This window comes from Phaenicophaeus curvirostris, chromosome 29 (genome assembly GCF_032191515.1).
Source record: "Phaenicophaeus curvirostris isolate KB17595 chromosome 29, BPBGC_Pcur_1.0, whole genome shotgun sequence".
Lineage (NCBI taxonomy): Eukaryota > Metazoa > Chordata > Aves > Cuculiformes > Cuculidae > Phaenicophaeus > Phaenicophaeus curvirostris.
Window position 1 is genome coordinate 672,530 of NC_091420.1, and position 132,339 is coordinate 804,868.

Consider the following 132,339-nt stretch of genomic DNA (forward strand, 5'->3'; position numbering starts at 1 on the left):
CACGCTCTGCAGCTTCCTCACAAGGGGATGTGGAGGAGCAGGCACTGAGCTCTTCTCTCTGGTGACCAAGGACAGGACCTGAGGAGTGGTGGGAAGATGGGCCTGGGGAAGGTTAGGCTGGACATGAGGAGAAGGTTCTTCCCCGAGAGGGTGGTGGAGCCCTGGAATAGCTCCCAGGGAAGCAGACACAGCGCCAAGACTGACATTATCCCTGAAGCACTTGGCCAAGGCCCTCAGCCCCACGGGGTGGATGTTGGGGTGTCCCGTGCCAGGGCAGGGGCTGGACTCGCTGGTCCCTGGGGTCCCTTCCAGCACGGGGCGTTTTGTGATTCTGCGGGATTGAATGAATGGGGTTGGGGTTTGCTGCCTGGCTCTGCGACTTCTGGAGGGCGAGGGCTGCACCTCCAGCTGTGTTCACAGCTGCCCTTGCACATACCCCCGGGACTATATATTTGAGGACTGGTAAATGGAGTCAACTCCAGCTGGAGGCCAGTTCCACGTGGTGTCCCCAGGGCTCAGTGCTGGGTCCAGCCCTGTTCAATGTTTTTATCAATGACCTGGGTGAAGGCATCGATGCACCCTGAGCAAGTTTGCGGGTGACACTAAGCTGAGTGGAAGCTGGATCTGCTGGAGAGTCGGGAGGCTCCAAAGGGATCTGAACAGGCTGGATCCATGGGCTGAGACCAACGGCAGGAGGGTTAACGAGGCCAAATGGCGGGTCCTGCCCTTGGGGCACAACAACCCTGAGCAGCTCCAGCCTAGGAGAAGTCTGGCTGGAAACTGCCTGGCAGAGAAGGACCTGGGGGGGTTGGTGGAACAGGAGCCAGCAGGGGCCCAGGGGGCCAAGAAGGCCAAGGGCATCTTGGCTTGGATCAGACACGGTGTGGCCAGCAGGGCCAGGGAGGTTCTTCTCCCTCTGGACTCGGCCCTGGGGAGACCGCTCCTCGAATCCTGGGGCCAGTTGTGGGCCCCTCCCCACAAGAAGGATGTTGAGGCTCTGGAGCGAGTGCAGAGAAGAGCAACGAAGCTGGGGAGGGGGCTGGAGAAGAAGAGGAGCGGCTGAGAGAGCTGGGGGGGTTTAGCCTGGAGAAGAGGAGGCTGAGGGGAGACCTCATTGCTCTCTGCAACTCCCTGAGAGGAGGTTGTGGAGAGGAGGGAGCTGGGCTCTTCTCCCAAGGGACAGGGGACAGGACGAGAGGGAATGGCCTCAAGCTCCACCAGGGGAGGGTCAGGCTGGACATCAGGATGAAATATTTCCCAGAAAGGGTGATTGGGCAGTGTCAGAGGCTGCCCAGGGAGGGGGTTGAGTCCCCTTCCCTGGAGGGGTTTAAGGGCTGGGTGGACGAGGTGCTGAGGGACATGGGTTAGTGATTGATGGGAATGGTTGGACTCGATGATCTGATGGGTCCTTTCCAACCTGGTGATTCTCCGGTTCTATAACCAGGGGCTCCTCCTCCCTCCAGCAGCCCCAGACCCCCTGGGGCGCTGCTTTCAATCCTCCCCTCCGCCAGGGGGCGCTGCTCTCTGTGTCCGGCAGGTGTCGCTGCTCCCGGTCCTCCCCGCTGCCAGGGGGCGCTGACCCCGCCGTCGGCCGCTGGGGGCACTGCTCTCGATCCTCCCCGCCGCTAGGGGCGCTGTTCCCGGTGTCTTCCCCACCTCCCCGCCGCGGGGCCGCTCCGGGCCCTCCCGCCGCGGGGCCGCGGCCTCCCCGCCGCCATGGGCGCCGCCGTGTTCTTCGGCTGCGCCGGCATCGCCTTCGGGCCGGCCCTCGCGCTCTTCCTGCTCACGGTGGCGGCCGAGCCGCTGCGGGTCATCGTGCTGGTGGCGGGGTGAGCGGGGGGGGGGGCGACTGGGGGGCGGGGGGCGGTGAGGAGCAAGTGGGGGGCATTTAGGGGGCAGTTGGGGGGCAGAGAGAAGGTGGGGGGCATTTAGGGGCAGTTGTGGGGTAGCTGGGGGACAGAGAGAAATTGGGGGGCAGTTGGGGGTAGCTGGGGGCAGGGATGGGGCAGTTGGGGGGCATTTAGGGGGCAGTTGGGGGTAGCTGGGGGACAGAGAGAAATTGGGGGGCAGTTGGGGGGCAGAGAGAAGTTGGGGGCATTTAGGGGCAGTTGGGGGTAGCTGGGGGACAGAGAGAAATTGAGGAGCATTTAGGGGGCAGTTGTGGGGTAGCTGGGGGCAGGGATGGGGCAGTTGGGGGGCAGAGAGAAGTTGGGGGGCATTTAGGGGGTAGTTGGGGGCAAGAGAGCATTGAGGAGGCGGGTTGGGGGCAGGGAACAGTGAGAGGACGGGTCAGCACTTGGGGCGCAGTGAATATTTGAGGAAGCACTTAGGGCAGATTTGGGGGACAGCTGGGGGCAAGAATGTTGAGGGGGCAGTTTGGGGCATTTGGGGGGTGGGGAGCAGTTAGGGGAGAGGGAGGGAGCATTGAGGGGGCAGCTGGGGGGCAGAGAATATTGAGCCATTTGAGGGGGGCAGCTGGGGGGCAGAGAGCATTGAGGGGGCAGCTGGGAGTAAGAGATCATTGAGGGGGTGGGTTGGGGCAGTGAGGGGGCAGTTGGGAGCTCAGGAAGTATTGAGGGGGCAGTTGAGGAGGTCTGGGGGGCAGCTTGGGGCTGTGGAGGGCTCGGAGATGGCTGGTGCGGGTGGGACGGGGCTGTGGATTTGGGGGGATCCCAGGTGCTGGCCGGGGGCGCCCCCATCCCTGGGGGGCTCAAACGAGGCGCTCGGAGGTGGATGGGGACGGCTGGACTCGGTGAGCTCAAAGGTTTTTTTCTAACCAAATGATTCCTGTGCTGATGATCCAGCAGCCCTCGCTGAAAGCTTCCCCTGCGGAACACGGGACCGGGAGCTCGGGCAAAATACAGAATCCTGGAATGGTTTGGGTTGAAGGGACCTTAAAGCCCATCCAGTCCCACCCCTGCCATGGGGACACCTCCCACTGCATCAGGGGCTCCAAGCCCCATCCAGCCTGGCCTTGAACCCCTCCAGGGATGGGGCAGCCGCCCCTGCTCTGGGCAGCCGGTTCCAGCGCTGGGTTTGCGTCACTCCAAGCTCCCTGTCTCAGCCTGGCGTTCCCTGTCTCCACAGGGCGTTCTTCTGGCTGGTGTCGCTGCTCCTGGCCTCGCTCATCTGGTTCGTGTCAGTTCACCTCAGCGACCGGGAGGATGCGAAGCTGCAGTACGGCCTCCTCGTCTTCGGCGCCGCCGTCTCCGTGCTGCTGCAGGAGGCCTTCAGGTTCGCCTACTTCAAGCTGCTGAAGTAAGAGCCTGCGCGGGGACGGGACTCCTGTTCCGCGGGCTGCGATCCCTCTGCTTCGTGGCCAGGGAACCGCGCAAAGCATCTTCCTCGTTGGCTCCTGGCAGAGAGCTCTTTGTCCTCACCCCGCGTTCATTCATAGTTCTCCCTTCCCCACTCCGGCCCTGTTCTGAATGAGCCGCTCACGCTTTTCTCCCACTCAACCAGGAAAGCGGATGAGGGCCTGGCGATGATCAGCGAGGACGGCCGGTCTCCCATCTCCCTCCGGCAGATGGCTTACGGTGAGCAGGAGCCGCACAGGGCTTTGCTGGCATAGAATGGAATCACAGCATCATTACAATGGAAAAGACCTTTGGGATCGTCAACTCCAACCATCCCTGTCCACTACTAATCACATCCCCAAGCACCTCATCTCCCCACCTTTTAAACCCCTCCAGGGATGGGGCCTCAACCACCTCCCTGGCAGCCGTTCCAGGGCTTGAGAACCCTTTCCGTGAAGACATTTTGCTTGATGTCTTTATCAATGACCTGGATGAAGGCACCGAGTGCACCTTTAGCAAGTTTGCAGACGACACTAAGCTGGGTGGAAGCTGGATCTGCTGGAGGGTCAGGAGGCTCCAAAGGGATCTGAACAGGCTGGATCCATGGGCTGAGTCCAATGTCATGAGGTTTAACAAGGCCAAAGGGCGGGTCCTGCACTTGGGGCACAACAACCCTGAGCAGCTCCAGACTAGGAGAAGTCTGGCTGGAAAGCTGGGAGGAGGAGAGTGACCTGGGGGTGTTGGTTGACAGCGACTGAATATAAGCCAGCAGCGGCCCAGGTGGCCAAGAAGGCCAAGGGCATCTTGGCTTGGATCAGACACGGCGTGGCCAGCAGGGCCAGGGAGGTTCTTCTCCCTCTGGACTCGGCCCTGGGGAGACCGCTCCTCAAATCCTGGGGTCAGTTCTGGGCCCTCACCACAAGAAGGATGTTGAGGCTCTGGAGCGAGTCCAGAGAAGAGCAACGAAGCTGGGGAGGGGGCTGGAGAAGAAGAGGAGCGGCTGAGAGAGCTGGGGGGGTTTAGGCTGGAGAAGAGGAGGCTGAGGGGAGACCTCATTGCTCTCTGCAACTCCCTGAGAGGAGGTTGTGGAGAGGAGGGAGCTGGGCTCTTCTCCCAAGGGCCAGGGGACAGGACGAGAGGGAATGGCCTCAAGCTCCACCAGGGAAGGGTCAGGCTGGACATTAGGAAAAAATTCTTCACAGAAAGGGTGATTGGGCAGTGTCCGAGGCTGCCCAGGGAGGGGGTTGAGTCCCCTTCCCTGGAGGGGTTTAAGGGACGGGTGGACGAGGTGCTAAGGGGCATGGGTTAGTGTTTGATAGGAATGGTTGGACTCGATGATCCGGTGGGTCTCTTCCAACCTGGTTATTCCATGATTCTATGTCCAACTGAAACTTCCCCTGATGCAGTTTGAGGCCGTTCCCTCTCATCCCGTCACCTCTCACTTGGGAGAAGAGACGAACACCCACCTCTCTGTAACCTCCTTTTAGGTGGTTCTGGAGAGCAATGAGGTCTCCCCTCAGCCTCCTCCAGGCTGAACAACCCCAGGTCCCTCATTGCTCCCACAACCCCTGATCTCCGTTCCCTTCTCTGGATGCGCTCCAGCACCTCAAAGTCTTTCTTGGAGTGAAGGGCCTGGCTCTGGAATGCTCGGATACCGCCCACTGGCCGCAGTGTTGGTTTCCCTGCCGGGCTAACGCAGCTTTCCAACTTCTCTTTCCCACCCTCCTGCCTTTCCCTGGGGCTCGTGGTGGAGGCAGCGCCGCCACGGGCTCTCCTAGCTGACTGTCTTCTCCCTCCACAGTCTCAGGCCTGTCCTTCGGCATCATCAGTGGCGTCTTTTCCGTCATTAACATCCTGGCAGACTCCATCGGGCCGGGCATCGTTGGGATCCACGGCGACTCGCCGTACTATTTCATCACATCCGGTGAGGCTGGGGGCTGGATGGTGCTCGGGGCGCTGTCGATGCCGGGCAGAGCCGGAGTCTGGCCTGGGCTCGTGGTGGAGCCGGACAGAGCCAGAGTCCAGCCCTGGCATGTGGTGGAGCCGGACAGAGCTGGAGTTGGGTCCTGGCGAGCGGCAGAGCTGGTCAGAGCCACAGCCTGGCCCTGGCGCATGGCAGTAACCCACTAGAGCCGGAGTCTGACCCCAGGACGTGGCTCTTGGCCGATGCCAGGAGGAGGAAGGTGGTGGCAAGGTCTGAAGGGTCCCTGTTGCCCTCTTCCCGCAGCGTTCCTCACCATGGCCCTGGTCCTGCTCCACACCTTCTGGGGCGTCATCTTTTTCGATGCCTGCGAGAGACGCCGCTACTGGTGCCTGGGTCTGGTGGTTGCCAGTCACCTCCTCGCCTCCGGGCTGGTGAGTGTGAGCCGAGAGCCGGCCAGGCCCACTCCGAAAGCTCCCCAAAGCATGTCAGACGCGGGGAGGGGATCGCAGGGACTCCCTCTGTCCCTGCCTCTGCACGATGGGGCAAGTCACAGTCCTCTTGCAGTCATGAAATGGTTTGGGTGGGAAGGGGCCTCAAAGCCCTTAGAGTCCCACCCCTGCCATGGGCAGGGACACCTCCCACTGCATCAGGGGCTCCAAGCCCCATCCAACCTGGCCTTGAACCCTCCAGGGATGGGGCAGCCACCACTGCTCTGGGCCCCACCCTCACATTTCTCTCCAAGATCTCATCTCAATCTCCCCTCTTGCAGCTCAAAACCATTCCCTTCATCCTCTCCCTGCCCTCCCTGATCCGGAGCCCCTCCCCAGCTTTCCTGGAGCTCCTTTCAGCACTGGAAGCTGCTCTAATGTTTCTCCAGAGCCTTCTCCAGGCTGAACAACCCCGTCTCTCCCAGCCTGTCCTCTCACGGGAGGTTCTCCAGCCCTCGCGTCATCTCCGTGGCCTCCTCTGCACTCTCTCCAACAGCTCCATGTCCTTGGGTACCTCCCAGCCAGAGCAGCCTGTTGGAGTGCACTGGGGGATTAAGGAGGGACTGGGGGTGGATGAAGGATCAGCCGCTCTCTCCTGGTGGGAAGTGGCTCAGCCAGAGTTTAAGCCGGGCGTCCCCTCGGAGGCTCCGTTTTCCCCCCTGCGGCTGTTTGGGGGGGGCAGCTGGCAGGCAGCACCGTTCCTAACACAGCTCTCTTGCATCCACAGACCTTCCTAAACCCCTGGTACGAGGCCAGCCTGATCCCCATCTTCATCCTCACCCTCCTCACCGGCCTCTGGGCCTTCCTCACTGCCGGCGGCTCCTTCCGCAACGTCCTCAAGTGCCTCTCCTGTAAGGGGGGGGCTGGCAGGGAGGGGCACGCGATGCAGGGGGTCGGGGGCTGTTGCAGTGGGTCTGCGTCCCCTTTTAGGTGCGGGGGCTGGATAGGGGGGCAGGGGAGGAGGGGTCTCGTCTTCAACCGTCGCCCATTCATTAAAGGGGGTGGGGGGGCTGCAGACCCGCAGGCCCCTGCCCCCCAAAACCGCCCCTGCTCACCCCCTGCCTCCGTTCTGCCCCCAGGTGAGCAGGAGGACGCCAGCAGGGTGATGTTGTACTCCGCGCTGCAGGTGCCTTTCGAGGACTGAGCGGCCGCCGCACCCAAGTGCCCCCCGCTCGGTGGCGGCCGCGGCGCTGCCGCTCGCTCCGGTGCTGCCGCCCGGCCCAGCCCTGGCCCCTCTCTGCGGCTCAGAGGTGGCTCCGTGCCCCGTCCCGCTCCAAACAGGATATTTGGATCCAACAGGTGCTCGTGGGCGCCCTGGTCGCTTCAGTAGCGACTTGAATCGGATTTTTTTCCGCACAGGGTGGACGCGGGAGCCCTGCGGTGCAGCCGGGCTGGCCGGGACCCCCTTCCCTCCTTTTCCCCCTCACTCCTCTGTTTCCCCCGCTGTTCCCCCCGCAGAAGCAAGGCGATGCTCTCAGGGCAGGGGGTGCTCTGCCCCACACACCCCCTCCCCGCCCCTCTCCGCCGTGGGTCTGGGGGTTCTCGTTACCCTGCCGTGCTACTGGGGGCGTAAATTATTTTTCTGATTTAGAGTAAAACCGTTTTAACAGAGCACCGGGCACTGCTGTGAGGGGGTGAGGTGCGGGAGAGGGGGTAGACCCCCCCATCCTGCTCCACTCCCAGCTTTTGGGGGAGCCCCGGCGTGTCCTGGTTTTCCAGGACTGACAGGGTGCAGCCCCGATCCCTCCCCAGCAAGGACCCGCCAGCGCTGGGGGGTGGGGAGGGGGCTTTATTTCCAGCAGGGCTGGAACAGGAGCAGCCGCCATGGGGCTGAGCCCCAGGGGTTTTGGGGTGGCGGGGGTCCCACACAGCCCAGCCTGGGCAGGGGGGGTCACAGACGGGGGCCGTCGTCGGAAGGGCTGCGGCGGGAGGAGGCTTTGAAGACGACGTCTTGGTCCTGCGCCCTCCTTGCTCTGCTTTGGGGGGGAGGAAAAAGGGGTTGAAGTGAGGATAACCCTGCCTGGGGAGGGCCGGACACTCTGGTTTGGAGGTTCAGCCCCAACTTGGGAATTTTGGGGGTGGGGGGCTCTCACCGAATCCGTTTGGCCACGAAGTGGATGGTGAGGAAGAGTCCAAGGCAGCCAGAGACGGCACCAAAGATGATGGCGATGACTTCGCCTGTGGAACGCCGCAGAGAGGGGCTCAGAGGGGATGAGGGGACTGAACCCCCTTATCCCAGTCCCCCCGGCCATGCCGAACTCCCACATTTTCAGCCCCTCTGGCCACAAAATACCTGTTGAGTATCCTTGGGATCCTGCAAGGGAACAAGCAGGGCTCAGCACCGCACCCTCAAGCTGGGGCTCTGGGAGCCGTTTGGGGTGCAGGGGGGCTCATTCTGGGGTCCCACGCTCACCCCTGGGGACAGACGACAGCACCAGCCGCTGGTTGAGCTCCTGCGGCACGCGAAAATTATCCACCAGGCGTTGAGGCTCCGGCTCGGCTGCCTCTGTGGCATAAAGCGTTCCCTGGAGCTGCTCCAGCTGGAAGTGGGGGGGATGAGCGCTGGGGGTGCCCTTACCCCCCCACCCCAAAACCAAGGGCTTTCACCCCAAAAGTAGGGTCCCACCTGGGCCCTGCTGATGCGGACGGGCTGCTGGAAGAGGGTCCAGAGGACGCTCTGGAAGCAGGGTGGAGTGGTGAGGGACCCGTTGTAGCGGTAGTAGAGGTCGAGGCGCAAGGGCAGCAGGTCCTGCACGCTGAAGGAGGGGATGGCTGTCTTCTGCCCTGGGGTGGGGAGAGGTTGGGGGGCAAGTTTGGGGTCCCCACTCCTTTGCCACCACACACTTTTCCTTGCTGTCTCCCTGCGCTGCCCCCTTGCTCGCGCGCCCTTCGCTCACCGGCATAGCGGATGCTGCCGAGGTGGCTCAGGATGTTGTCGTAGGCGGGGTGGGGGTCAGCACCCACCTAGGGGGAGCGAGGAGGTGGAGGTCAGCGCCCGGGGGGCTTTTGGGTGGTGTTGGGGGGACTGTTTTGGGGTCTCCATACCTCCAGGAGGATGCCGAGCACTGCCAGCCCACCGGCGTGGTGCTGGGCCTCGCTGGCGTTGGCGTAGAGTTCCGCGTCGTAGTGCACCACGTGCATCTGTGCGCAGAGCAGCTCCGCGCGGGGCAGGGGGGCACAGCAGGGATCCCCCCCCAACCCACAAACCCCTGGGCTGGGGTCCCAGACCCAGTCCCACACCCATCCCAGTGCCTTCCAGGGTGTCTGGACCCGCTCTTGTGCTCAGATCCTGCACCCAGACTCGTTCCTGCTCCATTTCCCACCCATTTCCCCTTCTCCCATGCCTGCACCCAGTTCCTGCACCCAAACCTGTTCCTGCTCCCATTTCCCACCCATTTCCCATTCCTTCTCTCATGCCCGCACCCAATTCCTGCACCCAGACCCTTTCCCACACCCATTCCCTGTGCCATTCCCCCCACCCAGTCCTCTCCCTGCACCCATTTCCCACCCCCAGATCCATTTCCCACCCCCAGATCCCTGCCTGTTTCCACACCAAGCCCCCTTTCACGTTCCCTGCACCCAGTTCCTGCACTGAGACTCTCCCAGCACCATTTCCCATGCTATTTCCCACCACAGCCCCCTCCCTGTCCCATTTCCCACTCCATTCCCAAGCCATTTCTCACCCCCAGCCCCGTTTCCCTCCATTCTTGCACCATTTCTCGCCCAGACCCATTTCCCCGCCTGTTCCTGTGCCATTTCTCACCCTTAGCCCCATTCCCACACCCGTTTTGTGCCCCCAGACCCATTTCCCACCCCATTTTTGTGCCATTTCCTATGCCCCACCCTGTTCTTAAACCCATTTTCCCACCCCCAGACCTATTTCCTACCCCATTCCTGTGCTGTTTCCCACCCGCAGACCTCTCCCCGTACTCATTTTGCTCTCCCAGATCGATTTCCCACCCCTTTCCCATGTCATTTCCCACCCACAGCCTCATTCCTGCACCTATTTTGCATCCCATTCCCCTGCCGTTTCCCACCCAAGCCCCATTCCTGCACCTGTTTTCAATCCCAGACCCATTTCCCACCCCATTCCTGTGCCTTTTCCATCCCCCAGACCCGTTTCCCACCCATAGACCCATTTTCCACCCCATTCTCATGCTGTTTCCATCGCCCAGACCATTTCCCACCCCATTCCTGTGCTGTTTCCATCCCCAAGACCCATTTCCCACCCCCAGACCCATTTCCCACCCCATTCCCATGCTGTTTCTCACCCCCAGCCCCATTTCCCACCCCATTCCTGTGCCGTTTCCATCCCCGAGACCCATTTCCCACCTACAGACCCATTTCCCACACCATTCCCGTGGTGTTTCTCACCCCCAGACCCATTTCCCACCCCATTCCTGTGCCATTTCCATTGCCTAGACCCATTTTACACCTGCAGACCCATTTCCCGCCCCATTCCCGTGCTGTTTCTCACCCCCAGACCCATTTCCCACCCCATTCCTGTGCTGTTTCTTACCCCAGACCCATTTCCCACCCCATTCCTGTGCCATTTCCATCGCCTAGACCCATTTTACACCTGCAGACCCATTTCCCGCCCCATTCCCATGCTGTTTCCATCCCCCAGACCCATTTCCCATCCCACTCCTGTGCCATTTCCCCTCCCTAAACCCATTTCCCACCCCCAGAGCCGTTTTCCACCCTATTCCTGTGACGTTTTCCACCCTATTCCTGTGACGTTTTCCACCCCAGACCCATTTCCCACCCCAGACTCATTTCCCACCCCATTCCCGTGCTGTTTCCATCGCCCAGACCCATTTCCCACCCCCAGACCCATTTCCCACCCCATTCCCGTGCTGTTTCTCACCCCCAGACCCATTTCCCACCCCATTCCTGTGCCATTTCCATTGCCTAGACCCATTTTACACCTGCAGACCCATTTCCCACCCCATTCCTGTGCTGTTTCTTACCCCCAGACCCATTTCCCACCCCATTCCTGTGCCATTTCCATCGCCTAGACCCATTTTACACCTGCAGACCCATTTCCCGCCCCATTCTCATGCTGTTTCCATCCCCCAGACCCATTTCCCACCCCATTCCTGTGCTGTTTCTTACCCCCAGACCCATTTCCCACCCCATTCCTGTGCCATTTCCATCGCCTAGACCCATTTTACACCTGCAGACCCATTTCCCGCCCCATTCTCATGCTGTTTCCATCCCCCAGACCCATTTCCCACCCCATTCCCATGCTGTTTCTTACCCCCAGACCCATTTCCCATCCCACTCCTGTGCCATTTCCCCTCCCTAAACCCATTTCCCACCCCCAGAGCCGTTTTCCACCCTATTCCTGTGACGTTTTCCACCCCAGACCCATTTCCCACCCCAGACTCATTTCCCACCCCATTCCCGTGCTGTTTCCATCGCCCAGACCCTTTTTCCACCCCCAGACCCATTTCCCATTCCCGTGCTGTTTCTCACCCCCAGACCCATTTCCCACCCCATTCCTGTGCCGTTTCCATCCCCGAGACCCATTTCCCACCCCCAGACCCATTTCCCACCCCATTCCTGTGCCATTTCCATCCCCAAGACCCATTTCCCACCTGCAGACCCATTTCCCATCCCATTCCTGTGCCGTTTCCATCCCCAAGACCCATTTCCCACCCCATTCCCGTGCTGTTGCTCACCCCCAGACCCATTTCCCACCCCATTCCTGTGCCGTTTCCATCGCCTAGACCCATTTTCCACCCGCAGACCCATTTCCCACCCCATTCCTGCACCTGTTTCCAACCCCAGACCCATTTCCCACCCCATTCCTGTGCCGTTTCCATCCCCGAGACCCATTTCCCACCTACAGACCCATTTCCCACCCCATTCCCGTGGTGTTTCTCACCCCCAGACCCATTTCCCACCCCATTCCTGTGCCATTTCCGTCGCCTAGACCCATTTTACACCTGCAGACCCATTTCCCGCTCCATTCCCGTGCTGTTTCTCACCCCCAGACCCATTTCCCACCCAATTCCCATGCCGTTTCCCACACCCTGCCCCATTCTCGCACCTTTTTCCTATCTCCATCCCGATTCCCGGACTGGAGCCCCTTTTGGGGCCCCCATTCCCCTTTTAGCCCCCCATCCCCGTACCTCGGCGGCGGCGCGGTGCCCGTCCAGGAGATGCTCCGCGCCGGCGGCGTTTCCGGGCCGTCCCCAGTGGAAGTGGAGCTGCGCGGCGGCGAATCCGTGGGGCAACCCTTGGATCCGCAGCGAGGGCGGCAGCACCAGCACCGCTGCAAGGGGGATGCTGAGCACCGCTGAGGAACGGGGCTGCCCCTCGCGCCCCGAGACCCCCCCAGGACCCCCCGGCTCACCGGTGTGGCCGTTGTTGGCGAGGGTGAAGACCGGGGCGCCGGGGCGGGTGTAGCCGACGGGGCGGATGGGCGGCAGCGAGGGGTCCGGCTGCGCCCACCCCGTCCGGACGTCGATGGGCGACTGGGCTCGGCCCCCGCATGCCGGGTGGCCCTCGGGCCAGTGGTGTTGCCCGTGGGGACCTGTGGGACCCCCACCCACGTCACCCAGCACAGCCCCTGACCCAACGCACCCTCCTTTCTCCTCAAGGCGCCCTCTTTTTACCCCAAAGTGCCTTCCTTGCCCCCAGATTATCCTCTTTTTTTCCCCCAAAGGGCCCTCCTTTCCACCCAAATCATCCTCTTTTCCCCCAAATTGTCCTCCCTTCCCCCAAAGCGTCTTCTTTTTCCTCCAAAGCACCGTCTTTTCCCCTAAAGCGCCCTCCTTGCCCCCCAAAGCCCCCTCCTTTCCCCCTAAATCATCCTCTTTTCCCCCCAAATTGTCTTCCTTGCCCCCCAAACCATCCTCGTTTCCCCCAAAGCGCCCACCTTGCCCCTGAAATCATCCTCTTTTCCCCCCAAATTGTCTTCCTTGCCCCCCAAACCATCCTCTTTTCCCCCAAAGCGCCCTCCTTGCCCCTCAAATCATCCTCTTTTCCCCCCAAATTGTCTTCCTTGCCCCCCAAACCATCCTCGTTTCCCCTAAAGCGCCCTCCTTGCCCCTCAAATCATCCTCTTTTCCCCCCAAATTGTCTTCCTTGCCCCCCAAACCATCCTCTTTTCCCCCAAAGCGCCCTCCTTGCCCCCCAAATCATCCTCCATTCCCCCCAAATTGTCTTCCTTGCCCCCCAAACCATCCTTGTTTCCCCTAAAGCGCCCTCCTTGCCCCTCAAATCATCCTCTTTTCCCCCTAAATCATCCTCTTTTCCCCCCAAATTGTCTTCCTTGCCCCCCAAACCATCCTCTTTTCCCCCAAAGCGCCCTCCTTTTCCCCGAAATCATCCTCTTTTCCCCCCAAATTGTCTTCCTTGCCCCCCAAACCATCCTCGTTTCCCCTAAAGCGCCCTCCTTGCCCCCCAAAGCCCCCTCCTTTCCCCCTAAATCATCCTCCTTTCCCCACAAAGCACCTTCTTTTCCCCAAAAAGCCCCCTCTGTGCCCCCCAGTCGAGGTGACATTCCCCACGTCCTCGTTAATCTTCCAGGGACATTTTTTCCGGCTGGGGGAGCGGGGACAAAGCCCACGGGGAGCAAGGGGGGGGTGGACTGGGGGGGCCGTGGGGTCCCCGTGGGTCCGGCAGGATGGGGCTTAGCTGGGATTTGGCTGGGGCTGGATCCTAATTGGATTTGGCAGCCAGAGCGGGGCTGGAGCCTTATGTAAAGGAGCACAAAGGGAGCATTGGAGTGAGGGGATTGGGGGGGGGGGGTCACCCATCTGACCCCCCCGTGGGGACCTTGGGGGGCTGCACCCGCCCAGCTCCATCCCATCTGGGGCACCCAGGGGTCTGGGGATGGAACGGGGGCTGCTCCCATCATCTCCTTCCCATCTAGAGGGGGGCCAGGCATCTGGGGGGGCACGGGGAGGCTGCATCCTTATACCTCTTCCCTATTTGGGGGGATCCAGGTGTTTGGGGGGGTCGGGGGGGGGTGCTGCACGCACCCACCCCCTCACATCTTACGGGACACAGGGACCTGCACCCACCCCCCTTCCCATTTTGGGGGGGTGCTCAGGTGTCCACGAGTGAGGATGGAGGTGTGGGGGTCACGGGGGGCTGCATCCATCCCTCTCCTTCCTATTTTTGGGGGAACCCAGGTATCCAGGGCCGGGGGGGGGGGCGGAGACAGGGGGACTGTATCCCTCTACCTCCTTCCTACTTTGGGGGGGGAGGGCAGGTATTGAGGCGGGGGGCACAGGGTGACACACCCCCCCCCAGCTCTGGGGTCCATGAGGCAGTGGATTCAGGGTACGGGGGCAATCGGGGGGGTCCCTTGGTGGGAGGGCACTCACCCTCGTACGCCCAGTGGGGACCTGCAGGAAGGAGCAGAGGTGTTGGGGGGGCTGGGGGGGGCTCAGAGACCACCCCCCCAGCCTTTCCCTGGAAGGTTGGGGGGGGGGGGCTGGAGGTGCACCCCAAAGTAGGGCTGGGAATTGGGGTGCAATGAGGAGGGGCACTCACCAGCAGGCAGGGTGGGGGCCAAGCCCCCCAGGAGCAGCAGGGCTCGCAGCATGGTGGGGGCGAGGGGTGGGGGGCTGCCAGCCCGGCTTTAAATACCCGGGGGGGGGGGGGGAATGGGGGAATGGGGAGGGGTGGAGGGGCCAGCCCAGGGGGGTGGGAAAGGGGGGGGGGATTGGAGAAGGGGGGTGGGATCTGGGGAGGTGGAGGACTGGGGGGGGAGGGCATAGGAGCTGTGGGGCTGGGGAAGGGGGGGTCAAACAGTGGGGTCTGGGAGCTCTGGGGGGGGACTAGGGGGCAAGTGGGGTGTAAGGGCTATGAAGGGGCTGTGGGGGGCTCCGGGGGTATGTGTGGGGGAGGGCTGTGGGTGCTTTGGGGGGGCTATAAAGACTATGGGGGGGTCTGTTGGGGGGCGTGACTTCTGTGGGGATGAGGGGGCTCTGGGGGTGTGAGTCGGGGGGGCTGTGGATGCTGGGGGGGGCTGTGGGTTCTGTGGGGCTGGGAGGGCTGTAAGCACTATGGGGAGCTATGAGGGGGCCGTAAGGGCTATGCGGGGGGCCATAAGGGCTATGGGGGCTATTGGGGGGCTGTAAGTGCTAGGGAGGGGGCTATTGAGGGGGTCCGTAATGGCTGTGTGGGCTATGGGGGGGCTGTGAGTGCTTTAGGGGCTATTGGGGGGCTGTAAGGGCTATGGGGGTGTTGTAAGGGCTATTGGGGGGGCCTGTAAGGCCTACTGGGAGGGCTATTGAGGGGGCATAAGGGCTGTTGGGGGGCTGTGAGGGCTAGAGGAACATGTAAGGGCTATGAGGGGCCATTGGGGGGCTGTAAGGGCTATTGGGGGGCTCTAACGGCTATCGGGGACTATTGGGGGGGCTGTAAGGGCTATTGGGCTCTAAGGGCTATCGGGGGCTATTGGGGGGGCTGTAAGTGCTATTGGGGGGCTCTAAGGGCTATTGGGGGCTATTGGGGGGGCTGTAAGGGCTATGAGGCGCTATTGGGGGGGGCATAAGGGCTGTGTGGGCTATGAGGGGCTGTAAGGGCTACTGGGGGGCTGTAAGGGCTAGAGGAACATGTAAGGGCTGTGAGGGGCTATTGGGGGGCTGTAAGGGCTATTGGGGGCTATTGGGGGGGCTGTAAGGGCTATTGGGGGGCTCTAAGGGCTATCGGGGGCTATTGGGGGGGCTGTAAGGGCTATGAGGGGCTATCGGGGGGGGCCATAAGGGCTGTGGGGGCTATTGGGGGCTGTAAGGGCTATTGGGGGGCTGTAAGGACTAGAGGAACATGTAAGGGCTATGAGGGGCTATTGGGGGGGGGGCATAAGGGCTGTGTGGGCTATGAGGGGCTATAAGGGCTACTGAGGGGCTGTAAAGGCTACTGGGGGGCTATTGGGTGGGGGTGTAAGGGCTATGAGGGGCTATTGGGGGAGGCCATAAGGGCTGTGTGGGCTATGAGGGGCTATTGGGTGGGGGTGTAAGGGCTATGAGGGCTATTGGGGGGGCCATAAGGGCTGTGTGGGCTGTGAGGGGCTGTAAGGGCTATGAGGGGCTATTGGGTGGGGGTGTAAGGGCTATGAGGGGCTATGGGGGGGGCCATAAGGGCTGTGGGGGCTATTGGGGGCTGTAAGGGCTATTGGGGGGCTGTAAGGACTAGAGGAACATGTAAGGGCTGTGAGGGGCTATTGGGGGGCTGTAAGGGCTATTGGGGGGGCTGTAAGTGCTATCGGGGGGGCCATAAGGGCTGTGGGGGCTATTGGGGGCTGTAAGGGCTATTGGGGGGCTGTAAGGACTACAGGAACAGGTAAGGGCTATGAGGGGCTATTGGGGTGGGGGCATAAGGGCTGTGTGGGCTATGAGGGGCTATAAGGGCTACTGGGGGGCTGTAAAGGCTACTGGGGGGCTATTGGGTGGGGGTGTAAGGGCTATGAGGGGCTATTGGGGGAGGCCATAAGGGCTGTGTGGGCTATGAGGGGCTGTAAGGGCTATGAGGGGCTATTGGGTGTGGGTGTAAGGGCTATGGGGGCTATTGGGGGGGCCATAAGGGCTGTGAGGGGCTGTAAGGGCTATTGGGGGCGGTGCCTTCACTCAGGCCCCGCCCCCTCTGGGCGCCCCGCTCACGTGACGCCGCCACGCGGGGCCCCACGCGCTGCCCCCCGCCCATTACATAAGGCGCCGCCCGCCCCCATTGGCCGCGGCGCGGAGCGAGCCCGCCGCCCATTGGCCGCCCGCGGCGGGGGCGGGGCGCGCGGCCCCCGTGTCTCCGCATGGGGGGGGGGGGCGGGACCGCGGCGCCTCCCGCCCGGCCAGGCAGCCAACGGGACGGAGGGGGCGGGGCCAACGGGCGAGGCTCCGCCCCCCGCCGGGCCGCGCGGGCCAATGGGAGCGCGGGGGGGGCGGGGCACGAGGACAGGCACGTGCGGGCCGGCACGTGTCCGCGTGGGGAGAGACCGGGACCGGGAGAGAGAGAGAGAGACCGGCACCGGGACACCGGGACCGAGAGAGAGACCGGGACAGAGAGAGAGACCGGGACTGGCACCGGGACACCGGGACAGAGAGAGAGAGAGAGACCGGGACCGGGACACCAGGACCGGGACAGAGAGAGAGACCGGGACACCGGGACCGAGAGAGAGTGACCGGGACCGGGACACCGGGACAGAGAGAGAGACCGGGACTGGCACCGGGACACCGGGACCGGGACAGAGAGACCGGGACCGAGAGAGAGAGACCGGCACCGGGACCGGGACACCGGGACGGAGAGAGAGACCGGGACCGGGACACCGGCACCGGAACCGAGAGAGAGAGACTGGAACTGAGAGAGAGACCGGGACACTGGGACCGGCACCGGGACCGGGACAGAGAGAGACCGGCACAGGCACCGAGAGAGACCGGGACCGAGAGAGAGACCGGCACCGGGACACCGGGACTGGCACCGGGACACTGGGACCGAGATAGAGGCCGGGACCGAGACCAAGAGACCGGCACGGGGACAGGGACACCGGCACCGGGACACCGGGACCGAGACAGAGAGAGACCGGCACCGAGAGAGACCGGGACCGGGACAGAGAGACCGGTACCAGGACAGCGACACCAGCACCGGGACCGAGACAGAGAGACCGGCACGGGGACAGCGACCCCGGGACTGGCGGGAGGGCCCGGGCCCGGGGACCGGATCGGAAGAGCAGGACGGGGCCCGGGCACTGACACCGGGAGAGCGGCCGCGGCCCCGGGAGGCGGCGGGGGCCGGGCCGCGGGGGCAGGTGAGAGCGGGGACCCGGGCCGGGGGGGGGGGCGGAGGGGAGGGGCGGTCCCGGTCCTGGGGTGGGGGGGGGTCTCGGTCCTGGGGGGTCCCGGTCCTGGGAGGGGGGGTCCCTGGGGCTGAGGGGGGGGGTCCCTGTCCTTAGGGGGGTCCCGATCCTGAGAGGAGGGGGGGGGGTCCCGGTTCTGGGGTGGGGGGGGTCTCGGTCCTGGAGGGTCCCTGTCGTGGGATGGGGGGGGGTCTCGGTTCTTGAGGGGGGAGCCCTGTCCTGGGGGGGTGTCCTGATTCTTGAGGAGGGGTCTCCGTCCTGGGGGGTCCCGGTCGTGGGAGGGGGGGGGTCTCGGTTCTTGAGGGGGGGTAGCCCTGTCCTGGGGGGGGTCCCCGATTCTGAGAGGAGGGGGGGGTCCCGGTTCTTGAGGGGCGGTCTCCGTCCTGGGGGTTCCCGGTCCTGGGAGGGGGCGGGGTCCCTGGGGCTGAGGGGGGGGGTCCCTGTCCTTGGGGGGGGTCCCGGTCCTGGGGTGGGGAGGGTCTCGGTCCTGGAGGGTCCTGGTCGTGGGATGGGGGGGGGGGGTCTCGGTTCTTGAAGGGGGAGCCCTATCCTGGGGGGGGTCCCGATTCTGAGAGGGGGGGTTGTCCCGGTTCTTAAGGGAGGGTCTCCATCCTGGGGGGTCCTGGTCGTGGGGGGGGGGGTGTCCCTGGGGCTGAGAGGGGAGTCCTTGTCCTTGGGGGGCGGTCTGGGTCCTGGGTGGGGGGGGTCCCGGTTCTTGAGGGAGGGTCTTGGTTCTTGGGGGAGGGTCTCCATCCTGGGGGGTCCCTGTCGTGGTGGGGGGGGGGTGTCCCTGGGGCTGAGAGGAGGGTCCCTGTCCTTGGGGAGGTCCCGATCCTGAGAGGAGGGGGGGGGTCCCTGTTCTGGGGTGGGGGGTGGTCTCGGTCTTGGAGGGTCCCTGTCATGGGATGGGGGGGGGTCTCAGTTCTTGAGGGGGGAGCCCTGTCCTGGGGGGGGGAGGGTCCTGATTCTTGAGGGGGGGGTCTCCGTCCTGGGGGGTCCCGGTTCTGGGAGGAGGCGGGGTCCCTGGGGCTGAGAGGGGGGGTCCCGGTCCTTGGGGGAGGGTCTCCATCCTGGGAGGGGGGGCCTGGTCCTGGGTTGGGGGTGTCCTGGAAGGTTCTGGGGAGCCCTGGAACCGGTTTGGGGGGTCCTGACACCAGGGAGGTGGGGGGTCCCCATCCTGGGGGAGGTCTCCCAGTGCTGGGGATAGGAGATCCCTTTTTTGGGGGGGGGGGGTTGTCCTGGCTGGTTTGGGGGGGTCCGTATCCTGGGGGGGGGGGTACTGGTGCTGGGGTGGGTTCTTGCACCCCTAAAGGTGTCATTGGGGGGGGATGTGGACCCCCCCCGATTGAACGCAGCAACGTTTCTATTCCCCGTTTTTTCCCCAATTTCCTCACTTCATCCCCTCTTTTCCCCCCCCCCGCAGCCTCAGACCCCCCCATGGAGCCCCCCCCCCCACGCCTGCTCCTGCGGCTCCCCTGCCCCCCCCGGGACCCCCCAAACCCGAGCGCAGCCGCAAGCGACCGGGGGGCGCAGACGGAGACCCCCCCCGGTTATCCCCGTCGGCCCCTGCAGGGAAACGGCCCCGGAGGGGGGGACAGCCGGGACGCCCCCCCCAGCGACGGCGATCGCCTCTTTGCCCAAAAAGTGAGTTTTTGGCAGAAAAAGTGGAGCAGCCCTAAAATGGGGGGGGGGGGGTTTGACCTCCCAAAACTTGCCTGTGCCTGGCTCTGCCTCAGTTTCCCCACTTGAAATGGGGGGGGGGGGGCGAGGGGGGTGAGAGAAAGAGGTGGGGGGGATGCACATGATGCTCTCCCTGGTCTGCATGCACCCTACCATCCTCCTCCTCTTCCTCCCTCTCCTCATCTTCCTCCCTCTCCTCATCTTCCTCCCTCTCCTCATCTTCCTCCCTCTCCTCATCTTCCTCTTCTTCATCTTCCTCCCTCTCCTCATCTTCCTCCTCTTCATCTTCGTCCTCCCCCTCCCCTTCATCTTCGTCCCCCTCCCCTTCATCTTCGTCCCCCTCCCCTTCATCTTCGTCCCCCTCCCCTTCATCTTCCTCCTCCTCGTCTTCCTCCTCCTCGTCTTCCTCCTCCTCGTCTTCCCCCTCCTCTCCATCTTCCTCCCCCTCCTCTCCATCTTCCTCCCCCTCCTCTCCATCTTCCTCCCCCTCCTCTCCATCTTCCTCCCCCTCCTCCTCATCTTCCTCCCCCTCCTCCTCATCTTCCTCATCATCATCTTCCTCCTCCTCCCCCTCCTCCTCATCTTCCTCCCCCTCCTCCTCATATTCCTCCCCCTCCTCTTCATCTTCCTCATCATCATCTTCCTCCTCCTCCCCCTCCTCCTCGTCTTCCTCCCCCTCCTCCTCGTCTTCCTCCCCCTCCTCCTCGTCTTCCTCCCCCTCCTCATATTCCTTCCCCTCCTCTTCATCTTCCTCATCATCATCTTCCTCCTCCTCCCCCTCCTCCTCATCTTCCTCCCCCTCCTCCTCGTCTTCCTCCCCCTCCTCCTCGTCTTCCTCCCCCTCCTCTTCATCTTCCTCATCATCATCTTCCTCCTCCTCCCCCTCCTCCTTGTCTTCCTCCCCCTCCTCCTTGTCTTCCTCCCCCTCCTCCTTGTCTTCCTCCCCCTCCTCCTTGTCTTCCTCCCCCTCCTCCTTGTCTTCCTCCTCCTCGTCTTCCTCCCCCTCCTCCTCCTCTTCCTCTTCCTCGCAGTGCTGGGAGCTGCGAGGTTTCATCCGGCCGCTGGCGGAGCTGCTGGAGGGGCTGAAGCGGGGCCGATACGACAGAGGTGGGTGCCCCCCCCGCACCCCTTTACCCCCCCCCCCCCCCCCCCGATCCCCCCAGACCCCCCCCATTCTGAGGAGAATTCCTGGATTTTTGGGTTCCGCAGGGCTGAGCAGCTTCCAGCAGAGCGTGGCCATGGATCGCATCCAGCGCATCATCGGGGTGCTGCAGAAGCCCCAGATGGGGTGAGTGACCCCTAAACCTCCCTCGGAGTTGGGGGACACCCCACACAGACCCCCCCTGACCGCCGCTCTCTGCCCCCCGCAGCGCCCGCTACCTGCCGACGCTGCTGCAGGTGGAGGCCATGCTGCACCTCTGGTTCCCCCACGTCGCCCCCAAAGCCCCCCAGGACCCCGGACCCCCCGAAAACGCCGCCCTCCTGCTCCGCCGACGCCCCCCCGCCGGCCCCCCCGCCGCCCCCCGCTGCCGACGCTCCCCCCCGCACCACCGGCCCCCCCAAACTGGGACCCCCCCGGCACCGGGGCCCTGACCCCAGCTTGGGGGGGGGTGGGGGGTGTTCCTGGTTTTCTTGAGTTTTGCCTTTTTTTTCTTGGATTTTTTTTTTAATAATTGTGGACTATGAGCACACACACACCCCCACCCCCACCCCAGGGACCCCCCAAAACCCTGGGGGTCGTGGTGCGTCGCGGGGGGCTGGTCCTCTCGCCGCCCTGGTGCCTTCCCCCCTGCTGCCTGGTGTTATGGGGGGTGCTGGGTGGGGGGAGTGTGTCCCCCCCCAATGTGGGGGTGCCCCACGGCTCGGCCCTGCTGGGAGCAATAAACGGGGCCACCCAGAACCCGTGTCCTTTGTCTTGGCAGGGGGACCCCGAGGGGAAGGGGGGGCTGTGTGGGTGGGGGGTCCCTGGGGTGAGGGGGTGTCCCCATGGAAGTGGGGGGGGTCTGTCTCTAAGCTTGAGGGGGTGCCTGGGGTGGAGGGGTGTCCCCAAGGAGGGGATCCCCGAGGGGAAGGGGGGGCTGTATAGGTGGGGGGTCCCTGGAGTGGGGGGGTGTCCCCAAGGAGAGGGGGGCTGTATCTGGGGGTTGGAGGGGGCCCCAGGAGGGGGTTCCCGAGGGGAAGGAGGGGCTGGGGGTGGGGGGGTGTCCCTGGGGTGGAGGGGTGTCCCCAAGGAAGGGGGCTGTCTCCAAACTTAGGGGGTCCCGGGGGTAATGGGGTGTCCCCAGGGAGGGAAGTCTATATCTGGGGCTTGGGGGGTCCCCAGGAGGGGGTCCCCGAGGGGAAAGGGTGGGGGGGACTGTATGAGGGGGAGCTCCTGGGGTGGGGATGGTCCCCAGAGCGGGGGGCGTCTCCAGGGGCGGCTGTGTCGGGGGGGAGGTTTGTTCCCAGGGAGTGGGGTGGGGGGGGCTGTATCTGGGAATTGGGGGGTCCCCAAGGGGATAGGGGGTTGTCCCTTTCCCTTAGGCCCCGCCCCTCGGCTCCCAGGCCCCGCCCCTTACTTACGTCCAAGTCACGTGACCTCGATCAAGCTGCGTTAAGCCCCGCCCCCAGCGCGAAGCCCCGCCCACACGTGACACCTGCCCTCCCAGTCACGTGACACTCCCCCCGGCCGGCACCACCTCACGCCGCGGCCACGTGACCCGTGAGACCGGCTTTGCTAAGCCCCGCCCCCTCCACTCCCCCCCACGTGACCCAACGCGGTTTCCGGTTCCGGTCTCCGGGCCCCCTTGCGGTCGCGCCGGTTCCGGGTGGGGCGCCCGGGGGTTTGGGGGTCCCGGGAGAGGGGCTGGAGGCCCGTGGTGGGGCGGGGGGTCCTGAGCGGGCTTTTAGGGGTCTCTCCGCGTTCTGGGGGTCCCAGGGGTGGGAGGAGGGGTGCTGGGGGAGGTCCCGCCGCGTTCCCGGGGGATCGAAGGCTTCCCGGAGGGGTTGGGGGGGGCAGAGTGGCCTGAGAGGTTGCGGGAGGTGTCCCGCTGCGTTCCAACGAGGCTGGGAGGGGGCTCAGGGGGTCCCCACGTGTTCTCGGAGGTGCTTGGGGTGTCCCCCAGCGTCCCAGTGGGGTTGGGAGGGGATCTCTCCACATTCGCAGGGTGATTTGGGGGTCCCACCGGGACTGGGGAGGGGTTAAGGGGGTCCCACCGGGTTCCTGCGGGGATTTGGGGGTCACACTGTGTTCTAGTGGGGAGTGGTAGGGGATTAAGGGGGGTCCTACCGGATTCCCGGGGGGAATTTGGGGTCACACTTTATTCTAGTGGGGGTTAAGTGCATTGGGGAGGGTCCCACTGGGTTCCCGGGGGTCACACTGTGCTCCAGTGGGGGGCAGAGGGGATTAAGGGGAGGCTTGGGGGGTCCCCCAGCATCCCAGTGTGGAGCAGGAGGAGATTAAGAGGGTCTTATCACATTCCCAGGGGGACTGGGGAGTCCCGCTGCCTTCCAGTGAGGTGGGAAGGGGTTGAGGGGGGTCCTGCCGTGTTCCTCAGGGGATCCGAGGGGCTCGCACCGTGTTGCAATGGGGCTGGGAGGGAGTTGGGGAAGGTCCCGCTACATTCCCAGGGGAATCTGGGGGTCCCACCGCGTTCCAGTAGGGAGCAGGAAGGGGTTATGGGGTCCCACTGTTTTCCCAGGTGGAATTTAGGGGTCACACTGTGTTCCAGTGGTGATGGCAGCGAGTTAAGGTGTCCCACCACATTCCCATGGGAATTTGGGGCTCCCACCACGTTCCAGTGGGGTGGGAAGGGGTTGAGTGAGGGGGGGGGTTTGAGGGTCCCGGGGGTCCCCGTCTCACCCCTCCCGTCCCCCAGCGGCGCCGCCATGGCGAACCATCTCCGGTTCGTGGGCCGCACGGTCATGGTCCAAGGCGGCAACGTGGATGCGGCGTACGGCACGCTCAGCAGGTCGGACACTGGGGGGTTTGGGGGGGCGTGGGGTCCCCTCAGCTCCAGAGGGGGAGCCATGCTGAGGCTCCGGAGGTTTCCATTAAGCTCCAGCACTTTGGGATGCGCTAATTAAACGGGTATAATTAGTGGCTGGGACTCCCGGCCACTCCGGGTACTCCTGGCCCTGTGAAGTGCAGGTGGTGCCAGGAGCTTTTCCTGGGAGGATGTAGATCCTGGTGCCTCCTCAGACATGGATTTAATTACATTAACAATTAATTAAGATACTAATCAGTGCAAAGTAAGGGAGGGTGGCAGGACAGGTGCTCTGGAGGGGTGGGGGCTGTGCTGCCTCCTTCCAAGGGTGGAGGAGGAAGAGGAGGGAATCCCATGGATTCACACCCACCTCTGTTTTTCCCTGGCTTAACGAAGCTCTGAGGGTGCTTGTTCCCCTCCTCGTTATCCTCAGCCTCGCGCAGGGCCCGGCCGATGAGGAGAGCTGTTGGGGTGGCTGAGGATCCTCGGGGAGCACAGCGTCCCCGTGTCCTTGCCAGGCCCAGAGAGTGGTGGGAAATGGAGTTAACTCCAGCTGGAGGCCAGTTCCATGTGGTGTCCCCAGGGCTCAGTGCTGGGTCCAGCCCTGTTCGATGTCTTTATCACTGACCTGGATGAAGGCATCGAGGGCACCCTGAGCAAGTTTGTGGGTGACACTAAGCTGGGTGGAAGCTGGATCTGCTGGAGGGTCGGGAGGCTCCAAAGGGATCTGAACAGGCTGGATCCATGGGCTGAGAGCAACGGTGGCCCAGGTGGCCAAGAAGGCCAAGGGCATCTTGGCTTGGATCAGACCCGGCGTGGCCAGCAGGGCCAGGGAGGTTCTTCTCCCTCTGGCCTCGGCCCTGGGGAGTCCGCTCCTCGAATCCTGGGGTCAGTTGTGGGCCCCTCCCCACAAGAAGGATGTTGAGGCTCTGGAGCGAGTCCAGAGAAGAGCAACGAAGCTGGGGAGGGGGCTGGAGAAGAAGAGGAGCAGCTGAGAGAGCTGGGGGGGTTTAGCCTGGAGAAGAGGAGGCTGAGGGGAGACCTCGTTGCTCTCTGCAACTCCCTGAGAGGAGGTTGTGGAGAGGAGGGAGCTGGGCTCTTCTCCCAAGGGACAGGGGACAGGACGAGAGGGAATGGCCTCAAGCTCCACCAGGGGAGGGTCAGGCTAGACATCAGGATGAAATGTTTCACAGAAAGGGTCATTGGGCAGTGTCCGAGGCTGCCCAGGGAGGGGGTTGAGTCCCCTTCCCTGGAGGGGTTTAAGGGCCGGGTGGACGAGGTGCTGAGGGACATGGGTTAGTGATTGATGGGAATGGTTGGACTCGATGGTCCAGTGGGTAATTTCCATGCGATTGTTTCTGTGTCACCACTGCATCCAATCCTGGCCTGCACCGGGTTGTGCCTGGTGTCTGCAGGCACCAGAAAGTCCTTTCTGCTTCCCAAACATTGCCTTATATGCCTTTTCTGGGAAAAATGTCATTGGAATCACTCCAGCTCCGAGTGCAATGCGGGATGGTTAAAAATAGAGCGACGAGGCCCGATTTTACCCACATCTCGTGGGTTTTGGCCCCCTGGGGGCTCAGTGCAGAGGAGGGGCTGGGGGGTGGAACCGGTCTCTCCCCGCTTCTTGCGCCTGACGCCCTCTCACCCCACGCAGGATCCTGACGCAGGACGGGCTGGTGGACGAGGTGCGGCGGCGCCGTTACTACGAGAAGCCGTGCAGGCGCCGGCAGCGCTTGGCGTACGAGGCGTGCCGGCGGGTCTACAACGCCGAGATGGGCCGGAAGATCGCCTTCCTGTCCCGGACCATCCGCACGGACCCCTGGCTGGGCTGCTAGGGGCCTGCAATAAACGCTCTGCCTGTTAATTAATGCCTAATTGCACTGGTATGGAATGGTGGGGGTGGAAAGGGACCTCACAGCCCATCCATCCCACCCCGGCCGTGGGTAGGGACGCCTTTCATGCGATCAGGGGCTCCAAGCCCCATCCAGCCTGGCCTTGAACCCCTCCAGGGATGGAGCAACCTGGGCCAGGGCCTCCCCACCCTCACACTGAAACATTTTTAACCGAGATCTCATCTCAGTCTCCCCTTTTGCAGCTCAAACCCCTTCCCCTCCCGCTCTCCCTGCCCTCCACGACCCTTTTGGGCTCCTCCACGACCCTTTTGGGCTCCTCCACGACCCTTTTGGGCTCCTCCACGACCCTTTTGGGCTCCTCCACGACCCTTTTGGGCTCCTCCACGACCCTTTTGGGCTCCTCCACGACCCTTTTGGGCTCCTCCATGACCCTTGCGCGCACGTGGCGGCGGCGCCAGCGCGGGAACCGCGGCCGGTCACGTGATGTGGGCGTGGCCTATCTATGCACGGAGCCACGCCCCTCCCCGTGCCGCCTGCCCCGGGAGCTCCGCCCCCCCGGCTCTGTCCGCCTCCTTCCCGGCATGCTCCGCGCGAGGGGACTTTGCGGGGCTCGGGGAGAGGGGGGAGGCGCGCAGGCTCCGCGCGCGCGCGCCGTTTCCGCTTCCGCCCCGAAGCGCCGTCACCGTCAGGGCCGCCGCCGCCGCCGCCACCACCGGGCCCCGGGGCCTGCAGGGGCGCCGCGCCCCGCCCCGGTGAGAGGGGAGGAAGGGACAGCGGAGCTGAAGGGGGAGGGAACCCCGGGGCCTGCGGGGTGGGGGGCCCTCATCCGGTTAAGGGGAGGGGAGGGGGGGCGCACCGGGATAGGGGGGGCTGAAGGGAGAGAGGGGCGGCGGGGGGAATGGGACACGGGGGAGTCGGGGCGGGACGGAGAGGAGAGCCCGGGGCCTGCGGGGGGCGGGCCGGTGAGGGGAAAGGGGGAGCACCGGGTTGGGGACACCGGGATGGGAGGGCTGGAGGGAGATGGGACTACGGGGCCTACGGAGGGGGGGCGCCCCGGTGAGGGGAAAGGGGGAAATCCAAGGGGTTGGGCGGGGGGGGCACCGGGAAGGCGGTGAGTGAGGGGAATGGGGCACCGGAGGCGGCGCCCGGAGGAGGGGGGGGCACCGGGAAGGCTGTGGGTGAGGGGAAAGGGGGCACTGGGTGAGGGGGAGGCGGGGACGTTGGGAAGGGGGCGGCTGAGCGGAGGGGCGACAGATCCACGTGCGGCCCCCGCTGACTGTCTCTGTTTGTCCCCTCGAAGGAAGCCTTTGGGGCAGCAGCTCCGCGGGAACAGCCGGCTCAGCCTCGCGGCACCTCGGGAAGCGAGTTGCGAGGACAGTCGGTGCTTGAATTTGTAGCTTCAAGGCCTCCCCTGAGTGTGACTTCCCCAGCGGGGTCCCTGCTGATCCGTTCGAAGCTGCCGAGTCAGAGATTACAGGTGAAATCCCGTAACTGTGCTCTTTTGGAGCTGCTTTTCAATTATCTCTGGGAAAGCTGCTGTGAATGCATGAGGCTGCGGGGATGGTTGGGCTTCTGGCCCCCGTGTTGCTGCTCTGAGCCTGTGGATTTGCCTCCCTGGGCTCCTCACTGACCCTAAATGGTGAAGTGCTTCGTTAGAGCTGATTCCCAATTCTCTGTTTTGGTAGCAAGAACCATAATTGATCAGTTTTCTGTTTAATTAGACTCTCGTTAACCCAAAGGCTCTACAGGCCCACTTGTGTAGGGAAGAAACGCTGAGGTCAAACATGTTTCCTTAAGAAGATTTTCTCCCGTTTCCAGATAAAGGAGACTTGGTTTCCAAAGCAGATTAGGGCCCGGGCGCGTAATTAAACGTTATTGCATCCGAGGCTGTGCCTGACGGCGGGAGGGCCGCTACTGATTAACGGTGAGAAATCTTCACCTTGGGAAAGCTGGAATTTCTGCTTCGCCAGCGGCAGCCGCCGTGTTTAAGCCGTGAGCACGGAGGCAGCCGTGCGCGTGGCCAGCTTGGACATCTCGGTGAAGCGGAGCGTGTTTGAAAGAGCCTGTAAAACAGGAAACAAACGGATTAAGAGTGAGCGGGTGCGGGAGGTGGTTCCGTATCCGCTTGGCTTGCATTGAGCTTGCGGCAGCTGCACTGGAACCGCCAAACCTGTGGGTCTTTAGGGACGGGGCTGGCAGGCAGGAAAAGAGTCGAGGGGTTCGGAGTGGAGCCGAGGCCTGAAGGTGCTCGCCGGGTGTCTGTTTTCCGTTGGGGAAGGCTGGTGGGACGCACGGTGAACACCTTCTGGATGGATTTCCCTTTGCAGGGCCTCTGGTCAGGCTCCTCACTGCTCAGGCCCTTCCTCCCCACGCAGCTCACTCTTTTCGGCTTGTGTTTTAAAAATAAAGGAGCAAAATCCATCTCTTGAGAGCTTCTAGCCGCTCTTAAGCTTCCTCAGGGAAAAGCTTGGCACTGAAGTGAGGATAATCTGATGCTTCCTTTCACTGATCTGTGGTTTTCTCACCTGGCGTCTTCACAGGTCCGAGCAGGATAATTCGCTTCAGGCCTGGCAAAGATGTCGCTCTCCAAAAGGGAGTTGGATGAGCTGAAGCCATGGATCGAGAAGACCGTGAAGCGAGTGCTGGGCTTTTCGGAGCCCACTGTCGTCACCGCGGCGCTCAACTGTGTTGGGAAAGGCATGGACAAGAAGAAAGCAGCCGGTATGTCCCGAGGGTGCCAGGTGGACCCTGCAGCAGAGCCGGGTGGAGCAAACAGGCCCTCACAGAACATCTGGAAAAACCTCGGATCCTATATAAACACACTCTCTCTGTTCCCAGAAGGAAAATTGAATTTAAGACTCTTTTTTGCCTTGAAAACCTTAATTGAACCTGTGGCTTTCCTTGTTTTTAAACTTTAGAGCCCTGTTTTTTTTCTCCTCGAGGCCTGGACTCCTTTAATCCTTCAGAATCTAAAGCTCCCGGCAGCAGGATCTGCAGGTCCTGGAAGCCACAGGGCCTGTTGCATTCATAGGGTTGAATTCACTTTTAAGTGTTTCACAGCTTCGCCGATGTCCCTGTGGATTCTCCCCCTCATCCCACGCAGGGAATTCTGAACTGACACAACTCCTGCTCTTTTCCAGACCACCTCAAGCCCTTCCTGGACGATTCCACCCTGCGATTTGTGGACAAGCTCTTTGAGGCAGTCGAGGAAGGCCGAAGCTCCAGGCATTCCAAATCCAACAGCGATCGGAACCGGAAGCGAGAGCTAAAGGTGATTATTGATTATTGATTGCTTTTTCCCTGTGGTTCGGTGGCCGTGGAGGCAGTGCTGGTGCTCTGCCACACTTTCCTCTTCCAGAGGTACTTCCCGTAATGCTTAACGTTCAAGAGAAAAGACCTTTCTCCATGATGAAGTGTGTGAGCCTTTACCTTTCGGTTCTCTGCGCCGCTGGAGGAGGCAGCACCGAGCTCTCCTGGTGGCGAAGTCTCAACCTTCCGATTTCTTTCTGCTAAGCTTGTGTGGCAGATTCGCTCCGCGGAGCTCCAGCTCTCCGTTTTGCTTTGTGCTCTTAACCACTGCGTTGGCAGCGCTGGGTTTTCATTGGGAGCCTGGGATCTGCGCTCCTAGCACCTTCCCGTTGCTCTTCCTTGCCCAGACACGCGAGTGTTTCACTCTGCCGGTGGCTCTTCCTATCAGAAATGAGTGGGGCTCTGTGGTGGGTCATCTGGTGGGTTTCCATTCTCCGTTTCCATCTAGAATCCACAGAGGGTGATGTTGGAGAGTTCCGTTGTAGCAGCAGGTTGTTGACAGCGGGGTTTTAGTGCCTCTCTGCTGTTTCTCCTGCCTAACGCTTCTCTGGGATGGTGGAAGTCTTGCGCATTCAGACCTGTTTTCACCCACTTTCTTCTCTTGAAGACTTCACTTGCCATCTGGAATCATGTTTTCCCATCACTTGTGTGCTGAGTTGAAGAGGGGTTCTCTCCGTGCTGCTCCCCACTTACAGAGTCCATCTCCTTCCGCTCTTTCCAAGGTTGTGGCAATCTGTATTTCTCTGTGACAATTTCAGGCAACGCTTAACCTTGGCAAGCGTGAGTGATCCAGTTCAGGATTTAGATCTCAGCTGTGTTAGGAGACAACTGCCTCCAGTCCCTCTTTTCCCTTGGAAACTTATTCTCCCGCTGTCCGGACGAGGCATTAACCGGGTCTCATCCGTGTCTGTGTGCAGTCACCAGCTAACAAATGGTGTGTTAAATCAGTTCCCATCCTGTGGAGCCGGCGCAGCCCGTGGAGCTGCCGCGCAATCTGATTTCACAGAATCACAGAATAATTCTGTGATTTAGTGACTTGGGTTTAGCTCCAGGTGTCCCAGTGCCCGAGGGCGGCAGTAGCTTAAAAGACTTCATTCTCCTATAGCTTTTGTGGTGCCATAAGCGTGTTTCCTGGCATCATCACAGAATGGCTTGGATCAGAAGGAACCTCAAAGGAGTTCAGGGACACCTCCCACTGGATTGGGTTGCTTCGAGTGTTTCCAAGCTGCAGTTGTGCTTTAATTTGGGAATTGGGCAGCCTCACGCTGTGCTGAGCTGCCACCCTGCCATTGGAAAGCGAGATTTCAGCTGGATCAGTGGATCTGGGCTGCTCCCCTCACCCCTTTTGCTTTGGATCTCTTGGGGAGATGGCAGAGAGATAGGGATGTCATCATTCCCATCCCTGTGGGGTGTTCCGGGGTGGCGGGATCACTGTCTGCAGCCCCATGGCACAGCTGGCGTGTAGATCATGCCTTTCTTCGCAAGTTGAAGTCCTCTCCTCTTCCTCCTGGTCAGAACTCCTGGGGGGGCTAAAGCCCTTGCCAGAAACCTAGCCAAGCTCATAAATCGAGCTTTAAACTAGATGTGAAGGGGGAGGGGGTTGAGCCCAGGCTAGACAGGAACGAGCCTGGATGTGGGGAATTGGTGATTGGGAGAGGGTGCGCGGGCGAGGACCACCAGTACCTCACCGCACAAAAAGTGGGGGAGAACACACCTCGGGGTGTTAAGGGAGATGCAGGCACTCTGGTGTCAACTACTCCAGTTACCAGGCAGTTGGGAACGAACCCTGTTCCCTCTAGGAGGGCTGAAGGCTCGGCAGCTCAGCTGAAGTGCATTTACACCAATGCACGCAGCATGGGAAATAAGAAGGAAGAGCTGGAAGCTGTCATAGGGCAAGGGGCCTATGATGTCGTTGCCATCACGGAAACGTGGTGGGACGACTCATATAACTGGAGTACGGCTATGGTGGGGTATAAGCTTTTCAGGCGGGACAGGAAGGGTAGGAGAGGAGGTGGGGTAGCCCTCTTTGTAAGGGAGGACTTGGACATCACTGAGATGGATTGTGGAGATGAGGAGGTTGAGTGCCTGTGGGTCAAAATCAGAGGAGCCCACCAGAAGGGAGATTTTGTGATGGGAGTCTGTTACAGACCACCCAACCAAGGAGAAGCAGCTGATGAGCTCTTCTATAAACAGCTGCGGTCGATCTCTAGATCGATGCCTCTCGTTCTGGTGGGAGACTTCAATCTGCCTGATATCTGCTGGGTGTACAACACAGCAGAAAGGAAGCAGTCTAGGAGGTTCCTGGAGTGCGTGGGAGATAACTTCCTTGCACAGTTGGTGAATGAACCAACCAGGGAAGGTGCCCTCCTGGACCTCCTGTTGGTGAACAGAGAAGGCCTTGTAGGGGATGTGGCGGTAGGTGGACGCCTAGGACTAAGCGATCATGAGATTATAAAATTTTCTGTTCTAGGTGAAGTGAAGAGGGTGGTTAGCAAGACCGTAACATTAAATTTCCAGAGGGCAGACTTTGATCTCTTCAGCAGGCTGGTTGGTGAAGTCTCATGGGAGACAGTACTCAAGGGCAAGGGAGCCCAGGAGGGCTGGGAGCTCTTCAAAGGGGTGGTCCTAGCAGCTCAGGAGAAAGCCATCCCTGTGGTCCGGAAAAAAAGCCGGCAGGGGAGAAAGCCAGCTTGGTTGAATAGAGAGATCTTGAGGGATATCAAGAAGAAAAGAAATGTTTATGGCCTCTGGAAGAAGGGACAGGCCTCTTGGGTGGACTACAGGAGGGAAGTGAGATTGTGTAGGGAAAAAATCAGAAGGGCTAAGGCTCAGCTAGAAATTGGATTGGCCAAGTCAGTGAAAGATAACAAAAAATCTTTCTACAAATATATAAATAATAAAAGGCGGACTAGGGAGACCATACAGTCCCTATTGGACACAGAAGGGACAACAGTAACAGGGGATGAGGAAAAGGCTGAGGTACTTAATGCCTTCTTTGCCTCAGTCTTTAGTCGTAAGGAGGGTCGTTCCGTCTGTGTACAAACCCAGGAGCTAGAGGAGCATAATGAGGCTCCCGTGATCCAAGAGGAGGTGGTCAGAGCCTTGCTAGCCCGACTGGACAGTCACAAGTCTATGGGGCCGGACGGGATTCACCCTAGGGTACTGAAGGAGCTGGCGGATGTGCTGGCCAAACCCCTTTCCATCATCTTCCAACAGTCCTGGAAGACTGGGGAAGTCCCACTGGACTGGAGGCTGGCTGATGTTGTGCCCATCTACAAAAAGGGCCGCAGGGAGGACCCAGGAAACTACAGGCCTGTCAGTCTGACCTCAGTGCCAGGGAAAGTCATGGAACAGGTGATCTTGAGTGCTATCATGAAGCACATGCAAGAGAACCGGGTGATCAGGCCCAGTCAACATGGGTTCACAAAAGGCAGGTCTTGCCAGACTAACCTGATCGCCTTCTATGACAAAGTGACCCGGCTACTGGATGAGGGAAAGGCTGTGGATGTGGTCTTCCTGGACTTCAGCAAAGCCTTTGACACAGTTTCTCACAGCGTTCTGCTTGAGAAACTGTCAGCCTCTGGGCTGGACAGGCACACACTCTCCTGGGTGGAAAACTGGTTGGATGGCCGAGCCCAGAGAGTGGTGGTAAATGGTGTGAAATCCAGCTGGAGGCCAGTGACAAGTGGGGTTCCCCAGGGCTCAGTGCTGGGTCCAGCCCTGTTCAATGTCTTCATCAATGATCTGGATGAAGGCATCGAGTGCACCCTGAGCAAGTTTGCGGACGACACTAAGCTGGGTGGAAGTGTCGATCTGCTGGAGGGTCGGGAGGCTCTGCAAAGGGATCTGAACAGGCTGGACCGCTGGGCAGAGTCCAATGGCATGAGGTTTAACAAGGCCAAATGCCGGGTCCTGCACTTGGGGCACAACAACCCTATGCAGTGCTACAGACTGGGAGAAGTCTGTCTAGAAAGCTGCCTGGAGGAGAGGGACCTGGGTGTGTTGGTTGACAGCCGACTGAATATGAGCCAGCAGTGTGCCCAGGTGGCCAAGAAGGCCAATGGCATCTTGGCTTGTATCAGAAACGGCGTGACCAGCAGGTCCAGGGAGGTTATCCTCCCTCTGTACTCGGCACTGGTGAGACCGCTCCTCGAATACTGTGTTCAGTTCTGGGCCCCTCACCACAAGAAGGATGTTGAGGCTCTGGAGAGAGTCCAGAGAAGAGCAACAAAGCTGGTGAAAGGGCTGGAGAACAGGCCTTATGAGGAGCGGCTGAGAGAGCTGGGGTTGTTTAGCCTGGAGAAGAGGAGGCTGAGGGGTGACCTCATTGCTCTCTACAACTACTTGAAAGGACGTTGTAGAGAGGAGGGTGCTGGCCTCTTCTCCCAAGTGACAGGGGACAGGACAAGAGGGAATGGCTTCAAGCTCCGCCAGGGGAGGTTTAGGCTAGACGTTAGGAAAAAATTCTTTACAGAAAGGGTCATTGGGCACTGGAACAGGCTGCCCAGGGAGGTGGTTGAGTCACCTTCCCTGGAGGTGTTTAAGGCACGGGTGGACGAGGTGCTGAGGGATATGGTTTAGTGTTTGGTAGGAACGGTTGGACTCGGTGATCCGGTGGGTCTCTTCCAACCTGGTTATTCTGTGATTCTGTGATTCTGTGAACTGGAGCGCTGCAGGGCGGGGAGGGAGCAGCATCTTGTTCAGAGCGGATCTCGCGCTGGCAGAGTGGAGCAGAGCTGTGGCTGGATGCAGAGCAGGAGATTCTTCTCCAGCAGAGCATCCGCTGGGGCGTCTCGCGCGAGCTTGGAGGGTTGATGGCGTTCCCAGCTAACCCCAGCGCAGGGCTGGGAAGCAGCAGAGCAGACCTATCCTCTTCTCTTGGCTCTTGGTGTGAGGACGGGCATCCCGCCTGCCAAATGCCACCCTCTCTCTCTCTGGAATTGCCTTTCTTGGAGGGGCTCCCTCAAGATCTGGATCTCTCCTGACCCTGCTGTAACACGAGATGGCCTGGCGAGGTGACAGATCACGGTCACGCTTCCAGACTGGCTTCCCTACCACCGCAGTGGAGGTTTTAGAGCTGAATTTGTAGTCTCAGGCTGAGCTCCTTTAGCACAGAGCAGTGGATTTATTCAGAACTGATGGCGTTGGCTGTCCTCAGCGTGCTGTCTGGCCTGCCCTCTCTCTCCTGGTTAATTCCCGTGGGGTAGGTCATTGCTTGGGAAGTTTCAGGAACTAAAACGTAATGGTTTACACACTTTATACTATGGGCAAGTCCTTTCTCTTGAACTTGTAGGTTTTCCAAGAAGTACCTGTGTCTGGATGAGGAAGTGTCCTTGTAGGATACGAACCGTTATAGTGAAGAAGGGATTGCAACTAACGCTTACAACCGGTGTGTATATTTTCTTTTCAAATAACACCTCCACACACACGTTACAATAACACGGTTGCATGGACAAATCCAGTTTACCACACACACACACACACACACCAGGCACGGAGTAGCTGAAATCCCCGGCCGCGCTCTCCCAAGCTGGGACGTGCCGGAACGTCTACAACTGTCAGAAAGGATGTCGTAGTGAGGTGCTGGTCTCTTCTCCCAGGTGACAGGTGACAGGACGAGATGAAAGGGCCTCAAGTTGTGCCGTGATTGGTTCAGATTAGACATCAGGAAAAATTTCTTCACCAAAAGGGTTCTCAGGCACTGGCAGAAGCTGCCCAGGGAGGTGGTTAAGTCCTCATCCCTGGAGGGATTTAAAAGATGGGCAGGTGAAGTGCTCAGGAATATGGTTTTGTAGCTGAGAGGTACGGTTGGGTTTGATGATCTCAAAGTTCTTTTCCAACCGAGCAATTTTATGATTCTCCAGACCAGCTCAGTTTGAGCGCGGCATCTTTGGATCTGAGCTAGGGTTGGCTGAGTCAAAGGGACCTGAAAAGGCTGGACTGCTGGGGTGTGACCAATGGATTGAGGGTTAACGAGGCCAAATGCCAGGTCCTGCACTTGGGGCACAACAACCCTGAGCAGCTCCAGACTAGAAGTCTGGCTGGAAACTGCCTGGAGGACAAGGACCTGGGGGTGTTGGTTGAACAGGAGCCAGCAGGGGCCCAGGTGGCCAAGAAGGCCAAGGGCATCTTGGCTTGGATCAGAAACGGTGTGACCAGCAGGTCCAGGGAGGTTCTTCTCCCTCTGGACTCAGCCCTGGGGAGACCGCTCCTCGAATCCTGGGGTCAGTTGTGGGCCCCTCCCCACAAGAAGGATGTTGAGGCTCTGGAGCGAGTGCAGAGAAGAGCAACGAAGCTGGGGAGGGGGCTGGAGAAGAAGAGGAGCGGCTGAGAGAGCTGGGGGGGTTTAGCCTGGAGAAGAGGAGGCTGAGGGGAGACCTCATTGCTCTCTGCAACTCCCTGAGAGGAGGTTGTGGAGAGGAGGGAGCTGGGCTCTTCTCCCAAGGGACAGGGGACAGGACGAGAGGGAATGGCCTCAAGCTCCACCAGGGGAGGGTCAGGCTGGACATTAGGAAAAAATTCTTCACGGAAAGGGTGATTGGGCAGTGTCCGAGGCTGCCCAGGGAGGGGGTTGAGTCCCCTTCCCTGGAGGGGTTTAAGGGACGGGTGGATGAGGTGCTGAGGGACATGGGTTAGTGATTGATGGGAATGGTTGGACTCGATCCAATGGGTCCTTTCCAACCTGGTGATTCTATGAAGTGTGAGGGATTGCCACTGCGATCCTGGCCTGCAGCAGGTCTGGGGCTGCATCCTTCTTTTGGGGAGGATATGGTAGAACCCTTCAGCAAACCCTCTGAAGTTGGCAGAAGTCATGGAAACCATTTTATCCCTGTCAGGCGAGCTCGTGGGCAGGCCTTTTCCATTTCTCCAGGTAGCTGAGCAAGACCTTAAATCCCTTCAGTGTCATAAAAGCTTTTACTGCTGAGGGGACGGCGGTGGGTTTTCCACAGGCAGAGCCCTGTGGTGTCTGCTGTCCTTTGAGCTCTTGCATCAATTGTCACTGGTGCTCCTCTGTTGTGTGACCACGGGATTCCCAGTAGATCAGCGTGGGCGTTCTGCCCTGGAAGCCCTGCACCACAGTGCTGATCGTGTAGTGTTGGATCTGTACCACATGGTGGTTTCTCATCTTGAAATACTGGCTGTGAGGAGAATTCTTTGGTTTTGACCTCAGTTTTCCCCTCCTTCTCTCCTTTTCTGTTAGGATGTGTTTGGTGATGACTCTGAGGTATCCAAGGAATCTTCTGGTGTCAAGAAGCGGCGCATTCCGCGATTTGAGGAGGTTGAGGATGAGCCGGAGGTCATTCCAGGCCCGCCGTCGGAGAGCCCCGGGATGCTCACCAAGCTCCAGGTCGGTCTGAATGGGCTGTGGGATGTGAGCTCTGCCCCGGAACAGAGCTTGGCCCTGACCAATAGTCTGCATCCTGGTAGATTTTCGTGTTTACTTTGCCTTAATTCCTATCACAAACCAAGCAAGCGAATGGCAAGTTGATATTCTTGAAACTCTGTTTGCTGTAATCGTCGCCCGCGTTCCCTTTGCTGCCACTCGTGTATTAGGCTAACGATAATGTGAATGTTCTTTTTGCCTAAACGGGAGTAAATGGGCTTGGCCAAGAGCGCTCATGCTGTTCGGTTCCTTCCTGGCAGCTGGAGGTCGTTGATGAGAGTGGTTTGAGACAACTCTGTTCACTCTGAGCTGACTGGCGTGTGTTTGCAGCTGTAAAGAGGTGCCAAGGGCTCCTTCTCGCCCTCTGAGAGGGAAGGGAAATTCACCATCCAATGTTTTTCCTGCAGATCAAACAGATGATGGAGGCGGCCACGCGGCAGATTGAAGAGAGGAAAAAGCAGCTGAGTTTCATCAGTCCCCCGACACCACAGGTACCGCCGGAAGCAGTGGGCAAATCCCACGGTCCCCGTTCCCACTAGGGCATCTTGGCTGGAACAGACGCGTAACAAACCTTTATCTCTCGACAGCCAAAAATTTCTTCTTCATCGCAATCGGAACGTCTCCCGATCGGCAACACGATCCAACCTTCCCAGGCAGCGACGTTCATGAACGACGCCATCGAGAAGGCCAGGAAAGCCGCGGAGCTGCAGGCCCGGATCCAGGCGCAGCTGGCCCTGAAACCAGGGCTCATCGGCAACGCCAACATGGTGGGGCTGGCCAACCTGCACGCCATGGGCATCGCGCCGCCGTGAGTACCTGCCGCTCGCAGTGCCGTCCTGGCTGCCAGCAGAGGGGTTGGACAAAGGCATCTCCAGATCCCTGAGAGTGGCCTTAGTGGCTGCAGAAGGAACAAATTTAAAGAGGAGAAATGGAGGTTACTCCTTCCTCAAGTGAGACTCTTCCCTACTTCTGCGCTTGGGATTTGAGTCCTTTCTGGGGGAGTAGATGAGATGTGACGTTGAGGAGAATGATCAGATGGCTTGGAAGGGACCTCAAAGCCCATCCAGTCCCACCCCTGCCAGGGTCAGGGACACTTCCCACTGCATCAGGGGCTCTGAGCCCCGTCCAACCTGGCCTTGAACCCCTCCAGGGATGGAGCCACCTGGGCCAGGGCCTCCCCACCCTCACACCAAAACATTTCTCCCTCATATCTCATCTCAATCTCCCTTCTTGCAGCTCAAAACCGTTCTCCATCATCCCATCCCTGATCCAGAGCCCCTCCCCAGCTTTCCTGGAGCCCCTTTCAGCACTAGAAGCTGCTCTAAGGTCACCCTGGAGCCTTCTCTACTCCAGGCTCAACAACCACAACCCCTGGAGAAGTCCTGGGCCAGTTTGTCGCTTACCATGGAAATAAAGTTCATATTTCCTCTGAATTAACACCATGATCGCATTTTAACGCCCTGTATCTTGTCTTGCCCCCAGGAAAGTGGAGCTGAAGGATCAGACAAAGCCTACGCCACTGATCTTGGATGAGCAAGGCCGAACTGTTGATGCGACTGGTAAAGAGATTGAGTTGACTCACCGCATGCCAACCCTAAAAGCAAACATCAGAGCTGTGAAGAGAGAGCAGTTCAAACAGCAGCTTAAAGAAAAGCCCTCGGAAGATATGGAGTCGAACACTTACTTTGACCCCCGGGTCTCCATAACCCCAGCCCAGCGTCAGAAACGCACCTTTAAGTTCCATGAAAAAGGCAAATTTGAGAAAATTGCCCAGAGGTTGCGAACGAAGGTATTTGAGGTCTTGCCATGCTACCTGACAGCACGGAAGTGAGGGTTCGGTTCGGAATGGGAGATGACTTTCCTCTCCTAGGATGCGAAGGGAGCCGTGTTGGCTCTGAGGAAGCAAAACTTTTTAGGAAAGTCACCCGGAACTTTTCTGTCAACATCAGAAAGGCGGGCACCCAAATTAGAATGTGTGTGTGGAAAGTGTTTCCTTACAGCCAGCTTCACCCGGGGAAAGACAAGATCTGCTGGGTTTTTTTAGCAAAAGATTGATAATTTCCAAAGAGAACAGGTCGTTTTCTGGCCGTGTTCTTCCCACAGCAGTGATCAACCCAGGGGGGAAGATTTAAAGAAATCTTGATAAAATAAGGAAGAATTTTGTTAATTTGAGGGTGGGGAGGCCCTGGCCCAGGCTGCCCAGAGCAGGGGTGGCTGCCCCATCCCTGGAGGGGTTCAAGGCCAGGTTGGATGGGGCTCGGAGCCCCTGATGCAGTGGGAGGTATCCCTGCCCATGGCAGGGCGTGTGGAACTGGGTGATCTTTAAGGTCCCTTCCAACTCAAACCTTTCCATGATTCTATAATGCTCAGGTTCTTGGGGAGAAGGAGAGAGAGGAGCTCCTTTAGAGAGAAAAGTCCAGGGATACAATGCCTAGGGAGGCGTTCCTCTGGGATTGTTCCATTCCCCGAGAAAGCTCAGTAATAAGACTAGATTTTGGGAGAGAAGAGCTCCATTAGACAGAAGAGTCCAAGGAAACGATGCCTAGGGAGAAAGCGTTCATCTGGGGTCTTTTGAAACTCCTGGAAGGTTCAGTAATGAGACCAGATTTGTGTCAGGTTTCTGAGCTTCTACTGCCACGTGTGGTGTGGTTTCTTCCAGAGGCTGCTTTGGATCAGTTTAGAACATAAATAAATCACAAGGTGCCTAGGTGTTGTGCTTATCCTGAAGGCTCTGCTGCTTTGGAGTGACCTTTATGTGGCATTTTCCTCTCCGTGTTTTCAGGCTCAGCTAGAAAAGCTGCAGGCAGAGATTTCGCAGGCTGCCAGGAAGACCGGGATACACACTTCCACCAAGTTGGCGCTTATTACCCCAAAGAAGGAGCTGAAAGAGGGGGAGATCCCAGAAATCGAGTGGTGGGATTCCTACATCATCCCAAACAACATGGACTTGTAAGTCATTTCTTTGCTTGGTTTTGATTGTTCCACTGCAGGAGGGAAGTTTGGAGCTTCTCGTGGCTAATGGGGTCTGTTGAGTGCCAGGATCTGCTGGAGCTGTGGAATTCCACCTTCCTCATCTCTGAGGTCCAGGGGCACTAGGTTTGCTCCCAAATCTATCTTGGGGCTAGTGGTAGGGGCCTGCCCCACCTCCTTTTTGGAGGCCGTTCCTCCAGCAACCCAGAAGGTGACTGCAATGGAGTTAGAGGGATTTTTTGGCCCAAAATTGGTGGTGTGTTTTGGTTTATTCTAAGCATGAGCGTTTCTACGAGTCTTGTTGACAGTGGAGGTGTGAGAAGCCTTCCTCCTAACCGTGAAGCGTGGGTGGGTATTCCCCTGTGGATTGACACTGCATTTCTGTGTCTTCTACAGCACATCAAGCTCTTGTGCTTCCCGAGGGAAGTGTTAGAGGACTTTTTCCATGGTTTGTGTTTAAGGGAACGCAGGGATTCAGGCTGGGAGATTTGCAATGACATCCTCCTCTCTCCTTTCTAGAAAAGGTGGAACATCTTCCAAGAAAGATGAGTACTTTGGGATCACAAACCTCGTGGAGCACCCAGCACAGCTCAACCCGCCAGGTACGGCCTCAGTTTTGGTCAACGTTGTAAACTGGAGACAAAACCGCTCTGAGCAGCTGGTGCGCGGTGGGGTGAAGCCCTGCAAGTCCCCACTTGTAGCACTGCAGCCCAGTGTCTCCTGTCCCTGTGGGGAGAAGAAATCATGTGAAGATAAATCAGAAAGGTGGCAGAGAGAGCTGAAATAACAGAATCCTGGAATGGTTTGGGTTGGAAGGGATGCCAAAGCCCATCCAGTCCCACCCCTGCCATGGGCAGGGACACCTCCCACTGCATCAGGAGCTCCAAGCCCCATCCAACCTGGCCTTGAACCCCTCCAGGGATGGGGCAGCCACCCCTGCTCTGGGCAACCTGGGCCAGGGCCTCCCCACCCTCACAGCAAAATATTTCTAACCAAGATCGCATCTCAAACTCCCCTCTTGCAGCTCAAAACCGTTCCTTGTCATGCTGTCCCTGCCCTCCCTGATCCAGAGCCCCTCCCCAGCTTTCCTAGAACCCTTTTCAGGACTAGAAGCTGCTCTAAGGTCTCCCCGCAGCCTTTTCTTCTCCAGGCTGAACAACCCCAACTCATTGAAACTTTGAGAGAGTCTCCCCTGGGTTTAGAAACCTATAAAGCCTGTGGCAGCTGCCAATTGCTTGCTTCCCCATCAACGGCCTGCTCTGCACTGATTGCTCTCGCCATGCAGACACGAGCTCCTTGTCTCGACCAGGGTGGTTTTGTCCTCCTTGCGCTGAAGAAAAGGACATAAAATAACCACAGAACAGTTTAATTTTCTGTGAAAAGAAAAAACAAATGTTTTTTTCCCCCCAGGGTCAGGTTTGCTGATAGCACGTAGCTGTAACAGAGTGAGGTGCGCGCATAACCTTGCAGGCAGGGTTTTCTCCTGCTTCTTCCAAAGCTTTCCGTTATTTACCTTGTCTCATTTATCTTCCCAGTGGACAGCGACACACCAGTGACCCTGGGGGTTTATTTAACTAAGAAGGAGCAGAAGAAATTACGGCGACAGACTCGGAGGGAAGCCCAGAAGGAGCTGCAGGAGAAAGTCAGGCTGGGCCTGATGCCACCGCCAGAGCCCAAAGGTAAATCATGGTGGTGGCGGGTGGGCTGCGAGCTCTACAGGATCGCGTGGATCCGCGTATCCCTGAGTGCTGGGGGGATCTGATAAACCTGCCCATACGGTCAGGTTTGGAGCCTGCCAGCGTGCCTGGTGTCGCTGTGCATTTCCGTCACGGCAAACTGGTGTCCCGGAGCCGCTCCCAGCTCCTCTCCCGTTTCCCTTGCAGTACGGATCTCAAACCTGATGCGAGTGCTGGGGACAGAAGCTGTTCAGGATCCCACGAAAGTCGAAGCTCACGTTAGAGCGCAGATGGCAAAGAGACAGAAGTAGGTGGCACATTGTACATTTTGGTTTTGGTCACTTCTAGTCAGAGTTAGTGCTTGTGCTGTGTTTGTAGAGAGCAAAACCCTTGAAGTGATGCCGCAAGGCCGAAGCAGTGTGATTTTCTAGCCCTTCTAGCGGCCTTGAATGACCCCTCGAGGCCGGGAGGAGCTGGGTCTTGCTGATCAGCTCGTGCCTCTGCAGTGGCCTTGTGTTCTGTGATGACAATCACCGTCATTGTTATTACTAATTAATGAAAATTAATTGAACTGGTGGCTGTTTTAAAATGCCCACATGCCTTTAATTCAGGCAGAAATCTGGGCAGGAGTCTGGGCTGTGGGATCAATGGAATGAACATCTCCAGTGCTTAGGAAGGGAAGGATCCGTTCTGATGCCATCGCGGATGCAACGTAGGCTGCCTTTTGCTTATCACTGTGTTTGTCTTTGCATCCAGAGCTCACGAAGAAGCGAACGCTGCGAGAAAGCTCACGGCAGAACAGCGAAAAGCAAAGAAGATCAAAAAACTGAAAGAAGATGTTTCGCAGGGCGTTCACATAGCTGTGTACAGGTGAGTGCCGTGCCTCTTCCTAAATACACCTGGCAAACGCCCTGTCGGAAGGAGCTGACGGAGAGAAACAGCCGTGAGCAGCTCCTCAGGTTCCCATCAGGCATTAAAGGATCCCATCTGGCAACAATTACACTGTCCCAAAAGGCATGGATCTGTTGGAGTGAGCCCAGAGGCCACGGAGATGATGCGAGGGCTGGAGAACCTCCTGTACGAGGCCAGGCTGGGAGAGTTGGGGTTGTTCTGTCTGGAGGAGAGAAGGCTGTGGGGTGACCTTAGAGCAGCTTCCAGAGCTGAAAGGGGCTCCAGGAAGGCTGGGGAGGGGCTCTGGATCAGGGAGAGGATGAGGGGCACAGTTTTGAGCTGCAAGAAGGGAGATTGAGATGAGATCTTGATGAGAAACGTTTTTCTGTGAGGGTGAGGAGGCCCTGTCCCAGGTTGCCCAGAGCAGGGGTGGCTGCCCCATCCCTGGAGGGGTTCAAGGCCAGGTTGGATGGGGCTTGGAGCCCCTGCTGCAGTGGGAGGTGTCCCTGCCCACAGCAGGGGTGGGACTGGATGGGCTTTGGCGTCCCTTCCAATCCAAATCATTCCATTCCCTCTGTCCTTAACTCATCCTGTTAAAGCTGAGCACAAAAAACACGATTAAATTTTTTGATCTCCCTGCTCCCAGAGCTGACCTGGTGCATTGATGCCTAGAAATCAGGGAGCTTCCAAGACCTCAGTGAAATGAGGATGGGAAGGGACAGGCACAGCCTGTCTGAGCAGCCCCAGAACAAAGGCGCATCATTTCCAGGTGTGGGGAAAGCCCTGGCAGAGCTGGAGGAGGAGTGCAGTCTAGGAGGAGAAGGGATCTCTTCTGGCTGGGGATAACTGTTCTGCTTTTCTCTTTGTTTTTGTTTTTTTTCCTGTCTTTAGGGTCAGAAACTTGGGCAATCCAGCCAAAAAATTCAAAATCGAGGCGAACGCTGGCCAGCTCTATTTAACAGGCGTGGTGGTTTTACACAAAGACGTCAACGTCGTCGTGGTAGAAGGAGGTGAGGACTTGCCTGCAGGGTTTTGGTCACCACACAGCGCTGAACAGCTTGCCTCTGGCAAAAAACACCCTGAAAATTGTTGACTGAGGGTTACCGGAGGGCCAGGAAGCGAGGAGGCTGTTTGAGGCTCCCTTAAGTGCAGCTGTAATGAGGTTAGCGCTGAGTGCAGAGCACGCTGCAATCAGAAAGCCCAGCGTGCTCGCTGTGAAAGGGAAAAGCACTTGATTTGAATCCTTGATGCTTTCTGGGCGGATGCGTAGAGTAAGGAGAGCATTGGCTCTTGGTGTGGTGTGTGGTTTCCTCACGCTTTGCACAGCTCTAAGGAATTAAGCGAGCTGTCGAAGAGCCTGTTCGGCACTAGGAAATCCCAAGGTGGCTGAGAGCCACCTGCTGTGCCCAAGGATGCAGGAAAAGCTCTGGGGTGTCAGTGCTGGAATGGCCTTGGGACTTTATTCACCATGCCTGGTGTGCTGGGAAGTGCTTGTGGGCGTCATTTGGCTTCTCTTTCTCTTCAGAACCCCCTAAAAATGGGAGGTTAAAGGAATGTTTGTGAACACTGAGTCTTGGTTCTTCCCAGGTCCAAAAGCACAGAAGAAATTCAAACGTCTTATGCTTCATCGAATAAAGTGGGATGAGCAAACATCGAACACGAAGGGAGAAGGTGAGTGTGGAGCTGGGTGCAGACGGGTGGCAGAGCGGCTCTCGCAATTCCTCTGCCTTCGCGGCTCAAAGCAGCTTTATTGGTTGGTTTCGTTTCAGACGATGATGAGTCCGATGAGGAGTCTGTTAAGAAAACAAACAAATGCTCTCTGGTTTGGGAGGTGAGTCGTGGGCACAGTGCAACACTGAGGGGTGAGGCTGGAGGGGAGCGAGCCCTCTGCGCCACAAATGCTGTTCTGAGGCTCTGGATGAGGCGCAGACCTGCTGCTCCAATACTTTCCATAGCATTTCAGACCTAGGAGCGCCTCCCACAATCGTTGGTAGTGCGGTGCTCCCCCTAATTGCCTGGAAAAATGTTGATTCCACATTCCCGGAGCCATGTTTCCCGTTAGTTTCCTTTGGAGATGGGTAGGAAAAGGTCCCTTTTTCTCCTCCCCAGGGCACAGCGAAGGACCGCAGCTTCGGCGAGATGAAATTTAAGCAGTGCCCCACGGAGAACATGGCACGGGAGCACTTTAAGAAGCACGGAGCCGAGCACTACTGGGACCTGGCGCTCAGCGAGTCTGTGCTGGAGTCCACAGACTGAGGGCAGGGGGCTGAAACCACCGCCCCCACCTCGCCCCACAGCCCCCCAGTTCTACCACCACCCCTGCATCCCCTCGTTCTCCTCAGCGCAGTGATTAAAGACATATTTTTTAAAACAGATCACTGCTAACGCTTGGTTTTGGGCAGAGTAGGGGGAAGTGGCTGCCCTGGGTTTGCCTTTGCCATCTGTGGAAAATGAGCAGGGGGGCTGCAGTGCAGGGAGGAGCCGAGAACGACAAAGGGACTGTCCCCCTCCGTTTATAGGGGACAACGAGGTGGGGGGAGAGCGTGGGTCTGCTTGGGGGCAGGAGGATCTGCAGTGGGATCCAGGCTGGAGGGCAGGAGGATCTGCAGAGGGATCCAGGCTGGATCCATGGCTGGAGGGCAGGAGGATCTGCAGAGGGATCCAGGCTGGATCCATGGCTGGAGGGCAGGAGGATCTGCAGGGGGATCCAGGCTGGATCCATGGCTGGAGGGCAGGAGGATCTGCAGGGGGATCCAGGCTGGATCCATGGATGGAGGGCAGGAGGATCTGCAGGGGGATCCAGGCTGGATCCATGGATGGAGGGCAGGAGGCTCTGCAGAGGGATCCAGGCTGGATCCATGGATGTGACTCGCGGAATAACACCACCCAACTCAGAGTTAGGTGCGGGTATGCGGCCGTGCAAGGGGGGTTTCTCCTCCTAGCTGGCACACCAGGTGTCAAAGCCGGCACATCTTTATTGTGCTTAATCATACGTATGCATTGTGTTAGTACACATAGTCAGGACTTCTGAGAAGTGGGTTGGAACTCATTATCGTAAATCTCCTCCTCTTGACGAGGGTCTTTGGGGATGAAGGCAAATTGTCATCCTCAGTTGAATCTTTCAACTTTCCTCCTTGCAGGCTCTTAGACTCCTTGCACATTTGGTCTCAGTTGATTCTTCTCCCCCTTATGGAAGTTCTTGTATTTGCAGATATTGAAGTTGCAGTCCCCTTCCTCAGGATGTTTTGTTCTTTTTATCTCAGGGTCACTTGTCTTTACCTCACCCTTAGACAGTTTGTGGACGACACTAAGCTGAATGGAAGTGTTGATCTGCTGGAGGGTCGGGAGGCTCCAGAGGGATCTGAACAGGCTGGACCACTAGGCAGAGTCCAATGGCATGAGGTTTAACAAGGCCAAATGCCGGGTCCTGCACTTGGGGCACAACAACCCTGAGCAGCTCCAGACTAGGAGAAGTCTGGCTGGAAAGCTGCCTGGAGGAGAAGGACCTGGGGGTGTTGGTTGAACAGGAGCCAGCAGGGGCCCAGGTGGCCAAGAAGGCCAAGGGCATCTTGGCTTGGATCAGACCCGGCGTGGCCAGCAGGGCCAGGGAGGTTCTTCTCCCTCTGGACTCGGCCCTGGGGAGAGCGCTCCTCGAATCCTGGGGTCAGTTGTGGGCCCCTCCCCACCAGAAGGATGTTGAGGCTCTGGAGCGAGTGCAGAGAAGAGCAACGAAGCTGGGGAGGGGGCTGGAGAAGAAGAGGAGCGGCTGAGAGAGCTGGGGGGGTTTAGCCTGGAGAAGAGGAGGCTGAGGGGAGACCTCATTGCTCTCTGCAACTCCCTGAGAGGAGGTTGTGGAGAGGAGGGAGCTGGGCTCTTCTCCCAAGGGACAGGGGACAGGACGAGAGGGAATGGCCTCAAGCTCCTCCAGGGGAGGGTCAGGCTGGACATCAGGAAAAAACTTTTCCTGGAAAGGGTGATTGGGCAGCGTCAGAGGCTGCCCAGGGAGGGGGTTGAGTCCCGTTCCCTGGAGGGGTTTAAGGGCCGGGTGGACGAGGCGCTGAGGGACATGGGTTAGTGATTGATGGGAATGGTTGGACTCGATGATCCGGTGGGTCTCTTCCAACCTGGTGATTCTATGATTCTATTCCCATCCTCCAGCCTCGTTACAATTCTTTTGTGTAACCAAGCTTATTTTAACTCTAAAATCACAGCAACTATACGCGCTATTAGAAGTTATAACAGGCTTAGTGACTTAGAACAACTGATTCCTGCTCCCCGCGGGCGGCCGGGAGGCGCTGACCCGGGCCGAGACCGAACCCGCCTCACGCTCCCCTCAGCCGAGGCGGCGGGAGGGGGCGGGGCCTCGTGCGGCGCATGCGCGACGAGGCAGCGCGGGCTCGGAGGGGCGGGCCCGGGCTGCATGGCGCATGCGCAATGGGGCGGGGCTAGAGGATAAGCGCACGCGCACTGACGCGGGGGAGGGCGGGGGCGCGGCCGGGCGGTCCGGCGCATGCGCAGTGAGGCGGCGCGGGCGCACTGGCTCTTTACCCCCCCCTCCCGCTCTTCGCGCATGCGCAGCAGCGCCCGCTGCCTTCGCGCCGCCCCGCGCGAGGGAGCCCGGCACAAAATGGCGGCGGCGGCGGCAGCGGGGGGGCGGGACCCCCGGTGACCGGGGCCGCGCCGGGGCCCAGCGCCGCGGCACCCACCGCAGCCAGCCTGACACATCGCCTTCAGGGCGGCGTCGTTGCCTTCGTCCTTCTCGTTCTTCTCCTCCTCGTCCCTGCGTCGCCGTCGCCTCTTTTCACCGCCCCCCCCCCCCCCTTCCCCGCCTCCCCCGCCCCGCCGAGGCTGAGGCGCCGCCGCCCGGGCCTCCTCGATCCGGTAGCGCCGCCCCCGCCGGGGCCTGCAGGGCGGGAAGATGGCGGCGGGCGGCGGCGGCGGCGGCCGGGCCTCCTCGTCCTCCTCGTCCGGCGCCCTGGAGGCCTCGCTGGATCAGAAGCTGCAGGCGGTGACCAACACGATGGAATCGATCCAGGGCCTCTCGTCCTGGTGCCTGGAGAACAAGCGGCACCACAACACCATCGTCTGCCACTGGATGAAGTGGCTGCGACGCTGTGAGTGGGGGGGGGAACGGGGGGAGCGGCCTCTGCCTGCAGCCCCGGGGCTGTCAGGGGGATGTGGGGAGATGGGGGGCAGGTTGTGGGGCTGCGCTGGAGGCTTTGGGGGCGACGTCTGGCAGGGAATGAGATCCCTAGTGGCTGGGGAATCTGAGCATCACACAGCCCCCGGGCAGGATTTGTGCTTGGCATCACCTCGTTGTATTTAGAACAACGAAAATTGGGTGTTTGGACCCAAACGTTGTCGCTGCCAGCCCCGTGAACCCTGCATGCACCTCGCTGGGGTCACCTATAACTGTATTTTGGAGGTACAGGTACCTTGAGCCGTGTTGGGGGAGTGGCCCCCGTGCTGGGGCAGGGCCCTGCCTGCTGCCCCGGGGCTGTTAGGGGCGAGGATTGAGCCCTGCGTGGGCTAGGGGTGATGAGGAGATGGGGGGCAGGTTGTGGGGCTGCACTGGAGGCTTTGGGGGCGACCCCAGGCAGGGGATGAGATCCCTGGTGGCTGGGGAGTCTGAGCATCGCGCAGCCTCTGGGCAGAGTTTGTGCTTGGCATCATCTTCTTGCACTTAGAGCAACAGAACTTGGGTGTTTGCACCCTAACGGTGGCACCGCCAGCCCCATGAATCCTGTGTGCACCCCGCTGGGGTCATTTATAACTGTATTTCGGAGGCGCGGAGGTACAGGTGCCCTCAGCCGTGTTGGGGGAGTGGCCCCTGTGCTGGGACAGGGCCCTGCCTGCAGCTCCGAGGCTGCCAGTAGTGAGGAGTGGGGCAGGGGATGTGGGGCAGGTTGTGGGGCTGCGCTGGAGGCTTTGGGGGCAACACCCGGCAGGGAATGAGATCCCTGGTGGCTGGGGAATCTGAGCATCGCACAGTTCCCAGGCAGAGTTTGTGCTTGGCATCATCTCATTGTATTTAGAACAACAAAAATTGGGTATTTGCACCCAAACGTTGTCACTGCCAGCCCCATGAAGCCTGCATGCACCCCGCTGGGGTCACCTATAACTGTATTTTGGAGGCACAGAGGTACAAGTACCTTGAGCCGTGTTGGGGGAGTGGCCCCTGTGCTGGGGCAGGGCCCTGCCTGCAGCCCTGCGGCTATTAGGGGCGAGGATTGAGCCCTGCGTGGGCTAGGGGTGATGAGGAGATGGGGGGCAGGTTGTGGGGCTGCGCTGGAGGCTTTGGGGGCGACCCCAGGCAGGGAATGAGATCCCTGGTGGCTGGGGAGTCTGAGCATCGCGCAGCCTCTGGGCAGAGTTTGTGCTTGGCATCATCTTCTTGCACTTAGAGCAACAGAACTTGAGTGTTTGCACCCCAACGCTGTCACTGCCAGCCCCATGAACCCTGTGTGCACCCCGCTGGGGTCATCTGTAACTGTATTTCGGAGGCGTGGAGGTACAGGTGCCCTCAGCCGTGTTGGGGGAGTGGCCCCTGTGCTGGGACAGGGCCCTGCCTGCAGCTCCGAGGCTGCCAGTAGTGAGGAGTGGGGCAGGGGATGTGGGGAGATGGGGGGCAGGTTGTGGGGCTGCGCTGGAGGCTTTGGGGGCGACGTCTGGCAGGGAATGAGATCCCTGGTGGCTGGGGAATCTGGGCATCACCCTCCGGGCAGGGTTTGTGCTTGGCATCATCTTCTTGCACTTAGAGCAACAGGACTTGGGTGTTTGCACCCAAATAGTGGTACCGCCAGCCCCGTGAAGCCTGCATGCACCCCGCTGGGGTCACCTATTACTGTATTTCGGAGGCGCGGAGGTACAGGTACCTTGAGCTGCGTTGGAGGAGTGGCCCCTGTGCTGGGACAGGGCCCTGCCTGCAGCCCCGGGGCTGTTAGGGGCGAGGATCCTGCATGAGGTGGGGAGAATGGGGAGATGACAGGCAAGTTGTCAAGTTGTGGGGCTGCGCTGAAGGCTTTGGGGGCAACACCAGGCAGAGGATGAGATCCCTGGTGGCTGGGGAATCTGAGCATCGCGCAGCCTCTGGGCAGGGTTTGTGCTTGGTATCACCTCTTTGCATTTAGAACAACAGAACTTGGGTGTTTGCACCCAAACGGTGGTGCCACCAGTCCCCCTTGCCCTGCTTTTGATTCAAAAGTTACAGTGGAGCTTTGTGATAATGTGGAGATAGCGTTTTGATCTGTGAGCTTCGCTCCAGATCGTGCCAAACCTGCCCTAAAGTTTGGGATCATTGGTTTTCTCTGTCCAGGTCCTGGTGGAGGGCCCTCTTTCCCCTGGTTTGATTTGTGTTTTCTCTTGTCCACGTACATATGATTAAAGAGAGCAAGGTGGGAGCTCGAGGGCTCTTCCCGATCCATATGGACCTGTTGGTGAGGAGAAGCTGGCCCTGGTCCATCCTGCCTCACTGAGGTCCCACCTTTCCTGGAATCCTCTTCCCTCTCACAGCCCTAGGCACTGAGGAGTTACTGTGGGACCGCCCGCTGTCCTCTTCTCCTTCCTGCTCCAAACAAAATCCAGCTCCTGTCTCTCCTCAGGATGTGCAGGCTCCTCTGCACTTGGTGTCTCCTGCTCCGGCTGCCCGCTAGCTCCTCTCTGGGACCTCAGTGAACTCCACCGTAGGTCAGGCTCAGCACCACAGCTCCGTGTTCCCTGCTTGTGCCTCTCAGGGCAGGTTCTAGCTTTGTCCAGCTGGGAGCGTGGAGCTTTTGGAGCTTCATGGCAGCGCAACTCCCCCATGTTTATCATCCTGCAGCTTTCATCCCACTGGCATGTGGAGTGGAGACTTCCCTGGACTCCTGCTGCTTCTCCGTGGCTGGCGTTTGTCTTTGGCCAAGACTGCTGAGCTTCCAGAAGCACTGCCCCTTCCTTCCCCCTTTGCACTCCTCTATTCCTCCTTCCCAGGCTCATCAAAAGCAGATTAATTGTTCCTGTTTGCAGGGCCTTTGAGGCTCGGTTCCTGCTCTGCCCAGGTTCGCTGTCTGCCCCTGGTCCCTTGGTGCCAGCCTGGACATTCCGTTTGTTTGATATGAGCAATTCCCAGGCTTTCCTTTGGGTGAGAAGCTGGACAGGAGGCAGCAAAGAGCGCTCGCAGGCCAGAAACCACCCGTGTCCTGGGCTGCACCCAGAGCCGTGGGAGCAGCAGGGAGGGAGGGGATTCTGCCCTCTGCTCCCTTCTGTGAGACCCACCTTGAGCCTGCATCCAGTTCTGGAACCCTCAGCACAGGGAGGACCTTGATGTGTTGGACTGAGTCCAGAGGAGGCCACGGAGATGATACGAGGGCTGGAGAACCTCCTGTCTGAGGCCAGGCTGGGAGAACTGGGATTGTTCAGCCTGGAGTAAAAAAAGGCTCCAGGGTGAGAGGACGAGGGGGAACAGTTTTGGGCTGCAAGAGGGGAGGTTGAGATGAGATCTTAGGGAGAAATATTTTGCTGTGAGGGTGGGGAGACCCTGTCCCAGGTTGCCCAGAGCCGGGGTGGCTGCCCCATCCCTGGAGGGGTTCAAGGCCAGGTTGGATGGGGCTTGGAGCCCCTGATCCAGTGGGAGGTGTCCCTGCCCATGGCAGGGGTGGGACTGGGTGGGCTTTGAGGTCCCTTCCAACCTAAACCATTCCAGGATTCTATAACATCACCAGGAGAGGAAGAGCATCCAGCGCTGATGATGTGATCAATTACTGAAGCTGATCAGTTATTTTGAGGAACGCTGGCTCTGGATCGTTCCAGGCAAGCGCAGCACCACTCCATTTGGATTTCCAGCCCTGCGGGCAGAGCAGAGCGCTCCTTGCTCCAACAAACTCTGATCTGCCGTGAAAACGCCTTTAGGACAAAGGTTATAAAGAACAGTTTCTTGTGCCAAATCCTGGTTGTGTTTGTTGCTGTAAAAGCTCATCCTGGGACATGGGAGCTGAGGCTCCATGACACAGCTGCAGTGTCGGAGTAGCCTGGTGGGAATGATGGGAAATTCCTTCAGTAAGAAACAGCTGGAAAATACACAAGGAGTGAAGTTATAGGTGAAGAAATGGGCAGCAGTGCTGGAGGAGGCAGTGGCTCTGTGATGTCCTGCGTCCTGGTGGCTGCTGCAGGCAGAGCCAGGGCTGTGGGGAGCAGGGACATCCCAGGTCTGGCTGTACCTTATCCCCCTGCGCCGTTCCTGCCCTGGATTTGGGGTCAGCCTGTGCTCTGTGCTCACCCACTGGCCTGTAGGGACGCTTGGCCACAGCCAGTGGTGAGCAAGGAGGTTCGGTGCCACCTGTAGGGGCTCATGGAGGCTTTGTAGCCTCAACCTGTTGAGGATTTGATGGTCAAACCACACTCAGCCTTTGCGTTCCCAAAAAGGCTGCCTTTGAAAGAGCTTCATTTGGAACAAACACTTTTAATTATCCCTTAATATCCCAGCGCAGAGCTCACACGGTCAGAATGTTCCTGGTGTGAGCTTTTCCAAGCAGGCTCACTGTGTGCTGGCGCTCCGAGTCTGGACCTGGATCTGCTTGCCTGGTGCCGATTCTTCGTCCAGGATCAAGCCCTTCTGCAGGGCGAGAGCTGCATACGGAGAGGAGTCCTGGAGCACGCCGGTGTCTCACAGCCAGCTTCCCAGGAGCCAGGATTCTCTGCCTTTTAACGAAGCTTTGGGATAATTGCATTCAGCGTGCTAAAAATGAACTAATCCCATGTTTCTGTGGCTGCCATCCTGCTCGGATGGGCTCATTGCTGGAAGCCTAACCATGGCCACCAACCCACCTCCCCACGTTGGAGAGGAGTATTAGAAAGGAGGGAGGTGATATTTAATGATTAGTTTCCAATAAAAGCGCGTGAGCTTAGTGTTGGCTGGAAAACACTCCTTTAGCGGCTTTTCCTTCCTTTTGTGACAATCCTGGCTTTATTTCTGGCTGGCTTTGAGCAGGAGCTGCCAGAGATCAAGTCGCAGCGGCAGGGGGTTGGGGTCAGTAAGGGTGGGCTTCCACCAAGGGCTCTGGGCCAGGAATGATGCTAAGAGCTTCCCAACAGGGAACCTGGGGAGCAAGGTAGCCATGAAGTGCAGACGTGCTGCAGAAAGAGGCTGTGCCAAGGTAGGGACAACTGGAAAATGAAGGGGGATAGAGAATCCAGGGATCTGTAGGTAAAGACTCTGATTAGCAGCGTGGCTGGGGTTCAGGTAGAACGCGAGGAATCATAGAATCATGGGATGGTTTGGGTGAGAAGGGACCTCAAAGCCCACCCAGTCCCACCCCTGCCATGGGCAGGGACACCTCCCACTGCATCAGGGGCTCCAAGCCCCATCCAGCCTGGCCTTGAACCCCTCCAGGGATGGGGCAGCCACCCCTGCTCTGGGCAACCTGGGCCAGGGCCTCCCCACCCTCACAGCAAAACATTTCTCCCTAAGATCTCGCCTCAGTCTCCCCTCTTGCAGCTCAAAACCGTTCCCCTCATCCTCTCCCTGATCCAGAGCCCCTCCCCAGCTTTCTTGGAGCCCCTTTCAGCACTGGAAGCTTCTGTAAGGTCTCCCCGCAGCCTTCTCTTCTCCAGGCTGAACAACCCCATCTCCCCCAGCCTGGCCTCGTACAGGAGATTCTCCAGCCCTCACACCATCTCTGTGGCCTCCTCTGGGTTCGCTCCAACAGATCCGTGTAGGAAAGTGGGAGCCTGCTGGAGCTCACAGCACGTGAAACCAAACCATCTATTGTCACCGATCCTATATTTAAATCCTCGTATTGTGTCATTAATTTAAGTGAAGAAGGTAATTAGCACGTGCATGAGCACTACAAGCGCTGTTACTGGCCAAGGGAAGAGAGGGTTTGCTGAAATAATTAACTGGAGCTGAGCCTCAGGAAGGTGGGAGGCGTGTTTGGAGTCCGGCTGCAGCAGGAGGGTTGGGTGCGAAGGTCAGTGCCGGCTCAGCAGGGACTGGGAGGCCTTTTTGGAGAATTCAGGCCCTGGGGAGACAGGACGAGCATCTGGGGTCTTCCGCGTGTGCACAAAGACATTAAATCGGGTGTTGGAAAGGACTGTCCTGACAGCTGTGTCTGCGAAACCATCAGTGCTTACTTAAACATGTTAATAAACCCTCATTTATTAATGGGAGGCATTTAGAGGGATGTGGAGAAGGTCTCTCTCTCTGGAGAGCTGTGGGTGCAGGTATGTGATGAGTGAAGCCTCCTCGGTAAAGGTGTGAGTCTTGGAGACCATTTTAAGCCATTACAGCTTAAAGAGAGGGATTCGTATGTGATGCTTCTTGGCGACTCTGAATAAGTGTCCTCTCAATTATTAAGCAGGAGGTTGCATTAGTCATTAGGGTGGTGATGCTGGAGCTTTGGACCAGACCTGTGCTTTGGAGCAGTTGTTTTTTAAGTTTTTTAAGTTGTTTTTTAACCCTGCAGAAGCCCATGCTGGTTTGTGTTTGGTGATGTGGATCCTTCTGGCTGTATGGATCCTCTTGACACCATGAATGTCGTAGAGATAATACAGTCAGTGGCTTTTTGGGGCCTTCCTAAAGCTCAAGTCAGAGCCAAGACCTGGTGGTCCTGGACATGGATTTGGGGAAGGTCTGGAAATGATTTGTGAGTTGAAACCTTCCTCTCCACTCCCTGGTTTTCCATCCAGGACAACTTCAACAGTAAAATGCTGAACCTTCTCAAAAGCAGGCACTGAAATGTTGTTACCAAAGTCTGGCTGACTCCAGTTCTGTTCGATGATGAACCTGAATTATTTTTTTTTGCCTTTAGCTGCCTTTCCCCATCGACTGAACCTTTTCTACTTGGCCAACGATGTCATACAGAACTGCAAGAGGAAAAACGCAATTGTCTTTCGGGATGCGTTTGCAGAAGTGCTTCCCGAAGCTGCTTCATTAGTGAAGTAAGTAATGGCGCGTTAGAAGATTGAGTGTCTTAAAAAATGTCAATTTTCCTTCTGACACTTCAAACTCTCTAGAAACATCAGCAGAATTTGAAGGATTTTGTTCGATGACTGTGTGGGTTTGAGCTTCTCTACAAGGAGCGGGTGTTTAATTTGCGTGGGGGTCTCATTTGAGTACGATTATCACGTGAAGTGGTGCGAGGGGTGATCACGTGTGTGCCCTGTAAATCTGCCCTCCCCTTGCTCGCAGTGAGGAAGGGTGCAACAAGATGGGGAGGAGAAGGAGAAAGGAGGTCTTTGTGGTTTCCAGGGATCTGCTTGTGGCTGACCACCATAAGAACAAGCATCGCAGATCATAGAATCAGAGAATGGTTTGGGTTGGAAGGGACCTTAAAACCTAAGCAATTCCAGCCCCCTGCCATAGACAGGGACACCTCCCACTGCATCAGGGGCTCCAAGCTCCATCCAACCTGGCCTTGAACCCCTCCAGGGATGGGGCAGCCATGACTTTTCAGCTTCTCCGTCTTCTGCACTGCTGTACCCATCTGCTAAAACATTATCGAACAGTGGGTTTGCACTCTGCTGTAAATCGGAGACTTTAATTAATTAGGGTAACATGGGACGAAATGATCTCTTGGGCTGTGTCCAGGTGAGCCCCGTCTTGTCATTCCTCACTGTGGGGCAGGGTGCCTGGCTGCCCTCCCTTTTGGTTTCCAAATCCTCAGACCAGGTGGTCCTGAAGGAGCAGGACGTGGTGAAAATACAGAGCAGCTCCGTAGCGGTAACTTGGTGTTGTTGGTTTGTGATAGAAGCAGATGGTTGAACAGAGGATGAGGCAGGGAAGAGGTTAAAGTTGGGCAGCTCATTAGCGTATGTTTAAATATAGGTTGCTGAAGAGAAAGTTAAAATGCTGTTAATAGATTCCAACAATGAGGAGGAGGGAGAAAAAAAAATCTGGGGAGTATCAGCCACCAAAGCAAGAGGGAGAAGGAAAAGCGACAGTCAGAGTTGCAGGTCAGTGGTCTTTGATAGCCCTTCAGGCTTGCGGAGCACCCGTTGGTTCCAGACATCTGTGTAGGGAATGATTAAGTGGATAACAGTTCTATGAACTTGCTGGTTCCCTCCCTCAGTGATGGTTTAGCATGAGGGTGACACTCATCTGCCCTTTAGAGACCCTGAGAGAAGATCTTTGTCTCTTCCCTGTGCACCCTGCTGGCCTGCCGGGTGGTGCTTTCCTGTCTGCCCTGCTGCGAAGCTACGTGGGGCCGGGACAGCAGAATTGCCACCTCCAACCTCCTCCCAGCCAGTTTACAGAGCAGCAGAAGCAGCCAGAGAATTGTGGCTCTTCCCTGGGCTGCTCGGCTGGAATGTGGACACGGCCGGGTTTGTAGGCGATCCAGATGGCTGCTCCGATATTCCCTCCCAACTCAGATGGTCCCGTGGAGCCCCCTTCCTTCCACAGCGCCCGCCACCCAAGGGAGTGAAGCAGCCCCTGGGCTCCGCGTTTGGAGCCCTGCAACTGTGCCAGCTGCCACCCGCGTCCCACAGGGAGCAGTGGTGTCAGCTCCACTTTCCAGTTAGTGTTTATTATTCCAAGCTGGAGTCCTCTGGGGCAGCCACTTGGTTGCTGGCAGGGGTCAGGCTCACGTGCTGCCCTCACAGCGCTAAGTTGGTGGCATGTGACCTTTAATTCCGGTTGCTTTGCAGGAATTGCTTTGGGTGATGAGCAGGGAGACGACTGCTCTGGGCACGTGTTTTCCCTCTCATCCCAAGAGTCCCTCGCGTCTGCAGCCTCGTTCTGGCTCGGGATTAAAGGGAGGGCACACTCTGAGACCGGTTACAGATATTTTGTTTGACATTTCTTTTCCTCGGAGCAGAAGCACCTGGATGCGAGATGCTGTTCAATGCCAGGCATCTCCTTCACTTCCTTGCACTGGAGATTCTCACAGATGACATTGCTTGACGATGTTGCGAGGCACAGAGGGGATGCGTGATTAGCAACGAGTGGGAGAGCTCGTCACCTTGATGGAATCCCAACACCGCTCATCACCCGTGGTGCAGGCTTTTCTCTCTCAAGTAGTTCCTTTTCATTGACACCAGGGTGATGTTTTGTTCCAGTTCTCCCTCAATAATCACTTTTGTCTCCACAGCATCCCTATAAAAAGCTGCTTTGGAAGAGTAACACATTTTTTTCCCCGTGAAGAAAGGCTTCAGAGAGATCCTATTGGTGTTCCAACTGCTCCGAATTTCTGACTTTACCCCAGGAAGGGCCTTGATTCATTACTTTACGAAGTGTGTGTGCTTAACTCTGAGCACGTGGAATTGCTAACTTGGTCTCACTAGGACTCTGCAGTGAGGCAAAGCCGTCACCTGGACGTAGGACATCTTGGGCTGAGGGGTCTTTTAAAGCTTTGATTTAAACACATCATTACTTATATGATTATCCATTCTAGAATTGCAAGAAATAGCAGTGTGGGGGTATGGACAACCCAGTCTGCTCCTCTCTTTCAGGGATCCATCCGTTTCCAAGTCCATCGAACGGATCTTCAAGATCTGGGAGGACAGGAATGTGTACCCCGAGGAAACCATTCTGGCGCTTAAAGAAGCTCTGAGTAAGTTACTCGCCTTTTGTGTTTCTTACCTTGCAAACCAACGTGTGAGCTTAAAGGAAACATCTGGAGTCACTGAGTACAAGAATTTTGCACGTTGCTGCTCTTTCTGTGTTTGCTCCCAGCACAGACTAACGCAGCGAGGTGTCGTATGTGAGCAGCACTGAATTCCCCCTGCTCCACGGGGTTTGTTCTTTTCTAAGGCCAATGCTGAATCCTTTCACGTAAGCTGGACTCGTTCCAGCAGAGGCTAAACAGAACCTGGAGGTGAAGTGGTCCTGTGGGTCCTGGGCGCGGTGCCCTGCTCGAGGGTTGTGTCTCTGGCTCTGCCTCAGAGCAGGAGCCGCCTCGGCAAGTGACGGAGGTGGCCTCCTGCCTTCTCAGGCTGTCCTTGCGATAACTTCTTTTCAGTAATAATATTTGTGGAGTAGGGAAGAGGCTGGGGGCAGGACTAGAGGGTGAAGTGTCCTTGAGGAGTCGCAAAAGAGCTCTGAAAGCTGGAATGGCTGATGTTAACTGGGAACACGGGTAGGAAGTTAAACCAAGAACCAGCCGATACTCAAATACTTGAAGGAAACCGGTCCATGTTTCTGCTTTGCTTGGTTGCATCACTGAGAGCTAAAGGTGCTTCAGGAAACCCTTACGTGTGGTTTGAGAGCCGGTCATCGTCAGAGCAGGAGAAACAGTGTCTCTCAGGGCCAGGCTGTGGCGTGTGAAAAGGCTGTAGGTGGGCATTGCATGTTCCGAAGTGAAGTTTACATTCTGAATTCTCTACATTTGGTAACTTCAGAACAATAATACCTCAGATTATTTATGAATTAGGGATTTTGGCTGTTTTCATGACGCATGTTACTTGCCTGTTGAATGCTGATCCTGTAAGAGCCAAGCGGTACAGTTTTTTTGCCATGTTTTTCTTTTTAACTTGTTTCTGTGATTTTTGAACTGTCTCAGTGCAAGGGCAAACAGAAAATTGATTTAAAAGTAGACCATCCCCCAGGCTGCTGCATTCCTGAGGAAACCAAGGTTCTCTTGGGCATCCAGCAGCTCGTCTGAGGAAGCTGGTCGAGGTGCTTTAAACCAAATTTCTGTTCACTCTTAACCGTGCAACCGCATGGCACCAAAACCAGATTTGGAAAGGAATCCCATAATGCCAGACTGCCAAAAATGAAATGTTTTCCAGGTACCACTTTCAAAACTCAGAAGCAGCTGAAAGAAACTCTGAACAAACAACCGAATAAGCCGTGGAAGAAATCGCAAAGTAAGGAACCAATGTGAACTCTCTGAACTAACTTTAGGAGTTGCCTTCTCGAGGAGCAGAAGGAAGGCTGTCCCAAACCGGGCAAGGCAACCCGGACTAAAACACGAGCCAGCATGCGTCTTCCAGGCTTGTAAAGCTCCTGGCAAGCTAAAATTTAAAGCACCAAGGAGCCGTTGCTAGAAAATTGCTTTTTAAATGAACGAAGTAAGGAATAAAATACCTTTATGAGAACAGAGGTTATGGACAGTAGAGAAGAGAGCTGGTGGAGCTGCTTGGAGCCTGGCATGAGGCTGTTTGGAGCTGGAGAGAAGCAAGACAGAGCAAAGGGTTTGGCAGCAGGACGTGGACGCTGCCTTCGTGCTTGTGAATGCGTCTTCAGATGTGAAAGAAATCTGGAAGCTGACAGAGCTGATAGGGAGCAGTGGTGTCCAGCAGTGCCAGGAGTGCAGTCCTGCAGGAAATCTGTTTAGAAAACACCAGTTTATTAATTGTAAAAGCTAAAGCCTTGAATTGTCCATCTAGTGAGCTGGTAGAGCATTAGACGTTAGGACACAGCATGCGCCTGCCTGAGATCAGGAGGGTAACAAAAGAGTTTGGAAGGGTTTATGACTTGGCCTAACGTCACAAGCTGCTTTCCCAAACAAAACTGCTATAGAATCATGGAAATATTTGGGCTGGAAGGGACCTTAAAGCCCATCCATCCCACCCCTGCCATGGGCAGGGACACCTCCCACAGCATCAGGGGCTCCAGGCCCCATCCAGCCTGGCCTTGAACCCCTCCAGGGATGGAGCAACCTGGGCCAGGGCCTCCCCACCCTCACAGCAAAACATTTCTCTCCAAGATCTCATCTCAGTCTCCCCTGTTTAAGCTTCCATACTGAGCACGGATGAAGGGTTTAGCTGTTTCCTTCTTGTCAGATCTTTCTCTTGTTCTGTCCAAAAACCAATGAATTCTGTGTCTCTTGACAGTGGGATTTGTTCCCCCTGCTCTGCTGATGAGATATCAGAGTAGACGTGTGAGAGTTGTTAAGGTTCCCAGCATGATGAGACCTAAAGTACCAAAGGGATTCCCCATCCGAAGGGAACACTGGCTGTGTGTGTCAGCTCCAAGTCTGGCCCTTAGGAAGTAGAATCTTAGAATCACTCGGTTGGAAAGGACCCACTGGATCATTGAGTCCAACCATTCCTATCATCTTCCTTTAGAGAGGTGTAAACCCATCAGATAAGGCTGTCAGATTGGCCCTTGCAGGTCCTCCTCTTCCCAACGGCAGAGCTAGGAGCAGTAAATGCCTGTAGCACCTTAAAAAAGGATAAAAAGCAATAGCGTCATGAGTTGACCTCAGTCGCAATCTCGCTGCACATGACCACGTCCCATTTAGCTAACAGAGAGCCAGAGTGTTGAGGGACGTCCATGTGGAGGGGTGAACGTGATGATTAACGACAGCCTGTGAGTCGTTTGTTGAATTATCTTAATATATTTTTAATTAGAGCTGCCTTTGTGACTTAGATTTTGTTTGAGGTGTAGTTCCTTGGGTTCTTTATTCTTTTTCTTTATTCCAACAGCATCCACGAACCCGAAAGCTGCATTGAAGTCCAAGATTGTTGCTGAATTCAGAGTAAGTCTGCGAGTGGAAACACTCCGTGGCACTGACCTCTGTCCCCAGGCTTCGTGTGGCTCACATCCACCAGCAGCATCAACTTGATGGGAAGCTCTAGTGCTCAGTGTCTTTGTTCTCTGGCATAATAATACCTGCTAGAACTGGAGAGCATTCGGAGCAGTGTGGAGGCTCCCTGTGTAGACACTGGTTTCCCTTCGGGGTAAACTGGTGCAAGGGAGCAGTTTGCCTTCTTGGGAGCTGCGAGAAATTCATGAGCTCTACACTTAGAGGAGAGTTGGCCAAGGCCCAAGTCAGCCCAGTGAAGGAGGAGTTCAGGGTGGCCAAGGAGTTGGTGGCAGTAAATGTGTCTGAATTAGATCCCCTGAAGGAGTGTGATGAGTTAATGAAGTGCAGGGGCTGTAGGAGAGTGAAAAAAAGAATACAAAAAAGGCCTGGCCGCACTCCAAGTCATCATGGAATGGTTTGGGTTGGGAGGGACCTCAAAGACCCCATACCATTCCACCCCCAGGGACACCTCCCACTGCACCAGGGGCTCCAAGCCCCATCCCACCTGGCCTTGGACACCTCCAGCGATGGGGCAGCCACCACCGCTCTGGGCAACCTGGGCCTCTTCATCCTCATGGCCAGGAGACGCATGGAGTTACAGTCCCCAACAGAGCCCAGGTCTGCTGACCTGCTTGATTTGAGGTTAAAAAATCCAGGATGGGAACAGTTTGTTTTGACCTCCGTTGGCTGTTGTTGGGAAGCAGCCTTCAGCTGGAGTGGTGTTTGTTGCTGAAGCCAGTCCATGGCGTTAGCGCTGTGCCGCGGGCCTTCTCTTGGACAGAATGTGATGAGGATGCTTTGCTTGTTTGTTTTTTCCAGCCGCAGTCTCTCATTGATGAGTTGCTGTTGTACAAGCGCTTGGAGGATCAGATAGAGCTAAAGGAGAAGCAGCTTTCTACGATGAGAGTGGACGTGTGCAGCACTGAAACACTGAAGTGCTTGAAAGGTAAAGGCAGCGTACGACAGCAAAACCCTGACGTACCCGAAGGAGGCACAAATCGTATTGTAGCAGCTCTGAGGCTTCAGCTGAGCCTGAGACCATAAATCGGCGTCTGAGGCTCAGCTAATCCTCTAAAATGCTGAAATCTCAAAATACTGTTAAGAAGCACCAAGCAGGAGCCTGAAACCATCGTTAACTGGAAACTGCTGGTATAAGCCTGCTGATACCGAGCTCAGTCAAAGCAAAAACAATGAAGATGTGGGTTTTATGCTATTCAAACACACCCTCTTATGTCACTAAAACCTGTGTTGTCTTTAATGTGTTCAGAACCCCTTAAATAATTTCAGTTTAACATTTTAAATTAATTAAGGCATCTGTCAATGGCCACAGTTTTGGAGCACCAGCTATGAGTCTGATAGCAAGCAGCACGTATCGGGGTGAATGAACTGAGATCTGTTGAGCCATAATAACAGGGAATTTAATTGTAAAACTGCAGAGAGTTTGGGCCGTGCTCAGAAATCCCCAGCTGCAGGCTTTGAAGTGGTCACTTGCAGTCGTGGTGACTCATAGGTGTGAGAAAACTTTGGAATATGGTAATGAATCACAGAATGGGTTGGGTTGGAAGGATCTCAAAGCCCACCCAGTTCCAACCACGAGCAGGGGCAGGGACACCTTCCATGGGATCAGGGGACTGCAAGCCCCATCCAACTTGGCCTTGAACCCCTCCAGGGATGGGGCAGCCACTGCTGCTCTGGGCAACCTGGGCCAGGGCCTCCCCACCGTCACAGCAAAAAGTTTCTCCCCAAGATTTCATCTCAATCTCCCCTCTTGCAGCTCAAAACCTTTCCCTCGTATCCTGTCCCTACACTCACTGACCAAGAGCCCCTCCCCAGCTTTCCAGGAGCCCCTTTCAGCACTGGAGGCTACTCTAATGAAGGAGAAATCATGAAGGAGAAATAGAACTCATGGGCTTTCCCCTTCCAAAAATTCACTTATTGGGTAGTTGGAAGAGTAACATTTTACACTTCTGTGTCTTGAATTTACTTATCGCTAACGAGTGGCTGGAAAACAATACAGCCTCCTAGCAGCATGGTCTTATTTTTAACGGGTACCGATGTGATATTGGGAGCATCCAGCCTTGTCTGATGTCCAAACCTCCCAGCTCCTGCCGTCAAGCACGCACTCCAGAGACCTGATTTCCCGTTTGGCAGCTTATTTACCATGGTGTTGATCTCCTTGCAGACAAAACGGGAGGAAAGAAGTTCTCCAAGGAGTTTGAAGAAGCAAGTTCAAAGCTGGAAGAGTTTGTAAATGGCTTAGACAAGCAAGTGAAAAATGGGCCCTCTCTGACAGAAGCCCTGGAGAACGCTGGGATATTTTATGAAGCACAGTATAAGGAGGTCAAGGTGGTAGCAAATGTAAGTAGGCTTTTTCTTGACCCTCCTTGGGTGGATCAACGTCTGCCTGTGTTTGCCAAGCATCTTGGAGGCTGGAAGACGCATCGTCTCTGCTCGCACATGGGGAGATCTGGCGTGATTATTGTAGGAATGGATTCATAAAGAGCAGAGTTGAGGTATCAGGCAAAAAAATGAGAGGCTACAGAAGTCCGTGGGGCAACAGCTCCATTCTTAATGCTGCTGGGGACAAAATTAGAATCATTAGGGTTGGAAAAGACCTCTCAGTTCGTCCAATCCATCTGTCAGACCAGCCCTGCTGTGCTGACTAAACCTGGTACCCAAGTGCTTTGTCTGCATGGTGTTTGAACCCCTCCAGGGCTGGGGACTCCCCCACTGCCCTGGGCAGCCTCTGCCAGGGCTTCACCACTCTGTTAGTGAAGGAAGTTTTCCCAAAATCAAATCTAATCCTCCCCTGGCACAACTCGAAGCTGCTTCTTCTCATCCCATTGCTTGTTCGTTGGGAGAAGAGCCCAGCCCCGGCCTCATTTCAGCCTCCTCTCAGGCAGTTGTAGAGAGCAATAAGGTCTCCCCTCAGCCTCCTCTTCTCCAGGCTGAATAACCCCAGGTCCCTCAGCTGCTCCTCATAACCCTTGTTCTCCAGCCCCTTCCCCAGCCTCCTTGCCCTCCTCCGGATGCACTCCAGCCCCTCAGTGTCTTTCTTGGAGTGAAGGGGCATTACAGTTCATCTAATGAATCCTAAATTCTGGAAACAGCACACTTTGTGATCAGTTTACAAACTAGATGGATAAACAAAGGAACTCAATAAAACATTGTAAAAACAACCAACCCTACCAAATAAACCCAAACCGAAATGGGCGACATATTTGTTAGAAAATGGGGTGGTTTTTTTGTAAAAACAATCATTTTAAGCCACTGGAAAAAGGTTTACCTTCCTTGGGTTTTGTGCTCCTTGCTCTGCAAGTTGCACTGCAAAGCCGAGTTCTTGCTCCAGGTACAGGTGAATGGGAATGATGTTCCAAGGCCGTGTGCTTCTTCCTCCGGGAAGTGGTTGAGGCATCCTCTAGAAGACACTCAGGCCCATGTCCTTTCTCCCTTAGGCTTATAAGACGTTTGCTAATCGAGTGAGCAACCTAAAGAAGAAGCTGGACCAGTTGAAAGCAACACTTCCCGATCCAGAGGAGTCTCCTGTCCCTTCTCCAAGCATGGACGCCCCGTCTCCAACAGGCTCTGAGTCTCCTTTTCAGGGGATGGGAGAGGAGGATAACTCCCGGTCTCCAGTGGGTGGAAGCCGCAAGATGATATCTCCAGAGCCTGTGGCGGATAATCGGGATGTGGAAGACATGGAGCTCTCTGATGTGGAGGATGATGCGTCTAAAATTATTGGTATGTTCTGCAGGGTCAGCGGAGCGGCTGGCGTGTGGAAATGGGATGGAGACAAACTGGCTCGGTCAGGCCTCTTTTGGGATGGAAGGGATGCACAGAGCCTTGGCTGGGATGCAGATTTGGTGCTGTTGGGTTTCCATCTCCTGCCCCATTTCCCTGATAAAAGCAGGGAAGTCCCGATCCAGTTGGGGTTGTTCCCATCTCCCAAACCGCTCATGGAATGCATTTTTACGTAGCCTGTGTGAATCGGAGCCGGGCTGCCTAGCGATGAGAATCACGCTGAAGATCCTGTACCCTGGGTAATTCTTTGGGGACAGAGCATCACGGAATCATGGAAGGGTCTGGGTTGGAAGGGGTGTTTCAGAGCCCATCCAGTCCAGCCCCTGCCATGAGCAGGGACATCTCCAACCAAATCAGGTTGCTTGAGGTGACAGTTCTGGTCTCGCTCTCCTCTCCCTGATGCAGTGGAAGAGAGGAAGGAGAAGCAGGTTCCTCCAGCTGCAGCGCCTGCGAAGGCTGAAAGCGTCCCCAAAGTGGTGCCATCAACCACTGCAGCGGGCACAACGTCGGTGACGGTGACAACACCTGCCCAGACTCATCCGACTCCTCCAGCTCCAAAGGCGGCGAGCGCGGTGCCCGTCCCTCCGTCACCAGCGCTTGCGTTGCCCAACCTGGCCAACGTGGACCTGGCAAAGATCAGCTCCATTCTGAGCAGTTTAACTTCTGTAATGAAGAACACAGGTGAGTGAGGCCATGGCGCTGGCCCAGGTGTTTGGTTAACGGAGCCAACAAATGAATTTTGTAATCTTTGAAAGCTTTAATTGACTCAAAATAAACATGAAAGAGTTCTACTTGGAAGAGCTGCCACACAACTCTTGGCTCCCTGAGCCTCTCCTTGCTCGCGCTCCATGGAATTCTGCTGCAGTTGTGTCTGTGGAAAACATAGAATCATAGAATCATGGAAACATTGAGGTTGGAAAAGCCCTCTCAGCTTGTTCTGTCCAGCCCCCCTGTGGGACTGAACTGTCCCCAAGTGCCACGGCCACACGGTTTGTGAACCCCTTTAGGGATGGGGACTCCCCCGCTGCCCTGGGCAGCCTCTGCCAGGGCTTCACCACACTTTTCATAAAGGAATTTTTCCTAATATCGAATCTAACCCTCCCCTGCCACAACTTGAGGCTGTTTCTTCTCATCCCATCCCTTGTTCCTTGGGTGCAGAGCTTGACCCCCGCCTGGCTCCAGCCTCCTTCCCAGGAGCTGCAGAGCGATGAACTCTCCCCTCAGCCTCCTCTTCCCCAGGCCAAACAGCCCCAGGTCCCTCACTGCTCCCACAACCCCTGTTCTCCAGCCCCTTCCCAGCTCCATTCCCTTCTCCAGAGTGCCCCAGCCCCTCAAGGTCTTTCTTGTAGTGAGGGGCCCAGAACTGAACCCAGGATTTGAGTCCAGCGGGATGATCCTGTCCCTGCTCCTGCTGGCCACCCCATGGCTGCTCCAAGCCAGGATGCTGGTGGCCTTTTTGGCCACCTGCTGCCTAGTGAAGCAGCAAGGGTGAGCGGTGTCTGCTTCTGTCCTAGGCATCAGCCCTGCTTCAAGACCTTCTCCAGGAACCCCCAGCAGCCCAACAGCTCTTACCAGTGGCCTGAAGACTCCTGTCTTGGGGACTCCGTCTGCTCCGTCAAATCCGCTAGCAAATATTCTCTCCAAAGTCGAAATAACTCCTGAAAGTATTTTGTCTGCTCTCTCCAAAACCCAGACTCAGACCGCACCAGCCCTGCAAGGTACGGAGGGATTGGGAGGGAGCGGCTGTCTCTGTGCTTGATGGCAGTGGCTGTGCTGAAACGTCCTGCCAGGCTTATCCTAAAGGGAGAAAAACTTATTTGGAATGTGTTGTGCCTTTTAGAAATGTAGATGTTTCTCAAGTCGCTTACGTGTTACAGACCAGTGAGTTTTATTGCTTTTGGGTACATCTTCCTATTCTTGTTGTGAGGGAAGCGCACTGGTCCAGAACACGTGGAAAGGCGCTGGACGGGACAGGTGAACGAGAGAGGTCTTTGTGGTTTCCCTGTGCTTCCCAGAGCGCTTTTTTAGAGCGGAAAACTTTCACAGGGGTGCTGCTTCTCCTTCTTCACCTCGTGTGTGTCACTCTGGTCAGCAGCGCTGTGGTTTGCACACCTGGGTGCAGCACTGGAATGGGTTATTGCCCAACTTCTAGAATCCCGGAATGGTTTGGGTGGGAAGGGACCTCAAAGCCCATCCAGTTCCACCCGTTCCCATGGGCAGGGACACCTCCCACTGCATCAGGGGCTCCGAGCCCCATCCAACCTGGCCTTGAACCCTCCAGGGATGGGGCGGCCACCCCTGCCCTGGGCAACCTGGGCCAGGGCCTCCCCACCCTCACAGCAAAACATTTCTCCCTAGGATCTCATCTCAATCTCCCTTCTTGCGACTTAAAACTGTTCCCCTCGTCCTCTCCCTGCCCTCCCTAATCCAGAGCGTCTCCCCAGCTTTCCTGTAGCTGTGTATGAAGGTATTTTTCTACAAATGCTTGCTGTAATTTATATTTATAGATCAATCTTAAGCAAAAGTCTGCACCTCAATGCGTATGATTGTCAGTATGAATGCAGCGAAACCAGTTGTTTCCCTGGCTAAAACTGAGGTCATTTTAAGGGATACAGAATCACCAGGTTGGAAAAGACCCATCAGATCACCGAGTCCAACCATTCCCATCAATCACTAACCCATGTCCCTCAGCACCTTGTCCACCCGGCCCTTAAACCCCTCCAGGGAAGGGGACTCAACCCCCTCCCTGGGCAGCCTCGGACACTGCCCAGTGACCCTTTCCGTCAAAAATTTTTTCCTGATGTCCAGCCTGACCCTCCCCTGGTGGAGCTTGAGGCCATTCCCTGTCCTGTCCCCTGTCCCTTGGGAGAAGAGCCCAGCTCCCTCCTCTCCACAACCTCCTCTCAGGGAGTTGCAGAGAGCAATGAGGTCTCCCCTCAGCCTCCTCTTCTCCAGCCTAAACCCCCCCAGCTCTCTCAGCCACTCCTCTTCTTCTCCAGCCCCCTCCCCAGCTTCGTTGCTCTTCTCTGGACTCGCTCCAGAGCCTCAACATCCTTCTTGTGGGGAGGGGCCCAGCACTGACCCCAGGATTCGAGGAGCGGTCTCCCCAGGGCTGAGTCCAGAGGGAGAAGAACCTCCCTGGCCCTGCTGGCCACGCCGTGTCTGATCCAAGCCAAGATGCCCTTGGCCTTCTTGGCCACCTGGGCCCCTGCTGGCTCCTGTTCAACCAACCCCCCCAGGTCCTTCTCCTCCAGGCAGTTTCCAGCCAGCCTTCTCCTAGGCTGGAGCTGCTCAGGGTTGTTGTGCCCCAAGGGCAGGACCCGCCATTTGGCCTCGTTAACCCTCCTGCCGTTGGTCTCAGCCCATGGATCCAGCCTGTTCAGATCCCTTTGGAGCCTCCCAACCCTCCAGCAGATCCAGCTTCCACCCAGCTTAGTGTCACCCGCAAACTTGCTCAGGGTGCATCGATGCCTTCATCCAGGTAATTGATAAAGACATTGAACAGGGCTGGACCCAGCACTGAGCCCTGGGGAACCCCACTTGTCACTGGCCTCCAGCTGGAGTTAACTCCATTTCCCACCACTCTCTGGGCCCTCCAGCCAACCAGTTTTCCACCCAGGAGAGCGTTCCCCTCTCCAGGCCAGAGGTGACAGATTCCTAAGCAGAATGCTGGGAGAAACTGTGTCAAAGGCTTTACTGAATGAAACCTTTCCTGTGGCAGCCGTTCAGGTTCACTTGCCTCTTACCGAGTACCTGACCGCAGTGCTCTTCTTTTCCAGGTTTGTCATCCCTGCTGCAGAGCGTTGCTGGAAACACTGTTCAGTCAAGCGAAGCTGCATCGCAGAGCACTGCAGCGTCACCAGCCAACACGACTGTTCCGTGCTTGAAGGGGAGGAATGTTCCTCCCAGTACCCAGTCCTTTCTATCCAAAAGCTTTGGTTATTCTCCAAACTCTTCTACTGCTGAGGTTTCCTCAACTTCTGTCACCAAGGCTCCCATCGGACATACTCCAGGGCTCTCCGGCTCCAGTTTTAAGCCGCCAACCAGTTCTCTGGGATTTTCCAGTTCCCACTCTACCAGTCCTTCTTCCCTTTTGCCAACAGAAACCTCACTGGGTCAATCCTCTGAAATTTCAAAAGCGAAGCTGGAGTCGGAGCCCCCTTCTCCGAGCCTGGAGATGAAGATCCACAATTTCCTGAAGGGAAATCCCGGCTTCAGCGGGCTGAACTTGAATATTCCCATTCTCAGCAGCTTAGGGTCCAGCATCACAACAGAAAGTCACGCCTCTGACTTCCAGCGTGGTCCTACCAGCACTTCCATGGACAATGTGGACGGAACACCGGTGCGCGACGAGCGAAGCGGGACGCCCACCCAGGACGAGATGATGGATAAACCAACGTCGAGCAATGTTGACACCATCTCCCTGCTGTCCAAAATCATGAGCCCCGGTTCTTCTACTCCCAGCAGCACCAGGTCACCTCTTCAGAGCCGGGATGATGGATATTCCCAAGACCTTCCCAATTCCGTGCACACCTACCGGCCCTTTGGCCTCGGCAGAGACTCTCCGGCCGGGCTCTACAAGCAGCCTGCGGACAGCATGGAGATGCCCTCCTCTTTAATGGACTCCTCCCAGGAGAAGTTTTACCCAGACACCTCTTTTCAAGAAGATGAAGATTACCGTGACTTCGATTACTCTGGGCCGCCGCCTTCGGCCATGCTAAACCTGGAGAAGAAACCCACCAAGTCTATCCTGAAATCGAGTAAACTCTCGGAAGGGGCCGATTACCAGCCGGTCCTGCCCAGCTACGGTCAGAGGTCGCAGGAGTTTGGCGTGAAGTCGTCCTTCCCGCAGCCCATGAGGTCTATTCTCGATCAGAGCGAGAGCTGCGACCCACTGGCGTCGTCTCCGGGGATGTATGGGAGCTACGGCCTGCGGGGAAACGACTCCGCCTCGGACGGCTCCCCATCGCCCAGCAAGAACGAGGTGTTCTTCAAACCGGACTCCAACCACAACAACTTACCCAAAGCGGTGGTGCACTCGGGCCTCCCGCAGAAGCAATACCAGGACTCGCCCCACTCGCTTCCTCACCGCTCGCTTTTCTCCTCTCAAAACGCCCTCTCCAGCCCTGCTGGCAGAGCGTCCGCTCCAAGCGTGGAGAAGTCGCTGAGCTCTTCCATTTCCACCACGTCCACCATCGAGTTCAAGAACATGCTTAAAAACGCCTCCCGTAAACCCTCGGAGGAGAAGCATTTTGGCCAGATGTCCAAAAGCGGCTCCGGTGAGGGGGTGGGCTTGTCCGGAGCGGCCAAGGGCGACGCGCAGCCGCAGGAGGAGCACTACCGCATAGAGACCAGGGTCTCCTCCTCCTGCTTGGACTTGCCCGACAGCACCGAGGAGAAAGGGGCTCCCATCGAAACGCTGGGTTACCACAACGCCGCGAGCAGGGGGATGTCGGGAGAGCCCATCCAGACCGTGGAGTCCATCCGGGTGCTGGGGAAGGGCAATCGAGGACACGGGCGCGAGGCGAGCCGAGCGGGCGGGTGGTTCAAGATGAGCAGCGGCGCCAGCGCTTTCGACAACGGCCCCTCGGGCACCTCGGAGCTGCCCGGCATGGGCGGCTTCCCAGCACCGTACAAGGAGCATGTGCCGCCCTTCCAGGAGAGCGTCAACAACTTCCGAACGAATAACTTCAGCCCCGCTTTCGAGCACCACATGCCGCCGCCGCCTCCGCCGCCCCTCGCGCCGCCACCCATCGAGCACGGGACTCCCTTCCCGCGGGACCCGGTGGTTCCACCGGCCGGGCCCCCGGCCGCCCCCGCCAAGGACCACGGCGGCCTCTTCCCGAGGGACCACTCGGTCCCTCCCCGCATGCCGTCGTCGGTGGATCACGCCAACCCTTTCTCGAAGGAAACCTCCGCTCCGCTCTCGCTGCCGCACGGCGTCCCCCCGCCTCCCTCGGTGGAGCACGCCGGCGTCCCCTTCCCCACGCCGCCGCCGCCCCCCGTTCCCGGCGAGCACGCCGGCGTCCCCTTCCCCGCTCAGCCGCCGCCGGCCGGGGACCACAGCGGCGTCCCCTTCCCCGCGCCGCCCCCCGCCGCCCCTGCCCGTGGAGCACGGCGCCGGCGCCTTCCCCAAGGAGCACGGTACGATCCACCAAGGGACGATGAAAGAGCATTTCTCGGTGCACGCCGGCGCGCGGGACGCCGCCGCCCAGCCGCAGCAGCGAGACCACGGCGCCGCGGCCCTCTCCCGCAGCCACGAGGCCGCGGGGCTCACCCCCCTCGCCACGCGCGGCGCCCGCGGCCCCAGGGTGCTGGTCAGGACCCCCCGCGCCGACTTCAGGCCCCGCGAGCCCTTCGTGAGCAGAGACCCCTTCCATAGCCTCAAACGGCCCCGGCCGCCCTTCGGCAGGGGCGCCCCATTTTTCGCTCCCAAACGCCCCTTTTTCCCCCCCAGGTACTGAAGCGAAGGCTCGGCTCCCGCGCGAAGGCATCCGGACGCTGGGAGAGCAGCGGGGCAGCGCTTTCCCTTGGGTTTTCCATAGCTTTTTTCTTTTCTTCCCTTCGAAAACCCCGTCTCCTAAATTAAATCTCTCATCTTTTCTGGTTCTCGGTTGCCCAAACGCACCCCGTTGGTGCGAGACTAGAGGGAAGAAAAAAAGAAAAATTTTAACAAACGTTGCTGTTGAAAACTTCCAGTAGTGGTTGACAAGTTTAAACAAAAAAAAAAAAGAAAAAAAGAAAAACACACAAAAAAACCACCCTAAAAAAATCCCTGAGGGGATCCGCAAGAGGAGCGAATGGCCCCCCTGCTGCCAAAAACACCCAAAAAGAGGCAAATTCAGCCCATTCCGCTCCTGGGGGGCCCCAGCCCGGCCCCCCCCCGGCTCCTCGGGGGATCCTGCCCCTCCTGGTTGGTTTTTTTTGGTTTCTTTTGGGGTTCTTTTCCACCCCCCCGGTGATTTCTACACGCGTGGACACAATAATCACTCGAATTCCATCTGGGATCGCTCAGAAGGCGCAGAGGGAGCCGGCGGGGGCTCGGGGCGCTACCCCGCCCCGGGCTCCCCGCAGCTTTTATATGAAGTTGGAATTTTACTTGATTTATTTTATTTTTGAGGGTTATTTTTTTTGTTTTGTTTTTGTTTTTTTTTTTTTTTTTTTAGTTGCTAGGACCTATCATATCTGTTTGATAAAGGTGTAGGGTTAAATATCTACATAAAACTTACAAAACCAGCGTGGCGGCTCCTTTCTTTGTGCGCCTTGAGGAGGGGTCGGAGCCCCCCGGGGGCTGCGGGGACCCCGCGGGGAGCGGATCCCGCACCGCGCCCCCTCCCCCCCCCGGGGCCGCGTTGGTCTCGCCTGGCCCCAGCCCCGCTCCGCGGCCCCGGACGGAACCACCGTCCCGCGAGGGGGGGGTGGGGCGCCGTGGCCACGCCCCCTCCAAGTGTATATAGGGAGCTGGCCACGCCCCCATCAGTGGAGGCCACGCCCCCAGCGTGAGCTCATTCATCCCAGGCTCTTGTGATTGATTATCAGGCCCCTATGATTGATTCCCAGGTCCTGGTGATTGATTATCAAGCCCCTGTAATTGGTTCCCAGGCTCAGTGATTGATTATCAGGCTGCTGTGATTGGTTCCCAGGCTCTGTCATTGATTATCAAGCCCCTGAGATTGATCCCAAGCCAATATAATTGATTATCAGGCCCCTGTGATTGATTCCCAGCCCCCTGTGATTGATTCCCAACTCCTGTGATTGGTTCCCAGCCACTGTAATTGATTTTCAGGCTCCTATGATTAACTCCAAGGCTCAGTGATTGATTTCCAAACCGCAGTGATAGGTTCCCAGCCCCCTGTAATTGATTCCCAGGCTCCTGTCACTGATTATCAGGCCCCTGTGATCGGTTCCCAGGCTCAGTGATTGATTTTCAACCCCTGTGATAGGTTCCCAGCCCCCTGTGATTGGTTCCCAGGCTCTGTCATTAATTATCAAGCCCCTGAGATTGATCCTGAGCCAATGTAATTGATTACCAGGCCCCTGTGATTGGTTCCCAGCCCCCTGTGCTTGATTCCCAGGCTCCTATGATTGATTATCAGACCCCTGTAACCAATTCCCAGGCTCCTGTGATTGATTTTCAGGTCCCTGTGATTGAATCCCAACTCTTGTGATTGGTTCCCAGGCTCAGTGGTTGGTTCCCAGTCCCCTGTGATTGATTCCCAGGCTCCTGTGATGGATCCCCAGCCAATGTAATTGATTCCCAGCCCCTTGTAATTCATTCCCAGGCTCCTATGATTAATTCCAAGGTTCAGTGATTGGTTCCCAAGCCCCTGTGATTGGTTCCCTGGTCCCTGTAATTGGTTCCCAGGCTCCTGTCACTGATTATCAGGCTCCTGTGATTGGTTCCCAGGCTCTGTCATTGATTATCAAGCCCCTGAGACTGATCCCGAGCCAATATAATTGATTACCAGGCCCCTGTGATTGATTCCCAGGCTCCTGTGATTGATTTTCAGGTCCCTGTGATTGATTCTCAACTCCTGTGATTGGTTCCCAGCCACTGTAATTGATTTTCAGGCTCCTATGATTAACTCCAAGGCTCACTGATTGGTTCCCAAGCCCCTGTGATTGGTTCCCAGGCTCTATGATTGATTTCCAACCCCTGTGATAGGTTCCCAGCCCCCTGTGATTGGTTCCCAGGCTCTGTGATTGATTATCAAGCTCCTTTGACTGATCCCGAGCCAATGTAATTGATTACCAGGCCCCTGTGATTGGTTCCCAGCCCCCTGTGATTGATTCTCAGGCTCCTGTGATTGATTATCAAACCCCTGTGATTGGTTCCCAGGCTCTGTCATTGATTATCAAGCCCCTGAGATTGATCCCCAGCCAATGTAATTGATTACCAGGCCCCTGTGATTGGTTCCCAGCCCCCTGTGCTTGATTCCCAGGCTCCTGTGATTGATTATCAGACCCCTGTAACCAATTCCCAGGCCCCTGTGATTGATTATCAGGTCCCTGTGATTGGTTCCCAGCCACTGTAATTGATTTTCAGGCTCCTATGATTAACTCCAAGGCTCACTGATTGGTTCCCAAGCCCCTGTGATTGGTTCCCAGGCTCAGTGATTGATTTCCAACCCCTGTGATAGGTTCCCAGCCCCCTGTAATTGATTCCCAGGCTCCTGTCACTGATTATCAGGCCCCTGTGATTGGTTCCCAGGCTCTGTGATTGATTATCCAGGCCCTGTGACTGATCCCGAGCCAATATAAATGATCCCCAGGCCCCTGTGATTGGTTCCCAGCCACTGTAATTGATTCCCAGGCTCAGTGATTAATTCCAAGGCTCGTGATAGGTTCCCAACCCCTGTGCTTGGTTCCCAGGCTCCCGTCATTGATTATTAGACTCCTGTGATTGGTTCCCAGCCTCAGTGATTTATCCCCAGAGAATGTAATTGATTCCCAGGCTCCTGTGATTGATTCCCAGGCCTCTGTGATTGGTTCCCAACCCCTGTGATTGATTTCCAGGCTCCTGTCATTGATTATCAGGCCCCTGTGATAGGTTCCCAGGCTCAGTGATTGATTATCAGGCCCCTGTGACTGATTATCAGGCCCCAGTTATTGATCCCAAGCCAATGTAATTGATTACCAGGCCCCTGTGATTCATTCCCAGGTTCCTGTGATTGATTATCAGGCCCCTGTGATTGGTAAACCAGGTCCCTGCGAATGGTTGCCAGGCTCAGTGATTGATTCCCAACCCCTGTGATTTTTGTCCAGGCTCCTGTTAATGATTGTCAGACTCAGTGATCGGCTCCGAGGCCCTGTGATTGATCCCCAGCCAATATAATTGATTACCAGGCCCCTGTGATTGGTTCCCAGACTCAGTGATTGATTCTCAGTCCTCTGTGATTGATTCCCAGCCTCCTGTAATTGATTACCAGGCTCCTGTTATTGATTATCAGGCCCCTATGCTTGGTTCCCAGTCCCTGTGCTTGATATCCAGGCTCAGTGATTGATTCCCAACCCCTGTGATTGGTTCCCAGGCTCAGTGGTTGGTTCCCAGCCCCCTGTGATTGATTATCAGGCCCCTGTGATTGGTTCCCAGTCCCCTGTGATTGATTCCCAGGCTCCTGTGATGGATCCCCAGCCAATGTAATTGATTCCCAACCCCTTGTAATTCATTCCCAGGCTCCTATGATTAATTCCAAGGCTCAGTGATTGGTTCCCAAGCCCCTGTGATTGGTTCCCTGGTCCCTGTAATTGGTTCCCAGGCTCTGTGATTGATTTCCAATCCCTGTGATAGGTTCCCAGCCCCCTGTAATTGGTTCCCAGGCTCCTGTCACTGATTATCAGGCCCCTGTGATTGGTTCCCAGCCTCAGTGATTGGCTTCGAGGCCCTGTGATTTATCCCCAGCGAATGTAATTGATTCCCAGGCTCCTGTGATTGATTCCCAGGCCCCTGTGATTGGTTCCCAGCCACTATAATTGATTCCCAGGCTCCTGTGATTGATTCCCAGGCCCCTGTGATTGGTTCCCAGCCACTATAATTGATTCCCAGGCTCAGTGATTTGTTCATGAGCCCCTGTAACTGGTTCCCAGGTCTCCGTGATTGGTTCCCAGGCTCAGTGATTGATTCCCAGGCTCCTGTCATTGATTGTCAGGCCCCTGTGATTGATTCTCAGTCTCAGTGATTGGCTGCAATGCCCCGTGATTGATCCCCAGCCAATGTAATTGATTCCCAGGCTCCTGTCATTGATTATCAAGCCCCTGAGATTGATCCCGAGCCAATATAATTGATTACCAGGCCCCTGTGATTGGTTCCCAGCCCCCTGTGATTGATTCCCAGGCTCCTGTGATTGATTATCAGGTCCCTGTGATTGATTCCGAACCCCTGTGATAGGTTCCCAGCCCCCTGTAATTGATTCCCAGGCTCCTGTCACTGATTATCAGGCCCCTGTGATCGGTTCCCAGGCTCAGTGATTGATTTTCAACCCCTGTGATAGGTTCCCAGCCCCCTGTGATTGGTTCCCAGGCTCTGTCATTAATTATCAAGCCCCTGAGATTGATCCTGAGCCAATGTAATTGATTACCAGGCCCCTGTGATTGGTTCCCAGCCCCCTGTGCTTGATTCCCAGGCTCCTATGATTGATTATCAGACCCCTGTAACCAATTCCCAGGCTCCTGTGATTGATTTTCAGGTCCCTGTGATTGAATCCCAACTCTTGTGATTGGTTCCCAGGCTCAGTGGTTGGTTCCCAGTCCCCTGTGATTGATTCCCAGGCTCCTGTGATGGATCCCCAGCCAGTGTAATTGATTCCCAGCCCCTTGTAATTCATTCCCAGGCTCCTATGATTAATTCCAAGGTTCAGTGATTGGTTCCCAAGCCCCTGTGATTGGTTCCCTGGTCCCTGTAATTGGTTCCCAGGCTCTGTCATTGATTATCAAGCCCCTGAGACTGATCCCGAGCCAATATAATTGATTACCAGGCCCCTGTGATTGGTTCCCAGCCCCCTGTGATTGATTCCCAGGCTCCTGTGATTGATTTTCAGGTCCCTGTGATTGATTCTCAACTCCTGTGATTGGTTCCCAGCCACTGTAATTGATTTTCAGGCTCCTATGATTAACTCCAAGGCTCACTGATTGGTTCCCAAGCCCCTGTGATTGGTTCCCAGGCTCAGTGATTGATTCCGAACCCCTGTGATAGGTTCCCAGCCCCCTGTAATTGATTCCCAGGCTCCTGTCACTGATTATTAGGCCCCTGTGATTGGTTCCCAGGCTCTGTGATTGATTTCCAACCCCTGTGATAGGTTCCCAGCCCCCTGTGATTGGTTCCCAGGCTCTGTGATTGATTATCAAGCTCCTTTGACTGATCCCGAGCCAATGTAATTGATTACCAGGCCCCTGTGATTGGTTCCCAGCCCCCTGTGATTGATTCTCAGGCTCCTGTGATTGATTATCAGACCCCTGTGATTGGTTCCCAGGCTCTCTCATTGATTATCAAGCCCCTGAGATTGATCCCCAGCCAATGTAATTGATTACCAGGCCCCTGTGATTGGTTCCCAGCCCCCTGTGCTTGATTCCCAGGCTCCTGTGATTGATTATCAGACCCCTGTAACCAATTCCCAGGCCCCTGTGATTGATTATCAGGTCCCTGTGATTGGTTCCCAGCCACTGTAATTGATTTTCAGGCTCCTATGATTAACTCCAAGGCTCACTGATTGGTTCCCAAGCCCCTGTGATTGGTTCCCAGGCTCAGTGATTGATTTCCAACCCCTGTGATAGGTTCCCAGCCCCCTGTAATTGATTCCCAGGCTCCTGTCACTGATTATCAGGCCCCTGTGATTGGTTCCCAGGCTCTGTGATTGATTATCCAGGCCCTGTGACTGATCCCGAGCCAATATAAATGATTCCCAGGCCCCTGTGATTGGTTCCCAGCCACTGTAATTGATTCCCAGGCTCAGTGATTAATTCCAAGGCTCGTGATAGGTTCCCAACCCCTGTGCTTGGTTCCCAGGCTCCCGTCATTGATTATTAGACTCCTGTGATTGGTTCCCAGCCTCAGTGATTTATCCCCAGAGAATGTAATTGATTCCCAGGCTCCTGTGATTGATTCCCAGGCCTCTGTGATTGGTTCCCAACCCCTGTGATTGATTTCCAGGCTCCTGTCATTGATTATCAGGCCCCTGTGATAGGTTCCCAGGCTCAGTGATTGATTATCAGGCCCCTGTGATTGATTATCAGGCCCCAGTTATTGATCCCAAGCCAATGTAATTGATTACCAGGCCCCTGTGATTCATTCCCAGGTTCCTGTGATTGATTATCAGGCCCCTGTGATTGGTAAACCAGGTCCCTGCGAATGGTTGCCAGGCTCAGTGATTGATTCCCAACCCCTGTGATTTTTGTCCAGGCTCCTGTTAATGATTATCAGACTCAGTGATCGGCTCCGAGGCCCTGTGATTGATCCCCAGCCAATATAATTGATTACCAGGCCCCTGTGATTGGTTCCCAGACTCAGTGATTGATTCTCAGTCCTCTGTGATTGATTCCCAGCCTCCTGTAATTGATTACCAGGCTCCTGTTATTGATTATCAGGCCCCTATGCTTGGTTCCCAGTCCCTGTGCTTGATATCCAGGCTCAGTGATTGATTCCCAACCCCTGTGATTGGTTCCCAGGCTCAGTGGTTGGTTCCCAGCCCCCTGTGATTGATTATCAGGCCCCTGTGATTGGTTCCCAGTCCCCTGTGATTGATTCCCAGGCTCCTGTGATGGATCCCCAGCCAATGTAATTGATTCCCAACCCCTTGTAATTCATTCCCAGGCTCCTATGATTAATTCCAAGGCTCAGTGATTGGTTCCCAAGCCCCTGTGATTGGTTCCCTGGTCCCTGTAATCGGTTTCCAGGCTCTGTGATTGATTTCCAATCCCTGTGATAGGTTCCCAGCCCCCTGTAATTGGTTCCCAGGCTCCTGTCACTGATTATCAGGCCCCTGTGATTGGTTCCCAGCCTCAGTGATTGGCTCCGAGGCCCTGTGATTTATCCCCAGCGAATGTAATTGATTCCCAGGCTCCTGTGATTGATTCCCAGGCCCCTGTGATTGGTTCCCAGCCACTATAATTGATTCCCAGGCCCCTGTGATTGGTTCCCAGCCACTATAATTGATTCCCAGGCTCAGTGATTTGTTCACGAGCCCCTGTAACTGGTTCCCAGGTCTCCGTGATTGGTTCCCAGGTCTCCGTGATTGGTTCCCAGGTCTCCGTGATTGGTTCCCAGGCTCAGTGATTGGCTCCAATGCCCCGTGATTGATCCCCAGCCAATGTAATTGATACCCAGGCTCCTGTCATTGATTATCAAGCCCTTATGATTGATCCCCACCCAATGTAATTGATCCCCAGCCCCCTGTCATTGATTCCCAGGCCCCTGTGATTGGTTCCCAGCCCCTGTCATTGATTCCCAGGCTCCTGTGATTGATTATCAGGCCCCTGTGATTGATTCCCAACTCCTGTGATTGATTCCCAGGCCCCTGTGATTGGTTCCCAGGCCCCTGTCATTGATTCCCAGGCTCCTATGACTGATTCCCAGGCCCCTGTGATTGGTTCCCAGGTCTCCGTGATTGGTTCCCAGGCTCAGTGATTGGCTCCAATGCCCCGTGATTGATCCCCAGCCAATGTAATTGATTCCCAGGCTCCTGTCATTGATTATCAGGCCCCTGTGATTGATTCTCAGCCTCAGTGATTGGCTCCAATGCCCTGTGATAGATCCCCAGCCAATGTAATTGATCCCCAGCCCCCTGTCATTGATTCCCAGGCCCCTGTGATTGGTTCCCAGGCCCCTGTCATTGATTCCCAGTCCCCTGTGATTGATTCCCAGGCCCCTGTGATTGGTTCCCAGGCCCCGTCATTGATTCCTAACTCCTGTGATTGATTCCCAGGCTCAGTGATTGGCTCTGTGATTGATCCCCAGCCAATGTAATTGGTTCCCGGGCCCCTGTGATTGATTATCAGGCCCCTGTGATTGATTCTCAGTCTCAGTGATTGGCTCCAGTGCCCTGTGATTGATCCCCAGCCAATGTAATTGATCCCCAGCCAGTGTAATTGATCCCCAGCCCCCTGTCATTGATTCCCAGGCTCCTGTGATTGATTCCCAGCCACTGTAATTGATTCCCAGGCTCAGTGATTGGTTCACAAGCCCCTGTAACTGGTTCCCGGGCCCCTGTGATTGATTATCAGGCTCCTGTGATTGATTCTCAGTCTCAGTGATTGGCTCCAATGCCCTGTGATTGATCCCCAGCCCCCTGTCATTGATTCCCAGGCCCTTGTGACTCGTTCCCAAGCCCCTGTCATTGATTCCCAGGCTCCTATGATAATCAGGACCCTGTGGTTGATCCCCAACCCCTGTGACCGGTTCCCGCCCTCTGTGATTGGCTCTCGCTCCCGCGACCGGTCCCATTCCCGCTCTCTGATTGGCTCCCGCTCCCCTCCCCGCGCTCTGATTGGTTCCCTCCCCGCCCCTCCCTTCCCCGCCATTGGCCGCCGCGCGCCGGAAGGGGCGGGGTTTGTCTCGATGCTTCCGGCGCGCCGGCTGCTGGCGGGGGCCCCGCGGCGGCACCGGGTGCGCTCGGACCCCCCCCCCAATCCCCTCCCCACCCCGGCTCTCCCCCCGGGTCCCCCTCTAACCCTCCATCCCACCCCCTCACAGGTCTCCGGGCCGGACCCCGAGCGCCTCCGGCTGTTCCAGCGGCTGCGGGCGGCGCGGGACGGCGATGGGAGCGGGGCCGGTACCGGGGAGCTGCCCCCGCCCGGGGCCCCGATCCGCATCGCCCTCCCCGGGGGGCGGCGCCTGCCCGGCCGGGCCCGGCACACCACGCCGCTCCAGGTGGCCGCGCAGCTGGGGTACGCGGGGCTCCCGGTGTCCCCTGAGGGGCCCGCGTGGCCCCGTGGGGCCTCCTCGAGGTCCCCGTTGCCCCCACGGGTCCCCTCGGGGTCTCCGGTGTCCCCTCAGGGTCCCCGTTGCCCTCAAGGGATCCCGACGGGGTCACCTCGCGGTCCCCCTTGTCCCGATAAGGTCCTTAGGGTCCCCGTTGTACCCCCAGGGTCCCCTCAAGGTCCCCACTGCCCTCAAGGGGTCCCCACAAGGTCGTCAGTGTCCCCATTGTCCCCACGGTGTCCCCACAAGGCCTTTGGGGTCCCCAATGTCCTCTTAGGGTCCCCATTGCCCTCAAGGGGTCCCCTTAAGGTCCCCATTGTCCCGACGGGGTCCCCTTAAGGTCCTCAGGGTCCCCATTGTCCCCTTGAACTCCTCATGACGTCCTCATTGTCTGCACAGGGTCCCCACAAGGTCCTCGGGGTCACCGTGCTGTCCCAACAGGGGACTTGGTGTCCCTTCGGGGTCCCTATTGCCCTCAAGGGATCCCCACAAGGTTCTCGGGCTCTCCGTGGTGTCCCCAGGGCCCCCTAAGTGTCCCTGTTGTCCCCTCAGGGTCCCCTTTATCCCCCCATTGTCCCCACAGTGTCCCCTAGGAGTCCCCATTGTCCCCACAGGGTTCCCACAAGGTTCTCCGGGTCCCCATAGGGTCCCCAGTGCCCCCTCAGTGTCCCCATTGCTCTCAAGAGATCCCCACAATGTCCTCAGGGTCCCCATTTTCCCCTCAGAGTCCCCCTGATGTCCACATTGTCTGCACAGGGTCCCCACAGTGTCCCCAGGGTCCCCATGCTACCCCAACAGGGTCCCCAAGGGTGTCCCCCTTGGTGTCCCCATTGTCCCCACAAAGTCTCCATTGTCCCTATGGGGTCCCTGCAAGGTCCTTGGGATCCCCAGAGTGTCCCTGTTGTCCCCACAAGGTCCTCAGGGGCTTCCCGTGGGTCTCATGGTGTCCTCCGTGCCCCATCAGGGTCCCATGCTGTCCCCACAGGGTCCCCATTGTCCCCATGGCGTCCCCACAAGGGCCTCAGGGTCCACACGGTGTCCCTGGTGCCCCCCTCAGGATCCTCACAGGGTCTTCATGGTTCTCACGGGGTCCCCATGGTGTCCCCAGTGCCCTCACAAGGTCCCTATTGTCCTTGTGCTGTCCCCTCAGGGTCCTCATTGTCCCCTCAGGTGCTCTGGGTCTTCTCATGGTCCCCGCGGTGTCCCCGTTGTCCCCTTGGGGTTCTCACAGGGTCCCCATGTTTCCCGCCGTGTCCTCGCAAGGTCCTGAGGTTCCCGATGGGGTTCTCGCAGTGTCCACAGGATCCTTGTTGTCCCCATAGCGTCACCACGGGGTCCCCATGGGGTCCTGTCACAGTCCTTCAGGTCTCTGGGAGGTCCCTATGGTGTCTCCAGCATCTCTGCAGGTTCCTCACAGGGTCCCCATGGGTCTTATGGTTTCCCCCACAAGAGTCTCCATGATGTCTCTGTTGTCCCCGTGAGGTCCCCATGGTCCCTACAGGGTCCTCAGAGATCCCCGGTGTCCCCGCAGGGGTGACGTGGCCGAGACGGCGCTGGTGGCCCGGGTGAACGGGACCCTCCAGGACCTCGAGCAGCCGCTGGCGGGTGACACCGACCTGGAGCTCCTCGATTTCTCGGCGCCGGAGGGACGCGCGGTGAGTCTGGTGGGACACGGGGGCCCGGGGCCACCTCCTGCTCCTCTCACAGCCCGTGTCCCCTCCGTGTCCCCTCCATGTCCCCTCCATGTCCCCCCCAGGCCTTCTGGCGCTCGGGCGCCTGTGTCCTCGGGGCGGTGGCGGAGCGGTTCTACGGAGCCACGCTCTGCGGCGCCGAAGCCACCGAGGACGGCTTCTTCTGTGACCTGCACATGGGGGACAGGTATGGGGTGGGGGGCCATGGGGCAGTGTCCCCCGAGGGGCGGCCGTGTCCCCAGCGTGTCCCCTCCCCGCAGGACTGTTCAGCGCGCGGAGCTGCCGGCGCTGGAGGAGGCGTGTGGCACCTTCGCGCGCGCCGGACACCGCTTCGAGCGCCTCGAGGCCACGCGCCAGCAGCTGGAGGAGCTTTTCAAGGTGACACCCCCGGGGTCCCCCCCTCAGTGGCCCCCCCCCCTTCCCTCCCAAGTGTCCCCCTCCCCCTTCTCTCCCCGGTGTCCCCCCCCCCACTTCTCTCCCCGGTGCCCACCCCCCCCCTCTCCCCAGTGTCCCATCCCCCCCCCCCCTCTCCCTGGTGTCCCCCCCCTTCTCTCCCCGGTGTCCGTCGTCCCCCCCCTTCTCTCCCCAGTGTCCCCCCCAGCTTCTCTCCCCGGTGTCCCCACCTCGCTCTCCCCCCGGTGTCCCCGTCCTCCCCCCTCCCCCCGGTGTGTCTGTGTCCCACCCCCCTCTCCCCGGTGTCCCCCCCCCACTTCTCTCCCCGGTGTCACCCCCACTTCTCTCTCCCCTGTGTCCCACCCCCCCCTCTCCCTGATATCCCCCCTCTTCTCTCCCCGGTGTCCCCCCCCCTCTTCTCTCCCCGGTGTCCCCCCCTCTCCAGTGTCCCCCCCCAGTGTCCCCCCTCCCCATGACGCCCCCTCCCCGCTGTGTCCCCAGCACAACTCCTTCCAGCTGCAGCGAATCCAGGAGGAGGTGACGTCCCCGACAGCCACCGTCTATAGGTGAGGGGACGGGGGGTGGGGGGGCAGCTGGGGGGCCAGAGATGTGGGGTGGGGGTCCCCACGTCTGTCCCCACATCCGTCCGTCCATCCCGCAGGTGTGGCCCCCTCCTCCAGCTGTGCCGCGGGCCCCTCATCCGGCACACGGGGCTGATCGCCGCGCTCCGCGTCCTCACGGTGGGTCTGGCTGTGGGGCAGGATGGAGGGGGGGCACCCTGACCCCCCCCAACTCTGATCCCTGCCCCCCAATCCTGCCCCCCGGCAGAGCTCGGCTGCGCTGGGGCCGGGGCGCGGCGGCCGCCTCTCGCTGCAGCGTCTCGGCGCTGTCGCCTTCCCCAGCGCCCAGCACCTCGCCGACTGGCAGCGGGCGCAGGACGAGGCCGCCCTGCGCGATCACCGCCGCATCGGGAAGGTGAGGCTGCAAGACAGGGCTTGGGGGGGTTCCCCAGCGAACCCCAATAATGCCCCGTTTGCCTTCTCCCCCGACCGCAGGAGCAGGAGCTTTTCTTCTTCCACAAGCTCAGCCCCGGCAGCTGCTTCTTCCTGCCCCGCGGCGCCCACGTCTACAACACCCTCATCGACTTCATCAGGGTACGGCCCCACATCTGCGCCCCAGCCCTGCTCCGCAGCCCCCCACCCCCAAATCCTCGTACTCTGGCCCCGCATCTGCACCCCAACTCCGCGCTGCACCCATATCCTCTCCCTCTGGCCCCATATCCTCGCACTCTGACCCCATAGTTGCACCCTGCTGCACCCAAATTCTCACATTCTGGCCCCATTTTTCACCCCACCTCACCCCAGCCCTGCTCCGCAGCCCCCTGCCCCCAAATCCTCGTACTCAGGCCCCACATCTGCACCCCAACTCTGCGCTGCACCCAAATCCTTGCACTCTGGCCCCATATCCTCGCACTCTGACCCCATAGTTGCACCCCGCTGCACCCAAATTCTCACATTCTGGCCCCATTTTTCACCCCACCTCACCCCAGCCCTGCTCGGCACCCTCCAGCCCCCAAATCCTTGCACTCTGACCCCATATTTACACCCCACTGCACCCAAATTCTCTCATTCTGGTCCCATATTTCACCCCCCTGCACCCCAGCCCTGCTCCGCAGCCCCCTGCCCCCAAATCCTCGTACTCTGGCCCCGTATTTCCCCCCGCCACGCACACCCAGATCCCCAGTGGCTGAACGCGGCCAAGAAGGCCACCAGCATCCTGGCTCGGAGCAGCCATGGGGTGGCCAGTGAGAGCAGGGACAGGATCATCCCCCTGGACTCAAATCCTCGAATCCTGAGTTCAGTTTTGGGTCCCTCACTCCAAGAAAGACCTTGAGGGGCTGGAGCGTGTCCAGATAAGGGAACAGAGCTGGGAAGGGGCTGGAGAACAGGGGTTGGGGGAGCGGTGAGGGACCTGGGGCTGTTTATTCTGGAGAAGAGGAGGCTGAGGGGAGAGCTCATGGCTCCGCAGCTCGGTGCCGGGGAAGGGTTAGGTTGGATATTGGGAAAGAGTCCTTCAGGGAAAGGGCTGTCAGGCCTGGAACCGGCTGCCCGAGGAAATGGTTGAGTCACCGTTCCTGGATGCGCTGAGCAGCCGGGGATGTGGTGGGCTTGGCAGCGTCAGGTTTACCTTGGACTCAATGATTCCGGAGGCCTTTCCCAACCAGAACAATTCACTCATTCTGCGGGCGCCCTACTTCCCCCTTGGCAGCCATCTGCACCCCTCCTCGGCCCCCTCAGACACCCCTGCACCCCCCTGCTCCCCCTCCCCATCACACCCAGACCCTATTGCCCCCTCCCCATCGCACCCAGACCCTATTGCCCCCTCCCCATTGCACTGAGACCCTATTGCCCCTTCCCCATCACACCCAGACCCTATTGCCCCCTCCCCATCGCACCCAGACCCTATTGCCCCCTACCCACCCCTCTGCAGCCCCTCTCCATCCCACCCAGTCCTCGTTGCCCCCCTCCCCACTCCTCTGCGACCCCTTCCCATCCCACCCAGACCCTATAGCCCCCCATGCACCCTCTCTCCATCACACCCAGACCCTATTACCCCCTCTGCACCCCCTCCCCACCACACCCAGACCCTATTGTCCCCTCCTCATCCCCCTGCACCCCCTTCCCATCACACCCAGACCCTATTACCCCCTCTGCACCCCCTCCCCATCGCACCCAGACCCTATTGTCCCCTCCTCATCCCCCTGCACCCCCTCCCCATCGCACCCAGACCCTATTGCCCCCTCTGCACCCCCTCCCCACCACACCCAGACCCTATTGCCCCCCCTGCACCCCCTCCCCATCGCACCCAGACCCTATTCTCCCCTCCTCATCCCTCTGCACCCCCTCCCCATCGCACCCAGACCCTATTGCCCCCATGCACCCCCTCCCCATCGCACCCAGACCCTATTACCCCCTCTGCACCCCCTCCCCATCACACCCAGACCCTATTACCCCCTCTGCACTCCCTCCCCATCACACCCAGACCCTATTGCCCCCCCTGCACCCCCTTCCCATCGCACCCAGACCCTATTGCCCCCCATGCACCCCCTCCCCATCGCACCCAGACCCTATTGCCCCCTCTGCACCCCCTCCCCACCACACCCAGACCCTATTGCCCCCCCTGCACCCCCTCCCCATCGCACCCAGACCCTATTCTCCCCTCCTCATCCCTCTGCACCCCCTCCCCATCGCACCCAGACCCTATTGCCCCCATGCACCCCCTCCCCATCGCACCCAGACCCTATTGCCCCCATGCACCCCCTCCCCATCGCACCCAGACCCTATTACCCCCTCTGCACTCCCTCCCCATCACACCCAGACCCTATTGCCCCCCCTGCACCCCCTCCCCATCGCACCCAGACCCTATTGCCCCCCATGCACCCCCTCCCCATCGCACCCAGACCCTATTGCCCCCTCCCCATCGCACACAGTTCCTATTGCCCCCTCCCCCGTAGTCCTTGTTGCCCCCTCCCAGACTGTGTTGCCCCCTCCCCACCCCCTCGCACCCCAGGCCCCGCTGTGCCCCGTCCCCTGCAGCCCCTGAAGCTCACACCGGGGCCGGGTGCTGTGGGGCTGTGCTGACGTCCCCGTCCCCGCAGAGCGAGTACCGGGCGAGGGGCTTCTGCGAGGTGGTGACCCCCAACGTGTTCAGCCCGCAGCTCTGGGAGCTCTCGGGGCACTGGCAGCACTACAGCCCCCACATCTTCTCCTTCACCGCCGGCACCGAGACGCTCTCCCTCAAACCCATGAACTGCCCGGCGCACTGGTGAGCCGAGGGATGGGGGGGACAGGCGGTGAGGGGACGGACGCCGCAGCTAACGCGTCCGTCTGTCCGTCCGCAGCCTGATGTTCGCCCACCGGCCGCGGTCGTGGCGGGAGCTGCCCTTGCGCCTGGCTGACTTCGGGGTGCTGCACCGCAACGAGCACCCCAGCTCGCTGACGGGGCTGACGCGGGTGCGGCGCTTCCAGCAGGACGACGCCCACATCTTCTGCACGCTGGAGCAGGTGAGGGTCCCCGCCGTCCCCTCTGACCCCCTCCTTTGGTCACCTCCCCCGTCCTGACCTCTCGTCCCCAGCTGGAGGGCGAGATCGATGCCTGCCTGGACTTCATCCGGACGGTCTACGCCGTGCTGGGTTTCTCCTTCCGCATGGCCCTGGCCACGCGTCCCCCCGGCTTCCTCGGGGACCCTGAGACCTGGGACCGCGCCGAGCAGGTGGGACAGGGATGGGGACAGAGCGTGGCCTTACTGCCTCCAGCGTCACATCCCAGCTTTGTCACCGGGTCCCCTGCAGTGCCCCCCACCCTGCTGTGCCCCCTGCATCGTGTCTCAGCTTCATCCCTGCGTCCTGTGCACCGTGTCCCAGCTTTGTCCCCAAACCCCACCTTGGCCATTGTGTCCCTTCCATCCTTCCTGTCCCTTGTCTTCTGCTCTGTGTCCCTTCCATTCCGTCCTGTCCCCTCCATCCTTCCTGTCCCTTGTCTTCTGCTTTGTGTCCCCTCCGTTCCATCCTGTCCCCTCCATCCTACCTGTCCCTTGTCCTCTGCTTTGTGTCCCCTCTGTTCCATCGTGTCCCCTCCATCCTACCTGTCCCTTGTCTTCTGCTGTGTCCCCGTTCGCCCCTCCATTCCATCCTGTCCCTTCCATCCTACCTGTCCCTTGTCCCCCAGCATCGTGTCCCAGCTTCATCCCTGCGTCCTGTGCACCGTGTCCCAGCTTTGTCCCCAAATCCCAACTTGGCCCTCGTGTCCCCTCCATCCTTCCTGTCCCTTCTGCTTTGTGTCCCTTCTGTTCCATCCTGTCCCCTCCATCCTACCTGTCCCTTGTCTTCTGCTTTGTGTCCCCTCCGCTCCGTCCTGTCCCTTCCATCCTCCCTGTCCCTTGTCTTCTGCTTTGTGTCCCCTCTGTTCCATCGTGTCCCCTCCATCCTACCTGTCCCTTGTCTTCTGCTCTGTGTCCCCCGTCTCCCTCCATTCCATCCTGTCCCTTCCATCCTACCTGTCCCTTGTCCCCCAGCATCGTGTCCCAGCTTCATCCCTGCGTCCTGTGCACCGTGTCCCAGCTTTGTCCCCAAATCCCAACTTGGCCCTCGTGTCCCCTCCATCCTTCCTGTCCCTTCTGCTTTGTGTCCCTTCTGTTCCATCGTGTCCCCTCCATCCTACCTGTCCCGTGTCCCCTACTTTGTCTCCCTGTGTCACATCCTCCTCTCTCGGTCCCCGTTTTGATCCCGTAGCAGCTGGAACGGAGCCTCAATGCCTTTGGGCAGCCCTGGGAACTGAGTCCAGGCGATGGTGCCTTCTACGGCCCCAAGGTGAGAGATTGCAGGGGCGGGGGGGGGGGTCCCGAAGGGTCCCGGTTTGCCCCCTGGGGGCAAACCGGGACCCTTCGGGACCCCCCCCCGCCTATTATTCCTGATAGATCGATATCCAGATCAAGGATGCCCTGGGACGGCAGCATCAATGTGGCACCATCCAGCTGGATTTCCAGATGCCAGAGAGGTTCGGGTTGGAGTACGCCAGGTACCGGGGAGCCCGGGGGGCAGAATATTAGAGCAAGAAGTGAGGATTGAGGCTTGGAGGGGGAGGATTTGGCCTGGGGGGGTCAGGATTGAGGCCAAGGGGTTAGAATTTGGGGCTTGGGGGTGCAATATTGAACCAGGGGGGGAAGATTGGGGTGGGGGTAATCAGAATTTGGGGCTGAGGGGTCAGAATTGGGAGCCTGGGGGTCAGGATTGGGGCTGGGGGGGTGGAATATTGAACCAGGGGGTGGTCAGGATCGACCTTGGGGGAGGTGGGGGTCCCCCTGCACCCCCCCTTGACCTCTGGTGTGTGTCCCCCAGCCCGGCAGGGGGTGCGGCGCGGCCGGTGCTGATCCACCGAGCGGTGCTGGGCTCCGTGGAGCGCATGGTGGCCGTGCTGGCCGAGAGCTGCGGCGGCCGCTGGTGAGGGGCCGGGACCCCCAAACACCGAGGGGCACCCCCAATCCCAGAGACACCCCCATTCTGAGGGGCCCCCCTGATCCCCAAGACACCCACAAAGTTCCTGGGAACACTCCCCTAATCCAGTTGTCTCTCCCTGTCCCTCAGGGGACAGCCCCCCCATCCTAAAGTCACTCCACTAATTCCTGGGACACTCCCCTAATCCGATTGTCCCCCCCAATCCCTGGGACACCCCTTAATCCATTTTTCCCCCCTAATCCCTGGGACACCCCCCTAATCCAGTTTTCCCCCCCAATCCCTGGGACACCCCTTAATCCAGTTTTCCCCCCTAATCCCTGGGACACCCCCCTAATCCAATTTTTCCCCCCAATCCCTGGGGACGCCCCCCTAATCCAGTTGTCCCCTCCAATCCCTGGGACACCCCCCTAATCTAGTTGTCCCCCCCAATCCCTGGGGTTGCCCCCTAATCCCTGGGACACTCCCCTCATCCATTTGTCTCCCCCAATCCCTGGGACACCCCCTTATCCAATGGTCTCTCCCTGTCCCTCAGGGGACAGCCCCCCCGTCCTAAAGTCACTCCACTAATCCCTGGGACACCCCCCTAATCCAATTGTCCCCCCCAATCCCTGGGGACGCCCCCTAATCCCTGGGACACTCCTCTAATCCAACTGTCCCCTCCAATCCCTAGGACACCCCCCCAATCCGTGGGACACCCCCCTAATCAATTGTCCCCCCCAATCCCTGGGACACCCCCCCTAATCCATGGGGACCCCCTTATGCTCAGGACATTCCATCCTAGAGATATCCCCCCACCAATCCCTGGTGACACCCACCCCCATCCATGGGACCCCCCTACCCTGAGGACCCCCCTATCCTTGAGGCATCCCCCCAATCCTTGGGGGACCCCCGAATCCGGCTGTGACCCCGTGCTGTCCCCAGGCCACTCTGGCTGTCCCCGCTGCAGGCCATGGTCATCCCGCAGGCGCCCGATGTCGAGGACTACGCCCGTGAGGTGAGCGGGACCCCCCCGGACCCCCAGGGCCCCCCCGCAGGGCCCCATCCCCTCCTGTCCCCCCTAGCCCCCCCCAAACTTCCCCATGTTCCCCTCTCACCCTCTGTGTCCCCCCCACAATATGTCCCCTGTCCCCCCCATATCCCCAAACATCCCCCCCGTCCCCTCATCCCTACATTTCCCCCCACATCCACCTGCCCCCCAACATCCCCCCACATCCCCATGCCTCCCTCTGTCCCCCCGTGTCCCCCCTTTGTCCCCCCCATCCTTCCATGCCTTCGTTCCCCCCATGCCCCCCAACATCCCCCCTACATCCCCTTGTGTCCCCCACATCCCCCCATGCCCCCCGTGTCCCCCACATCCCCCACACCCGCCGTGTCCCCCACATCCCCCCATGCCCCCTGTGTCCCCCCACACCCCCCGTGTCCCCCCTCATCCCCCCACGCCCCCCGTGTCCCCCCTCATCCCCCCATGCCCCCCGTGTCCCCCCTCATCCCCCATGCCCCCCGTGTCCCCCCACATCCCCCCATGCCCCCCGTGTCCCCCCACATCCCCCCATGCCCCCCATGTCCCCCCACATCCCCATGCCTCCTTCTGTCCCCCCATGTCCCCCCTCTGTCCCCCCCCATCCTTCCATGCCTTCGTACCCCCCCTGCCCCCCCACATCTCCCCGTGCCCCCCGATATCCCCGTGCCCCCAGGTTCAGGCTGTGCTGAGAGGAGGGGGGGTTGCTGGCCGACCTGGACGGGGACGCGGGTTCCACCCTGGGCAGGAAGATCCGCCGTGCCCAGCTCGCCCACTACAACTTCCAGCTGGGTAAGAGGAGCGGGGGTTCAGCCCGTAGCGCCCCCCAGGGCCCCCCAGGACCTGGGAGCTGCTGGGGGGAGCACTGGGAACTCCCTGAGACCCCTCGTAGGACCCACTGCAGCATCCTGAGACCTCTCCCCTTTAGGGACCCCCCTGGGACCCCTCCTGAGACACCCCCTGCCTTGGGACTCCCTCTAGGATCTCCTGAGATCCCCACTTTGGGATCTGCCTTGAGACCCCCCCCACCTTGGGGACCCCTTTGTGCCCCACCACTGCCTTGGGAACCCCCAAGAGCCCTTTGGGACCCCTCCCCTTCCTTAGGAACGCCCTGGGAACCCCCCAAAACTCCCTGGGACCCCTTTGCGACCCCTCCTGAGCCTCCCCCAGATCTTATGAGACACCCTTCCCCGCTTCTTTAGGAGACCTCTGTGACTCCCCAAAACCCCCTGGAACCCCTTTGAGACCCCTCTTGGGACTCCCCAGAATCTTATGAGGACCCCCTCCTTCTTTAGGACCCCTCTGGGACTCCCCAAAACCCCCTGGAACCCCTTGGAGACTCCTCCTGGGACTCCCCAGGATCTTTTGAGACACCCACCTCCTTTAGGACCCCCCTGGGACCCCTTTGAGACCCCTCGTGGGACTCCCCAGGATCTTTTGAGACACCCACCTCCTTTAGGACCCCCCTGGGACCCCTTTGAGACCCCTCGTGGGACTCCCCAGGATCTTTTGAGACACCCACCTCCTTTATGATCCTGCTGGGACCCCCGTGGGACCCCTCATGGGACTCCCCTAGATCTTATGAGGACCCCCCCCCCTCCTTTAGGACCTCTCTGGGCCTCCCCGAAACCCCCTGGAACCCCTTCAGGACCACTCATGGGACTCCCCAGGATCTTATGAGACTCCCACCTCCTTTAGGACCCCCCTGGGACCCCTTTGAGACCCCTCGTGGGACTCCCCAGGATCTTATGAGACACCCCACTCCTCCTTTACGACTCCTATGGGACCCCCCAAGAACCCCCTGGGACCCCTCGTGGGACTCCCCAGGGTCTGATGAGACACCCCCCTCCTTTAGGACCCCTCTGGGCCTCCCCAAAACCCCCTGGGGACCCCTTTGGGACCCCCTTTTAAACGGCCCCCCAACTTTGGCAGCCCTGGTCTGGGGGGATCTGTGGGTGCACGTGCAGGGCGTTGGTGACCGGTGTTGGGGACACCCGTGGGTGCCCCCCGTGTCCCCCCCCCGCAGTCGTGGGCCAGCGGGAACGGACACGCGGCACCGTCAGCATCCGGACGCGGGACAATCGTCAGCTGGGCGAGCGGGAGCTGCTCTGGACGCTGCGGCGGCTGCAGGAGCTGCGCGACGCCCGCGTCCCCGACGCCGAGCAGCGATTCTGACCCCCCCGTGTCCCCCCCAGCGTGCGTCTGTCTGTCTGTCTGTCCCACTTTGACACCCAGTAAAGAGCTGGGAAACCGTATCAGGCTGTGGCTGAGACCTGGGCAGCTCAGTGCAGCTCCCAGCAGGCCTGGGTGGGGGGTGGCGGGGGGGGCAGAATGCTTGGGGAGCCCCCAGCCCAGTCATGGGGGTGTCACCAGGCTCCAGACACCTCAGTTGTCCCCCGCACCCCAATATCTGGGTGTCCCCGCACTCTAGACACCAGTGTGTCCCCCCCATTGGACACCTGGGTCCTCCTGCACCCCAATACCTGGGTGCTCACCCACCACATGATACTTGTGTCCCCCTTGCACCCTAATATTGGGGGGTGTGTCCCCCCCCAAACACCAGTTTCACCCCAATACTGGACGCCTGTGTGCTCCCCCGCCCCAATACCTGGGTCTCCCTGCACCCCAATACCTGGGTCTCCCTGCACCCCAATACCTGGGTGCCCCCCACCCCCAACACTTGCATCCCCCCCTGCACCCCAATATTTGGGTGCTCCCCTCCAGACACTATTTTCACCCCAACACCGGACACCTGGGTGCCCCCCCAAATTCTTGACACCCTCCTCCTTGGCTCCCCCCCACCTGGGAATTCCACCCCCCTCTAATTCTTCCCCCCTCCCCAACTCCTGGCTCTTTTTCCATGTGGGAATTCCTCCCTCTCCCCCAATTCTTGCCCCCCCATCTCCTGGCTCCCTTTTCACCTGGGAATATCCCCCCTCCCCAAAATATCTGGGTGTCCCCCCCCTTCTAATTCTTGCCCCCCCCCAACTCCTGGCTCTTTTCCCACGTGGGAATTCCTCCCCCCAATTCTAGCCCCCCCCCCCACCTTGGGTCCCCTGCCCCTGCCTGGGAATTCCAACCCCCCCCAAATCCTCGCTGACCCCATCTCCTGGCTCCCTTCCCACCTGGGAATTCCCACCCCCCCAATTTCAAGGTGTCCCCCCCTTGGCTCCCCCCCAGCCTGGGAATTCCCCCCCCAAGCCCCCCCCGTGTGTGTGGGGGTGACAGGGGGTTGCGTAAAGCCCAAGTCACGTCCTGGGTGTTGGGCAATAGAGCTGGGGGGGGGGGGCAGGGCTGGGTGTCCCCCCCCCCTCTTCCCCGGGCACCTGCTGTGGGGGGAGACTGGGCCCCCCCCCTCCTTTTTCTGGGGTCACCGAGGCTGTGTGCCCCCCCCCCCACCGCTCCATGCGTCTCCTGCTGGGGTGGGGGCACGAATTGAGGACACCCCCCCCCCCTTACCCCAGCTCTGAGGGGAGGGGATCCCTCCATGGGTGGCCTCCCCCCCCCGTCCCCCCCCCCTCGGCCAGTGCTGGGGGTGAGTCACCGGGTGGGACAGGACCCAAAAATGGGGTGAAAACCACAGAAATCCGGCTGCTTCCCCTGCTGTGACGCATGGGGGGGGGACATGAGATCCTGGGGGGGGTCTGGGGGGTCAGGTGGGGAATGGGGGGGACGTGGATACCTGGGGGGGGTGGGATATGGGGGCTCAGGGGTGACATGGGGAGACACACACACAAACTCACACACATGGGGTCTGGGGGGCTCAAGGGGGGGACATGGGGTGGGGGACATGGGTGCCTGGGGGGGGTCTGGGGGCTCAGGTGGGGAATGGGGGGACATGGAGGGGGAACATGAGGTCCTGGGGGGGGTCCTGAGGGAGACATGGGAGCTTAGAGAGGGTCTGGGGGTGACATGGGGACAGGGATGGGGGAACACGAGGTCTTGGGGGAGTCTGGGGGTGACATGGGGACACAGAGAGGTGTCCTGGGGGGAGGGTCTGGGAGTTCTTGGGAGGCCTGGAGACTCAGGGGGGACACGGGGGGGTGGGATATGAGGTCCTGGGGGGGTCTGGGGGCTCGGCGGGGGGGCACATGGCAGCTTAGGGGTGAACGTGAGGTCCTGGAGGGGGTCTGGGGGTGACATGGGTACAGGGATGGGGGGCAAATATGAGGCTCGGGGGGGGGGGTCTGAGAGCTCGGGGGTGGCACATGGGGACTCAGGGGTGATGTGAGGACACGGACGAGGGGAACATGAGGTCCTGGGGGGGCTCAAGGGTGACAAGGGGGGACACAAACATATACGGGGTCTGGGGGGGGTGGCTCAAGGGGTGACATGGGGACATGGGGTGGGGGGGATATGGGGGCTTGGGGGTGACAGGAGGACAGGGATGAGTGGAATATGAGGTCCTGGGGGGGCCTGGGGACTCGTTGGTGACATGGGGACAGGGATGGGGGGAACATGAGGTCCTGGGGGGGGGGTCTGAGGGAGACATGGGAGCTTAGAGGGGGTCTGGGGGTGACGTGGGGACAGGGATGGGGGGAACATGAGGTCTTGGGGGAGGGGAGTCTGGGGGCTCAGTGGGGGGGGGGATAGGGGCTCAGGGGTGACATGGGGACACGGGGGGCGGGAGGATGGGCACACGATGTCCTGGGGGGGCGGTTCTGGGGGTTCTAGGGGAGACATGGGGGATTCTGGGGGTCTCAGAGGGTGACATAGGGACAGGGATGGGTGGAACATGAGGTTGGGGGGGCGACTCAAGGGGGGACATGGGGACATGGACACAGGGGGTTTGGGGGGTGTTGTGGGGGCTCAAGGGGGTTGTTGGGGGCTCGGGGGGTGACATGGGGACACGGGGGGGGAGGAACATGAGGTGCTGGGGGTGGGACATGGGTGCATGAGGGGGGTCGGGGGGGCGCTGAGGACCCCCTGCTCCCCCAGCCTGGCTGATTTGGGGGGGTGGGGGGGGTCCCCCTTGTTTGGGGGTGCGGGCTGCAGCCCAGCCCTCCCCCTTGTGTGTGTGTCCCCCCCCTTGTCCCCCCCCCAGGCTGTGACTCAGCCCCACACCCGCCCCAGCCCTTCATAAGGCGGCGGCGGCGACCGAGGCCCCACAGCGCCCGGCACCATGGCGGCCCTCGGCCTGCTCCTCCTCCTCCTCGCCCCCGGTGAGTCCTGGGGTCCCCCCAGAAAGTCTGGGACCCCCTCCCCCCAACACTTAGGACCCCCCCCAAAAGTCTAGGGACACCCTCTCCCCCCTCGAACACCTGGGACCCCCCCAAAAGTCTGGGACACCCCCTCCCCCCAACACCTGGGACACCCTTAAAAGGTCTGGGACCCTCTCTGGGCTCCTGGGTCCCCTCCCCAAACACCTGGATCCCTGCCCTAAGCACTTGGATCCCCTCCCCAAACCCCTCGCTCCCTCCCGGGATGCCTGTTTTTCCCTTCCTAAACCCCCGGGTCCCCTCCTGCAACACCTAAATCCCCTTCCCAAAAGCTTTGATCCCCTCCCTGGACACCTGGCTCCCTTCCTGAACGCCTGGCTCCCTTCCCACACATTTTGATTCCCTCTTGGAACACCTGGATCCCCTTCCCAAAGCCCTGGAGCCCCCTCCCAAGCCCCTGGGTTCCTCCCTGGACACCTGGTTCCCTCCTAGGACATCTGGGTCCCCTCCCCAAACCCCTGGATTCCTCCCTGGACACCTGAGTCCCCTCCCCAAACCCCTGAATCCCTCCTGGGGTTTAGGAGGGGACCCAGAGTTTTCCCCTTCCTAAACCCCTGGGTCCCCCTCCCGGGACACCTAAGTCCCCTTCCCAAATACCTTGATCCCCTCCCTGGGCACCTGGATCCCATCCTGAATGCCTGGCTCCCTTCCCACACATTTTGATTCCCTCTTGGAACACCTGGATCCCCTTCCCAAAGCCCTGGAGCCCCCTCCCAAGCCCCTGGGTCCCTCCTAGGATATCTGGGTCCCCTCCTAAACCCCTGGGTCCCTCCCTGGACACCTGAGTCCCCTCCCCAAACCCCTGAATCCCTCCTGGGGTGCCTGTTTTCCCCTTCCTAAACACCTGGGTCTCCTCCTGGCACACCCAAATCCCCTTCCCAAACACCTGGATCCCCTCCCTGGGCACTTGGATCGCTTTCTGAATAGCTGGATCCCCTTCCCAAACCCCTGGGTCCTCTCCTATGACACCCGGTACCCTGCCTTGACCCCTGGGTCCCCTCCCCAAACACCTGGATCCCTTCCCTAAGCACTAGGATCCCTTCCAGGGGCACCTGGATCCCTTCCTGAATGCCTGCGTCCCTTCCCACACATTTTGGTGCCCTTCTGGGGCAGCTGGATCCCCTCCCAGCCCCCTGGATTCTTCCCTGGACACCTGAGTCCCCTCCCCAAACCCCTGAATCCCTCCTGGGGTGCCTGGTTTCCCTTTCCTGAACACCTGGGTCCCCTCCCGGGGCACCTAAATCCCCTTCCCAAACCCCTGGGTCCTCTCCTATGACACCTGGGACCCCTTCTTGACCCCTGGGTCCACTCCCCAAAAGTCTGGGTCCCTCTCTGGGCTCCTGGATCCCCTCCCCAAACGGCTGGATCCCTTCCCTAAGCACTTGGATCTCTTCCTGGGGCACCTGGATCGCTTCCCAAACCCCTAGGTCCTCTCCTATGACACCTGGGTCCCCTTCCCAAACACCTGGATCCCCTCCCTAAGCACCTGGAATCCTTTCTGGGGCACCTGGATACCTTCCCGAACACCTGGGTCCCTTCCCATGAATTTTGGTTCCCTCCTAGGACACCTGTGTCCCCTTCACAACCCCCTGGATCCCTCCCTAGACTCCTGGATCCCCTTCCCAACCCCCTGGATCCCTCCCTGGGTACCTGGGCCCCCCCTACAAGACACCCGCATCCCTGCCCACGCAGTTGGGCCACCTCCCCGGCCACCTGGATCCCTGCCTGGACACCTGGGTCCCCACCCACATGTCTGGGTCCCCTCCTTCGCTGTCAGGGTCCCTTCCTGAATGCTTGGGTCCCCTCCCAGGACAGGTGGGTCCCTTCCAACACCTTTTGGCCACCTGCCTGGACACCTGGGCCACCTCCCTGGATGCCTGGGTCCCTCCCCAGATGCCTGAGTCCTTCTCCAGATACCTGAGTCCCCTTCCCAAACCCCTGGGTGCCCTCCCTGGGTGCCCGGGTCCTTCTCCGGACACCTGTGTTCCCTCTCCAGACACCTGGGTCCCTTTCCCAAACCCCTAGGCCCCACTCCAGACACTTGTGTCCCCTCCCAGGCACTTGGATCCTTCTCCAGACACTTGAATTCCCCTTCCTAGACCCCTGAATCCCCTCCCCATATCCCTGGGCCACCTTCCTGGACACCCGTGTCCTCTCCTTAGACACTGGGTCCCTCTCCAAACACCTGAGTCCCCTCCCCATATCCCTGGGCCACCTTCCTGGACACCTGTGTCCCCTCCCTGGACCCCTGCGTCCTTCTCTGGACCCCTGAGTCCCCTTCCCAAACCCCTGGGTCCCCTCCTGGACCCCTGGGTCCCCTCCCCACACCCTTGTGTCCCCCCGCTCTGGACTCCGTGATCCCCTCCTCATGGTGGGTCTCCAAACCTGTGGAATCAGGGGGTTCCCACATGCCTCCCCGCCCTGGGTGGGGGTGCCCCTGCTGACCCCCTGTCTGTCTCTGCCTTGGTGACAGTGGTGGCACCGGAGCCACAGCAGCACGTGGTACAGGAGAGCGTGGCCTGGCATGACCCTGATGTCAAACAAGGTGAGAGCAGGGGGGGACACCGGGGGGGGACAGGGATGGGGGGACACGGGGACAGGGAGTGTTTGGGATGGCGGGGGCATGGGGACATGGAGGGGATACAGGGGGACACCAGGTTGGGGACATGGAGGGGATACAGGGGGACACCAGGTTGGGGACAGGGAGGGGACAAGAGGACACTAGGGTGGGGACAGGGCTGGGGAGGGGCATGGGGATGTGGGTGGGGGGACATGGGGACACCCAGGGATGGAGACAGGGAGGGGGGACACGGATGGGGACACGTGGAGGATCAGGAGAGACAACACGGGAGCAGCCAGAGCTGGGGACAGGGGGCTTTGGGGACAGAGGGGCATGGGGACGGGGTGAGGGGCACATGGAGGAGCACAGGGACAACGAGGGCTGGGGCTGCGGGGCCACCGTGAGATGGGGGGGACGCAGGGACGAGTGTCACCTCCCTCCCTATGTCCCCCCACCCCTCTCAGTGCTGCAGGAGGAGCTGGACCCGCAGGTGCCCCTCGACGTGCTGGTGGCGGTGACGGGCGCCGTGTCCCCCCACCGCGGCAGCGTCCTGCACGGCTTCCCCCCCGCCTGGCCCGTGGAGGCCACCGTCACCCGGCACTGCCAGCAGCCCCCCCGGCCCCCCCCCGACACCCCAGCTGCCCCCCACCTCCTTCAGCCACCTGCGCCGCCAGGCGGCCGCGCTCGACGCCTTCCGGCCCCGCCTCGACGCCTGCTGCCACCACGAGGCCCCGGTGTCCTGCGCCCGCCACGCCGTGAGTGCCCGGGGGGGGACACGGGGACGCTGGGGAGAGAGGGGGGAGGGGGACGCGTGGAGCGGGGTCTGACGTTGCCGTCTCGCAGTGGACGGAGGTGCTGGACGCGTTCTGCGCCGACGAATTTGGGGTGAAGACGCGGCAGTTCCACTGCTGCTGGCGGCGCGACGCGGCGCGGCGCCACTGCTTCATCCAGAGCGCCAGCGCCGAGGCCAGCGCCGGCCACGAGGCCGAGGCCATCACCGCCGGGGATGCCACCGTCGAGCTCTTCCCGCCCGGAGAGCCCACGGAGGCCAACATGGAAAACATCTGCCGGCTGCGGGCGCTGCGCCCCGGCCCCAGCGGCCGCTCCGGGCCCCGCGTCCGCATGCGGCTGCGCCTGGAGCGCGACTACGGCCGCTGCTGCCGCAACGGGAGCCTCCCCTGCGCCCACAGCGCCGTGAGTGCCAGCGGCGAGGAGGGACCGGGGCATCCCAGGGGGTCCCGGGTGTCTAGGAGGGTCCCAGGGATCCAAGGGCTGGAGGGACCCAGGTGACAAGGAGGGACCCCAGTGGCAAGGAGCGACCCAGGTATCCAGCGGGGTCCCAGGTGGCAAGGAGAGACCCAAGTATTTAGGAGGGACCCTGGCATCCAAAAGGGATCCAGGTGGCAAGGAGGGAGACTCTGGTGGCAAGGAGGGACCCAGATGTCCAGAAGGGTCCCTGGTGGCAAGCAGAGGGACCCCAGTGGCAAGGAGCGACCCCAGTGGCAAGGAGGGACCAAGGTATTTAGGAGGGACGCTGGCATCCAAAAGGGACCCTGGTGGCAATGAGTGGGACCCTGGTGGCAATGAGGGACCTAGATGCCCAGAAGGGACCCTGGTGGCAAGTAGAGGGACCCCAGTGGCAAGGAGCGACCGAGGTATCCAGCGGGGTCCCAGGTGGCAAGGAGAGACCCAAGTATTCAGGAGGGACCCTGGCATCCAAAAGGGATCCGGGTGGCAAGGAGTGAGACTCTGGTGGCAAGGAGGGACCCAGATGTCCACAAGAGCCCCTGGTGGCAAGCAGAGGGTCCCTGGTGGCAATTAGAGGGACCTAGATGTCCAGAAGGGTCCCTGGTGGCAAGTAGAGGAACCCCAGTGGCAAGGAAGGACCCCAGTCACAAGGAGGGACCCAGGTATTTAGGAGGGACCCTGGCATCCAAAAGGGACCCTGGTGGCAATGAGGGACCTAGATGCCCAGTAGGGACCCTGGTGGCAAGTAGAGGGACCCCGGTGGCAAGGAGGGACCCCAGTGGCAAGGAGGGACCCAGGTATTTAGGAAGGACCCTGGCATCCAAAAGGGATCTGGGTGGCAAGGAGTGAGACTCTGGTGGCAAGGAGGGACCCAAATGTCCACAAGAGCCCCTGGTGGCAAGTAGAGGGACCCTGGTGGCAAGTAGAGGGACCCCAGTGGCAAGGAAGGGTCCAGGTGACAAGGAGGGTCTCAGGTGTTCAGAAGAGACCTGGGTGGCAAGGATGGACCCAGGCATCCAGAAGGCTGTGGAGGGTCCCAGGCGTTCGGGAAGGGGACCCAGGTGTCCTAGGAGGGACTCTGGCATCCAGGGAGTGGCCTTGGTGGCAGGGAGGGACCCAAACATCCTGGGAGGGACCCAGGTCTCCAGGAAGGGATCAGAGACGTAGAAACCAGGGAGGAACCCAGGCTTCCGGGGAGGGGACCAGGTGTCCTGGGAATGATCCCTGGAGGGACCCAGGCATCTGGGAGGGTCCTAGGTGCCCAAGGACTAGGGGGACCCAGATGGCAAGGAGGGACTCGGGTATCCAGGAAGGGACTCAGGCGCCTGGAGAGGCAGGACCAGTGTCCCGGGAATGCGACCAGTGTCCTGGGAATGTCCCAAGTGGCCTGGGAGGGACCCAGGCATTCAGGGGGCTGCGGGGCTCCAGGGGTCCCCGTGTCCCAGGGCTGGGGGACTCGGGCATTTGGGGGTGTCGGGGCTGGGGGGATGCGGAACTTGGGGGTCCTGGGGCTCCTGGAAGGTCCTGGCCTGGGGACCAGGGGGTCCCAGTGTCCTGGGATGGGGGGTCCTTGGTGACCAGGGGTCATGGTGTCCCGGAGCTGGGGGATTCTGGGGGTCTTGGTGTCCTGGGATGGGGGACTTGGGGGGTCGTGGTGTCCCAGAGCTGGGGGATTCTGGGGGTCTTGGTGTCCTGGAGCTGGGGGATTCTGGGGGTCTTGGTGTCCTGGGATGGGGGACTTGGGGGGTCTTGGTGTCCCAGGGCTGGGGGATTCTGGGGGTCTTGGTGTCCCAGACTTGGGGGATTCTGGGGGTCTTGGTGTCCTGGGATGGGGGACTTGGGGGGTCTTGGTGTCCCAGGGCTGGGGATCCTGGGTGCCTGGGGGGCATCCCAATGTCCTGGACGGGGGTCCCTGGTGCCCAGGGCTCCTGGTGTCCCGGGCTGGGGGCGTGTGGGGGTCCCGGTGCCCCCGTCCCCAGCTGCCCCCGTTCCCCGCAGTGGCAGAAGGGGCTGGATCGGTTCTGCCGGGAGGAGGCGGCGGTGAAGACGCGGCAGCACCGGTGCTGCCTGCACGGGGGTCTCCGCTCCCGCTCCCGCTGCTTCGCCGCCGTCGCCCCCTTCCCCGACTACGACCGGGAGCTGCACAACGTGAGCCTCGTCCGGCCCGGGAGCGGCCTGCTGCGCTCGCTCTGCGGCCCCACGCGCCTGCTCAGCAAGAGGTGTGACCCCCAGCACCCCCCAGTGACCCCCTAATGACCCCCAATACCCCTAGTGACCCCAAACGCCCCCACAATGACCCCCTAATGACCCCCAGTGACCCCTCAGTACCCCCCAATGACCCCCCTAATGACCCCCCAATACCCCTAGTGACCCCAAATGCCCCCACAATGACCCCCTAATGACCCCCGGCACCCCCCCGTGACCCCAACACCCTTCAGAGACCCTCCCAGCACCCCCTAATGACCCCCAAATCTCCTAGTGACCCCCAGTGACCCCCCAACACCCCTCAATGACCCCCAATACGCCCAGTGACCCCCTCAACACTCCCAGTGACCCCCAGCACCCCCCAGTGACCCCTCAGTACCCCCCACCCCCAGCATCCCCCCAGGACCTCCCCAAGGACCACCCCCTCCTTCCTCCAAGGGTCTCCAATCCTTGACACCCCCCAACACCCCCCTAAAGGGACCCTGGCCCCCTGGTATGCCCGGACCCCCAACACCCCCCCGCCGTGGGACCCCAACCCCATCTCAGAGGATGCCCAGGACCACCCCCCGTTGTGTCCCCCTCATCTCAGATGGGACCCCCTCCCCAGGCCCCCCCATCTCTGAGGGGTCCCAAGTGCCCTGGACCCCCCCAAACCTCAAACTCCTCCATCCCAAAGGGAATCGAGGTGCCCAGGACACCCCCTGCGTGCCCCCCCCCATCTCAGGCAGGACCCAAATGTCCAAGACCACCACGCCCGCAACCCCCAAATCTTTGGGGTCCCCTTCCCTGTCCCACCCCCAGTGACCCCCGTGTCCCGCAGGCGCCCGGTGCCGGAGCTGCTGGGAGCCGTGACGGCCGCGTGCTGCTCGCTGCCCCCCGAAAACCAAAGCGCCTGCGCCCAGGAGCAGGTGAGTGTTCTTTTTGGGGGGGGTCCAGGGGTTCTGGGGGGGCCCCCCAAAGCCACCCTGACCCCCCCTCCCACAGCTCTCCCAGGGCATCACCACGCTCTGTGCCAGCTCCTGGCGTGACCCCCACGGCTGCTGCTCGCACGAGGACCCCGAGCGGCGTCGCTGCTTCGACGCCTCCTACCTGGACAAGGTCACCCTGGGGGCTGCTGTGCCCCCCCCGCCCCCCGGCCACGACGAGTAACAACCCCCCCTCCCCGGGCCGAGGGGACAATAAAGGTGCTGTGCTGTCACCCGCGAGTGCCTCGGTGTCGCCTCTGCCTGCGTGAGGGGCTCTGTGCCTCAGTTTCCCCACTCTGAGTGTGTGTGTGAGGGTCCTTGTGCCTCAGTTTCCCCACTCAGTGTGTGTGGGGAGGGGTGTCCTTGTGCCTCAGTTTCCCCACTCTGTGTGTGTCTCTGTGCCTCAGTTTCCCCACTCTGTGTGTGAGGGTCTTTGTGCCTCAGTTTCCCCACTGTGTGTGTGTCTGTGAGGGTCCTTGTGCCTCAGTTTCCCCACTCTCTGTGCGTCTCTGTGCCTCAGTTTCCCCAATCTATGTGTGTGTGAGGGTCCTTGTGCCTCAGTTTCCCCACTCTGTGTGTGAGGGACCTTGTGCCTCAGTTTCCCCCTCTCTATGTGTGTCTCTGTGCCTCAGTTTCCCCACTCTGTGTGTGTCTGTGAGGGTCCTTGTGCCTCAGTTTCCCCACGGTCTCTGTGTGTGTCTCCGTGCCTCAGTTTCCCCACTCTGTGTGTGGGGGGGTGTGTGGGGGTGTCTCTGTGCCTCAGTTTCCCCATTCTTAGTGTGTGCAGGGGGGCTGGAGAGGGGGTGTGTGTCTCTCTGTGCCTCAGTTTCCCAGCTCTGTGTATGTATGTGAGGGTCTCTGTGCCTCAGTTTCCCCACTCTGTGTGGTTTTGGGGTGCGACACGGGGGTGTCGGGGTGCAGGATCAGTTTGGGGGGGTCGGAGCGGGGTGTGATGCTGCGTTTGGGTATCGGGGTGTGGGGGAGTCGGGGTGCAGGAGCTGTGGGGGTGTCCGAGCAGGGTGCGGTGCTATGTTTGGGTATTGGGGTGCGGGGGTGTATGATCGGTTTGGGGGGTGCCAGGGGTGTCAGAGCAGGGTGTGTCGCTGTGTTTGGGTATCGGGGTGCGGGGGTGTTGGGGTGCGGGGGTGTCGGAGCGGGGTGTGTCGCTGTGTTTGGGTATCGGGGTGCGGGGGTGTCGGGGTGCGGGGGTGTCTGTGCTGTCAGGGTGAGTCACTCAGGGTGTGTCCCCATGTTTGGGTATCGGGGTGCGCCCCGGTCACTGTGAGGGCAGGAAGGGGGACCCCCGGTGTGTTCCCCCCACCCCATAGCAACCCCCAAGTGTCCCATTGCAGCAGCCCCTCCGTGTCCTGGCAGGGAGGGGAGGTATTTGGGGTCCCAAGGGGATGTTTGGGGGTCCCGTAGTTTGAGGGTCCCTCAGTTTGGGGTCCCCCAAGCCAGCAGTGGCCCAGGCGGCCAAGAAGGCCACCTGCATCCTGGCTCGGATCAGCCCTGGGGGGGCCAGCGGGAGCAGGGACGGGATCGTCCCCTGCACCCAGCGCTGGTGAGGCCAAACCTCGAATCCTGGTTTGGTTTTGGGCTCTTCACTCCAAGAAAGACCTTGAGGTCCTGGAGCGCGTCCGGAGAAGGGAACGGAGCTTGGAAGGGGCTGGAGAACAGGGGTTGGGGGAGCAGTGAGGGACCTGGGGATGTTCAGCCTGGAGAAGAGGAGGCTGAGAGGAGACCTCATCGCTCTCCAGAACCACCTAAAAGGAGGTTGCAGAGAGGTGGGTGTTGGTCTCTTCTCCCAAGCGAGAGGTGATGGAACAACAGGGAACGGCCTCAAGCTGCACCAGGGGAAGTTTAGATTGGACATCAGGAAAAATGTCTTCACAGAAAAGGTTCTCAAGCCCTGGAACGGCTGCCAGGGAGGTGGTTGAGGCCCCATTCCTGGAGGGGATTAAAAGGGAGGCAGATGAGGTGCTTGGAGAGATGATTTAGTGGCAGAGAGGTATGGTTGGGCTCTTATGATGTCAGAGATCTTTTCTAACCTGGTGATTCTATGACTCTACAAATGGTTCTGAACTATCGGAGATCCAGACCAGATACACGGGACACATAAAGGGAGACCCTGGCCCAGGTTGCTCCATCCCTGGAGGGTTCAAGGCCAGGTTGGATGGAACTTGGAGCCCCTGATGCAGTGGGAGGTGTCCCTGCCCATGGCAGGGGTGGGACTGGGTGGGCTTTGAGGTCCCTTCCCACCCAAACCATTTCAGAATTCCATGAAATACCTGCTGGTGGGATTCAGATTCACCCCAACTCCCACTACGGCCACAGTGGGAGCAGGGAAGCGTTCGGACCTCTCCACTCCCCAAGCCAAAGGGGATCAAACTCCCCCACCCCGACAGCTGAGGGAAAGCTGCTTCCTCGAGCAATTCAAACTGGAAGACACCTGCGCGCAGGGAACACCTCTTCCTCTGGAATTCCAGCAGGGAGGTGGGAATCCCTCAGCTCCAACCGGATTCTTCCCTTGCTGTGGGAGCAGCTCCTCCGCCCCTCAGCAGGTTCCCAGTTCAGGCGTTAACTCTTCTGGAAGCAGAAATGCCAACTTTGTCCCTTTATGACCTTTAAGTCACGCCAGTTTTCCACATCTCCGAGCCAACAGCGATTAGTCCTCCTAACCCTTTAGTCAGGATCCAATCCAAACCTCAGCCAGCAAATGGGAACAAGATGGGAGATACCCCACTCGCGACTCCAATATTGAGAAATCCAGAGTAGCCTACTCGGATTTCCCTCCCTGTTGCATTCTCCTACCTGTCCTACAGGTTCCCAGCATGGAATGGGACCCTAGGAAACCCCTACATGCAGAGAATGTGATGTTACAGCAACGAGAGAGCCTGTTTTTATTCCTGGCCTGGCTAAAAAAGAAGCATTTTGTTTCCAACGTTTATATCCATCGGATTCTGTCAGTTAAAAAGAGAAAAAGCTACCCCCAAGGGCTGCCCGGCCACCTCCTCTCTCGCAACAAAGGAACAGAACACTAAAAGGAAGCTTATTTATATGTATTTTATCCAAAATTTATTGACAGTGGGATGGGTGGGGCTACAGGGACAGCCTGGAAGTCACCTCCAGGGCTCTGGGATCGGGCCCTGCGGCGCAGCTCCTGCTCTGTAGTCCCATCCATCCCCTGCACCCGCCGCTTTAGTGCTGCTTCCGTCGGAAGGAGCAGCCTGAGGAAGAGAAAAAGAAACACGGAGAGCAGTCAGAAACACTGAAGCCTCTGTAAAACCCTTTGGGACAAGGATTTCCTAGTCCCGGAAGTTCAAATTCAACCGGTTTTGCCTTAAAAAGAAAGCGCCACCCCAGTTCTGAGCGCGCCCAGTGGGTTTTAGAACCTTTCAGAGCCACGAGCCACATTTCCAACAGCTCCCTCGGGATCCAAATGGCTCCCCCGAGGCAGGGGGGGGCCTCAAAAGCCGCTCCCCCAGCCCCAAAACCCAAAAGCTGCTCCCCCGAGGCAGAGGGAACTCCAAAAGCTGCTCCCCCGAGACACAGGGAACCCCAAAATCCGCTCCCCCAGCCCTGCTACCCACCTTCTGTCAGCCTGGCCTTGCCCCCCGTGGGCTGGCACAGCACGGTCGAGCAGCCCACGCACAACACGACCGTCTGAGCGTGGCTGAACACCGTCGTGATCTTGTAGCAACCTGAGGGCAAAGGGAAGAACGATCAAGGGGGCAGCTAGGACACCGGGAGCCCGGGGCTGACCCCCGCCCCCCCCAGCCCCCTCGCTGTCCTACCAGGGCATTTGACGTCCATGAAATAGGAGTTGGGGCTCTGCACGAGCCGCTTCTTCTTGTGCTTCCTCTTCTCCTCCTCAGGGGAAGGGTGCAGCAGGTCCTTGGCCAGCTGCGGGGACAGCCCTGGTTAGTGTCCGGGCGCTGGTGAGCGGGCAGGGCCCCCCTGGAACACGCAGCCACGGGAGGCGCCCAGCTCCCGGTCCCGTGCCCAAGCCCTGAGCCCCAGCAGGTCTCCGGGGGCCCCTGAGCCCCCGGGGGGCGCCCGGTCCCGGTTGGTGCCCAGCCCTCAGACCTCCTGAGCGACCTGCCCTGCACCCCAGGCCCCAGCTGGCACCCGGTCCCCGCTAATGCCCAGCCCCGCTAAGCGCCCAACCCTCCGAGCGCGGCCCCTAGAGCCCCGGTTAGAGCCCAGCCCCCGGGGAGCCCCCGGCACCAGCCCCTCGGTCCCTCCCAGAGCCCGGTCCCCAGGCCCCAGTTAATCCCCAGCCCCGGGAGAACGTCGAGGTTTCAGCCCCGGTGAGCGCCCAGCCCTGCGGCCCCGGATCCCAGAGCCCCGCTGGCTCCGGTTCGTGCCCGTCCCACCCCCATCCCCGGCCCCGTTCCCGGCCCGTCCCCGCCCGCCGCCATTTTGCGGCCCCCGCCGCGGAGATGGCGCCGATCGCAGCGCCCCCCGCGGCCCCCGCCGCGCCGCCCCCCGCCCCCTCCCAGCCCCCCGCGTTCCCCCGGGGCCGAGCGGGGCCGCGGGGCCCCCGGCGGGCGCGGGGAGGGCGGCGGGGCCGGCGCGGCCCGGGCGGGCGCTCACAGGCATGGTCGGCGTGGAGGCAGCGCCACCGAAAAGGGGCCAGGCCGGAAGCGGGCGCCGCTACATCCGGTTGCGGGGCTTCCCCGCACGGGCGGAAGTGAGGCGAGTGGGGCGCCTGGCGCCGCCATGTTGGGAAGGTCGGGCGTGTCCGCCACCACCTTTGGCGGGCGGACCAGCGATGACGTCGTGTCGCCATTTTGGGAAGGTCTCGTGTCTGCAGCAGACGTGACCGCCCCGCCGCCATATCGGGAGGTAAACGCGACAGTAACGTCTCGTCGCCATCTTTGGAAGGTCGGCAGTCCGGTGCCGCCATGTTGGGTAGGTCGCCCGTCCGCCTCCGGTGGGGAGGGGGGGGACGGACACGGGGCTGAGTCCCCGCCCCGGTGGCGGCGGCGGGCGGGGGCCATGGCCAAGGCGTACGACCACCTCTTCAAGCTGCTGCTGATCGGGGACAGCGGCGTGGGCAAGACCTGCCTGGTGATCCGCTTCGCCGAGGACAGCTTCTCCAGCACGTACATCTCCACCATCGGTGCGCGGCTCCCCCGGGACCCCCCCGGGACCCCCCCTCTGGGACCCCTCACTCCCTGGATCCCCCCACCCCCTGGATCCCCCCGCCCGGGACCCCTCTCTGGGACCCCCCCCCGGGACCCCCCCAAGGACCCCTCACTCCCCGGATCCACCCCCGGGACCCCTCAATCCCGGGATCCCCCCAAGGACCCCTCACTCCCTGGATCCCCCCCCGCCCCGGGACCCCTCAATCCTGGGACCCCCCCTCTGGGACCCCCCCCGGGCCCCCCCAAGGACTCCTCACTCCCTGGATCCCCCCGGGACCCCCCCTTCTGGGACCCCCCCTCTAGGACCCTCCCCGGACCCCCCCAAGGACCCCTCACTCCCTGGATCCACCCCCGGGACCCCTCAACCCCGGGACCCCCCCTCTAGGACCCCCCCCGGACCCCCCCAAGGACCCCTCACTCCCTGGATCCCCCCCCGGGACCCCTCAATCCCGAGACCCCTCCCTGGATTCCCCCCCGGGACCCTCCTCTAGCTCCCACTCCCTGGACCCCCCAAGACCCTTCACTCCCGGGACCCCTTCCCCAGGACCCCCCCAGCTCACACCCTGGGACCCCCCTATGGGACACCCTCCCCCCCGGACCTTCCCCAGGACCCCTCACTCCCGGGATCAGCCCCCGGGACCCCCCTCCAGGACGACCACCCCTAGAATCCCCGCCGGGACCCCCTCCTCGGGACCCCTCCAAGACTCCCCCCAGACCCTTCCACCCCAGGACTCACCAGAATCCCCCCCCAGAACCCCCCTTCTGGGATCCCCCCTCCTGGGACCCCCCTCTAGGACTCTCCAGGATGCCCCCCCCTCGGGACCCCCCCCCAGGGCCAGCCCCGGACCCCTCCCCGGACCCCTCCCCGGACCCCTGCACCCCCAGGACTCACCAGAATCCCCCTGGGACCCCTCCCGGACCCCTCCTCCAGCCCCTCCCTGGGCTCACCGGAACGCCCTCCGGGACCCCCCCTTCTTGGCACTCCCACTGTGGGACCCTCCTGTGGGACCAGGAGCCCCCAAACCCCTCTAGGACTCACAGGGACCTCTCTTGGGTCCCCCCGTGTCTCACTGGGACCCCCCCCAGCCCCCTAGGACTCACAGAATCCCCTCTTGGTTCCCCCATCCCAGGTCTCACTGGGACTCCCCAAGCCCCCCTAGGACTCTTGGGGACCTCTCTTGGGTCCCCCCGTGTCTCACTGGGACCCGTGAACCTGCTGAGGACTCTTGGGGACCTCTCTTGGGTCCCCCCGTGTCTCACTGGGACCCCCTGAACCTGCTGAGGACTCTCGGGGACCTGTCTTGGGTCCCCCCGTGTCTCACTGGGACCCCCTGAACCTGCTGAGGACTCTTGGGGACCTCTCTTGGGTCCCCCCGTGTCTCACTGGGACCCCCTGAACCTTCCTAGGACTCTTGGGGACCTCTCTTGGGTCCCCCCGTGTCTCACTGGGACCCCCTGAACCTGCTGAGGACTCTTGGGGACCTCTCTTGGGTCCCCCCGTGTCTCACTGGGACCGCCTGAACCTTCCTAGGACTCTTGGGGACCTCTCTTGGGTCTCCCCGTGTCTCACTGGGACCCCCTGAACCTTCCTAGGACTCTTGGAGACCTCTCTTGGGTCTCCCCGTGTCTCACTGGGACCCCCTGAACCTTCCTAGGACTCTTGGGGACCTCTCTTGGGTCTCCCCGTGTCTCACTGGGACCCCCTGAACCTGCCTAGGACTCTTGGGGACCCGTCTTGGGTCCCCCCAGAGCTCACCAGGAGCCCCCATACCCCTCTAGGACTCACAGGGACCTCTCTCCCCTCTCAAGTCCTCACAGGGACCCCCCCAAACTCCATTCCCGGCTTGCCCAATAGTCACTGGGGAACCCAAGCTTGGGACTGGGAGCACTGGGAAGCAGAGCTGGTCCCGGCGTTGCCTCCTGCCGCGGCATCACCGACTCCCGTCTCTCTCTTCTTCCACCCTAGGGATCGACTTCAAGATCCGGACGGTGGACATCGATGGGAAGAAGATCAAGCTGCAGGTCTGGTAAGTGAGGCTGGGGGGGGGCACCCCGGGGACACCCCTTCCCCAGGTCCCCGGTGAGCCCCCCCCGTCCCCTTCATGTGCCGCAGGGACACAGCGGGACAAGAGCGCTTCAAAACCATCACCACGGCGTATTATCGGGGAGCCATGGTACGGAGGGGGGGGGCAGCACCCCAAAAAGGGGGTTGGGGGGGCAGAAGGCAGCTACCTAGAGACGAGGGGACCCCCCCGTGTCCCCCTGACGGCGCTGTCCCCGCAGGGCATCGTCCTGGTGTACGACATCACTGACGAGAAATCCTTCGAGAACATCCAGAACTGGATGAAAAGCATCAAGGAGGTGGGAGGGGGACGTGGGGTGGGGGACAGGGACATGGGGGGACATCAGGGACATGGGGAGATGGCAGGGACACGGTGGGGGGAATGAGGACATGAGGGGAGACATGGGAGGGGGACATCAGGGACATGAGGGACACGGGAGGGGGACACAGGGACATGGAGGGACACCAGGGACATGGGGAACAGGGACATGAGGGGGGAACAGGGACGTGGGGGGACATCAGGGGCATGGGGATAGCGGGGACCTGGGGGAGAATAGGGACACTGAGGGGGGACAGGGACATGGGGAGAAGGCAGGGACGCGGTGGGGAATAAGGACATGAGGGGAGACGTGGGAGGGGGACATCAGGAGGGTGACAGAGGGACACGGAGTGACACCAGGGACACGGGGAACAGGGACATGAGGGGGGAACAGAGACACAGGGGGACATCAGGGACATCAGGGGCATGGGGATAGCGGGGGCCTGGGGGAGAATAGGGACATTGGGGGGGGACAGGTACATGAGGGGAGACATGGGAGGGGGACGTCAGGGACATGAGGGACACGGGAGGTGACAGAGGGACGCGGAGGGACACCAGAGACATGGGGAACAGGGACATGAGGGGGGAACAGAGACACGGGGACATCAGGGACATCAGGGGCATGGGGATAGCGGGGACCTGGGGGAGAATAGGGACATTGTGGGGGGACAGGGACATGGGGGGGAATAGGGACATGAGGGGAGACATGGGAGGGGGATGTCAGGGACATGAGGGACACGGGAGGGGGACACAGGGTCATGGAGTGACACCAGGGACATGGGGAACAGGGACATGAGGGGGGAACGGGGACACAGGGTGACATCAGGGACATCAGGGGCATGGGGATAGGGGGGACATGGGGGAGAATAGGGACATTGTGGGGGGACAGGGACATGGGGAGAAGGCAGGGACACAGGGGGGAATAGGGACATGAGGGGAGACGTGGGAGGGGGACACAGGGACATGAGGGACACGGGAGGGGGACACAGGGACACGGAGGGACACCAGGGACATGGGGAACAGGGACACAGGGGGACATCAGGGACATCAGGGGCATGGGGATAGCGGGGACCTGGGGGAGAATAGGGACACTGAGGGGGGACAGGGACATGGGGAGAAGGCAGGGACGCGGTGGGGAATAAGGACATGAGGGGAGACGTGGGAGGGGGACATCAGGAGGGTGACAGAGGGACACGGAGTGACACCAGGGACACGGGGAACAGGGACATAAGGGGGGAACTGGGACACAGGGGGACATCAGGGGCATCAGGGACATCAGGGGCATGGGGATAGCGGGGACCTGGGGGAGAATAGGGACATTGTGGGGGGACAGGGACATGGGGGGGAATAGGGACATGAGGGGAGACGTGGGAGGGGGACACGGGGACATGAGGGACACGGGAGGGGGACACAGGGACACGGAGGGACACCAGGGACATGGGGAACAGGGACATGAGGGGGGAACGGGGACACAGGGTGACATCAGGGACATCAGGGGCATGGGGATAGGGGGGACATGGGGGAGAATAGGGACATTGTGGGGGGACAGGGACATGGGGAGAAGGCGGGGACACAAGGGGGAATAGGGACATGAGGGGAGACGTGGGAGGGGGACACAGGGACATGAGGGACGTGGGAGGGGGACACAGGGACATGAGGGACACAGGAGGGGGACACAGGGACACGGAGGGACACCAGGGACATGGGGAACAGGGACACAGGGGGACATCAGGGACATCAGGGGCATGGGGATAGCGGGGACCTGGGGGAGAATAGGGACACTGAGGGGGGACAGGGACATGGGGAGAAGGCAGGGACGCGGTGGGGAATAAGGACATGAGGGGAGACGTGGGAGGGGGACATCAGGAGGGTGACAGAGGGACACGAAGTGACACCAGGGACATGGGGAACAGGGACATGAGGGGGGAACTGGGACACAGGGGGACATCAGGGGCATCAGGGACATCAGGGGCATGGGGATAGCGGGGACCTGGGGGAGAATAGGGACATTGTGGGGGGACAGGGACATGGGGGGGAATAGGGACAAGAGGGGAGACATGGGAGGGGGATGTCAGGGACATGAGGGACACGGGAGGGGGACACAGGGACATGGAGTGACACCAGGGACATGGGGAACAGGGACATGAGGGGGGAACAGGGACACAGGGGGACATCAGGGACATGGGGATAGCGGGGACATGGGGGAGAATAGGGACATTGTGGGGGGACAGGGACATGGGGAGAAGGCAGGGACACAGGGGGGAATAGGGACATGAGGGGAGACGTGGGAGGGGGACACAGGGACATGAGGGACACGGGAGGGGGACACAGGGACACGGAGGGACACCAGGGACATGGGGAACAGGGACATGGGGGGACATCAGGGACATGGGGATAGCGGGGACCTGGGGGAGAATAGGGACATGGGGGGGGACAGGGACACCGGGGCGGTGGGGACACGTCCTCTCCCGCCCGCAGAACGCGTACGCCGGCGTCGAGAGACTCCTCCTCGGCAACAAGTGCGACATGGAGGCCAAGCGCAAGGTGCAGCGGGAGGAGGCCGAGAAGGTAGAGGGGGCACCATGGGGCTGGGGGGGCGACACTGTGGGGCTGGGGGGGGCACCGTGGGGCTGGGGGGGACACTGTGGGGCTGGGGGGGGACACCATGGGGCTGGGACCTCCCCCCAGGTCCAAGCTGGGGGGGTTCCTCTTGTGCCTCAGCTGGCGAAGGAGCACGGGATCCGCTTCTTCGAGACCAGCGCCAAGTCCAGCGTCAACGTGGAGGAGGTGCGAGGGGGTCCCAGACTCGATTGGGGGGGGGGGGGGGGGGGCGTGACGGGGTTCTTCATCCCTCGGGGTGGGGGCCCTGATTCCTGGGGGTCCCTGCTGACCACCCCCCTCTCGGCAGGCCTTCTGCACGCTGGCGCGGGACATCCTGCAGAAATACTCACGGAAAGCGGTGAGTGGGGCGTGGGGCGGCTGGTGTGGGACCCCCCAACCCCGCTCCAGCCCCCCCTGACCCCCTCCCCTCCCTCTTCCAGGCCCCTGGCAGCAGCCGGCCCCTGCTGGAGCCCGGACCCCCCAGGAAAGCCGGGGGTAAATGCTCCTTGGGGTAGGGGTCCCGGCCCCCCCCTCCGCCGCCGCTTTCCCCCCGTTGGACCCCGGGGCAGCGCAGGCGCCTCTCCCGGGGTTGGGGGGGACACGGGGGGGGGGTCGCGGTGGGAGCAGGACGGGAGGGGGTGAGGGCTGCCCCCCTCCCTGCCCAGACCTCGTGCCATAAAGCCCAGCTTGTGCCTTGCCCCGTGTCCCGTGTCTGTGTTGGGGGATGGGGAGGGGACACTGCGTGGGGACACCCCACTTGGAGCAAAGCCGTGCCCGGTCAGACCTTGATCCCAGTCCCTGATCCCAATCCTTGATCCCAGTCTCCAATCCTAGTCCCAGTCCTTGATCCCAGTCCCCAGTCCTAGTCCTAGTCCTTGATCCTGGTCCCCAATCCTAGTCCTAGTCCTCGATCCCACTCCCAGTCCTAGTCCTTGATCCCAGTCCTGATCCCAATCCCAGTCCTAGTCCTTGATCCCAGTCACCTTCTGCCATCCTGGTCCCTTTCCCCAATCCTGATCCCCTTTCCCAATCCTAGTCCCCATTCTTGTGCTTGATCCCCAGTCCTGATCCCAGTCCCCAATCCTAATCCCAGTCCTTGATCCCAGTCCCTAGTCCTAGTCCTAGTCCTTGATCACAGTCCCCAATCCTAGTCCTAGTCCTTGATCCCGGTCCCCGATCCTGGTCCCTAGTCCTAGTCCTTGATCCCAGTCCCCAATCCTAATCCCAGTCCTGATCCTGGTACCTAATCCTAGTCCTTGTTCCCGGTCCCCGATCCTGGTCCTTAATCCTAATCCTAGTCCTTGATCCCGGTCCCCTTCCCCTGTTGTGATCCTGGTCCGTGATCCCACTCCCTTCCTTCATCCTGGTCCCTGACCCTGTTCCTTGTTCCTGTCCTTGATCCTGGTTCTGGTCTGTGATTCCAGTCCCCATCCCTGCTCTCTGTCCCTATTCCCGATCCCAGCCCTGCTTCCAGTCCCCGATCAACTTGATCCTGGTCCCACCCCTCACCCCAGTCTCAATCCATGATCCCAGTCCCTGATTGGGGTCCCTATTCCCACCCTTGATCCCGGTCTGGGTTCATTATCCTGCTCCCCACTCCCAGTTCTCCCAGCAAGCCGTGGCCCTTCATCCCAGTGCAGTTTCCTCACTGGAAACCGCGGCCCCTTCCCTCTAACCCACGGCCTTTTGCCCCAGAGAACCCAATGGAGTAGAAGCCACGCCCCCTCACGGATAAGCCACGCCCCTCACTATAAACCACGCCCACATGACAGGAGGACACGCCCCCTCGCTGCTAAGCCACGCCCCCAGCACAGCTCTGTTGGTACACGGAGGCCACGCCCACACAAAACAAACCACGCCCCTTGACTCAAAGGCCACGCCCATAGGAAGAAACGAGCCCTTGAAGCCCCGCCCACTCGGGTCTGGCCACGCCCACAACCGCTATTCCACACCCCGCGTTCCCCTCAGGCCACGCCCCCTCTGATAGTTCCCCCCCCCCCCCCCCCCCGGGCGCTCCCGGCGTGCCCCGCGGTCCAAGATGGCGGCGCGGTGTGGGTGTCGGTGCCGGTAGCTGCGCGGTGCGATGCGGGCCCCGCGCCCCGGCGGGGCCGTGCTGGGGGCTCTGCTGGGGGGCCTGCTCGGGGCTCTGCTCTGCGGGCTGAGGTCAGCGGGGAGGGGGGGGGATTGGGAGCGGGAGAGCGGGATTGGGGGAGCGGGGTTGGGGGTTGGGGAGAAGGAGAGAGGGATTGGGGAGAAGGAGAGAGGGATTGGGGAGAAAGGGATTGGGAGAGGGATTGGGGAGAAGGAGGGTGGGATTGGGGAGAAGGAGAGAGGGATTGGGGAGAAGGAGAGGGATTGGGGAGAAAGAGGGATTGGGGAGGAGGAGAGAGGGATTGGGGAGAAGGGAGAGAGGGATTGGGGAGAAAGGGATTGGGGAGAAGGAGAGAGGGATTGGGGAGAAGGAGAGTGGGACTGGGGGAGTGGGGTTGGGGACTGGAGGAATGGGGTTGGGGATCGGGGAGAAGGAGAGAGGGATCGGGGAGAAGGAGAGAGGGATCGGGGAGAAGGAGAGAGGGATCGGGGAGAAGGGAGAGAGGGATTGGGGAGAAGGAGAGTGGGATTGGGGAGAAAGAGAGAGGGATTGGGGAGAAAGGGATTGGGGAGAAAGAGAGAGGGATTGGGGAGAAAGGGATTGGGGAGAAGGAGAGAGGGATTGGGGAGGAGAGAGGGATTGGGGAGAAGGAGAGAGGGATTGGGGAGAAGGAGAGGGATTGGGGAGAAGGAGAGGGATTGGGGAGAAAGAGGGATTGGGGAGGAGGAGAGAGGGATTGGGGAGAAAGAGGGATTGGGGAGGAGGAGAGAGGGATTGGGGAGAAGGGAGAGGGATTGGGGAGAAAGGGATTGGGGAGAAGGAGAGAGGGATTGGGGAGAAGGAGAGTGGGACTGGGGGAGTGGGGTTGGGGATTGGAGGAATGGGGTTGGGGATCGGGGAGAAGGAGAGAGGGATCGGGGAGAAGGGAGAGAGGGATTGGGGAGAAGGAGAGAGGGATTGGGGAGAAGGAGAGTGGGATTGGGGAGAAAGAGAGAGGGATTGGGGAGAAAGGGATTGGGGAGAAGGAGAGTGGGATTGGGGGAACAGGGTTGGGGGTTGGGGAGAAGGAGAGGGATTGGGGAGAAGGGAGAGGGGGATTGGGGAGAAGGAGAGGGGGATTGGGGAGAAGGAGAGTGGGATTGGGGGAACGGGGTTGGGGAGAAGGAGAGGGATTGGGGAGAAGGAGAGAGGGATTGGGGGGAACGGGGTTGGGAATTGGGGAGGAGGATGGCCTTGGGGAGAAGGAGGATGGCCTTGGGGAGAAGGGAGAGTGGGATTGGGGAGCAGAGCAGGATTGGGGAGGCAGAGTGGGATTAGGGTGAGCGGGATTGGGGGGCAGAATAGGATTAGGGGTAGAGCGGGATTGGGAGGCAGAGCACGATTGGAGGGGCTGGGGGTCCCACACCCGCCCAGCCGGGCCCAGCCCTCACGCTGTCTCCGCTCTCCCTGCAGCCCCGCGGCGGCAGCGATGGCCGCGAGCGACGAGCGGCGCTCAGGTGGGTGCGGGGCCGCTCAGGTGGGTGGGGGGCCAGGTTCTGAGCCAGCCCCGTGCTCACCGGCCCCGTGCTCTCCCTCCGCAGCGAGCCCAGTGGTGGCCACGCCGTGCTGGCGAGTGGAGGACTTCGTGGTGGCCCAGGAGTGCACCCGCTGTTCCAGCTTCCAGGCGGTGAGTCCAGTGGCTGCGGGGTCGCCTGGGGCACCCCAGGGCGCTTTCTGACAGAACCCCTCTCGCTTGCAGAAGACGATCGCGCAGTGCAGCCCCACGGGCTTCATCGAGAAGATCAGCTGCGCCACTTCCAAGAAGGATGAATTCAAGAGGTGGGTGCGGGAGAGCTGAGGAGCAGCACCTCGGCTCGGAGGGTGGGGAGGCCATGGCCAGGTTCTCCATCCCTGGAGGGGTCCAAAGGCAGGTTGGATGGGGCTTGGAGCCTCTGATCCCATGGGAGGTGTCCCTGCCCGTGGCAGGGGTGGACTGGATGAGCTTTGAGGTCCTTTCGCACCCAACCCATTCCGTGGCTGGAAGGAGCAGGGCGGCCATCGGCCCCGGAGGGGTCTCAGCTGGGGGATTTGGGGCCGTTGCTCTTCCCTCTGTTTCCTGACTCGCCCCTGGGCGCAGCTGTCGCTCGGCAGTGATGGAAGCGCACGTTTTCTGGAGGTTCGTGAGGCACCATGATGTGCGTCGCCGCCGTCTTCGCAGTGCTGGTCGTTTGTCGCCAGCGCGTGCTGGACAGGAAAGCCCTGGAGAAGGTCCGCAAGCAAATTGAGTCCATTTAGGAGCTTGGCTACATCGGAGCGGAGGACTCCGGTGAGTCTTGGACCCTTGGGCAGGCGCTGCCCTGCTCCGTGAGCACAGACACAGCCGGGAGCCGCCCTGGATGCCATCGGGGGTGTTCTGTGGGACTGTTTGGGGGTGCCCTGCCCGTGCAGGGTCGCCCAGGGAGCATGGTGTGTAATAAATCCGGATCATTGTCACCGGAATGACGCTGGCGTTTGTCCCTGAGAGGATGGGAGTGACACAGGGCTGTGGCGCCAGCTCTGCTCCCCAGTTGGAGCCAGGGGGGGTTCCTGTCCCCCGCTGTGGGCTCGATGTGGACCCTCTGACACGAGGTGGGGGTGCACACCACGAACGGCTTTATTCACTGGAGCACAGAGCTACCGTGGCCGGTGAGGGGTACCCACGGGGGGCCCCAAAAAGAGCCGCCCTTCACTCCCTGTGACATCTTGTCCCTGTTTCCACGTCCCCTGGCGAGGCCTGGACAGAGGAGTTGGCTCCCACTTGAGGGGGGGCTCCCATTCCCAGCTCCCCGATCGCCTCTGTCTTCTCTGCAGCGTGAATCCCAGCTCTTCCACCTGCAGCCACTCACCTGGTCCCAGACCACCTTGTAGACGGTGGCAAGAGGGGGAGCCAGGTGGCCACCCAAGGAGCAAGGTGGCCACCTAGAAGTGAGGTGGCCACCCAGGCCACAGATGTCATTGGGGTTCACTGGCAGCTGCAGCAGCTCCTCTGTTTCGCTCCCCTGTGGGCGCAGGGATGCTGAAGGGGGGGGAGTTAGGGACCCCCTCAGGCCCTGATCTTGATCCCTGGTTCCCAACCCCTTCCTTGATCCCAGTCTCTGATTCCATCCTTTATTCTGGATCTGGACTGTGATCCCAGTCCCCAATCCTGATTCCAGTCCGTGATCCCAGTCCTGGTCCTTGATCCTCGTCCTGATCCTGTCCCTATCCTTGATTCATTCCCAGTTCTTGATCCTGGTCCTTGATCCCAGCCCGGTTTCGACTCCATCCTTTATCCTGGTCCATGATCCTAGTCCAACCATTCCATCTCCCTGAGCACCATGTCCACCTGTCTTTTAAACCCCTCAAGGGTTGCTGACTCCACCACCTCCCTGGGCAGCTCTGCCAGTGCCCAATGAACCTTTCTGTGAAATATTTCTTTCTGATGTCCAGCCTAACTCTCCCTCGTGGAGCTTGAGGCCATTCCCTCTCGTCCTGTCCCCTGGCCCTTGGGAGAAGAGCCCAGCTCCCTCCTCTCCACAACCTCCTCTCAGGGAGTTGCAGAGAGCAATGAGGTCTCCCCTCAGCCTCCTCTTCTCCAGGCTAAACCCCCCCAGCTCTCTCAGCCGCTCCTCTTCTTCTCCAGCCCCTCCCCAGCTTCCTGGGCCTTTATTTTAGTCCATGATCCCAGTTCGTAATCCAGTCCCTTCTGACCTTGTCTTTATCAACGACCTGGATGAAGGCATCGAGTGCACCCTGAGCAAGTTTGCGGGGTGACACTGAGCTGGGTGGAAGCTGGATCTGCTGGAGGGTCGGGAGGCTCCAAAGGGATCTGAACAGGCTGGATCCATGGGCTGAGACCAACGGCAGGAGGGTTAATGAGGCCAAATGGTGGGTCCTGCACTTGGGGCACAACAACCCTGAGCAGCTCCAGACTAGGAGAAGTCTGGCTGGAAAGTGCCTGGAGGAGAAGGACCTGGGGGGGTTGGTTGAACAGGAGCCAGCAGGGGCCCAGGGGGCCAAGAAGGCCAAGGGCATCTTGGCTTGGATCAGACCCGGCGTGGCCAGCAGGGCCAGGGAGGTTCTTCTCCCTCTGGCCTCGGCCCTGGGGAGACCGCTCCTCGAATCCTGGGGTCAGTCCTGGGCCCCTCCCCACAAGAAGGATGTTGAGGCTCTGGAGCGAGTGCAGAGAAGAGCAACGAAGCTGGGGAGGGGGCTGGAGAAGAAGAGGAGCGGCTGAGAGAGCTGGGGGGGTTTAGGCTGGAGAAGAGGAGGCTGAGGGGAGACCTCATTGCTCTCTGCAACTCCCTGAGAGGAGGTTGTGGAGAGGAGGGAGCTGGGCTCTTCTCCCAAGGGCCAGGGGACAGGACGAGAGGGAATGGCCTCAAGCTCCACGAGGGGAGGGTCAGGATGGACATCAGGAAAAAAATTATCATGGAAACGGTCACTGGGCAGTGTCCGAGGCTGCCCAGGGAGGGGGTTGAGTCCCCTTCCCTGGAGGGGTTTAAGGGCCGGGTGGACGAGGTGCTGAGGGACATGGGTTAGTGATTGATGGGAATGGTTGGACGCGATGATCCAGTGGGTCCTTTCCAACCTGGTGATTCTATGATTCTATGATCCTGCTCCGTGATTTCAGTCCCCACCCTTCATCCCGGTATTGCTCCGTGATCCAGTCCCTGGTCCTTGATCCTGGCTCCTATTCATGGTTCCCATCCCTGTCCTTGACCCTGATCCTAGTTCTGGTCTATGATCCTGGTCCCTGTCCCCATCCTGGACCCATTCCTGATCCACTGATCCCAGTCCACGATCCTGGTTCCTAATCCTGGTCCCCATCCCAGTCCTTCATCCCGGTATCGGTCCCTGATCCCGGTTCCCATCCTTTATCCCGGTCCCCTTCCTCGATCCCGGTGTCACCGGGCAGAACCGGGGCCGGGGTGGGCCGTTTCTCTGCACCCGCCGGCGGCTCCAGCCCCATCCCGGGAACGAGGAACCGGGACGGGACACGGGGCTGCTGGGTCCCCATTGGCCGCCGCGCCCGTCACTCGGTCCCGTGTCCCCCCTCCCCCCCCCCGGCCCATTGGCTGCGGGAGCGCGGAGCGACGTGAGTGCGGGCACCGGGACCCCGATCCAGCCCTGGTCGTTGACCCCGGTCCCCTTCCCTGATCCCGGTCTCGGTCCGTGATCCCGGTTCTCGCCGGTGCCACCGGGACCGGGATCGGTCCTTGATCCCCGGTCCCCGTCCCCGATTCCCCATCCCAGTCCTTGATCCCGATCTCAGTCCCCGGTTCTGACTCCCGCTCCCCGATCCCGCTCCTTGATCCCAATCCCGGTTCTCCTCCTCCGGTCCCGTTCCCCTCCCTCCCCCCCCTCCCCGTTTTCCCGGTTCCCCACTTCCGGTCCCCCCCTAGTTCCCCCCCCCGCCGGTTCCCCCCCATTCCCTGGTTCCCCAGTTCCGGCTCCCCCTCGGTCCCCCCCCGGTTCCCGTCCCCCCCGCCGCCCTCACTCCCCGCCAGGGCCGAGGCCGCCCGGGATGGCGGAGCTGGCCTGGAGCCCCGTGGCGGCGCCGCGGCCCCCGCCGGGGCTGGGGGCCAAGCTGGGGGCGCTGGTGCTGCTGCTGCTGCTGCCGCTCGGCTGCGGGCTCGGGCCGCTCTGCTGCTTCACCCCGGGACCCGGCGCCGGTACCGCGGGCGGGGGGGGCAGGGGGAGTCTGGGGGGTCCTAGGGAGTCTGGGGGTCCAGGGGAGTCTGGGGGGTCAGGGGTCTGGGGGGAGTTGGGGGTCTGGGGTGTTCAGGGGTCCCGGGGAGTCTGGGGGCCCCAGGGGGTCCCAGGGCTCTGGGGGTCTAGGGACTCTGGGGGGAGTCAGGGGGAGTCTGAGGGGAGGGGAGGGTCTAGGGGGTCCAGGGGAGTCTGGGGGCTCAGGGGTCTGGGGGTGGAGTTGGGGGTCTGGGGTGTTCAGGGGTCCCGGGGAGTCTGGGGGCCCCAGGGGGTCCCAGGGCTCTGGAGGTTTTGGGGGTCGAGGGACTCTGGGGGGGGGGTCAGGGGGAGTCTGGGGGGTCCTAGGGAGTCTGGGGGTCCAGGGGAGTCTGGGGTGTCAGAGGTCTGGGGGGAGATGGGGGCCTGGGGTGTTCAGGGGTCCTGGGGAGTCTGGGGGGTCAGGAGTCTGGGGGTCTCAGGGCTCTGGAGGTTTTGGGGGTCTAGGGACTCTGGGGGAGTCTGAGGGGAGGTGAGGGTCTAGGGGGTCCTGGGGAGTCTGGGGGGAGTTGGGGGTCTGGGGGGTTCTGGGGGTCCAGGGGGTCCCAAGGAGTCTGTGGAGTCTTACAGTTCTGCGGGCAAGGGGGAGTGCAGGGAGTCTGGGGGGGGGGGGGGGTTGGGGGTCTGGGGGTCCCAGGGAGTCTGGTGGTTCAGGGTTTTGGGGGGATTTTGGGGACCAGGAAATTTGGGGGGTTGGGGTTTTAGGGGTCCAGGGAGTGGGGGAGATCCAAGGAGTCTGGGGGAGTTTGGGAGTCCAGGGAGTCTGGGGGTTCAGGGGGTCCCAGGAGTCTGGGGTTCAGGGCTTGGTGGGAGAAGTTTGGGGGTCACAGGGGTCTGGGGATCCTACGGTCCAGGGTGGCCCAAGGAGTCTGGGGGTTCAGGGGTCTGGAAAGGGGGTTAAGTGTCTGGGGGATCCTGGGGGTCCAGGGAGTCTGGGGGTTCAGGGTCTGGGGTGTTTGGGGGGGTCTGAGGGGTCTGGAGGATCCTGGGGGACGGGAAGGGCTCCCAAGGCTCTGGGGGGCCAGGGGTTCCTCACGGTGTCCTGGGGAGTCTGGGAGGGTCTGGGGGTCCCAAGTTCCCAAGGATTTGGGGGGGTGGGGTCTCAGGGATTTGGGGGGTCTGGGCTGTCCCCAGGGGGGGTGTCTCGGTGGGGCTGTGACCCCCGTGTCCCCCCCCAGACGCGCACAGCGCGGTGCTGAGCCTGGTGAGCTGCTTCGCCGGCGGCGTCTTCCTGGGCACCTGCCTGCTGGACCTCCTGCCCGACTACCTGCGCAGCATCAGCGCCGCCCTCGAGGGGCTCCGCGTGACGGTGAGAGCAGCCACCAGCCGCCCCGGGGACACGGAATGACTGGGGGGGTGGGATGGGATGGGATGGAGATGGAGATGGAGATGGAGATGGAGATGGAGATGACAGGGTGGAGATGACGGGTAAGGGAAGGAGGTGGGATAGAGATGGAGGTGGAGATGATGGGATGGAGATGACGGGGTGGAGATGGAGGTGGAGATGACGGGGTGGAGATGACGGGTAAGGGAAGGAGGTGGGATGGAGATGATGGGATGGAGATGATGGGTGGAGATGATGGGTAAGGGAAGGAGATGGAGGTGGAGATGGAGGTGGAGACGATGGGATGGAGGTGGAGATGGGATGGAGGTGGAGGTGGAGATGGGATGGAGGTGGAGATGGGATGGAGGTGGAGATGGGATGGAGGTGGGAGGGGATGGGATGGAGGTGGGGGGATGGGATGGAGGTGGGGATGGGGATGGAGGTGGGGATGGGGATGGGGATGATGGAGATGGGGATGGAGATGGGAGGGGATGGGATGGAGGTGGGGAGATGGTGATGGAGGTGGAGATGGGGATGGGGATGGGGATGGAGGTGGGGATGGGGATGGAGGTGGGGATGGAGGTGGGGATGGAGGTGGGGATGGAGGTGGGGATGGGGATGGAGATGATGGAGATGGAGATGATGGAGATGGGGATGGGGATGGAGATGGGGATGGAGATGGAGATGGAGATGGAGATGGAGATGAGGTGGGGATAATGGAGAGGGGAAGGGATGGGATGGGTATGGCAATGGAGATGAGATGGTGGGGATGGGATGCGGTGGTGGGGACAGGATGGTAGGCAAAGGATGAGATGGGATGGGATGGAGATGGGATGACATGGGACGGTGGGGAATGGGAGAGCAGGGAAGGGCAGTGGGGAGGGCACAGGACGGGATGGGATGGGAGGGAGGAGGTGAATGGATGGGGTGGTAGTGAAGGGGACAGCAGGGAGGGGGACAGCAGGGAGAGCAGGAAGGGGTGGTGGGGATAGGGCTGCGGGCAACGGGACAGTGGAGAAGAGGACAGTTGGGACAAGATGGTGGGGTTGGGACAAAAGGGAGGGGGTGAGAAGATGGGGTGGTGGGGAAGGTTCAAGAAGGAGGGGGCTGCGGGGACAGGGACAGCAGGGATAGGAGAGCGGTGATGGGATGATGGGGATCGGGACAGCGGGGATGGGACAGCAGAGAGGGATCTGGCAGGGCCAGGTTGGTGACATCGGAGCAGCAGGAGGGGCCAGTGGGAATGGGGACGTTGGGGATGGGATAAGGGGGATGGTGGGGATGAGATAAGGGGGATGGTGGGGATGGGATAAGGGGGATGGTGGGAATGGGATGGTGGGGATGAGACAACAGAGAGGGATCTGGCAGGGCCAGGTTGGTGACATCGGAGCAGCAGGAGGGGACAGTGGGAATGGGGACATGGGGAATGAAACAGTGGGGATGGGGACGTTGGGGATGGGATAAGGGGGATGGTGGGGATGGGATGAGGGGGTTGTTGGGGATGGGATAATGGGGATGGTGGGGATGGGATGGTGGGGATGAGACAGCAGAGAGGGATGTGTCAGGGCCAGGCTGGTGACATGGAGCAGCAGGAAGGGATGGTGGGGCCCGTCCAGCCGGGAGGCCCTGGTGTCCCTCGTGTCCCGCCGTGACTCATGGAAAGATCCTCCCTCCGTCTTCCCGGCAGCCGCCGCCTCTGCCTTCCTCCCCCGGCTCAGGCAGGCGCTGACCCCCCCCCGCTCCCCCCAGCAGCTCCAGTTCCCCTTGGCCGAGTTCATCCTGGCCATGGGCTTCTTCCTGGTGCTGGTGCTGGAGCAGATCGCGCTGGCGCAGCGGGAGCCTCCACCGGCAGCTGAAGAATCGCGCTCCCTCCTTCCCAACGGCTCCATCCAAACGCCGCCGGCGTCGCCATCGCCAAATCCCGGGGCGCGCGGTGCCGTCCGGGCCGCGCTGCTGGTGCTGGCGCTGGCGTTGCATTCCGTGCTGGAGGGGCTGGCGCTGGGGCTGCAGGAGGCGGACGGCGCCGTGCTGCGCGTCTGCTTGGCGCTGCTGCTCCATAAATGCGCCGTGGCCTTCAGCCTGGCGCTCAAGCTGCTGCGCGCCCGCCTGCGCCCGCGAGCCGTCGCCGCCTGCCTCGCTCTCTTCGCCATGATGTCCCCGCTGGGCGTCGGGCTGGGGACGGCGGTGGCGGCCGGCGCGGGGCCGCGGCAGCGTCTGTGCCGAGGGGTTTTGGAAGGGTTGGCCTCCGGAACCTTCCTTTACATCACCTTCTTGGAGATTTTGCCCCAGGAGTTGGGGGTTCCTCAGCATCGCGTGCCCAAAGTCATCCTGCTCCTCGCCGGCTTCGCCCTTGTCACCGCCATCCTCTTCATCAAGATGTGAGGAACCCAAAGCCCCGTCACCTCCATCCTCTTCATCAAGATGTGAGGAACCCAAACCCCCATCACCTCCATCCTCTTCGTCAAGATGTGAGGAACCCAAAGCCCCGTCACCTCCATCCTCTTCATCAAGATGTGAGGAACCCAAAGCCCTGTCACCTCCATCCTCTTCATCAAGATGTGAGGAACTCAAAGCCCTGTCACCGCCATCCTCTTCATCAAGATGTGAGGGATCCAAACCCCCATCACCATCATCTTCATCAAGATGTGAGGGATCCAAACCCCTGTCACCTCCATCCTCTTCATCAAGATGTGAGGAACCCAAAGCCCTGTGACCACCATCCTCTTCATCAAGATGTGAGGAACCCAAACCCCCGTCACCTCCATCCTCTTCATCAAGATATGAGGAACTCAAAGCCCTGTGACCACCATCCTCTTCATCAAGATGTGAGGGATCCAAACCCCGTCGCCACCATCCTCTTCAGCAAGACGTGAAGAACCCACCCCACCCCAGTGCAGGATCCCTGGGGAACGGGGGGTCCCCTCTGCCCCCCATCCTCTGTACCAAGTGCCAGAGCTCTGTGAGCCGCCCCGTACCCCCTTCCACACACTCCAGGATTGGGGGTGTCCATCCACCCACAGGGAGCTGCCCCTGTGCCTCAGTTTCCCCCTCTGCAGAGGGGCAGCGGTGCTGGACCTGGGGAAGGGGGGGTTCCCCTCTGCACCCCCTCCTCTGTACAAAGTGCCAGAGCTCTATGAGCCGCCCCCATTCCTCATACACCCCAAGGTATGTGGGGGGTCCTCCTGCAGCCCCCCCCACCCCGTGCCTCAGTTTCCCTATCTGCCCAGGGAGAATGGTGCTGTCCCCCCTCTGCAAGACCCTAAGATGGGGGGAGGACAACACACACACCGTGACCCCCCCCCAAGCTCTCAAGTGCCTTTACAGCAAGGGGTGCCCTGAGGATGCAGCCCCTGCCCCCCCCAAAACAGGGGGAGGCGTTGGATCAAGCAAATAAAGGACTGGACCTGACAGTGCTGCCTCTGCTGAGGGGGAACACGGGATTGGGGGGGGGCAATGCTGAGGGGGGGCCCCTCCCAGACCAATATGGGCTGGGGTGTCCAGGTTGTCCCCCCCTTTTTTTTTGCAGGAGGGTGGGGTCTGCTCTGTTCCCAGTCGTGCCCCCCTCTCCTTGCTGTGCCCCCTCCCCATTTCTGTGCCCCCCCCATCACTGCTTCCCCCCATCTCTGTGCCCCTTCCCCACTTCTTTGCCCCCCCTTGCTGACCCCCATCCCTGTGTCTCTCCCTCATTCCCTGTGACCCCCCCCCTTTCCCATCCCTGTACCCTCCCTTTCTGTGCTCCCCATCCTTGTGACACCCCTTCTGTGTCCCCCATCCCTGTACCCCCCTTAATCCCTGTCCCCCCCATCCTTATGCCCCCTTTTTCGATGCCTCCATCCTTGTGCCCCCCCATCCCTGTACCCCCCTTAATCCTTGTCCCCCCCATCCCTATGCCCCCCTTTTCGATGCCTCCATCCCTGTCCCCCCCATCCCTGTCCCCCCCATCCCTGTCCCCTCCTTAATCCCTGTCCCCCCATCCCTATGCCCCCCTTTTCGATGCCTCCATCCCTGTCCCCCCCATCCCTGTCCCCCCCATCCCTGTCCCCTCCTTAATCCCTGTCCCCCCATCCCTATGCCCCCCTTTTTGATGCCTCCATCCCTGTCCCCCCCATCCCTGTCCCCCCATCCCTATGCCCCCCTTTTCGATGCCTCCATCCCTGTCCCCCCCATCCCTGTCCCCCCCTTAATCCCTGTCCCCCCCATCCCTATGTCCCCCTTTTCGATGCCCCCATCCCTCCCCTGCCCCGTGCTCCCCCATTCCTGTGCCCCCCCCTTCTGTGTCCCCTCTCTCCCCCATCCCTGATCACCCCCCATTTCTGCCCCCCCCCCATTTCTGTCCCTCCCCTTGTTCCCCGGCCCCTCCCACCCCCAGCGCAGGGCGGTGACCGCGCGTTGCATGCCGGGAGTTGTAGTCAGCCCCGCCCTCCCCACCCCGAGCGCTGCACGAGCGCCTCCCCTGAGCTTCCCCCTGCGTGGACTCCATCTCCCGTCGGACCCTGCGCGCTCGCCGAGGTGGCCGCTGGGAGTTGTAGTCCTCTCTCCCCTCCGTGCCCATAGGCGGCGCCGGGCTCTGGACTCGCCGCCCCATCGTGCCCCGCGCGGCGCCTGCGGCGGCGGCGGCCGGAGCGGCCCGAGCAGGGAAGATGGCGGCGGCGGGTGCGGGGGCCGGGCCCGGGCCCGGTGCGGGCTCCTCAGCCGGGACGGGCGCTTCCAACCCGCGTAAGTTCAGCGAGAAAATCGCGTTGCAGAAGCAGCGCCAGGCGGAGGAGACGGCGGCCTTCGAGGAGGTGATGATGGAGATCTGCTCCACGCGGGTGAGCAGCGCCGCCGCCCCCGGATGCGCGGAGGGAACCGGGGCTGAGGGGGAGGCCGGGGGGTGAGGGGTGAGAGGGGGATCGAGGGGGGCTGGGGGCTGAGCGAGAGATCGAGGAGGGATGGGGGGAACCGGGGGGTTAGAGAGGGGTGAGGGGGGACCTGGGGGCTGAGCGAGAGATTGAGGGGGGCTGGGGGGGTCGGGGGAGGTAGAAGGATGAGGGAAATAGGGAGGGCTGGGGGCTGAATGAGGGGTGTGGGGCTTCGAGGGGACCTGGGGGCTGTGAGGGGGCTGGGGACTGAGCGAGAGATTGAGGGGGGCTGGGGGGGACGGGGGAGATAGAGGGAGAGGGATGAGGGAAATAGGGAGGGCTGGGGGCTGAGAGAGAAGTGAGGGGGTGGGAAGGGACCTGGGGGCTGTGAGGGGGCCGGGGGCTGAGCGAGAGGTTGAGGGGGGCTGGGGGGGACGGGGGAGGTAGAAGGATGAGGGAAATAAGGAGAGCTGGGGGCTGAATGAGGGGTGCGGGGGTTCGAGGGGACCTGGGGGCTGTGAGGGGGCCGGGGGCTGAGCGAGAGGTTGAGGGGGGCTGGGACATCGAGGGAAAATAGAGGAGGAGGGATGAGGGGAAATAGAGGGGGCTGAGAGAAGGGTGGAGGGTTTTGAGGGATCCAGGGGCTGAGGGAGAGGTTGAGGGAGAAATAGAGAGGGCTAGGGGCTGAGAGAGGGGCGGGGAGGTTCGAGGGGACCTGGAGGCTGGGAGGGGTTCGGGGGGCTGGAAGAGAAGTAGGGGGTGGGAGGGAGTCTGGCGTCAGGAGGCAGAGAGGGAATAGGAGGGACGGCTCAGACCGGTGCCCAAAGGGGCCTGGGGGTGTTTGGGGGTGCAGAGGAGCTGGAACAGGACAAGGCGTCACCCTGAGCTTGTGGGTGGGATGTGTTTGGGGTGCTGGGGGGGCCAGGAAAGGCTCTCCCCAGAGAAACACTCCGTCCCCAGCCGCCCTCCTGCACCCCGCGTCCCCATCCCGTGCCTTTATTTTGATTTATGTCTCTGGCTGCCGGTTTCTGGCATGACTTTGCGTGTGGCTCGCTCCGTCCTGTCTGTCTCTGCCGGTTCCGAGCGCTCATCCTGGCAAGGGGGTGGCCAAAGCGACCGGAGAGTTTGTGGGGTTCTCACCGCGGGGGGCAAGGGGGGGGATCCCCGTGTCCACGGCTCCAGGATGCACTCCAGGACTCTCCCTGCGCACCGGGGTCCCTCCAGAGGGTTGGGTCGCTCCTTCCCACCAGTGTTTCCAGCTCCCCTTGGGATCGGTGGATGCTTCACCCCTGGAGATGCTTCGGTTTAGCTTGGATGGAGCTGAGAAAATGCAGCTTTGAGAGCGTGGATGAGGGTGCCGGCTCAGAGCCTGCAAAACCGCCCCGCTCGGCAGCTCCTGGGGAAGGGAAGATGTTGTCCCGTGTGCACCGAGGGCTTCTCGGAGAGATCTCAGTGGCAGGAGGGCTGCTCAGGGCCTTGATGGTGGAGCAGGAAAGCTGGGAATGCTGTGGTGCGTCTCCAGGGTTGTGGTTTCCCCGAGTTGGGGAAGGCGACGATTTTGGGCTCCGGTTTGTGTTTGGCCCCGAGGAGTCGGCGGGGATCGCGCGGCCGTTTGCCAGGATGAGGGTTTGGCCAGATTTCAGCTCCCGGAGAGGCGGATCGTGCCAAGCCTGGCGATGGGGCTCCGCTGTGCCGGCGGCCGCGGGGCCTGGCAACCCGCGCCGTGCTTCCCGGTGGGGATACGGGAGCAAAGGGAGAGCACCGCGGAGTTAGGGAGCTGGAGACACGGAGAGGTTCTTCCAGTTGACAGGGAATGCTGCCATGGAGGCTCCGGTGTCTCCTTGCTCTTGGGGCCAGCGTGACTGGGAGAAGAGAGCAACAAAATCCATCGGACCTTTAAAAAGGGGGATATTGGGATTTGGAGCCACGCTGGCACCCCGGGAGGGTGACAGATGGGGATGGGGTCCCGCCGACCCCGAGGGAGCCAAGCAGCTCGGAGAGGGCTCCCAAGTGCCTGTCTCTCCAGAGGTTTTGTCTCCTCTCTCGCCGGGAGCTGCGAGCTGGTGAGTTTGGGAGTGGGCTGGAGCCTCCCACCCCGTGTTTGCACAGCAAACAGCTGGTTAATGTGCAGCGAAGAGAGGCAACAGGACTGTCCTCCCTCTAATCCCTGCCCTGGGACGCTTCCTCCCGGAGTTCATCCCCTGCTTGTGGGATGGCAGCCCTGGAAAGGCACAGGGCAGGGGCAGGAGCAGCTCCCAACAGGAATCTTGGCCTCGTGGGTCCCCTCCATCGTGTCCCAGGCAAGGAGCTGGTAGTGGCCATCAGGCTGGCACATGGATGCTCCGTTCCGTGGCTCCGCGGCAGAGGAGAGGCTGTTGGGGGTTGCTGCCCGGCTCTGGGGTGCCCCTCTGCTGCCCGCAGCTTTGCTTCCCGCAGCTTTTTCCGACTGCTCCTGAGTTGCTGCCTGGTTTCGGCCCCGTCTGGCTCTGCCGGCTCCCGCAGGGACCCTGGCTCCGAGAGCAGAGCAGGATCCCAAGACCTTAAGCCCCAGCACAACTCCGCGCACTAATCCTGCGCTGCCAGCGCAGCCAGCTGTTGGCTAAATCTCCTGTTTTTTTGGTTGTTGTTTTTTTTTTTTCCCTTGGATCTGGATTTTGCTGGTCTTAAGCCTGGGAATTTGCTGTTGCAGGTTTCCCGTCTGCAGCCCTTTGCTGAACTGCGTTTTGCGCTTCGACTCCTCTTTCCCCAGGGTTTATTTGGGACTTAGGAGCTCTGGCGCTGGCTGGGATGTGGGGATCCAAAGGGAAAGTGGATTTGGCGTGGATTTGTATCAGGGAAGCCCTCCTTCCCTGGCTGGATGCCGGAGGGGGACAGTGAGTGGGACATCCCCTAGTGCTGGAGGGGATCACGGGGATGTGAGCAGCAAAGCACCTTCCTGCTGCTGTCAGGATGAAATCGGTGCCGCTCGTGGCGGGTCAGATCTCTGGCCGTGCCGGCTCGGTTGCCGGTGCTGCCCCGGGACCCCAGCTCTCCTCTCCCGCAGGGTTTTCCTTGGAGGGTGAGCACCCAGACTCTGTTATCTCCTGCCTGCGGTTTGCTGTGGCTCCTGCCCTCGGCCTTGAGCCGCGCCGGGAGCCGGCACGCTGCGAGGGTGCCAAGCAGGCGGCCCCAGTCCCACACTGGGTTTGCCCCTTGGTTCTGGGCCTGACAGCCCCTGGCCTAGTTTTGGTGTGGAAAACCTGGCACCTCTGGATCAAAGCGGGTGTGTGGGCTGCTGCCCTGACTGCTGGTACCCAGGGAGCCTGGAGCCCTCGCGGGGTGGCCGTGCGGGCTTCGGCTGTTCCACATGCAGCGGGCTCAGGGATGCAGGTGTCGCAGCCTGCAGGAGGGACGTGGATTTCCCCACTCCTGGCTGCTAAACCCAGCGGGGACTCAGCATCCTTCCTGTGCTGGAGCACCCACGGAGGGAGGAAAGTCCCTTGCGGGGCCTCCTCCGCCCTCGGTGACTTTGAAACAAGGAGGTACTGGGTGCCATAAGTGCTCCCAGCTCACTCTTGAGGCCAGCTGGGTCGGATGTGCCTCGCTCGGGGACAAACTCCTCCCGTGGGACACACTGGAGTCTCAATATTGCCCGTGGGGCTCGGCTGTGGGAGATGCCCGCTGGGATAGGGTCAGGAGTGCAGCGGGGCGGTTTGGGGGTGCCTGGGATGCAGCGGGGTGGTTTGGAGGAGCCCCGGGGTGCCCCTGACCAGCCTTCCCTCCCCTGGCGCAGCTGCAGGCCCAGAAGCTGAGGCTGGCACACAGCCGCGGCCCGTACTACAGCGGCTCCCTGCCCAACGTCAACCAGATCGGCAGCGGCGTCTCCGACTTCCAGGTGAGCAGCGCCCGCTCTGCCGGCTGGGAGGGCTCTGAGGAGGATTGGGAGCTGCATCAGAGTCGGGGTGGGGGTCGGATGAAGAGCTGGGACACGGGCTGCTGTTGGGAATGAGGGGATATTCTCTTAATCCCTTTGCCTGGCCCCGGCTCCGTCCCCGGGGCCATGGGGCTGATCCAGAGACCCTTTCCTGGGCTCACCCGGTGTCTCCTCCCCGCAGGGCCCTTTGCATTCGCCGCTGGACTCCACGCGCAGCACTCGGCACCACGGCCTGGTGGAGCGAGTGCAGCGGGACCCACGCCGGATGATGTCCCCGCTTCGCCGATACGTACGACAGATATCCTTAATCTCATTCCTGCTGGCCTTTCCTCCCACCCCAATTCCAGTGCCCCTCCTGCTCATCTCTTTGGGACCTCACCTGGAGCCCCACGTCCAGTTCTGGAGTGCTCAGCACGGGAAGGACGTGGAGCTGTTGGAGCGAGGCCAGACGAGGCCATGGAGATGATGCGAGGGCTGGAGAACCTCCCGTACCAGGAGAGGCTGGGAGAGTTGGGGTTGTTCAGCCTGGAGAAGAGAAGGCTGTGGGGAGACCTTAGAGCAGCTTCCAGTGTTGAAAGGGGCTCCAGGAAAGCTGGGGAGGGGCTCTGGATCAGGGAGTGCAGGGACAGGATGTGAGGAGTGGTTTTGAGCTGCAAGAGGGGAGATGGAGATGAGATCTTGTGGAGAAATATTTTGCTGTGAGGGTGGGGAGGCTCTGGCCCAGGTTGCCCAGAACAGGGGTGGCTGCCCCATCCCTGGAGTGGTTCAAGGCCAGGTTGGATGGGGCTTGGAGCCCCTGATGCAGTGGGAGGTGTCCCTGCCCATGGCAGGGGTGGGTCTGGATGGGCTTTGAGGTCTCCTCCTGCCTGAATCATTCCATGATCAGCAAGCATTCAGACTGCGTGCTGCCCTGGCCCATCTGCCGGGTTTCTTGCTGTCTGCTCAGGCCTCACTCTTCGTTTGACCCTTAACGTGCCCTGAACATCGACAGTTCTCCCTACGGACCCACCTACCTGTCGCCTCCGCCTGAGCCCAGCTGGAGGAGGTAAGGACCTCACATTTTCCTGGTTCCCAGCACTTGTTTTCCAGGTGCTTCCAGCCCTGCAGGGTCGCTGGAGCCCAGGGCTCACTCTGTATTAAAGAGCACCCAGAGATTTGGAAACAGGGAGGCTGTTGGGAGAGTCCTTGGCAGCCCTCCTGGAAGGGTTTCCATGGATTCCATCACCAGTCTGTGGGGAGAAACTGGACCAGGTGGGGCAGAAGGAAGCTGAGTGTGGCTGGGAGGGCTCCCAGCTCTCTGATTTTCACTATCCTGCAGAGGGGGGCATTTTTAGGGAGCAAACGCTCTCATTGTGCCCAAAAGAGCAGGCTCCAGCGTGCAGGGCGGCATCCGTCCGCTGTAGCTGTGGGAAGAGGGATCCTGTCCAAGCTGAATCACTGGGTGGCTGAGCCCCTGCGTGTCCGGCTCCTGGCCCCGGGGGAAGGCGAGGACGGGGCTGACTGGCCAGGCCCCAGCGTGCCCCGAGCATCGGCTCCATCCCAGAACGCCTGGCGAGCTGTGGCTCCGTGCTGGAGCTGCCCGGGCTTGGCTCAGTGCGGTTCAGCCCTTTTAGAGGTTGCCGAGGGCTCCTCGGCTTTATGTTCAAGGCTGCCCTTCCTGGGAAGCGCTGGGCTCAGCACAGCTCTCCCTCCTGGCCTGAGGACTGTTCTCCCAGGAGGCTCTTGCTGTGTCCGTGCCGCTCTCTCGCTGCACCCGGAGCCTGCGGGGCTGCGTGTGCCCCTGCTCGCCGGTGCGGTTCAGACACCAGCAGCGCTGGCTGTGCCCTGCGATACCAGAACTCGGCTCTGTCTTCGTTTGGTGTCTTGCACTTTGTCCCCACGGCGCCGGTCAGGCTGGAGCACGAGAGCTGTGGCCTCAGCCCCTGGCTCATCTTCCCTCAGTCCCCAGGTGCCCTCTCTGCTGTCCTCCCTGATCTCCCACAGCAAAGCCTTGTCTGTTTTCCCTGGAAAATAGGTTGTGTCACAACCTCCCTGTCACTCGTGGTGAGCACAGCCGTGCTCCTCGCAGCACTTCAAGCTCTGAGGAGACATGTCCAGGAGCATCTTGCTGCAAATGATGCTGCAAATCTTGCATCCCAAGCTCAGGGCTGAATTCCATCATCTGCCTTCACTTGACCCTTGCCCTGCGATGCTTCTCTGGGTGCCAGTGGAGGGGAGGGTGGTCCCTGGCCCATGGTCCCCCTGCTCCAGGGCGTGGAGACCCTCTGGCACTGCCCCCACCATTGACTTGTGGTGCTCTGGGCTGTTCCACTCAGAGAGATCTCTCAGCTCTTTCCTCACGGGAAGCTGACAATTGAACCAGTCTTGGCTGTGATCCGTACGGGCTGGCTGTGTTTTTGGGGTCCCTGAGGCCCATCGCTGCGGTGTTTGGGCTGCGGGCAGAGGGCTGAGGCCATGAACAGGGTGAAGATGTCATGGATTGGCCCCAGCTGGGGTGATTTCTCGATGGAGATAGCCCAGCTTGTCCGCACAAGGCAGCCTGCACGCCGTGAGCTGCCTTCCCGCTGCGAACCCTCCCTCTGTGGGGCAGTGCCGCCCCGTACCCGCTCCCCTACCCGCCAGGTGACTCTCCTGTTTCTCCCTGCAAAGGACCATGCCCTGGGGTAACTTCCCGATGGAGAAAGGACATTTGTTCAGGCTGCCCTCGGCTCTCAACAGGTAAATGATTTTGTTTCCTTTTTCTCTCTCTCTCCCTCTGTTTATGCTGGGCTCCAGCTCTTCCCCAGCACCCCCAGGCTGGGTATGGCCTTGGTTGTGGCCTCTCCAGTCCCCCAGGAAAACGGGGAAGAGGTCTCCAAGCTTCCCCAGATGCTGAACAAGTGATCCTGGGAGAAGGGGGCCCAGGAGACGCTGGGCTTGAAGCACCCCTCGTGCCTTCATAGCCTGCATGGTCCTGCAGCCACTCTGAGCTCCTCAAGGAGCTGCTTTTGGGCTCCTGGATGCAGGGCAGGGTGTCCCCAGGGCTGCCGTCGTGCTTCCGTGGGCTGTGTGATCCCACAGCCACTCCAGGCTTCCCGAGGAGTTGGTTTTAGGGACATGGGGCTCCTGGATGCAGGACAGGGTGGCCCCAGGGTGGCCCCGGCTCAGCGCTGGCTCTGGAAACAAGGACCTAGCTCTGCCTGCTCGCGCTTGGTGCTTGGGGTGGCACATTGGGATTCCCAGCCTGGGGGGCTCGTGGCAGCCCCCGCTGCGTCTCCCTTGCACAGGGAGCAGTGCCAGCACCTCCCGGGGCTCGATGCCAGCAGCGGGGCCCTCGCTGTGCTGTGAGCAGGCGCCCATCGCTCCCTGTTTGGGCCCCGCGCCGGAGGGGGCTGCGTCCCATGGGCATTCGGGGGAGCTTCCTGCCTCGCAGCTGAACAATGTGGCCCTTGTGCGGTCCCAGGACGCGTCCTGAGCTCCAGCAGCCTCTGCCCAGCCCTTCCCCACGCTCATCTGCTTCAGACCAACTAATTGGGAACACAACGGGTGCGACATCCCTGGGTCCTCTGCCCCCAGTCCCTCCAGGGTCCCTGGGGGGAACAAAGGGTCCCCAGCGGTGCCCGTTTTCCCCAGTGACAAGTGCTGTGGGGCCTTCTCGGAGGAGATGGGGATGGAGCAAGCCCTGGCGTGTGTGAGGGACAGGTGAGGGACCCCACTAGATGGGGAGGGCTGGCAGAAAGGAATGAGGTCCACACAGAGCCCCTGGGCACAGCAAATGTTGGACTCAGAGGGCTTTGAAGGACGTGGTGGTTCCTCCAGTGAAACCCTGTGCTGTGCTCTCCTTCCTTTCCTCCTCCTGCTGTTCCCCTTTTCTGCCTGCGGCCCTCGGCTCTGCTCTCACCCACCATCCCGGGGCCGGGACTGGGCCTGGGGGTTGTCACAGTAGAGCGGGAGGCGAGATCTGAGCCCAGGGCCTGGCTGATGATCATTTTTCCCTTTCCAATTAGAACGAATTCCGACTCGGCACTGCACACGAGCGTGATGAACCCCAACCCGCCGGACGCCTACCTGGGCCCCTCGCAGGGCGCCCCGCCACCTGGCCGCCGGAGCGGTGAGCGTCCCCTCCCTTTGCATCCCGCTCTCCCCAGCGGAACCCCCCGCTCCCCACCTCCACCCAGCTGCCGTGGGAACCCCTTGTCTCTTTTACCCCTCGAGGCTTTTGTGGGGGGACCCTGGGGAGCTGCCATCCCTCTGGAGTGGGGTCTCGGCAGCATCCCCTTCCTGCCTTCCCTCCTCGTGCTGTCATTCCCCGTCTCCCTGGATGCTGCTGCCAACGTTGTCTCCTCTCTTGCAGGTTTTTTGGATGGGGACACGGACAGCAAAGGTGAGAAGCTGCTCGCAGCCAGCTCCTCGTCCCCTTCCTTGGGATGTGGGGGTGGGTCTGGAATTCCCTCTGCCGGGTGGGATGCGGGTGGGCTGTGCTGCTCTCCCAACGCTCACCTTCCAATCCCTCTCTCCCCAGTGTTTGTTTTCCAAGTGCCTCCCATCGAAGAGACCTTCGATGACAACAAACACTCGCTGAAGCCCTGGGACACCAAGAAGGTGGGTGCAGAGGAAGGATGGCGAGGAAGCCCCTGCTCCATCCCTCTGCTTCCTGCCCGCCAGGCGTTGCGACACCGGAGCGGCTCTGCCTCCTTCCTGCCCACAAACCGTGGCGGGCGCAGGGTTGTGGGGAGCGCGGGCTCAGCATCCCGGCCTCGCTTCACTCCTCCTCTTTGATTTCACAGCTCTCGTCGTCCTCGGCCCGGCCGCGCTCCTGTGAAGTCCCTGGGATCCAGTAAGTCCCGGGCTGGGCAACGGAAAAGGGTCTGGAGCTGGGGGCCTGGGCTGCTGGGAAGGAAGCTGCTGGAGGAGGCGGTGGCGTTCCCACCCCAAGCACGTGTCTCTCTTTCCCCCAGCGTATTTCCATCCCCGGATCAGCCTGCCAACGTCCCCCTCATCCCCTCGGCCCTCAACACGGGGGGTTCCCTCCCCGACCTCACCAACCTGCACTTCCCCTCCCCGCTGCCCACCCCGCTCGACCCGGACGAGACCG

At 60.3% G+C, this 132,339-nt stretch overlaps 13 protein-coding genes across 20 annotated transcripts in view; 11 read left to right on the plus strand and 2 right to left on the minus strand.

Annotated features, from left to right (window-relative positions):
- The first annotated feature begins 1,678 nt into the window (after positions 1–1,678).
- APH1A (aph-1 homolog A, gamma-secretase subunit) lies at positions 1,679–7,319 on the plus strand. Of its 2 annotated transcripts, none has more exons than XM_069878405.1 (7): positions 1,679–1,829; positions 3,088–3,258; positions 3,463–3,536; positions 5,098–5,220; positions 5,524–5,651; positions 6,436–6,559; positions 6,788–7,319. In XM_069878405.1, exons 1-7 carry the CDS (start codon positions 1,717–1,719, stop codon positions 6,850–6,852), a joined length of 798 nt encoding a protein of 265 aa, XP_069734506.1. In that variant the 5' UTR covers positions 1,679–1,716; the 3' UTR covers positions 6,853–7,319. The 2 variants fall into 2 exon arrangements, with proteins under 2 accessions (XP_069734506.1, XP_069734507.1); XM_069878406.1 differs by having other exon boundaries at positions 3,088–3,234.
- Positions 7,320–7,561: 242 nt separating this feature from the next.
- CA14 (carbonic anhydrase 14) lies at positions 7,562–14,271 on the minus strand. Its single transcript, XM_069878439.1, has 11 exons — positions 14,220–14,271; positions 14,051–14,071; positions 12,070–12,249; positions 11,846–11,988; positions 8,754–8,849; positions 8,606–8,672; positions 8,335–8,492; positions 8,122–8,248; positions 8,002–8,022; positions 7,802–7,886; positions 7,562–7,681 (listed from the first exon to the last, which is right to left on the minus strand). The coding sequence occupies exons 1-11, from the start codon at positions 14,269–14,271 to the stop codon at positions 7,600–7,602; spliced, it is 1,032 nt and encodes a 343-aa protein (XP_069734540.1). The 3' UTR covers positions 7,562–7,599.
- A 571-nt stretch (positions 14,272–14,842) lies between these two features.
- Positions 14,843–21,088, plus strand: CIART (circadian associated repressor of transcription). Its single transcript, XM_069878372.1, has 6 exons — positions 14,843–14,868; positions 16,382–17,469; positions 18,941–19,161; positions 20,229–20,304; positions 20,407–20,485; positions 20,568–21,088. The coding sequence occupies exons 1-6, from the start codon at positions 14,843–14,845 to the stop codon at positions 20,788–20,790; spliced, it is 1,713 nt and encodes a 570-aa protein (XP_069734473.1). The 3' UTR covers positions 20,791–21,088.
- An 850-nt stretch (positions 21,089–21,938) lies between these two features.
- Positions 21,939–25,029, plus strand: MRPS21 (mitochondrial ribosomal protein S21). 2 transcript variants are annotated; one of them, XM_069878479.1, is made up of 3 exons: positions 21,939–22,004; positions 23,055–23,147; positions 24,820–25,029. In XM_069878479.1, exons 2-3 carry the CDS (start codon positions 23,065–23,067, stop codon positions 24,998–25,000), a joined length of 264 nt encoding a protein of 87 aa, XP_069734580.1. In that variant the 5' UTR covers positions 21,939–22,004; positions 23,055–23,064; the 3' UTR covers positions 25,001–25,029. The 2 variants fall into 2 exon arrangements, with proteins under 2 accessions (XP_069734580.1, XP_069734581.1); XM_069878480.1 differs by having other exon boundaries at positions 21,940–21,997.
- Positions 25,030–26,318: 1,289 nt separating this feature from the next.
- PRPF3 (pre-mRNA processing factor 3) lies at positions 26,319–43,623 on the plus strand. 3 transcript variants are annotated; one of them, XM_069878644.1, is made up of 16 exons: positions 26,319–26,495; positions 27,559–27,739; positions 28,159–28,289; positions 35,529–35,675; positions 36,119–36,202; positions 36,299–36,519; positions 37,194–37,500; positions 38,494–38,660; positions 39,201–39,283; positions 40,217–40,360; positions 40,565–40,664; positions 41,114–41,227; positions 42,140–42,258; positions 42,836–42,919; positions 43,018–43,079; positions 43,358–43,623. In XM_069878644.1, exons 2-16 carry the CDS (start codon positions 27,595–27,597, stop codon positions 43,502–43,504), a joined length of 2,055 nt encoding a protein of 684 aa, XP_069734745.1. In that variant the 5' UTR covers positions 26,319–26,495; positions 27,559–27,594; the 3' UTR covers positions 43,505–43,623. The 3 variants fall into 3 exon arrangements, with proteins under 3 accessions (XP_069734745.1, XP_069734744.1, XP_069734746.1); XM_069878643.1 differs by having other exon boundaries at positions 27,569–27,739; XM_069878645.1 differs by lacking the exons at positions 26,319–26,495; positions 27,559–27,739 and adding an exon at positions 33,621–33,716 and having other exon boundaries at positions 28,158–28,289.
- Positions 43,624–46,065: 2,442 nt separating this feature from the next.
- On the plus strand, positions 46,066–69,042 carry RPRD2 (regulation of nuclear pre-mRNA domain containing 2). The gene is given in 12 exon segments (XM_069878621.1): positions 46,066–46,362; positions 53,032–53,161; positions 55,673–55,773; positions 56,951–57,028; positions 58,592–58,644; positions 59,512–59,638; positions 60,875–61,050; positions 62,148–62,433; positions 62,899–63,174; positions 64,008–64,211; positions 66,273–68,590; positions 68,592–69,042. Coding segments are annotated over 12 exon segments (4,311 nt in total). The 5' UTR covers positions 46,066–46,166; the 3' UTR covers positions 68,958–69,042.
- An 8,500-nt stretch (positions 69,043–77,542) lies between these two features.
- On the plus strand, positions 77,543–89,276 carry TARS2 (threonyl-tRNA synthetase 2, mitochondrial). The gene is given in 19 exon segments (XM_069878373.1): positions 77,543–77,590; positions 77,678–77,871; positions 79,437–79,560; positions 79,662–79,783; positions 79,857–79,974; positions 80,491–80,555; positions 80,651–80,729; positions 80,818–80,964; positions 81,045–81,143; positions 83,648–83,814; positions 83,891–84,053; positions 84,125–84,262; positions 85,281–85,358; positions 85,466–85,566; positions 85,887–85,988; positions 86,925–86,997; positions 87,698–87,727; positions 87,729–87,813; positions 89,048–89,276. Coding segments are annotated over 19 exon segments (2,082 nt in total). The 3' UTR covers positions 89,197–89,276.
- A 2,804-nt stretch (positions 89,277–92,080) lies between these two features.
- ECM1 (extracellular matrix protein 1) lies at positions 92,081–99,451 on the plus strand. Its single transcript, XM_069878408.1, is given in 8 exon segments — positions 92,081–92,183; positions 94,714–94,785; positions 95,265–95,419; positions 95,421–95,555; positions 95,644–95,994; positions 98,047–98,267; positions 99,074–99,161; positions 99,238–99,451. Coding segments are annotated over 8 exon segments (1,227 nt in total). The 5' UTR covers positions 92,081–92,143; the 3' UTR covers positions 99,403–99,451.
- A 2,811-nt stretch (positions 99,452–102,262) lies between these two features.
- On the minus strand, positions 102,263–103,911 carry RPS27 (ribosomal protein S27). The gene is made up of 4 exons (XM_069878412.1): positions 103,815–103,911; positions 103,013–103,121; positions 102,809–102,919; positions 102,263–102,445 (listed from the first exon to the last, which is right to left on the minus strand). The coding sequence occupies exons 1-4, from the start codon at positions 103,818–103,820 to the stop codon at positions 102,417–102,419; spliced, it is 255 nt and encodes an 84-aa protein (XP_069734513.1). The 5' UTR covers positions 103,821–103,911; the 3' UTR covers positions 102,263–102,416.
- Positions 103,912–104,141: 230 nt separating this feature from the next.
- RAB13 (RAB13, member RAS oncogene family) lies at positions 104,142–110,046 on the plus strand. Of its 2 annotated transcripts, XM_069878410.1 has the most exons (8): positions 104,143–104,343; positions 106,335–106,395; positions 106,482–106,542; positions 106,652–106,729; positions 109,228–109,317; positions 109,471–109,536; positions 109,658–109,708; positions 109,791–110,046. In XM_069878410.1, exons 1-8 carry the CDS (start codon positions 104,220–104,222, stop codon positions 109,863–109,865), a joined length of 606 nt encoding a protein of 201 aa, XP_069734511.1. In that variant the 5' UTR covers positions 104,143–104,219; the 3' UTR covers positions 109,866–110,046. The 2 variants fall into 2 exon arrangements, with proteins under 2 accessions (XP_069734512.1, XP_069734511.1); XM_069878411.1 differs by lacking the exon at positions 109,471–109,536 and having other exon boundaries at positions 104,142–104,343.
- A 1,314-nt stretch (positions 110,047–111,360) lies between these two features.
- Positions 111,361–113,914, plus strand: JTB (jumping translocation breakpoint). The gene is given in 6 exon segments (XM_069878460.1): positions 111,361–111,513; positions 112,895–112,938; positions 113,023–113,108; positions 113,181–113,260; positions 113,559–113,604; positions 113,606–113,914. Coding segments are annotated over 6 exon segments (447 nt in total). The 5' UTR covers positions 111,361–111,433; the 3' UTR covers positions 113,717–113,914.
- A 2,984-nt stretch (positions 113,915–116,898) lies between these two features.
- Positions 116,899–121,921, plus strand: SLC39A1 (solute carrier family 39 member 1). 3 transcript variants are annotated; one of them, XM_069878563.1, is made up of 4 exons: positions 116,899–117,114; positions 118,366–118,496; positions 120,261–120,908; positions 120,995–121,921. In XM_069878563.1, the coding sequence occupies exons 1-3, from the start codon at positions 116,967–116,969 to the stop codon at positions 120,891–120,893; spliced, it is 912 nt and encodes a 303-aa protein (XP_069734664.1). In that variant the 5' UTR covers positions 116,899–116,966; the 3' UTR covers positions 120,894–120,908; positions 120,995–121,921. The 3 variants fall into 3 exon arrangements, with proteins under 3 accessions (XP_069734664.1, XP_069734665.1, XP_069734666.1); XM_069878564.1 differs by having other exon boundaries at positions 116,900–117,114; positions 121,217–121,921; XM_069878565.1 differs by having other exon boundaries at positions 116,905–117,114; positions 120,264–121,921.
- Positions 121,922–123,112: 1,191 nt separating this feature from the next.
- The window catches only part of CRTC2 (CREB regulated transcription coactivator 2), a 13,591-nt gene continuing 4,364 nt past the window's right edge, over positions 123,113–132,339 (plus strand). The window contains exons 1-10 of the mRNA XM_069878642.1: positions 123,113–123,322; positions 127,125–127,226; positions 127,447–127,563; positions 128,249–128,310; positions 129,915–129,983; positions 131,252–131,355; positions 131,599–131,628; positions 131,767–131,846; positions 132,032–132,081; positions 132,203–132,339. The exon at positions 132,203–132,339 is cut by the window's right edge and continues 108 nt beyond it. Of these exons, the coding sequence (XP_069734743.1) occupies positions 123,152–123,322; positions 127,125–127,226; positions 127,447–127,563; positions 128,249–128,310; positions 129,915–129,983; positions 131,252–131,355; positions 131,599–131,628; positions 131,767–131,846; positions 132,032–132,081; positions 132,203–132,339 (922 nt within the window). The 5' untranslated portion in view covers positions 123,113–123,151. The remainder of the gene's footprint in view (positions 123,323–127,124; positions 127,227–127,446; positions 127,564–128,248; positions 128,311–129,914; positions 129,984–131,251; positions 131,356–131,598; positions 131,629–131,766; positions 131,847–132,031; positions 132,082–132,202) is intronic.

What these genes read in the sequence shown, in the direction of transcription:
- CA14 (XM_069878439.1), bottom strand. Translation starts at nt 14,271, where the DNA reads ATGCTGCGAGCCCTGCTGCTCCTGGGGGGCTTGGCCCCCACCCTGCCT. An exon ending in TGCTCGGCATCCTCCTGGAG is followed by an intron (nt 8,673 to 8,753) that starts GTATGGAGACCC and finishes CGCTCCCCCTAG; the next exon opens with GTGGGTGCTGACCCCCACCC. An exon ending in TCCGCATCAGCAGGGCCCAG is followed by an intron (nt 8,249 to 8,334) that starts GTGGGACCCTAC and finishes CCCCACTTCCAG; the next exon opens with CTGGAGCAGCTCCAGGGAAC.
- MRPS21 (XM_069878479.1), top strand. Translation starts at nt 23,065, where the DNA reads ATGGCGAACCATCTCCGGTTCGTGGGCCGCACGGTCATGGTCCAAGGC. An exon ending in GCGTACGGCACGCTCAGCAG is followed by an intron (nt 23,148 to 24,819) that starts GTCGGACACTGG and finishes CACCCCACGCAG; the next exon opens with GATCCTGACGCAGGACGGGC.
- CIART (XM_069878372.1), top strand. Translation starts at nt 14,843, where the DNA reads ATGGCTGTGTGGGCTATGGGGGGGCT. An exon ending in ATCGCCTCTTTGCCCAAAAA is followed by an intron (nt 19,162 to 20,228) that starts GTGAGTTTTTGG and finishes TCTTCCTCGCAG; the next exon opens with TGCTGGGAGCTGCGAGGTTT. An exon ending in CTGCAGAAGCCCCAGATGGG is followed by an intron (nt 20,486 to 20,567) that starts GTGAGTGACCCC and finishes TGCCCCCCGCAG; the next exon opens with CGCCCGCTACCTGCCGACGC.
- PRPF3 (XM_069878644.1), top strand. Translation starts at nt 27,595, where the DNA reads ATGTCGCTCTCCAAAAGGGAGTTGGATGAGCTGAAGCCATGGATCGAG. An exon ending in GCCACCGCCAGAGCCCAAAG is followed by an intron (nt 40,361 to 40,564) that starts GTAAATCATGGT and finishes TTTCCCTTGCAG; the next exon opens with TACGGATCTCAAACCTGATG. An exon ending in ATCGAACACGAAGGGAGAAG is followed by an intron (nt 42,920 to 43,017) that starts GTGAGTGTGGAG and finishes GTTTCGTTTCAG; the next exon opens with ACGATGATGAGTCCGATGAG.
- SLC39A1 (XM_069878563.1), top strand. Translation starts at nt 116,967, where the DNA reads ATGGCGGAGCTGGCCTGGAGCCCCGTGGCGGCGCCGCGGCCCCCGCCG. An exon ending in CACCCCGGGACCCGGCGCCG is followed by an intron (nt 117,115 to 118,365) that starts GTACCGCGGGCG and finishes GTCCCCCCCCAG; the next exon opens with ACGCGCACAGCGCGGTGCTG. An exon ending in TCGAGGGGCTCCGCGTGACG is followed by an intron (nt 118,497 to 120,260) that starts GTGAGAGCAGCC and finishes CGCTCCCCCCAG; the next exon opens with CAGCTCCAGTTCCCCTTGGC.
- APH1A (XM_069878405.1), top strand. Translation starts at nt 1,717, where the DNA reads ATGGGCGCCGCCGTGTTCTTCGGCTGCGCCGGCATCGCCTTCGGGCCG. An exon ending in CCTCCGGCAGATGGCTTACG is followed by an intron (nt 3,537 to 5,097) that starts GTGAGCAGGAGC and finishes CTCCCTCCACAG; the next exon opens with TCTCAGGCCTGTCCTTCGGC. An exon ending in GTACTATTTCATCACATCCG is followed by an intron (nt 5,221 to 5,523) that starts GTGAGGCTGGGG and finishes CTCTTCCCGCAG; the next exon opens with CGTTCCTCACCATGGCCCTG.
- RAB13 (XM_069878410.1), top strand. Translation starts at nt 104,220, where the DNA reads ATGGCCAAGGCGTACGACCACCTCTTCAAGCTGCTGCTGATCGGGGAC. An exon ending in AGCGGGAGGAGGCCGAGAAG is followed by an intron (nt 109,318 to 109,470) that starts GTAGAGGGGGCA and finishes CTTGTGCCTCAG; the next exon opens with CTGGCGAAGGAGCACGGGAT. An exon ending in CCAGCGTCAACGTGGAGGAG is followed by an intron (nt 109,537 to 109,657) that starts GTGCGAGGGGGT and finishes CCCTCTCGGCAG; the next exon opens with GCCTTCTGCACGCTGGCGCG.
- RPS27 (XM_069878412.1), bottom strand. An exon ending in CATGGACGTCAAATGCCCTG is followed by an intron (nt 102,920 to 103,012) that starts GTAGGACAGCGA and finishes CTTTGCCCTCAG; the next exon opens with GTTGCTACAAGATCACGACG. An exon ending in CAAGGCCAGGCTGACAGAAG is followed by an intron (nt 102,446 to 102,808) that starts GTGGGTAGCAGG and finishes TCTCTTCCTCAG; the next exon opens with GCTGCTCCTTCCGACGGAAG.